The 122,847-nt window shown below is 40.4% G+C and overlaps 5 protein-coding genes across 9 annotated transcripts; 3 read left to right on the top strand and 2 right to left on the bottom strand.

The window, feature by feature from the left end:
- Window positions 1-3,445: 3,445 nt before the first annotated feature.
- On the top strand, window positions 3,446-83,427 carry SNX25 (sorting nexin 25). The gene is made up of 19 exons (XM_082759515.1): window positions 3,446-4,216; window positions 13,483-13,567; window positions 21,642-21,858; window positions 34,153-34,325; window positions 35,194-35,380; window positions 39,986-40,056; window positions 48,334-48,524; window positions 56,546-56,677; window positions 58,268-58,543; window positions 62,431-62,586; window positions 65,976-66,107; window positions 69,095-69,235; window positions 69,826-69,939; window positions 72,222-72,386; window positions 76,660-76,777; window positions 78,015-78,081; window positions 79,774-79,955; window positions 81,459-81,559; window positions 82,404-83,427. The coding sequence occupies exons 1-19, from the start codon at window positions 3,794-3,796 to the stop codon at window positions 82,476-82,478; spliced, it is 3,006 nt and encodes a 1,001-aa protein (XP_082615641.1). The 5' UTR covers window positions 3,446-3,793; the 3' UTR covers window positions 82,479-83,427.
- Window positions 83,428-86,246: 2,819 nt separating this feature from the next.
- Window positions 86,247-93,253, bottom strand: LRP2BP (LRP2 binding protein; the record flags this gene model as incomplete). The annotated part of the gene is made up of 6 exons (XM_082759526.1): window positions 93,203-93,253; window positions 92,059-92,201; window positions 91,872-91,977; window positions 91,122-91,345; window positions 88,123-88,288; window positions 86,247-86,312 (listed from the first exon to the last, which is right to left on the bottom strand). The coding sequence occupies exons 1-6, from the start codon at window positions 93,236-93,238 to the stop codon at window positions 86,247-86,249; spliced, it is 741 nt and encodes a 246-aa protein (XP_082615652.1). The 5' UTR covers window positions 93,239-93,253.
- A 4,918-nt stretch (window positions 93,254-98,171) lies between these two features.
- On the top strand, window positions 98,172-100,262 carry ANKRD37 (ankyrin repeat domain 37). 2 transcript variants are annotated; one of them, XM_082760101.1, is made up of 4 exons: window positions 98,172-98,355; window positions 98,482-98,637; window positions 99,408-99,499; window positions 100,014-100,262. In XM_082760101.1, exons 1-4 carry the CDS (start codon window positions 98,347-98,349, stop codon window positions 100,249-100,251), a joined length of 495 nt encoding a protein of 164 aa, XP_082616227.1. In that variant the 5' UTR covers window positions 98,172-98,346; the 3' UTR covers window positions 100,252-100,262. The 2 variants fall into 2 exon arrangements, with proteins under 2 accessions (XP_082616227.1, XP_082616226.1); XM_082760100.1 differs by having other exon boundaries at window positions 98,172-98,637.
- A 95-nt stretch (window positions 100,263-100,357) lies between these two features.
- On the bottom strand, window positions 100,358-111,529 carry UFSP2 (UFM1 specific peptidase 2). Of its 3 annotated transcripts, none has more exons than XM_082760096.1 (12): window positions 111,398-111,524; window positions 110,384-110,462; window positions 109,696-109,876; window positions 109,545-109,611; window positions 109,085-109,239; window positions 108,278-108,470; window positions 106,968-107,114; window positions 106,283-106,447; window positions 104,947-105,071; window positions 103,025-103,101; window positions 102,276-102,400; window positions 100,358-101,444 (listed from the first exon to the last, which is right to left on the bottom strand). In XM_082760096.1, exons 2-12 carry the CDS (start codon window positions 110,454-110,456, stop codon window positions 101,358-101,360), a joined length of 1,395 nt encoding a protein of 464 aa, XP_082616222.1. In that variant the 5' UTR covers window positions 110,457-110,462; window positions 111,398-111,524; the 3' UTR covers window positions 100,358-101,357. The 3 variants fall into 3 exon arrangements, with proteins under 3 accessions (XP_082616222.1, XP_082616221.1, XP_082616223.1); XM_082760095.1 differs by having other exon boundaries at window positions 100,363-101,444; window positions 109,085-109,242; XM_082760097.1 differs by lacking the exons at window positions 100,358-101,444; window positions 102,276-102,400; window positions 103,025-103,101 and adding an exon at window positions 103,130-103,538 and having other exon boundaries at window positions 109,085-109,242; window positions 111,398-111,529.
- A 44-nt stretch (window positions 111,530-111,573) lies between these two features.
- CFAP96 (cilia and flagella associated protein 96) lies at window positions 111,574-122,592 on the top strand. Of its 2 annotated transcripts, none has more exons than XM_082760099.1 (8): window positions 111,574-111,698; window positions 112,851-113,038; window positions 114,155-114,374; window positions 116,935-117,072; window positions 117,160-117,235; window positions 118,273-118,452; window positions 120,519-120,691; window positions 122,523-122,592. In XM_082760099.1, the coding sequence occupies exons 2-8, from the start codon at window positions 112,942-112,944 to the stop codon at window positions 122,569-122,571; spliced, it is 933 nt and encodes a 310-aa protein (XP_082616225.1). In that variant the 5' UTR covers window positions 111,574-111,698; window positions 112,851-112,941; the 3' UTR covers window positions 122,572-122,592. The 2 variants fall into 2 exon arrangements, with proteins under 2 accessions (XP_082616225.1, XP_082616224.1); XM_082760098.1 differs by lacking the exon at window positions 111,574-111,698 and adding an exon at window positions 111,729-111,854.
- Window positions 122,593-122,847: the final 255 nt, after the last annotated feature.

The following is a 122,847-nucleotide window of genomic DNA, read 5'->3' as shown; positions in this document are numbered from 1 at the left end:
CGTTTCTACCAGCAAACGTCCCTCCCTCAAGATTCACCCTCATCTCCACATCCTTGAATCTCACGGTAATTACTGAAGATAAACCGATGAAGCCTTCAGGCAGAGCTTCATTGCTTCTGGCGCTGATGAGCTGGGTGGCAACTACCACTAATGGTCTGCCACTGTAAGTGGTAGTGTCCTGTGTGAGGGTGGGAAAGATTCCAGCTCTTTTGAGGGGGCAGCTGAAATAGCAGACCTTGGTGTGCCTTTAACAGCAGCAATGTGACTTTTTAAGAAAGTAGGAAAGAACCGTGAAAAGAAAGATTCAAAACTAAAACAAACAAACAAAAATGGTCCTGTTATTCATTATGAAAGAGATTTAATGACATGATCATGTTTTTTGTTTTTTTTTTTCTGAGCATATTGAATTTTGAGTTGAATCAGGCTGTGCAGCCAAGACAACTGTTGTGTATACGGCCCTATTTAATTTGGCACATGAATATAGACACACACAGAGTATGTGTATGTATGTGCGCATATATACAAACACACATTTTAAAATACATACAGTGAACATGGCAGAGTACTACAAGTACAGAAAGAAAATCTGATAACGTAACTGAATTCCCCTGTGTTAACCAGATTGTATTACTACTGCTACAGTGTTTAATGGAGGTTCTTCAACTCACTTCAATTAACTTTTCATATTTCATGATGTATTTCATTCTCATTTTTCAGGAACCTTGCACTGTTGAAATGTTGAATAATCACAACTGCAGTTGAAGTCAGTGGGAGCTGTATTTGGAAAACACCAAGTACTACAAAACACTGAGCATTCCAAAAATTCTCTCTGTTATCTCACATTACACATTAAGTAGGTACTTTTGCCTTTGTTTTTCCTGTGCATCAGGTTCCTATTTGCAAACAGGCAAAATACACCAATTGTAAAAACGTATAATGAGAATAAATCAGTTAATATTTGTAAAGTACTTGGCCTAACTTACAAATTCTGCAGAAATTCAGTCAACAAAATAAAAAGTGCTCTTCATATGAGAGCAATTCAACTAATTTTCAGTAAGCGAGGAACGGAGCTTATAAGAAAGATAGTATGTGATAGCAGTAAATTGCCAACCTCTACAGCAACATGCTCTGAGGAACCTGTTTTGGCAGGGGGTTGGACCCGATGATCTTTTGAGGTCCCTTCCAACCCCTACAGTTCTGTGATTCTATGTGATTCTGTGATTTGAACCAGAAAGTCCCACAAAAGACTAAGCAAATGAAAGAAAGCCTTTGCTATAGCATTAAGCTTGTCTAAACATTTTGAAGGTGCAAATTTATAAAAGTTAAAAGTTTGCAGTACTGTGAAGTTAAAAGTTGCAAGACTGTCACTCTAAGGAGAGATACAAAATTGAGTGTATCTCAGTTTTGGGGCTTGGTATAGGATATGTTATAAACAAGTTAATTATACTCTTTGCTCAAAGGAGAAAAGTGAAGATGCTGACTCTTCACCTAAATTAGACATAATTTCTGTTTTAAAATTAGATAAACTCTTCTCTTTGTAGGAAATATATTTGCTGTAATGCTTGAAAAAGGTAGAGTTTGAATAGCTTATCTCACAAACTAATTCCATGAAGGATTGAAATAGTTATAGAAAGATAATAACATAATCCCCAGTCCAAAAAAACCACTTCTGAAGTCCTTTTTATATTCTACAGAAACGTATTTTATAAAGTACAAAACGGGGAATTCAAATAACACTGAATTGAACTTGAAAATTGCCACTGACTTGCATGGAGCTAGGACATCATCTAAAATATTAGGAACTGTATGTCAGGTTGGAAAGTCATAGAATCTTATTAAAAACTAAAAGAAAAACAATCAAAGCTCCCTCTAGCTCTATGGATATACACTTGAACTGATTTAGATATATCTAATTCAGGGTATGATGTGTAAATCCTGACTAAAATTGGTGGGATTACTCATTCAGACAAGAACTGTTTTTGTGCGTAAGCACTGCAGGACTAAACCTTCATTGTAGTTAGGTTTATTTTTTATCTTCCTCTCCACTTCTGAGAATTAATACTCTAATGAGAAAATAATCTCTGTTTACACAGAACTAACAGTATTACAAGCTCTGCTTCAGGTTAATTTAAAAATTTAATTCCCTTAAGTAGTTTTGACAGAGGCCCAGGCAGTTTCCTGAATGCATTTGCTGTAGAAGGCCTCTCCACACTCTGTCTTGTTTCTTGTGTGGCTCTTGAGATCCCAGAATAGATGTTGAATGCAGTCCAGAGCCTCATATTTTCTGAACTCTGAGGAATTAAGTGTGTGCTGGGAGTTGGATCTCTGCTTTTTGTTTTCTACCTGATGAGAGTAAAATAACATTACAGGAAACCTTCTGGCATGTTGGGCCTTCTCCAAAAGCTCTTGGCCTCTGCAAGAATCTCGCTGTTGGCCATAATGACCAGAGATATTGAAAGAACCTTGTACCTCAAGCCCTTTGGTGCAGCATCGGGATGCTTTGGCACTGTCATTGCAGTAGTGTTTTCACTTTCTGCATATGCTGATTTTCACCTTTAATCACATTAGACACATTACTCAAGTAATCACTTTTGGACACCCTGGATGGTTTGAGCTAGTGCTTAAATGAGCTTTGTGCAATTTAATATCCACTAAATAGAATAAACCATACAATAAAACTATATCTAAGCTACCATAAAAGATCAGCTTAAGGAGCAGAGTCTCTTTTGGTCAGTGACTGAAATGGGGGCTGAAATCGCCACAAAACTACTTCACTATTTTGAGAGGAAATAGATTTCAGTGCAAAACTTTAAAAGGAAAAGACACGTATGTATGGAGACAATCTGATACACAAGTCAGGCTGTTCTGTGGGTTAGGTTAGAACTAGCTTAAAAAATACTGTGCGTTGTCCTTGCTTCCATTACAGTTCTGCGCCACCAACTGAGCCCTAAACGATCTCTGGAGAGCAATGTTAGGGCTGTAGCTGAATATGCCAGCTCCTGGCCTTGACTTGTGCAATATCTCAGAAGCGCTGGAAAATTCAGAGCTTAGTTTTAAAGTGGTTGCTTGCGCTCTTGAGATTACAGAGAGATCCAAGCATTCACGAGATCAGGGCTTTGGCGTTCACCCTTTTTTTTTTTTTCATAGGAATTGTAGCATTAATCTTACAGCAGCGAATGCTGAATGGGAATAACTCGGGGTGTCTCCAACCTCAGCAGGGTAACCGTGTGGAACATGGCAAAGCTTTTGCCCCCCTCAGGACTTGTTAGGACCAGGTGCCGCGCTACGGATCACCGGCGGCAGGGCAGCGGTGGGCATCCCTTGGGGCCGGTTAGTGAGGTCGCTGTCGTCCCCTTTCCCCGCTCCACCACCTCTTTACCCCCAAAACCCCGCTGTTTAGGCTGAGGGGCCGAGCGCAGGCTGGCTGCGGAGGGGCTGCGGGTGCCGCCCGTCTCCTCCCGGCCTGCGCGGGGCCTCCTGGCCGGCCCCGGCCCCAGCCGCGGCCCCGCCTCCGCCTCCTCCCCGCGCCGGGGGCTGCCTCCAGGAAGCGGCCGAGCCGCCCCGCGCCGAGCCCAGCCGAGCCGAGCCGCGCCGCGCCGCCGCCGGGCATGAGCTCCGGCTCCCCCGGCGGCCGCAGCGGTGCCAGTGGCGGCGGGCGGCGGAGACCGAAGGGGAGGCGGCGGCGGAGGAGGCGGAGGAGGAGGAGGAGAGGGGCCCCGGCAGCGGCCGCCTCGGCGGGGGGCTGCGGCGGCTAGCGGGAGATGCGCTGCGAGCCCGCGGCGCCCCGAGCAGCATGTTCCCCGCCGCCGACAGCGCTAGCGGCACGGCCGGCCAGCCCGAGGCAACGGGGGGCGCCGCCAACGCCGCCGCCGCCGCTCCCCCTCCGTGCTCGCACGGCAGCCGCAGCGGCGACGACGAGGAGGAGGAGGAGGAGGCGGCCGAAGACGAAGAGGACGGGGAGCGCGGCGCGCCCCGCGTGGTGCTGGCGGCGGGGCTGGCGCTGCTGGCCGCCTCCGTCGCCTACCTGGGCCGGCAGGAGGAGGCGGGGGGCCGCGGGCCGCTCTGCCTGGCCCTGCCGCTGCTCCGCCTCGCCCTCTACGCGGGCTGCGCCGCCGCCGCCGCCGCGCTGGGCGCCCTGCTCGGCCTGCTCGGCCGCCGCCGCCGCCGCCTGCCCCCGGCCGCCCGCCCCGCTGCTCCCCGGCCGCGGCTGCCGGCGGTAAGTGGCGCCCCGGGACCCCCCCCCCCCGCCTCGGGGCTGTGCGAGGGGACGCCCCGCAGCCTGTCAGGGTGCGGGTGGCACAAGGGTTGGGGAGTCCTGGTAGAGGAGCGAGCCGAAATAACTTGGTTGCCATCCGCTCCGGTCGCTCCAGAGCTGTTCCTAAGCCAGGCTTGGAAAGCTGCTGCTGCTGGGAACGGGGATCTCCAGCTCTGCACACCGGTGGCAGGGATGTGGTGTTGGACACCGTGGATCGGTGCCCCTGTCTGCTCCCCGGTGAGCTCAGACCTCGGTGGGGTGTTAGCAGGTGAGGTGCTCGGCAGCAGAGAGCAGCACCCAAGCTCTGTGTCGCTTTGACAGCATCACACGGGGTATCTGAGAGCGCTTTGGGAGGAAAAACAGGCATGGTTTGTGCCACCTCGCCGTACAGCCTATCTGCGTCTCATTACACCTGGTCCGTGCCTTGTTCTTGTCAGCAGCAGGTAAATAACTTGTGCTGTCGCTTGTCTTCGTCTGCAGCCGAAGTTGCAGAAAGCACGGGGTGCTGACAGGGCAGAGGACCTGTCAGGCATCATTCACCAATGTAGTGGGCTGTCTTGCCAATCAGCTCAGCTAACGAGCTGCAGCCCTGCTTTATTTTTCCCTCCTTTAACCCGTGGAGGGAAGGGGACTGTGCTTGTGAGTACGTTTTTCCAGGCCCATGTTTAAGGGAAGCTGGCAGAACGCTGTTGTCTGTAGACAGGTTGGTTTGGCTGGGGGTTGGTGGCTTCAGCGAGTAATACAACATGCAGAGGGGTGTCTACAATCCAGTTGTGGCAGTGGGCACGTGTTATACTGATTTTGGCCTCAGGGTAGGAGATTAGGAGGCAAATGAACGGGAGAAGAAGAAAAATTAGAAGATGTTATGCAGAAAGTCAGCAAATGATAGGCAGAAGGTACCTGTCCTGTATGTAGTGTTAAGCAAGCACAGCAAAGGATGGTTCTGCTGGTTTTTGTTGTAGCAATGCGTATGAAGTTCCTAAGGAGTCCTGGTTAGTAAGGGATGGTTTGGTTTTGCATTTTACCGTTCAGCTGCCTTATAAGGGAAAAATGCATCGCTAATAAATCTCTTCAGATCTGTAGATTTGCATACTTAAGCAGTAGTGCTATAGTTCCAGTGACACTTATGTGCTGGCATCCTTTTCTGAACATCTGTGTGTGTATTAAGTCACTTCTAAGAGAACAAATGCTATATGTACTGCAAAGAAACTTTCCATAAACTCAATAACTGAAATCTCCCCACTGCTGCAGTGAGGAGCAACCTGGCAGATTTGTGAAAACAAACAGTGAAAAATCAGTTTAATTTGGGAAGCCCAGCATTGAAGGAAAAAAAATAAAAAATAAAAAATAATTGAATATAGCTCTTCTCTTTGTGAAAAACACAGTGGCTGAGCCCACTGAACACGAGGGAAAGTAGAAACGTCCAGAGACAAATGCAGTCATTTCGATGAGTGTGTCCTCTGTGAATGTTGTTTTTGTGGTCTGTTTCTGCCTGTTTCTCATTGTTTTCCTCTGCCTGTGCCCATCCATTGGATTCGCCTGTATAGGTAGTGCACGCCTGCTCTTGTTTTGCATGGTCTAGTATGCGGTGTTTGGATCTGTTGGAGCTCTGTGGGGTGTGTTGGTTATTTCAGAAAAGAATTGCAATCTTGTGTTTGAAAGTCCCTGCCAAAGCAGCAGTACCAACTCCAGGCCTCCTTCTGGGATTGTTTATTTACTCTCCCTCTGATCCAGTTAAAAACTTTTCTTTCTTCCTTCCTTGCACTGTTATCAAAATTTAATCTGGTTGTATGAAAGGAAGGGATTGTCTAAAAAGGAGTGAGGTATTTTACCCTTTCTTTTCAAAAGCTATAGTTCCAGGCGTCTTGCTTGGGTTTCTCATGGCTTCAGTTTACAGTTTTGTTTTTATATATATTTACATGTACGTTTTTTTTTTTTTTTTTTTTTTTTTGACACAAAATGGCTTAAAGTCTCCTAAGCTCCTTGAAGTACTTCTTCTGAACATCATTTTGTGTATGTTCAGCAATTTTCCTGATTGGTGCTTCAGCAACATGTAGGTGGAGAAAATAACAATGTCTGGATAAGCAGCATATAGAAATGTAGGCCATCCACTAAGGTTTTTATTTGCAAGTATCTGTTGTACATTTAATTAAAAAAAAAAAAGTAGGTTAATCTTTTTATTATACATCCCATTCTTCTTCTGCCTTCTTATTACCATTCAGTTGTTACTTTCCCATTGTCATGGGGCCTTATGATGCTGTATTGTCTCTTCTGGGAGCTGGTAGCAGGAAGACAGTGAAGCTAGAATTCCTTCAACCTTATCACATCTTTCGTCCTTCAAGAGTAGGAAAGAACCCTACGTTGGTGTAACACTTTTTGTGTGTGTGTTTTACAGATACAATCTTCTTTTGCATTTGTTATATGTATGTGAGCTCGAGGCAGATATGCTCATTTATCATTCTTTGAACGATTTTCATACTGGGGTTAACATATGAGGGGAAAAAAAGCATACGGTAATAAATATTTACTCTAGTGGGAGTCAGGCTCAGCTCTTGGAAAGTGAGTGGGAGTACTCAATCAACTTCAAAGGGACTCGGATCGAGCTCTTCACGCTGTGCTGAAAAATCAGAGTTTTTTTTTTTGTTAAGTTCTCTATTCTACAGGTACTTACAGTGCGAGTTTAGCGCTGTTGAATTTCATGAATCTGTTCATGCCAGTGAATAATGCAGGTGAGGAAGGGCAACACTGCAAGTCTGGACTTAGCAATGTGAAGTGTATTCCTTTTTTCATCGTGTTTGAATTTGCTTCTAGTGAAACCCATCCTTCCAAATACGAAGCTTTGCCTTGTCCTAAATATTGTTTTTCCCCTTTGAGACTTGAAAGATTAAGACTTCTGTTAAAATTGGGTATCTCAGTAAGGGCATTTGAAACCTGCTGAGAACTGCAAAGAAAGGGATGCATTTATATCCTCACAATGAAGTGCGTTTTCAACGTAGTCTATCTCTGTGTGAGAGCTCTGATCTCAAGGTATAGCTGGGCAGTGCTCTAGGTTCCCCAAAAAGCTTGTTTTTCCCCTGTATTCTTTTAATATTTTTACATGAAAGAGAATGGAAGAGAGATGTACAGTCAAATTATAATTTTAATTATTCATTCACATACCTACAGGAGTTAATAATATTGGCAAGTAGTTCCTATTCATACTTAAACAATAACAATCAAATGACACTGTGAAATTGTACATTACGTTATCGGATATTTTTCGGCACTGTTCAGGAGCCATTCTAGGACCAGATGATTTGTGGCAGAGGAGGACAGTGAGATGCAAGACAGCAAAAAGGCATGGCAAACCAATAGCACTTCAGTTAAAATGTGTAAGTCCCAAAGGAGATTTTCACCTCTCAAGTGCAAGCAGATGTGCTAACACCAAAGATTGCTCTGGAGGGGATTTGTTACATGCCACCTTTTTTAATTCAAGCTCATTCCCTGCACTGCTGTCAGTTTGTGTAGTTCTAGAGGGGAGATGGCTTTGACTTCCCTGAAGAGTCACGTTAACTGTGGCAGTGGGAAGGAGAACACGTTTTCCCACATTTCCAGTGTGAGTTGTGATTTCACCAAAAAAACTGGCAGGACAGAGTTTTCTTTGCAGCATTTTGACTCTGATTCAAAGCAAAGTCTCTAAGTAACGTGGTTGGTTTATCAACTGCATTTAAGTAATGCAAACAACAAGGAGTTCTTTATTAGATTCAGGTGCTGCATTATAAATGCAGATTAAATGAATGATACTCTCTATAGAGAATGAGCCACCTGGTTTGCCTCACAGCAATAACAGAAAATAAACAAATGCTGCTGGCTTTTGTTTTGTTTTCAGCAAAAAGCTCAGTGACTCTAATGTCCTGCTTTTAGTTCCTGTGAGTGCTGATGGTTCTGAGTGTTTCTCTAAAATTCAGCTCCTAACGTATTTGATTACTCTTCTTTGATGCTGTTTAGTAGCTCTGCATTTTTTGAAATGTTTTGCTCTTGAGTTTTGGCCACTTAGGGGGATTTCTGTAACAATGTTTTATGTTTCTAAAGGCTTGTTCCATCACTGAATGTGGATTTTTCTTGAATCTGGCATTAAAATGAAGATGCAGGTAAACCATTCCTCTTTAGGTCGGGTAATCACTGAAACCTCTGTGTTCTGGAAGATAGGACTGTTTTCATTTATACAGATAGGACTGTTTTCATTTATACCACAGAAGAATGAATAGTGAGATGATGGGACATGGTCTGTTTATGGTCTGCTCTTTTCTAGGAACATAAGGGAGGCAGAGTGTTGCATCATGACTGGAGTAGTATTCACTACCGTAAGGAAACATCTGTCAGGCTCACTTGAAGCTGAACTGATGGAGAATTAAGTAAAGTATTATCTGAAGCTGTAATTCTCTATCATAGAAGTCCAGTCTGATGTTGATGTATGTTATACAAAGAGAAGAAGGTTAATGGGGTAGTGGGCGATGGAGCAAGCAGTGATGAGTAATTGGAGAGTTCTTGTCTGCTGCACTAGATGTAGTCCTTGCCTCGTAGAGCACAGATTAAACATGTGCAGCATGTTGTGTGGTCTGTCCTGAGTGCTGTTTTAGTTTTGTTGTAATTGATTTAATGTAATAGAAATAATTGCTAATTTTTCTCTGCTTCTGGCTTTAATTCCACAGCAGAGTAAGGAAGTGTGTGGCTTGCCTGTGCCGTGTGTCTGTCTGTCGTGGTTTAAGGATTGCGTTTCATGCCTGACTGTTGGAGGTTGATATAGTGCAAGGTGTTTCTGTCTTCCCTCTGAATAACCATTTATGTAGGGTACTTGTTGAAATACCTTCTTAATTATTATTTTTCCTTTTGAAGGCAGTGTTAAATTACTTAAATTGTTTTAAACCTATAAATGACATTATTTTTGCTTCTCTAGGAGGCGAAGCCCAAAAACTTGTCTTAAGTTCAATGCCAGTCTTGTTTTTCTTTTTTTTCTTTTTTTTTTTTTTAAATTTTCCTGGGCCTTTCAAACTTTTGTCTGCATCTTAAATCATTCTCAAAAGTATCAAACAATGAGCATTATTCAGAAGTCTCCAGGAAATACACACATCCTATTTTTTTTTTTTTTCTCTCCAGGCCATAAACAAAGGCAAGTTCAGGGAAAACTTAAACTGCACCAGGAAGCAGCCGTCCCTACTTGTTAGCAACTTCATTCTTTGTGTGTTCTTTCCAAATGTGTTCCCCCCAGCTTGTAAGTCATTTTGTCAAATCTGAAGTAAATTTCAGGCTGGTTTCTCTCATTCCTCTTTGTCAGTAACCTCAGTAACCAAAACTGGGCTCTACTCCTACAAGTCAGAAGCAGTGGGAACATACTGGGTTTTAAGGAACAGCTAAGCTAGAGTTTTGGACTAAGTTAAATCCATTTATGAACATGTTTGGTTCAGTAAGGGTTATGCCAACTGCTTCATGAAATGTAGCACTGTTTTCTTGTAGATGAGTGGCATGAAGAAAAATGTGAAAGCATCCAAGTCGAGGCTTTCTAGCTGAACCTGTTCTCTGCAAGATGAGACATCTGCATGCGTTCTCCCATCTGACTTGAGACGGGTGGGAAGAAAACCTTCCAGTGAAATCTGCTGGATTTTTCATTCTCTCAGTTGATAAAGCTGAGTTTGGAATGTGAATTTTCTGAAAGCCTTCTGTTATCATAGGTGCTGTAAACCCGTGTTAGCAAGCTGTCACTGTGGTTTTTAAGGTGGCTGTTGCCATATGTTGTCCAACTCAGGTGTGACTGTTTATTTAGCTGATTCATCTTTATTCTCACAGACACAGAATTTTTGAAAAACAGTGCTAAGCTATTAAGTTTTAATAGATTTTGCTAAATGCAAGTTGCTAAGACTGAAAGAAAAAACAGGTTTGATCGGCTGTTTTAGAGAAGGCAATTCAAGATCTGGTCCGTTCTCAGGTGTGAAATTAAGTTCACAGATCTGACGGATCATCCTGAATCACAGAATAATTCAGGTTGGAAGGAACCTCAGGAAGTCACCTAATCCAATCTCCTCGAAGTAGGTCCAACTAGGAGAGGTTGCTCAGTGCCTTGTCCTTTTCAGTCTTGAATATCTCCAGGGATGGGAGGTTCCACGGCCTTCCAGGCCTTCTGTTCTGGTATTTACCAGCCTTGTGATTGAAGTAATTTTACCTTATATTTGATTGGAATTTCCCATGTCACAGCCTCTGTCCTTTGCCCCTTGTCCTATACAGCTGTAAAAAAAAGTGTGGCTCCTTCTCTTTAACCTCATCTGGTCGTTGGTGACAGCAGTAGGTCTCCCTTTAACTTGTTCTTCTTAAGCCTGAACAAACCCAACCAGCCTCACTTCAGTGTGTTTAAATGCTTGAGTTTATTGACACATTTGATTCTTACCTGTCTTGGAAAATTTACTTTTAAACAAAGTCGAAGATAGGTTTCTTTCTTGCTCGGTAATTTTCTCTGACTGTTCATGCGAGTGTTTTCAGTATCTGTAATGGTATGGGAAATTTCTCAGAAAAGCCAATATACCATGCATCTTTTTTTTTTATTCAGTAGTTACATTTGTGTAACTGCAAAATCACCACTGCTAATGGTCATTTGCTTCTTACCTTTAAATTTATTTTTAATCATTTGTCTTGAACTTTCTCATTTTAAACAATGCTGTTAGCAGCTTCTCCTTTAAAATAAATAGTACCTTTTAGAAATCAGATGTATCAGCTGTAAAGAGCACTGCCGATGAAATACTCTAGCAAACTGAAACTTGAGTTTGTATCTTAGTGAAGTTCTGCCTGCTAAATACTGAAGCAATGGTTGCCTTTTGTTCTCAATCTGAGTGTTCAAGACTGAAATGTTAAAAAATCAAGTGATGTAGGAAGCCTGCATTGGGGAATTGTGTATGTTGCTCCATGCTGTTGCGTTGTGGAATGAGCTAGTTACAATTGTGGATCCACTCTTAAAACATTTGAAAACCTTTGCTGTGTTTTCTTTCTCTGCTGTAGAGAAGTCCTGAATTGAGAGGCTGGTGAGGAGACAAAAGTAGAGCTCAGCATTTATAATTTTCTTATCTCAGCTGGTGTTCTGAAACTAGTTTTGAAGTGAGTAATCTGGCTAGTGCCTCACAAGTGTTCTTACTGATGCTGCAGACTGGAAAAAACACTGCAAGCTGTGCACAAAGGGGGAGCGTTGATGTCTAAGTTGGGGGTTTGGGGGTGCTGACCTCTGTGCAGTTAGGGCTCAGGTTAGCAGAAAGGTTAATCCTGCAGCGTACCCAAGCTAGTGTAAGTATTAGAGAAGATTGAGTATGCTCAGCATTTAGCTTCAGTCTGGGTTGTGGCCTCATGCTTAGGAGCTAGATTTACGGAAAGACCTGAACACCTTTGCTTAGCAGAGCTCTCTGAATCCCTTTTTCTTTTTCCTTTTTCTTTCCTTTGCCCCCCAGAATGTATTAGGGATGTTTAAAGTATCTGCGAGTCTCTCCCTTCTCTTTTAAATTTGTGTGGTTATGAATCATCTTACATCCTGCTGCAAATAAAGGAGAGAAATCTTGAAGCGCTTGTATGACTAGCAGTAAATCAGCTTGGTGTGGAGGAAGAATGATAAAATAAGTCAGATGTGATGTGTTGGAGCCTTACAAACACTGCTCCTGGTTGTTCTTTCCAGACATCAAAATATCTATGGGGACCATTTAGGTGGGTACAGCTTCAGCTCTTACTACCAGCATCGTGTTCAGGTAAAAGGGGGCCGTGGAGATCTGGTGGTTCATTAATTGGATAGTCCTCTCCATGTTAAACAGTTATTTGCATTGAAACAGTAGTTAAGGAGGCGTGAGAAGGGCTGCGTGTGGAGGCATGCTGAAGTCTTGCTGCTCTTGCCATTGGTACTCTTGTCAAGAGGGGAGAAAAATGGCTATGAGATGGCAGCAGTGACTGGAAGAAGCCTAGAGGGTGTTTTTTGGCTCACCCAGATGCTGGAAGAAATTAACTGTGGGTGGAAGGAGGACTCTGGCAGCCTGGAAAGTGTCTGTGGGAATGGTGTGTGTTAGGTGCGAGAGTCTCTGAACAGCTTCATTTTGTTGTTGTGCTGAGACCCCTTCACCTGTGGCTCTTTAGATGTGTTTTATACCAGACTGTGTGCATCCAGCTGCTGTAGAAGAATATTACACCAAAATACACTGAGTAGTAAACTGCAAACCAGCTGAAATAATGGCACCATGCCTTTAAAAACAAGTAAGGGTGTTTTTACTTAACCCCTCCATGAAGTTTTTACTGCTTTCCTATTCTCTGCTTGGTGGATGTTGGAGTCATTGGTCACTTTGGAAGTGCCATCTCCTCGCAGTGGAGCTGTGCTCTTCTTTTTTCTGTGTAAGAAATGAATTGGTATAGCCGGACAGCTGCCTCTTAACGCTCCTTCCCAAATTGTCTGCCACCACTAATTTTAGTTAGTTACATCTCTGAGTCTGACTTCCCATCAAGAGGAGTGAAATAAGCTGAGTGGCAGCAGGGACAGATTTCTATTTCTGATGTTAATTATACCCCTTTCTATACAGGGACAGCATGGATCACAGAATTCTGTCTACACCCTGAAAAATGTTTCCTCGTCCACCCACCTGTTTAGATACTAATGCTTCAAAATAGACAAATGTTTGTATTGTACATCAGCTTAAAATGCAGTGGCCAGACATGTTTTTGAAGGAAGAAGCCCAAAAGAATGCAATTTAAAATTACTGTAAGAGACCTAATGGCTTCAATTTTATTTTAAAAGTGGTTTCTGGGGCTAAATGAAAGCCCATCATGGCAGTAGGCTGTAAACATTTTTATCTGCTATTGACGTCTCTCTCTGACATCTTCCAAAGGTGTGAAAGTACCGAGTGTAGGATTTTCAGCTGTTCTATTAAATTCATGTCCTGTGCTCACTTGCATTGAGTTTCAAATGGATGCAGTTCCCTTCCACAAACAAAGCAACCTGAAGATAATCCGGCAAGTCGTAGAACGTGCAATACCCAACAGTGGGCATCCGTGTATGCTTAGTGTACAATGTATGGTGTATGTATAGAAAACTGACACTCGAGTGTTTTAATCATTTGGAGTGCCAATATCTATATTAAAAATACAAATAACACACTCTTACCACCTTGCATTCCAGTTCTATTTTTGTCATTCTTGATTTATTCCTTCTTCTTATGAATGTTCTCTTTGAATTTCAGAGTAATTGGCCTGGGAGCTGCCACGATTCTGTTCCGTCAAGGAGAGTAGTCATTTCTCACAACATGGATAAAGCACTGAAAGAAGGTGAGTCTTACATTGCACAAAGGAGCATAAGATCCTGTGTATCTCTTGTGTTCTTACCAAACTATGGCTGCAGAATATGCCAGGATTTTAGAATGTGACCCTGGATTCTTATTCCTTGATTAAAGCATAAATAAATAAAATCAAGGCTTGGTCTTGCCAAGAGATCTAATGCAGTAAGTAACACTATGTCAATTAAACTGCAAAAACATCTTGTTATTTTAGCTTCGGGTTTTCACAGAAATATGTGGGAATTATGTGAAAATTGAGTCCTTTGTACACAAAACAAGAAAACAACGTTTCAAAGATTCGACCAGGTGTCTCTGAACTGATAAAATTTAGACACTTGTAATCGGTCTTCCCATTTAGTCAAATTCTTGTCATGAAAACTGAATCTGAAATGATCATCTGTACTTTTGGCTGCTATTGTATATGAAATCTGTGGCTCACCAGTGCAATCATTGGCTTTAGCTTGTGAAATGTGAATTATGGATTGTATGAATTCAAAGTAGTTTGTTTATAATTTTTTTTAATAAGGAACTGCAACTTCCACATGTGTTTCTCAACATGTTTATCAGCACAGAATCAGAGGTAGAGGGGCTATTTAGAGAGAGACCAGAGGCACTGTGGGTTGCTGGGGGGGAAGGCATTTTGTTACACTTTCCTCCTGCTGCTTGCATAGAAGAGAAACAGCTTCTGCATTTTTGACAACATGGCAGCTGCTGTCATCTGAGGTTATTTATTCATTAGGTTGTTCAATTGGGTTCATAAGTCCATCCTTACTCCGTAAAGCTGCAAGTAAATTAACAATATACTTGTGATTCAGTTTTCAGTGTTGAGGCGCTGCTATTGTGACAACTCACTTAACTGCTATTTCTTTTCAGAACATCTCTTACCTTCCTCTCATGCTCTGAATTTTGGAGAGCAAACTTGTCAGATTGGTTGTACTTCTTCCAGGCCTCGTTAAATGACTAATAAAACCAGCTTGTTCTGTTATGCAGTTTAACAAGGATGAGACTTTTCAGTCTACCACAAGTAGATTAAAGCAAGCTCTTTTTCCCCCCAAAGTGTTCAAGTCAGCTTAAGTTTGAGATGCTAAATGAATTCAAAAAGGAAACATTCTACTTTTTTATTAGACTAAAACAGTCAGTCTCTCTGAAAATGGACAGTATACATTCCTTGCCCTGTGACAGTTCTGAAATACATAATTATTTTAATACTATTAACACCCTTATTTTACAAGTTTGTAGTTTTTTTTAAAAAAAAAAACAAAACATGGCTAGTGATAGAAAAATAAAAAAATAAAAAAACATATCCTGCGTGTATTTCTGTTTCATTAGTGCCATATGCTAATGCCAATCACTCTTACAGTGAAGAGTATTAAAGTATTTGTGAACCCTAGGAATTTTTGCCAACTTCGTGCTCTCCAGGTCTAATGTTCAATTCAATAAAACGTTTTAAAAAGTCTGATCCATCGAGTAGACTTTTCAGTTCTGTATTTTCAATCTTGGAACAGTTCAGATTCCTACTGCCACATGAGGTTTTCAGATGTTGTCAGAGTGAAAGGGGTTTTGCAATGTATTTTTAAATCGGATTTTAGTTTTATTTGCATTACCTCAGAGATGCAAGGATAACGTTTTCAGAGGAGCCAGTATCACTTAATTTCAGACTTGCTGTTGCCATTTCCGAAGAGACAGCCTTTTGATTAATTCTGACTTCTTCAGCTATTTTAAACAGTCAGTTTGCTATTACTTGTTAACTGTCTTGCATCCCTCCAGAGTTACCTGTTGACTTCTGCTCTCCTGTCACATTTTTGCTGATGTTACAGCCAATCTGCATGCACTTTTCTCTCTGGTTAGAGTCACACCACATTATTGCACAGTTCTCCAAGGTTCTGTGATGCCTCTCTCTTGACAAGCTGTCTTGTGCTTATTGCATTTTTTGTTCTCATGGGCTGTTAAGTTAGTTGGAAGGAGAGACATCGTTGGTTATCCTTAGTTTTAATTGAAGGAGTTGTTATTGTTTCCATTTCAGTCACTGGTGTTATTTTAATAAACTTTATGTAGTGCTTGGATACTTTTCTGTTGATACTAACCAGCAGACAATAGTTGCCTTCATCTTGAATTGCTTCTCCTGCTGAAGCCAGCATAACAGTGTCTGGAATTGTCATTCAACGATGTCAGTCACTTACTCCACCAAAAAGGAACTTTTTGTTTACATCTGTTTACAGCTCTCTCTTATTTCCTATAGACAAGCAAGTAGTGTTAAAGGACAGTGCTTCAGAGTGCTTCTTTGCTCTTAATTGTAGCATCCTTGTGAAAGCTGCAGATAAAAGGTGAGGGAAAGCTGTCTACTATCCCTGTTACCGTGTGATGTTTCATTAAATCTAAGCACGCAAAATTGGAACAAGTGTAATGCTATACAGAGATTTTCTTTCTGCTGCATTCAACAAGGAAAACAAACATTCAGTTTTAAAATGGTGGGTCCTTTTTTTCAGAATGCTGTTGAGGCTGAGGGCCATAGCCATCAGCAAGTTTCTGTGCCATGAGTGTAGTCGGTCTTCCAGGAACTAAATTTTATCTTCCATTTTAATTGTTTGATATTCTGTGGTCTTGTAATGTTCTTCACAGCCAATATTCATCTTCGTTATCTTAATAGTATCTGGAAAATTGGTCTTCATATTATTTACCTGCTTTTCTGGATCATTTATGAGTAAGTAAAACGGTATGGATCATAGAACAAATTCCAGCAGAACTCCACTTCTGAAATTCTTCTACTATGAAAACTACTTATTTATTTATTCCCTTTGTTTCATGTCCCTGAAAATATTTCTGTGCCAGGGAACCGTCTCTTACTCTATATCTGCTTAGCTTCCTTAACCCCTGTGTTGAGGCTGCCTTGTTAAAAATATTTTGGAAATTTCATAAATTTATATCCATGGATCAGAACTCGCCCATCTGTGTTCTTGTTGACCCTTTAGAAGAATATCAGAGTAAGGTTTCTGTTTATAAAAGGGAAAACATTCCAGTTTAAGACCCACACATTGACATTTAAGGAAAAAAAAAATGCAATACCTTCTGTGGTGCTAGTTGAAAAGCTGTGTTTTTTTCCACAGCTCTCAAAAATCAGTTGTTTGGGTCCAAAATCTGAGCAAGGCCTAATTTGAATTCATGTTCTCTCTGCTACTGGGATTCAAACACTTGGATCTAAGAACTCTCTTGGCAGAGAGTACACGGGCAAAATAATTTGAACAGAAATTAGTCTGATACTTTTTTTTAACATGTCTCCTGGATATTTATAACATGTTTTTTCTCTATTCTTTGTATATTTGGAAATTTCCTTTTTTTTTTCTACATATTTGTAGTAAGTATTAAGCAAATGTCAAGACAAAGTTGATAAAAATAACACCAACAATATGAAATGGGAAACTGTACAGTCATGGTCTTTTTTGCATAGGAGCAATAATAACATCTAGGCTATAAAAAAAAAAAAAACAACAAACAACATGTGAGTTTTATCGAGGCTGAATAATATCATAAAATGTGAGTGAACTCCCAGAAACACCAATATTTTTCCAAGCACAGACTGGACCAACAGAACTCAGATGTTAATGTTGTTATTGCCAGTGACTGGGGCAGGTTCACACAGTTTTTCACCAGCCTCTAGCGGCCAGGTCTAAATAAAGGCTTAGTGAGCATGGGAAACTTCAATGAATCAAGATAATGTTAAGTATGAAACTTCATCATCTTGATTTGTGTTGTATAGCTAAAACGTAATAAAGTCTAAAATACATCAGGTGAATAATGGCCTTTATGCCTTTGGATTTAAAAATCACTATCTTGGAAATGATGGAGTTACACATATTCAGATTATTTATTAGTGATTTTTCTAGGGATTTCAGCAGAGTGGCTGTAATATTTTAGCTTGTCCTTTGAGGGTGAAGATGGAGCTTTTTTTTTTTTTTTGGAGCTTTTTTTTTTTTTTGACTGAACTGGATTTGGGCAGTGGATAAAAGTAGTGGCTGTAACAAGTTGTATAGAAAAGCTCTTTGCCAGGTAGTTATAAGTGCATATTGTCTGTCATCTTCTGCTAAACTTTTATTTAATGTATTTTTCTTCAGGTCTAGTTTCTGATAACCACATCGTGTGTCTTAAATCTGGCATGGTAGCAGCTGATGCAAGATCCGAGCAGAATTCGCCTTAATGTTGTCCTGCCATTTTACTCCCAGTGCTACTTGCCCTTGTAAGCAAGCGCTCAGGCAGGTGTTGCAGCTGTAGTGTACCTTCCTTTCTGGTGCTAACACAGTCACAGAAGAGTTTTGAAATTGACCATGATGTGATGTAACAATTCTATCCAGTGCTTTCAGGAAAGGATATTTACTGTTTCTTTGCAACTCAGAAGTCTCTGTTTTTGCATAGGAACAACGTTTCAGGTCTGCCTTTTGAGAAAACAGGTAGGTGTGTAGTCCTTATTATTCAAATTCCCACGTCTATCTGGGTGTGGCTTTTTTTTTTTTTTCCTCTCCCATAAAGCTGGGTAGTGAATCTCAGCCGTGTAAGAGCTGCCTGGTGTGAGCTCTGCATATTGCAGATTTGAAGCTAATCTGGCTCCCTGCTTCCTGTGGTGCCACTGGATGCTAAATGTATGCAGAAGAAGGGTTAGCAATTCACACCTCTGTGGGGTTAGAGGTGGAAGGAAGAGTCTGGAGGGGTGTCCTCACTAACCCTTCCACAAAGCTTCTGGCTGCATGTCCCAGCACTCCTGGCAGCCTTAAAAGCGTCATGGAGGAGGCCCATGTTCACACTGATGTAGGATTGTTTTTTAATCAATTATAACAACTGGGGACTCAGATCTAATAACTAATTTAGAAAACTCTGTAGAAATTTCTACAGTTTTGCACAAGACTCATTGCTGTCACTGCATCTGAAGAAATTTGTAGCAGCTGAGTTAGCTGGGGTAAGAGGCTGCCCTAAAGTGTGTTCTTCTCTTCTTGTCAGTCCTTTCTTGTCTTCTGACCAGTTGTTTTCAAGGCTTCAGTGCGTGATGTAGGAACAGTGACAACAGGCTGATGGGCAGGTTTTTCCTCTGAAGAAAGCAAGCTGTGCTCTTGGGTTTGTTTTCTGTGTTTCTGCAGAGAGCTGAAAGAGACACCAGCTGCATCGCTAGGCAGGCGTCTGAGGCAGCCACAGCACATCATGGCCAGGCTGACACATGTGGATGAGGCAGGGTCTTATTCCAGGACAGGGTGCAGTTGGTGTCAGTGGCTGGTTGTTTTCATACTTTGCCTTGTTGGTATTTGGTTCTAAAATCAAGAAACAAAATCCTAAAGGTTGTCTCAGTGCTTGTTTGGACATATATTCTAGGTTTTAAAGTACCTCCAGGTTTTATAGAAAGCAAGACACTTCAATGGTAGTGATTCAGGAAGGGCAACAAAGCTCACAGATAGCAAGCAAACCATAGAAAAGGTGTAGAGGAAGAGAGTTATCAAAGGTAGGGTGCAGAAAATTGGTTTTAGAATGGGGAAATCCATTTAAAGTGTTCAAATTGTGGAACTGACAGAAACCCAAGTGAAGTATTTCATACTTGCATGGCTTATTCTTTGGTAATAATTGGTGATGTTTTGTTTTTAGCTTTATACCAGTACTAGATTTCATGGATCTTTAATGGTATGGCTCTTTAGGTGCATGAACATCACCTTGCTTTGCCTGAGCAGGAGTCTTCCCATTGTGATAGCTCTTGTTACGCTCCCTGTTGAAATACCTGAAGCAAATTTGCAAGAGTTGGGCTCTCGTAATTCCTTACTAATTAGCAGTGTTGCATATTTTGATCTGCTTTCCCAAAGCAGAGAGACTTAAAGTTGTATGTAATGGTGATTATGGAGAGAATGAGCAACGGAGCTCATTTTGGAGAGGAGCTGCCTGAAAGTACAGTTATAAACTAAGGCTCAGATGGAATAGGTGTGTGTTCTGAAAGAGAATATTGCCTGAGGGATAGAGATACAAGTTTTCTCTTGTTTTGTAGAGGTCTGCCCAATACAGGTAAGGAGCCACCACTCCTCTATACCATGACTTGTTGCCTTAGGCAAGGGGCACTGAAGAGGTGTGCTGCTTTAGAGTAAAGTGACTGCAAGGGTGTCTGCAAGAGAATCTGAAAAACGAAGTCACTGTCAGCCAGGGGCGGTAATCACAAGTACCGAAAGGCAGTGACTTTTGATTACCTTGAAGAAACACAGGTCTTTTTCAGGATAGGTGAGAAGAGAATCTGTGCTGTGACAGCTTTCCATCGCTCTTCAGATGCTGCAACAGAGGCAAAGCTGTCAGAAAAAAGTGGTTGCAGAAGGACAGGGGGACAGCTGTGGGAAAAATAGATGCTTAAAATGTGTGTTATCTCAAGTGTCCCATGACAAGGAATAATCCTCAGTTTTCAAAATACTGTTCCTAATTGCTCTTAGGTGTGTTGAGTGGTTATTCCTCAGTTTATCAGAAGCTTATCAGTTCAGCAAAAGACCACTGCCTTTTATAACTATTATTATCACTTCGTGGTATTTGTTGGTGGCAGGTTTCAATGAAATATAACTTCTGTTCTAGAAAAGTAAGGAAGTTGGGTCTGTTTTAAGGTTTGAAATTACCATCTTGCAATATGACTGTATTTTTTTCTCACATCTATGAAAAAGAAAACTTCAGAACTTCTATTTACTTATTTATGCATTTATTTAGTGAAATGTTTTTCTCTGAATAATTCATTCGAAAGCCTTGAAGTGACTTAGTAAATGACTTAACATATTCCGTCTCAGTGAAGTGAGTCAGTTTCTTAAACAACCTGCAGAATTGATTGATAAGGGTTTCTAGTCAAATGCTTCAGAAAATTTAATCTTTTCTTTAGAAATGTTTTTGATGAAGTGATGTAGGATGAAGCCTCCTAGTATTTCAGGGAGGCAGAAGTATTCAGTATAAGTTGCTATGCTATTACTATGTTACTAATTCATTGTCATAGTGCCAGGGAGCTTTTTATAGTTTACTAGGCTGCCAAAAAAATAATTTCCATCAAAGTGAAAGCTAAAAAATAGTGGAATCACATGGTTATTTTAAACCATAGGCTTACAGTGACAAACTAGGTGTACTTCTGACATTTAAAACAAACAAACAACAACAACAAAAAAACACAACAACAACTCTGAAATCAGAATGCCTGGTCAAGAACCACCTGCTCAGATTATCAGACATGCAGCTTTTTTTATTCTTTATTTTTTTCTTCCTCCCTTCCTGTTCAGTTACCCCTCTGTTAATTCCAAGCTGATTTGCATCCCATTCACTGCCCCCTCCTCCCCAGCTTCATTCCCACCTTGCTGGCAATGCTAAATGTGGCTTGTGCGTGCTTCCTGAAGGCTTCCTGCTCCCTCCCAGCACTCCAGGAACATCTGCTAGTAATGCATCAGTAAAACTGGAGACACGCAAGTGTTGTCAAAAAGAAAAACTAGTAGAAGAAGGTGTTGTCATGGAACGCGCCATTACAGCGATCCTGTTGCTTGTAGCTACAGTTTGGAATATCACCTTTGAAATTCATGTTGTCTTTCTAATCTACTTCTCTTCCATCTCTAGCTCTACCAATCCTACAATGTACTTTCTGTAGCGTTAGGTATGTCTATTGAGATACAAAATCCTACCACCTCCTCGCTTAACAGCGATTTTAGAGTGGAGGCTGAGTTTGTGGCTGAAGAAGGTTGGTTTCGATCTGCAGCAACCTAGATGCAGCCAGATTATGTGATAGTTCCTATAACCAAATCCGCTACTGAGGCATGAAGACTAGTTTGGGGTTAGTGTGTTGCTTGTAACCTGGCTGACCGAGCAAATCCACTTACAGGCTTTGCTTTGCAAAGTGACCTCCAGTAACCTGGGAGGTGCCGATTTCTGCAGCTTTGCCAGCCTGGCACTGGGGAGAAATTAAAGCCTAAAGGGGAAGATATGAAACCTAAGACCCGTTTTATTACTGAGGAGATGGGTGGAGGGCACGATTTCTATCCTGGTGTGCCTTCCCCTTTCGCAGTCCTTGCTATTGATTGTTTTGTTTCTCCTTTCAGTGTTTGACTACAGCTACAGAGATTACATCCTGTCCTGGTATGGGCCACTCAGCAGAGATGAAGGGCAGCTGTACCAGCTGCTATCTGAAGACTTCTGGGAGATTGCCAAGCAGCTGCGACAGAGGCTGAGTCACATTGATGTAGTTAAAGTCGTCTGCAATGATGTAGTGAAAGCTTTACTCACACACTTCCGTGACCTTAAAGGAGCCAATGCCAGGTAAAACCAGAGCTGGGTTTCATTGGAATTTTCTGCTCATCTCTTTGCTTTTAGGTGTGTGATACCAAAGCAATGAAGAATGTAATGTTTTTGTAGGCAACTGATAAAACAGTTCATGTTTATTAACAGTTTTAGAGAGCTAGCAGGCTTCAAGGCACCTATAAGACCTGTGGAAGGGAATGTTTGTCCTTCTTTTTTAATGGTTGAGATTCACTGCTATTTCCATTTCATCTTTGAATTCTTTGCTCGCAGTAGGAGGCGGGCTGTCTGAGCAGCTCCTGCAAGTAGTGCAAACCTGCAAGGGAAAGGAGAGGCACTGTCAGAGCAGTCAACAAATGAGAATGTAGTTATTTGCACCTTTCCCAAAATAGCACGAGGGTTAATTCCATTCAGTTTTCCGTTTCTGCTAGCCCCAGGAGGGAAAGCTTCATGATTTCTGTAAGCGGTCTGTCCTGCAGTAACTAGATTTTTTTTCCTAGTGAAAAATTGTTGGCTGGATTTTCTTTCTCTTTTTAGGTTACCTTGTTAATTCCGTGAATTTCCTCTTTGCCCATTTAAAAAGGTCAGCTGTCTCCTAAATACTGTCACACCCAAATTGTAATTGCATGTGGGAGCTCTCACACCTACGCAGTTCACTGATCCAAATGAGTGGCTCATGGAATTGTGCATGGAATTTGAGTTTATATCTGCACTTACCTGCAGTTATCCCAACAGAAATGTGCTCTGGTTGTTTGGTTTTATACTGTGCATTTTATACTATGACATTGTTTTGCATACAGTTAGATTCACATATTTTTAACACTCCGGAGAAAAAAGATCAACTGGTTTTGGTCAGCAACCAGTCTCTGCGGTGCCATTTACACGTCCTTCTGTTCTGGAGCAGAAGACAAGGTCAATGTATTTGTGGTAGCTGCCAGCTTTGTGTAGTCTAATCTGCAGGAAATAAAGCAATGGAAACTAAAGAATGGTTGCCTTCAAGAAAAGAAGTTAGTATGTAGGCACATTACAGTAACATTGTGTTATCACATTATTGTCCCAATAACAATGCATTACCTGAATTCCAGATACTATTTTGTTTTAGATCTAGTATATGGTAGAAATCTTGTGGTCCAGTAAAGCTCTTGATGGTGCTCTCTGATTTTAAGCATGGTGCTTGCACTTGACCTTTGTCATGGTAAAATACTTGCTTTGGGGAAAGGTATGATTAGAAAATATAAAGGATGAGGACGGTTGGTTTGTTTGTTGGTTTGAAGTGTGAATGCTCACCTGTTTGGAGCTGGGGACACAGAATGCACAATTGCAGAATTACTAGATACTGTTAATGCTTATTCTTGATGAGATTCTTTGTCTGCTGAGAATAATGACTACCTCCACTAGATCTAGCTGGATTGTTATTTCCACTACACAGAGCTAAAATAAAGAAAATCTCCTGGGTATTTTCCAATTAACTTTTTCTCTTTGGAAGGGTAAATGCACCTTAGTCATTGCTGGATAAGTCAGACTGCATTAACATGGTAATGAGAATTAAATAGTATGATAATGGGTCAAAAAAATGCCCCACAGCCATAACTTCAGATTTTGTCTAGGTTGAAATTGGACTCATTGTTTTTCTCGTTGTGCAAGGTTGAGAATTCACAAGGAGGAAAATCTGGTTTTAAGGTGCCTAACAGCAGACCAGCAGTCCTACCAGCTGCACGATGCAAAGTCTGAAATCCTAGCACATCCTCGTGCTGCTCATCCAAGCTTGTTCAAAAAGCTCAAGAAGCTTTATAGGAGTTGTCCAGCTGAAATGCTGCCCCATGGCCTGTGGTGAAGTCAGTGGAAATGTGGCCATGTGCTTGCACCCGGTACAGATTGAATTGGTACTTCCAGGTGATCTGAGCATGTGCTTCATAAACCTGAAAGCGTGCCTGGGACTCTGATACAGTTTTCTTTTTTGCCTTCAAGAGAATGTGGTACTCAGAATAACTTGAGTTTGGTACTAAATTAATCGTTTGCTGTGCTAGAACCTGCTGGCAGCCTAAATCATGGGCTGAGAACTACCAAGTGTGTCGCTTTTGGCTTGGAAACTGCAAGCTAGAGTCTCTTGGAAAACCTGTGGTTATATTATTATGACAGCTCAAACAGAAAATTCTCCTTTCTGAGGTAGGGAGCGTGAGAGATGTCATTAGCCTCGCTTATCTTCTCATTTCTGTCAACGTTTTAAAAACAGCAGCAGATGTAAATTGGAATTCCTGTTTCCCTCTCAGTGTCTGTAATAATGAATCTGGTTAGTTTGGGATGATGAATATAGTGGCACAGAGACCGTAATTAGAGCTGGCTATCTGTCCTGTTGTAGTGCCTGACAGAACACTGTCTTTTTTCCTCTGCCAGGTTTATAATGCAGCGTGGCAGCAAAGGGCATTTTGCCTGTTCTCGGGTGGCTTGCAGAGTTTTAAATACCTGTTCCAGCCCTGGAGAGGGTGCTGCCTAAAGCACTTTGTTTTCCACCTATATGACAACAGACGACCACAAAGTAAGGGAAAGAAACACTCTGTCCCCAGGAGGACAGAGGTGTCGGTTTCTTCGTTGTGAAGCTCGCCTGTTTTGTCACTTGGTTCACTTCAGCCGTAGAAATCCCTTCTCTGCTTTTTCTGACTGACTGAGGCCTGTGATATCTGGCAGATCAGGATGTCTGCTGGGATGAAATAGGCTGCAACCCTTCAGAATAAGAGGCTACTGTCCTCACCTTGCTCCTGCTTTCCCTCTGGCTTATCTCAGCCATTGCAAGGCTCCATTTGATAACAAATAGCCCAAAGTAAATGGCAAGCAGAGGCTAACTGATAAGGAAAAACGTGTGCTTGAATGAGGGAGAGGAGAGCATGAGGAGAAGAGGCTGCTCCATGCTGGCTGGTGGGAGGCAGGGGATCAGGAGGGAGAAGCCTGGCAGCGTTAGGTCTGTTTCCCTTTTCTTTTATTCTGTCCCTTCGCTTTGTTTAAAGGAAACTCTTTCCTGCTAGACACAAAGTGAAATAAGGGCAGAGATGCTCCTCTGGCTGTGGGCAAGACTGCCTGGGATGACACAGAACCATGAAAACAGAAGACAAGATAGCTTCAGCTTTTTCATCCTGTGTGCATCATTGAGGGTTATCATGAGGTCCAGTTGGAGCTGCAAAGGATCCCATCAATATTCAGTTACAAAATTTGTGGCAATTCAACATTTTCTAGATAGGAAACCATTTGATTCCTGACATAAGCTCAGTGTAGAAATGAAAATTGATAACTTTCCCATGTCCATTGTTAAGTAGTTTCTGACTTGAGATAGGAAAGGAAAAAATCAGCCTGGGTTTGCTGGGAGAAATGATGGTTCTTTGCTGTGCTGAATCAGGAGTGAGGTTATAACAGGATTAGCCTAGTCCATCCTGCAGGATATGGTCCTGTTGTTGCAGAGAGGGTTGTATTTGGTGATTCTTGCTTTATAGCAGCTTTTGGCCTTCTGTTCCTTAATGTCTTGTGCAAGTTTATTTCCTTGGCTACTTCATGTAAAGCATAAATTGAATATATGCGAGTATTTAGTGCTGGACTGTGAGCTGTGTAGGGTGGCGTATAATGCTGCAGGTTTCTGCACTGGTAGGTGGTGCAGCGTTGTCTGTGGTGCCAGTATCCTTTCCGTGGGGCTAGAATTACCTGATCCTGGCAACATATTCTTGCTCTGGTAACTTGAAATGTTTGTGGAGAGCAAGAGGCAGCAGGTCCTATTGGTGAGCCACTCATTCAGTAGCTTAGGGACCTAGCAAAGAAAACAACCAACAAATAGTGTCTGTGAATCTGTCCATGTGGAAGGAAGGGGAAGTTCCCTCACACCTGTTGTGGGCTAAGAATTACCCCCCTCAGATACTGCCACAGGGCTCTTAACGTTTGCTAAATAACACCCTGGGCTGGTGGTCTCTAAACTGCAGCGTAGCCAAATGAGATCTGCCTGCACTAGATTTGTAGGCAAATGAAATGCAGGAGCTGTTAACGCTGGCCTGTTGTTGAACCCACTGACAAGCAGTGCTTTTTGAGCAGAGCTCAGTGGGAGGCGGTCACAGTGACACTGATTTTCCTACGTCACTTGGCTGGGCGTGTTGTTTATTCGTCTTTAACCTACGGCTGGGGCACCTTGATCCCAAAGGCAGAGGATTTCTGCAGATCTGGGTGTGTAGTGTGGCAGGCTGCTCCTGGCAAGCTGGCTGTGCCGTGCCACCTGAGGGGTGCTCAGCAGTGTGTTTGTGCTCGTGCCTGGAGTCACAGCTGAAGTCGTGACTTGGCAAAGGGGATTCCTTGGGAGCTGCAGCCTACTTCTGCTGCACATTCAGAACCATATTGGAGGGCTCTGAGCTCTTGGGAAGGATGAGAGGGAAAATTGCTGTTTGAGTGGTCAGTATTGACAAGTAATTTTGAGGTTTTAAGTTCACGTTGTGCCCATCTTGCCAATGTTCCTGTCATCTGCTCTGTCTCTTCTCCTCACCCTGTTGGTAATGTAACTTTATTGGGCCACGTAAATGCCTTGGCATGTATAGGATATAAATTGTTGTATCCTTGTGCTTGTTGCATTGACTACATACAGTATGAGTTGGTATTTAGTAAGAGGGAAAAATGGTGCTGCCACAACAAAAATCAAGAGCAGGTGGGTGCAAAGGCAATTCAAGCACTGGAGGTATAACTTGGTTAATCCTGTACATGCATCTAAATTGTCATGGTGCATCCAAGCTACTAAACACCTCCCCCAGTCCTAGTTTCTCTTTTATAATTCCATTTTCCACCCACAAAGTAGGAATACCAAGAACTGCTTATCACAGCCTCCGAAAATGAGTGTCGAGAGGATGAGTATGAACGCATAGAGGCTGGTTGCAATGAGGGCAGCAATTTTTTGAGGTGCTGAGAACAAAACAGTCAGAAAAAGCCGGGCCCTGGGCACACTGTTCAGGTTATCTCCTGGGTAGCTCCAGGTCTAAAGCTCGCCATTGCCTTCAAGCTCCAGTGTGGGAAGTTCGGATTTCCTGTTTACAGCTGAGTATCACCAAGGCACCACAACAAGCATGATGACCTCCTGCTGCTGGTACGGTCAGACCACAGTTTGCAAGGCTTCTGTGTGATCTCTGGGCCCGTCACCAACATTACATGTCAAGTGCTCTCCTGTGGAGGAAGGTAGCTGTGACACATACAAGTGCTATGATTATGGAGTCAGTAAATGCTAGAAGAAGGGTTTTATACAACTTACTGATCCCAATAAAAATGGCTGTGGAAATTAGCAGTTTTGGCTTTGACGGATTTTTGCTGTGCTTTTTGGGTTTGGTGTGGTTTGGTTTTGGAGGATTTTTTTTTTTTTTAGCTGGTATTTTTTTCAGGTGTGTTAATGGTGCTGGCTTGTGAAGGTTTGAATTGATTCCTTTTATTTCTGAGGAAGTTCAAGCAGATCAAGCAACTGGAATTGTGCTGTGGTGTCAAGGTTAGAGATCTGAGGGTGACAGAGGTGGAGAGGTGCAGGCTACGTGTGCTTCTGGTAGTTCTCTGAATCCTTTTATGAACGTGAGTGGTGAGTGTTGATGTACTGATGAGAGTCAGAGCCAGTTGCACGTACACTTCAGCTCACAATTGCACTGATTGAGACTTAAATGTAACAGCAAGGCTCTCTCTTGAAAGCCCAATTAAAGCAATAGCAAGGCCAAAGGGAACATTTTGTGATTTTCTTAATATATATATATATATATATATATATATATATATATATATATATATATATATATATTTTTTTATGAGAAAGGACCCTTACATAATTTCCTGTAGATTTGTCGCTAATGTTTTAGGGACTTTTTGTCCTGGATGCTATTTATTTATTTGCTTGATTGCTTGCTTCCTGTTTCCAAAGCAGACAGATTTATCTTGCTTGTCATTAAGTTCTTGGTCATGCCCGTCTTTGAATCCAGTGGACTTCTTGAGGAGTTTCTTGTCCGTGGAGCAGTAGTACTGCCAACTTCAAATCTACTGAGTCCATGAGTTGCATGGGCATTGTAAATGCCATGCTGCCATTGGGGTTGGTTTTTAATTTTTTAATCTCTTTGACGAATAATTTTTAAGCTCTTCCATGCAGTCATATTGTGACTATGTAAAAATAAAGATGCTGCTTTGCATCATGAGCTTGTGACCCAACCACAAATCCCAGAGGTCTCTGAATGCTCCAACTGTGATCTGTTTTTATTGTTCAGTTACCAGATGGTTCTGACTAAAAACATGGGTATCTAGAGTAGACCCTAGAATTTTTTCTAGGGAGAGAAATTTCCATGAGATCCCTGTGTTGGTAAAATTGCAAGCATGGAAAGGAAATTAGGACAGATTTCTGTAACGTTGGTCATGTCGTAACTGCTCGTCTTCAGGAGTACCTGCTTTTCTGCTTCCTTTTTTGAAGTGCTGGATAAACTTAGAGGTTTGCAATAGCACGGGGCAAGGTCTTGGTGCTGAGGGCATTCAGACGGGAACACATTTGATAACTGCATGAAGCAATTGCAGAGCAGGGGAGAGTTGCTCCCTGTGTCAGTTTGGGACCAAAGGAGTGCTCTGCATGGAACAGACCCCATACAAAGGAGTTCATTTTGGCAGGGCCTGCCTATGGCCCTGTATTCACAAGTAGTTTCTTGATCTTCCACTGGTTTGGGGGCTGCCGAAGGAAATACATTTGCTTTCTGAAACTGTGAAATAGCCTTGGATAGTGTTTAAAAAAAAAAAATAAATTAGGAGCATGCTTGAAAAGTTGGTAAAAATGAAAATCACTGGCAAGAAATTTGTGAGGTTAACGTTGGCTTTGTAGCTCACAGGGGAGTGAAGAGGGGTGATCTGTAGGCATGCTGTGCAAAGCCTGAGTTCTGTCTGGTTTAAAATCACTGAAGTCCCCTGTATCTCAGTGCTCCAAAATAAATCCCCATGACTCCAGTCTCAATCGTTCAGGAGGACACGAGTGCAGTTGCCATGTGGCTTTCTTTTTCTATTGCCTAAAGCAGATGAAATAGGCCTGGTTTACAAACCTGGTATCACGCTGCTTCTGAAACTGTTTGCTCCAGTGCCTCATTTGTATTAGTTCACTGCCCGCAGTTGTGCTCGGAATTTGTGGATAATTGGCTGGGCTTTCAAAGCTCTCTCCGTAAATAGCTGTGCTCGTTTTTGGTTGCGGGTTTTCTGCGATTGCCAAGAATCTCCTTGTTTGGTAAGTCCAAGCACGCAGCCCTAATAATGCATGTTCAAAACTGGACAGGATGAGAAATAATACCTATATTTCTGCTTGAGTTATTTAATAGCGCTTGACAACTTCATTGGCGCTGGAGAGATGTAGGGCACTGCTTTGTGTTAGCTTCTGCTGTTCCTGTCGGTTACTGCAGAAACAAACACTACCTTCCTGTGCTTTTGGTAATGATAGAGCTGAAGATGCAGATTTTATGCCAAGCATTAAGAGCGTGTGGTCAGGGTGTCCTAGCTGCTGCTCCAGGACAGACGGCAGCAGTGCCACTACTATTTGCTTCCATGGTTGCTCACCGCCCTGGTACCTTGTAGGTAGGTGTGAGGGGGGGAGCCCAAGTGCTGAGGGATGCTGCTTGCTGGGCAGACACTGTTTTCCCTACAAGCACAGCTTGTTTTCCCTCCAAGCTGAACAAAGTATATATGGAAGCAAATAGAAGTATAATACTTTTTGTATAAATAAAAAGGATCATCTAAGCCTGACTGTCTGTTTTACCACTGGTGTTTTAGTTTATTTTGTAGCTGTTTTGTCATCCCCCCCAAACTTTCCCTCACGCTTTGTCTTCCAGTCCCCTTCATTTCTTTTGCCCCAACAGCAACATAAAGATTTATTGCTGCAACTGTTTGCCACGGATAATGCCAGGCTTGTTTAGAATTGAGTTCCGTGAAGACTGTTCCTCTATTCTTTTATCAAAAATCACAGCATGGTATGGGTTGGAAGGGACATCCCACCCCCCTGCCATGGGCAGGGACATCTCCCACCACACCAGGCTGCCCAAAGCCCCATCCAGCCTGGCCTTGAGCACCTATGGGGATGAGGCACCCACAGCTCCTCTGGGCAACCTGTGCCAGGGCCTCACTGCCCTCTGAGTGAAGAATTTCCTCCTGAAATCTAATCTAACTCTCCCCTCTTTCAGTTTAAAGCCATTCCCCCTTGTCTTGTCACTACAGCCCCTGACCAAGAGTCCCTCCCCATCGTTCCTGTATCCCTCTTTAGGCCACCATAAGGTGTCCCTGGAGCTTTCTCTTCTCCAGGCTGAACTCCCTCAGGTGAGGTGCTCCAGCCCCCAATCATCCTCGTGTCCCTCCTCTGGACCCACTCCAACAGGTCCGTGTCCTTGTGTTGGGTGCCCAGTCCCTCTGGCTGGCATCCTTTAAAAATCTGATGGGATTCTGTTCATCCCCTTTTGCTTTTTAGATGATATTTTAATTACAGTTTGGCTAGGAAAACAACTGAAAGAGCCCCTCTTCCAGAGATTTAAGTCCTGTTAGGTGACGGAGATAACTGCGGGGAAAAAAAAGGGAACTATTACAGCTGCAGTGTGTGCAACTCCCCTTCCCCCCATATTCCCTTAGGCAGGAATGCATTAAACAAATTAGAAGGACAAGAACCAAATATTTGCTGTTCTGCTTGTTTATTCTGTTCAATTTTCTGTTTTTGTTCTGTTGGCTGTACCAGAAGAGTGCTGGCGTAGGTCCAGCTCAGACAAGCTGTATGTATTGCTTGTGGACTGGGAATAAATGTGTACAACAGGGAGGCAGAGTCTGAGGAAGCCCTTCTCCCGCATGCCTGACAGCACAGGTGCAGTCGGTGCCCCAGAGTGCCTGCAGCCCCAACCAGACCGTCATTCCTCAGGAGATCTGTGCTGTGTGTGGATGGGTTTAGAGAGATGCTGAAGTAAATCTTGATCTAATAACTGGGCACGGTGTCCCACAAATCAGGTAAAGCTGTCCAGAAAGGAAAGTCTGTGTGTGTTTCTAGGCCAAAAAAAAAAAAAAGCAGTCACCATTTTCTTTCAGTTCTGACTCCATCATTGCTGTTACTAGCCAGGAATGGGTTGCTGAAAGTCAGTCTGCTGCCAGCCAGCTGATGCTCTGTGTACGAAACCTGTACAAAACCTGTTCTCTGGCATTCAGCTTGAGCTTCTGGCGGAGTTTCGAAGTGGCCGACTCTGGGTGGACTGGCCAGTCCAGAAGGTGAAGCCTCCTCTTCCCAGTAAGAGGTGGCTGTACGTAAATGGCCCAGACTTTCTGTCTGCCTGTCTGCCTGAGACGTCTGATTTTGGATAATGAATGTCTTTAGGGAGAGCATGTGAGGTGGGGTGTTTGATGTGGTGGAGAGAAGGCTGGAGGATGTATCTGGAGGATGTGAGAGGAATGGAAATGCACTGAGGAAGATAGCCAGGTATTCAGCTGCTGGAGGGAAAAGATCCTACCAGAACAAGACAAACAGCTTCTGGAGCTAAATCAGCCCTACCACCTGTGCTGGGTAATGATGAAAACTACACATCATCTTCATACGCTGCTCCTCAGAAGAGCAAACAAAGTATGTACATCCAAACTGCTCCCAGGGCCTTGTTTTTGAAATTTGTCTTTCTTGTAGCAATTGAAGCTCTCTCCATTATCCACCTTTGAAAATAAAACATTTGATTTGGGATTCAATAAAAGGCTTCAGTGAAATCAAAACCAAATGTCATTTTAGCATTTGTGTTCTCCTGAAAATGAGTTTAAAAACTGATGTTGGTCATCTTGAAACAAATGGCTTGCATTATTGGAGCAGAATTACAACTGTTATAATAATACTGATATTCTGCCAACATACTTGCTCTCTCCTTTGCCAACTACCAAAAAACCACTGTGCAGTGCTGCCTCTCTCCACTGGCCATGTAGTGGTGTCTAACTGGAAATTTCTCCTTTGAGTCTATGCAATTTCTGGTCATTTTTCCACACACAGGGGCAATCGGCTCTGAGGAGCTCTGTGGGTAACAGTCAGGACAGCCACCTGTGGCAGTGGGAAGGAAGCAGACATCACAGATGATGGGAAGAGGTGCTGGGGTGAGACACGAAAGGCCTGAGCCTAATAATACCTCAGGGCCTTCTGCTGAAGACCAGTCCTGGCTGGCTTTGGGAACTGCCCTGGCCCCTCTCAGGTAACAGCGTGTCTGTCACCCTGTACCCCCGGCATGGTCACCTTGCTGCTAAACCACAAGGCTGGGGTTGCACTATGTCAGGCATGTGGCCGTGAAGGAACTGCTAGGGCACCAGCTCTGCATTTAGAACCCTTCTTGATTAAAAGAAAGGTACCGAGTGACCTCCAGTAAGGAGTTCCCGTGGCACATCCAGGCCGCCATGCTCTGAGAAGTCCAGAAAACCACTGGCAGCTGGGAGGAGATGGACTGGTCAGTACTGGCTCAAAATTAGGGAAGGTTTGCTCCCTGTTTCTTCCAGAGCTGCCATCAGAAGGGCTGTCTGTGGGGAGCCTGCCAGCAGCACGCTGTGCTCTCATGCTTCGTGCTGCAGCCGTGGCCTGGCCGCCCCCGGCTGTTAGCCCTGGAAGGCTTCGTGCCGTCTTCCCAAAACGCACCTACCGTGATGTGCTGCTGTGTGTGTGTTTATTTGCCCCTCCAGTGGCAGAAAGAGGAGTGTATCAGTATGATACGTTACAATACTGTAGCACACTATACTGACTCCAGGCCTGATGTACTTTCCATACGTTAGGAACCTGCTTCTCTCACCACGTACAACGTGAAAGCAACAAGGAATTTTGGTTTTCCTCCATCCATTTAGTATCCAGTATCCAGCTGGCTTGTTGGTGAGCGAGTGCATGCTCATGGATGCCTTCCCCAGCAGGCTCAGGGTTCTGGCTGAGAGTTATCTCCAGCCCCTTCTTCAAGCTGAGAAGGTCAGGATCTGCCTCCACTGAAGGCTGGCAAGATGGACCCTGACTCTGAGGCACTCAAGACAATGGAGGAAAACTGATTCTGGTCCCAGGCTTGTTCCCTGCTTATTATTATTATTATTAAATCCACGGTGGTTATTAGTATAAAAGCTGCATATTCCAGCCTCAAGCTGCTGATCAAAGGACTCAACTTAAGACAAGCTCTCCCATCCTTTCTCTGAACGGCTCTGTAATCTCTGCGTGCCTCAGGTGCTCGGGTTCAAACAAATGGGAAATCTATGATTTGGTGGAGAGGTGACTGCTAAAATTGGGAGGTACAGGTTTAGTCCCATCTCAGTGAGCAGTGCCTAAAATCCCTGTAAGGGCCTATTACCCCTCTCAGGTGGGCGTGCTGCCCGCAAGGGTATTGCCCCAAAAGTGGGGCTGCACACACCCCTGCAGCTTCCTGCTTTCCATTTACACACTGTATACGCTCCACTGACACTGTTAATGATGTGCTCAGTTCCCATTTGCAGACCTACTGAGGTGACTTGTTTGGCTGTGTCTTTGCTCTTTGGGAGTCACTTCTTCCTTTGTTTGCCAACCTGATAGCACAGTCTCTCTGTGGTGTTTTTTTGTTTTGCTTTTTTTAGTTAATCCTCTTACTTAGTTTCTCACTTACACTGTGGATGGATGTTAATACCAAGTCTGTTACTATCAAGGCATCTTGCACAGAGCAATTTGATGCAGTCTGCAGGTAGCAGGTTGAAAATTGATGTTTTAGGAAATCCAAGTCAAACATGTAAAATAAATCAAATAAAAAGTATTTACTTTTTGCCAGTAACAAAGGAAAGATCGTACCTTCGTTATCTAGCAGCCAGACCTGTTTCTCAAACTGGAAGTGATCCCAAATACTCTGTTCGAGTCTATAATTAGTTTGCTGTACAAGAAAGTATTACTTTTTGAGTTCGTCCTGTCAATTTTTTTTGAGAAACTAAACAAGATTTCATTGTAAGATCAATGAGGGAACAAATTATTTTTATTTTTTAATTCAGAGAAACTCTTATTTCTCTCCAACTGTTGGGCTTTTTCTATTTGATACAGTTTTAAAATACTGTATTTCTATTTTGGTGGGTGAAAACACTGACAGGACAAATTAATTTGGAAATGTGTCTGAATATATTTTTTTTTAAAGCAGAATTTGAAAAAATGCACATGGATTAAAGTGTTTCTTTACTGATTTTTTTTTTTAACCTGATGATGGATTTTGCATGTTTTGGATGTTTTCAGAAATAGTGGCTAGTCATAACACAAGTACTATGTAAGCTCTCTCTCTCTCTCTCTCTCTCCCTCTCTCTCTTTTCTATTTTTTATTTTCCCTTTCTTAGGCAGGAAGATCCACCGAGACCTTTCTTGCTGCATCCGTGCTTGAGGAGCTCTGATGAAGAAGTAAGATTCCTGCAAAAATGTTCTCAAATTCTGGTGTATTGTCTCCTGCCCTCAAAGGATATCCAGTCTGTCAGCTTGCGCATAGTCCTTGCAGAAATCCTTGCAACAAAAGGTAGAGCAAAGATCAGAGATGATTAACCATTTGCACCTGTACAGTATTAGTAATTACAGACATCTTTCTGTATGTCTTGATACTATGTTTATAAATCCTGAAACTTAATTTACTGTGTTGACCAGTAAGACACTTTGTTTTTAAAAGTAAGCATATACTTACCTGATTGTACTGACTTGATGCCAGGCTGTTTAGCATCTTTCAGGATAAAACCCAACTTTATGCATTCCTTTCTTTTATTTTTGTCACAGGGGAACCCTTCTGCTATCTTTAGTGGCACAGTTTTTATTGATTATATGAATAATTCTGACCTGTTCTGCTTTATTCAGACACACAGAATCCATAGATTTAAGGATTTGATTATAATTGTATCATGATACCAGATTTTTTTTTAGTCATTGATTTATCCAGTATTTTTTTATTGAGGATTTTCTGTTTTGCTTTCTTATCAGATACCCTTTAATCAGATTATAAATACACAAACAATTTTTTATGTAATTGAAGTCAAATTCAGAAGTTATGAAGTCTCAAGTATATTATGCAGTTCAGTTCACTTTTAATTTTCATTTGTAAAGGCTGTAACGTCATAATATCTGAGACACGGAGCAGAAAGAATAAAAAGATTTGAAATTTCCCAAATAGAGCTCAGCTTTGTCAATGTACTTCAATTTGTGCAATAGTACAGTTTTATCAAGAAGAAAGGTATGCGCAGTCTCAAACGTACTATGTAGTCCAGAAGACTGGTTTGAGATTTTTTTTAAAATATTTTTTTGTATTCATTCTTGCCTTTTATCTGCGATATTCTCTCAAAGGACATCAGTTATTCTTCAACATAAGGATTTTGTTTTAAAATATTTTTCCTCTCCAGTACTTAAACCAGTGGTGGAACTGCTGAGTGATCCAGATTATATCAACCAAACGCTACTCAGCCAGCTGGAGTACAGAGAACAGATGAATGAACATCAGAAGAAAGACTACACATATGCTCCTTCTTATGAGGAGTTCATCAAGCTCATTAACAGCAGCTCCGATGTTGAGTTCCTGAAACAACTGAGGTATTTGATGCTGTAGCTTATTTAAAACTAAACATGCTTCTTCTGCCAGCCCATTACTGGGAATTAACTGTGTTTTTTATTTTTAAATTCAAATTTAGTTTTCTTTTTCTTTTGGTGAAGTGGAGACAGTAAAGATGATAAGCCACAGCATTAATTAAATCTGTAATATAGTTGACTTCTCAGTTTGGTGGTAGAACATTTTTTTTTTGAATTCCACTTAGCTGATGGTAGGTGGTATACTGGAGGTCACTGTATTGTTGAAAGGCATACCAGGCATTTTTTTACAGCTTGCCTCAGTGGAGTTAGATAAAATAGTATGTTGCATTTCCACTGCTGTGTGATATCTCCTTCATGAAGTATATCTGGGGACTGTAGAGGTCTGTTGTCTGAACCGTAGTGACACTGGTCATTCAGAGCAGTTTGCTGTGATTCTGTGATGTGGAAAGAAAAGTTTGAGCTCCAGCACACTTTACCACTGACTTAGAGGTTTTCCTGGACTGTGGCAGGGAGGTGTTTCCCAATTGCACCCTTTTTAAACATGTCAGTGAAGTTTGAAGAATTGCTTAAAGACCCAAAGAAAACCTACTCCTACTTAGCACAAATGTGTTTAATTTTACTGTTTCCTAGAACAAACAGTACCTGCTCACTTTCCTGCTAGCTTTCCCTCCCCCTCACAAAAGTCAACAGCTAATTTTCTTCCAACTTCCATCGTGACGTAGGATGCCCACGTGTTTCTTTAGCCCGCTTGCCCAAGTACAAGATGATGTTTATGCTTGCCTTATCTTTATGGGTGAGCTGCTTCTCCTGTGATTTCTGATGCAAGAGGATAAAGAACAAGTGAGTGGAAACAGGCAGCAGGGATACTATTCTGGCAGAATTTCTGTGTTGACTTGGTTCTGTTGAGCACATCAAAGCTTCAGAGGACTGCTGAACACATTTTCAGAGTGTTGGTCCTAATCTGTTGCCACTAACCAGAACTGATATTTTTCTTCTTCCCTGACTCCCTTCAATTGCTGCCACAATGCTTCCTAAATGGCTGCAGTAGCATCTGAGAGACACAAGCACATCAATTCCATTTGGTGAGCTGAGGGCCATCTGTTGTGACCGAGACCTTTTATTAGACTCAGCTTGGTCAGGCCAAGTGATGGTGTACCAGGATGGACTATGTGGGCTGCATAAATAACTTCTTTCTCTTCTTTCCCTTGATTCTGAAACCACTTGCATTTCTGATACAGGAAAATGCACTTAGGTGATAGTGAAATGATTTTGTTGCTTGGCTACTTATTGCTTATCTGCTGTAAAATTTGCTCTTTACTCTGGGCCAGTGTGCCTTTACTGAGAGCAGAAATTAGTCTCTATTAGACTCTGTCTAAAACCTAATTGACATCATATTTATTAGCATAATCACACTAATGGATCTGCTTGTTTCAAAAGAAACCCAGCTCTTCTGTTGTTGTTGTTCAGGCACATTAATGTTCAATGTGCTCTCTTTTTAGCTGATAGGTCACCTTAAACTGTGCTCCCTAATATGAGGTAGCATATTTGCTTTATGAAAATAGCGTGGTTTTGGCTGCACTTAAGTTTTTGCTTTCTAGTCTGTGGAGTCCAACTGCTATTGTCTTAAGATGTGTTCTTCTACAACCAGTGTAATGTTGATCATTGGATTAATGTTGATTACGTGGAATATTTAAAAAAAGAAAAAAAAGAAATCTGTTCGTTTCAAAGGGAAAAACAGTTTTTGATTTTGGGGCTGTGCTCTTCCTCTGCTGTGTAGAGCCAGTCCCTATAAAATCAGTTAAGGGGAGTGTTCCTCTGCAGGGAGGAGGAGCTCCTGTTCTGTTTGCCCTCCAGCACTATGGGAGCACTTGGAGATGGGTCAACTGCAGGCATCTCTAAGTTAGGTTGTGTACTTCACAAAGCTTTTGTGATGTAACAGTGAAAGTTTGCAGATTGATGTCAAGGAAGCCAAACAGTGGTCTCTATATTGATGAACAAAATAAATTGTATTTTATATGAACAAATTAATATTTTGGCTTGTAATTCACAACAATGAAGCACAGGAAAAATCTATAAAGAAGGAATTAAAGAGAATCACTTAATAACTGAATATTGAAAGGGACCCACAAAGATCTCCAAGTCCAACTCCTGACTCTACACAGGGCAACTTAAGAATTAAATCATGCATTTCAGAGCAACTAAATAAGGTATACTGCATTTAGCATAGAGGAACATGGTTAGATTCTGCTGGAGTAATGGGAATGGGAAGGATGCTTCCAGTTCTCTTCCTTCAATAAATAAATTACTGGCACATTGTACTTAGTATCTAACTGAGAAACCTGTCTATTCTGGGTAATGGTATTCTATTGATCAAAAATTCTCTTTCCTGGTTTTACTTGAAAATCATTTTTCAGCACCTGTTCTAAGCTGGTACATGGCATTTATGAATGTTCAGCCTCTTTCTATTACTCCTAATGTTGCCACGTAACATCTTGATAAAGAACAGATTTAAGTAGGAACAATTTTCTGTGTAGGCTTAGCCTTGAGGAAATTTATCCCAAGGCTCTACAGTTGCTGGGAAACTCAATATTTCTTTCAAACATCCCTGCCATGCTTTATCTTTAAAGATGGATTTAATTACTGCCTATTTAGTAAAATAAACATAAAATGTGTTGTTGAATCAAACAGTCTGTGAGCTCAAGCTCCTGGGTGCCCTCTAATATGTGCAGGTGACGTTACAGCACAGGAGTCCCAGCAGGCATCTTTTCAGGCTGATTTCATTAGCAGAGTTTTGCTAATCTCTTGTGATCAGAACCAGGTATTTGTTATTGGTATAGGGAAGAATTCTCAGAAACCTACTAGAATCACGATGAACCTATGAGTGAAGGGTTTTGTGGCCAGGAGATCAGAAAGGAGTGGGAGGCTGTGTGTGGTGGACGTCCTTGTAAACAGGTGTGCCAGCTTTCTGCCTTGCAAATGGCTTGCCCTAAACGGCTATCAACAGTACCAGGATTTTCTGAATCTTATTTTCTCTCCTTGGTTGGAAGCATTGCCTTGAAGAAATACTGCGTTGATTTTCTGCATTGCTTGCATGGATTTTATTTTTGGAACTTATTTAAGTGATACAATAACTATTTATCATTAATTTGGAGACCATTTTGAATTCACAGCTCTTTAATGTCTTTACTGGGCCTCTAAATTTTGGTAGTTTAAGCCCTTATCAGAATTTTTCTCTATCTGTGGTAACATCCCTTCTATTCTTATAAGGAACATTTGGAGAGCTGATGCCTGTTTTCATAAGAAGTCATTTGCTGAGTTTTTTGAGGAGCTGTTTTGTAATTTTTTTCATTCATACCTTTGCTTTTTGAAAAATTGTCTTTGGTTTTTGTATTTTCCAAATGAGTACAAGGGAATGCTGTATGGTTATCTACGAACTTCATTCAAATCCTCCCCTTCTAAAGTTTAACTTAATTGTTGTCATGAAGTGAGGCAGAGTTTAATCCTTTTTTTTAATCAAGTTTCCACAAAACGTGTTGTCCCTATTTCTTTCAAGAGAGTTGTATGATGAAATTTCACCTTAATTTCCCCTCCGATTTAAGTTAGCATGGATAAATTGGAAGGCTGCTACAAATGAGGAAGAAAAGCTGAATTCTGCACAAGGGGTATGAAACAAATTCACTTGGCTATCAGAAGAAGACTGGAGATGAGACTTGATGAGTTAACATCACAGAGTAAATAGCAATAAGGAAATAACTAGTAGATAGTTTTCATTCTGCTTTAAATTTCAGCATTATATATTTTATCAGTTATTTATTAGTATAGCAGCCAAAGGTCGCTATATGATTCATGGCAAGAGACCATTATCTCTGGTGTAGCACATCATCTTTTACTCAAGATATGAGGGAAAGAAATGAACAAGACAAAGAACAGAGGGAGGAGATCAGAGTGGGAAGTTAGCAGTAATGTGCACGTGGGCCTGTGACTGGTCGAGTTTGTCATATACTGCTCACTTTTTGAAAGTAAAATTAACCCATGACATTTAAAAACTCCAAAGCTGTTTACTCACCCAGCATCGTGGGGTGAGTGGCAGCTAGATATTCAGAGCAAACCTGCAGGGAGAGAGGGTGGTGGTCTGGTGACCCAAAGTCACATTTGTGCCGTGTGTTCATTGCATGCGTTAGGTGGGACCTTAACAGACAGCTCGTTGGTCTTGAACTGAATCCCCATCCTAGTTTCCTACAGGACATTTAGATTTCCTTCTTGTGTTCAGGAGCATGCCTTCACGTTGTGTTCGCTGAATGGTATTAGCTGTACTGTGGCAGCAGTTAAGAGAAGGGGGCACTATTATTATTAGCTAGAAGTTTTCCATTCAAGACAAGCTTTTTCCCTGCTCTACTCTGTGTGCACTGCTTCTCGACTGCATATGTACTGCGAAATGGCTCAGTTTCCAGATGAGGTGTTTTGTATTTTATGGATTCTTAAGTATGCTGTACTTTGAAGAACACATTGTAAAAATAAATAAATTAATAAAATATTAACAGGATGTTTTTTTTTTTTTTTCTTCTCTCTTCCTCCTGTGCCCTTATCCCCTACTGTTTTTAAAACTAGGTATCAGATTGTAGTGGAAATAGTTCAGGCAACCACAATCAGCAATTTTCCCCAAGTGAAGAAGCAGAAAGGTAAGAATCCATTTTGGTACTGGTCACATCTGTTGTTTTCATTTTGGAAATCTATTTGAACTCCAGAAATACATATGCAATCAGTTTGTGGGGGATTTTGGGACAGATTTGAAGAATGCTATGCTTTTAGTATTTCAGTTCTGTTTCATTTGTCTGATTCTTCTCCACACTCCTGTGGTGTAAGTATTTTTCCCCCACCCCTCCCACCACTACCTTCAGCTAAGCTGATGGATTGAATCGAAAGGTCATATGTGATGCTTTTATTTTCAGAACATTCTGCATCTTGGATTTCTGGCACTGCAGATTCTTATGCTAAGAATCTTTCTTTTTAATACAATTCATTTTCTGAAGTCTGTCTATTCTCCTTTCAAAACACAGAATAAGGAATGATGCAGCATAATTGTCAGTCAGACTTTATTTTGACTCTTCCTTGTATTATGTTTTTGTGTTGTAACACAGAGTGCTCTTAAATCCTTCTGCACTATTTTGGCAACTGCTGCCTTTTGAAATACACAAGCACTTGCATTTTACATTTGTACTTACGTTTAGTTTATATACTCATTTTTGTGATATATTTCTCACAATGTATCGGAACTGTGGTATGTTTTCAACAGATTATATTGATGGCAAAAGTATCAAACCAAATTTTTGCTTGGACAGATAATTTAAGGTATACAAAACCATTATAAAAAGCAATGGTCAATATAAGTTGATTTGCTTGTAAACACATCTAAAAGGTCTTGCTTTTAGTTCTTTATGTCACACTTTTGGAAGTGATTCAGGTGTAATAAAAAATGCTGAAACAGAGAAAATAAGCACCCCTTATTGGTGGGGGGCTGAAACAGAGAAAATAAGCACCCCTTATTGGTGGGGGGCACACTAATTTTCAGTCTGAAGAGTTTGGTACTTTATTTTGGTGCTTAAATTTCTGAAAGTACAGGGTTTGTCAATGCTGATACATGTTTCTTGTACATCCTAAAATAGAACTAGATATATGTTCCTTTAGGATATATTGGCTTGCCAAACTGAAGTAAAAGTAAACAGTTTTTGCTCAAGCGTACATTACAGAAAGAGAAATACTGACGTTTTTTAGAAGAAAGTTAATTTAATGGAAAGTTGGCTTCATAAAATAATAAAATGAAATGGAAGTTAACTGAGTAGAGTTAACAAAAGCAATCAATCTTGCTAAGCCTATATTTCCATTTGTGCTATCATTAGTCTTTGTTGTGACAAGAATTGATTTAGGGAATATTTTTATGCAGTTTAGGTTCCTACAATTAATTACTGATGTTCTTCTCTGTCTCACTGGAGTTTATCCACTCAACTATCCACTGTTCTAAACTGTGAACAGAAGAGGTTTTTCTGAAGCTACAAGTGCCTGACTCTCCAGGATGGATATGAAAAGGCTAGTGCTATTCATTCTGCCAGAGTAGACCTAGTTTCTTTTATTCTGTGGTGAAGATGGTTCTGCATTTTTATGGCCTCTTGAATTTTCTTTTGGATTTTTTCTTTTTTAAATACAGGTAAAATTTCAGTAGCTGATGCACTGAAGTGTTGTGTTTGGGCATTGACTTTCATTATAGTTTAGTCCTGTGGCAAACTTGTATGTGATTTAAGAGCTCAGCTGATGACAGATGACTGCTGCTGGCTGTTTTAGCTAGCGGGGCTATAGAGGTTAGTCATTTTATTTATTAAACACCTAATAATTATTCAACACTGGATATTAGACTGTGAGATATTAGGAAAAATTTCTCTACTGTGGGGGTGGTTAAACACTGGAACAAGCTTCCTAGTGAGGTGGTTGATGCTCCATGCCTTGTCAGTGTTCAGAAGGCATGTGGATGATGCCCTTAATAATATTCTTTAACTTTTGGTTAGCCCTGAAGTGGTCAGGCAGTTGGACTCAATGGTCTTTGAAGGTCCCTTCCAAAAGAACCTTTCTATAAATAGTGTGCCTGAAGAAAGTGGTGATCTGTTTTGTTTGATATATGTTGAACATTATGTTCAGCACTGCCCTACAATACAGTCCTATTATAATTCACACGCATTTAAGGCAGATTTCTCATCTTTCAGTTTCTCCACTAGGGCTTTCATCTACCAAAATTTTTAGTCTCAGTTTCTGTATAGTAAACTGTAAGAGGAACCATCAGTCTGTAGCAGGCTAAAATCTAATCCTGAAGGGTTTTTGTGTCTTGTTTTTTCTTGAAGGAGGTAGGAACATTTTTCCTGATGTGATAATGAATCTGAATTTTAGGAAGAAAAGTTTAAGGAAAAAAAAAGCTGTGCTGCCTTCCTTGAAAATAAAAATACACATACAGAGAGCTAACACACCTCTGTGCGGATTACAAAAGATGTTTGAACGCTTCTAGAATACACCACCACAAAAATAATGTCACCATTTTGTATTTGCCTTTCTTAATGCCGCATCATACCACTATCCTGCAACAGCTAGGTTTCATGGTGAATAACTAAACAGAAGCTTTATGCAAAATGAAAGTGTTTGCACAGTCCCATTTTCCTTTTTAAAAATCTGTTCCCTCGATACCTGCTGAATATGTGTAAATTGTGTAAGTGTGGGTGGTCAGTGTATGAGCATCTCCCCTTTCCTACTAGTAAATCAGCCTTTCGTGTCATGGACATCTCTTGGCTTTCATTCCATCCTGGTGATAGATAGTCTTACAATCTATTCCCATTTGCTGATGGCAAAATTGTTGTGAGAGTGTAGCCTGGGTGTTGACCTCCACTCCACAACAGGCTCTGCCCAGCCTGCTATCCTGTGTCAGAGTGCAAGAGTAGAGCAAGTATAGCATAATATGTACAAAAACATTGCCTTGACTGCCATCAGTTTGAGGCATGGGACTTTCCTGGGGCAGTGCTTTTCATAGGAAAAGGTACAGCAACAACCATGTGAAGCAGGTAGTGTAGCATGAGCAGCCAGTACTCTGCAGCAGTGAGTGCTTAGCTACTATCCAAATAAAGCTGATGCTGTGCAAGTGCATGACTAGCAAGTGTGCCTGAGCAGTAGTGTGTACCCATGATGTTGAGTGAGGAGACATAGTTAAGTCTCTTGAAACTAACCAAAAAAATTTTAGTTTATAAAAAAGATCAGCTGTATATTATTTAAGGGTGAGTAGCCTGAGGGCTGGGTTACAGACTGGTAGAGCTGTTAAAGCCCTCTAATATGAGCAAAAAGTCCTTTAAATACTTCTGAACATCATTGTCTTCTAGTGAAAAATGGCATGTTATAGGGTCTTTTTTCTTTTCAGATTTCTATCTCTTGAATCTTCTGGCATGTGAGCCTAGAAGAGCAAAGGAAAACGTACAAAAGCATCTGATTCATTTTAAGCAGTAAGTTTTGCATTTGACTCCCTGAGAGAGTCAAATGTCTTAAAAGGTTGAGACAAAATAATGTGAGGGGTTATGACTATGATGCCTGTTGTGGATGGATGATATAACTTCTGTGTCCATGAGAATTGCTTTTGGTCATTGCTAAAGCCGAATGATAAGAAACCACGTGTAGCATTAATGTTTGCAGAGGTGTTGACAGTTTATTTTTGGAGTTGTGCAGGCCACTGTAAATAGAAGCTGTTATCTTGCATGCTGGCACTGCACTACCTCCCTCATTTACACTTGCCCAAAACTGCTGAATCTTTTAGCATACAGGCATCTGCTTTATTTCTTCTAACTGACTTTCTACATACCTTCTTCTAAAACTGTCAGGGTCATTCCAGCAGTGACTGGAGGAGGAGGCTTGCTTTTCACTCATCCTTGTTTCTTCCTAGTGATATTTTTGGACTGTGCTCTTTTGTACAATCCGACTGTGCTCTGGTTGGAAGAAAAATAGCTTCTGAAAAACAAAAACTCAACCCTCTCTTCACCTTGTCTTTTGATAAGGATTGATCTCTTGGAAGTACCAAATCAAATTTGAGCTAAATTTTAGGATTTTTTTTTTTTTTTTTTTAAAAAGCTGCATCTTTAATGTTACGAAATACTACAAATGCTTATCTGAAAATTCTTTTACCGTATTCTAGTAAAGCTGTTTTTTTTTTTAAGAGGATCAATCTGTAGGCAATTGTGGCATGCGCAGGAGAGGGCTTGAGCTTCTGAAATGTAGACCAGCTCTTAATTTTTCAGAAGAAAAAGTTTCAATAACAATCATGAATTAACTACAAAAATAAGTTGCTGCAGTAGTTTGATGTTTGTTGTAATGGAATTACACTAGTTCTAATGTTCAGCAGACGGATCTTTGTTTCTTCTCTCACTGATGCTGTATTACAGGATCCTACAGGGACCCCTTTTCACTAGATGCTTTTTAAAACAGTAGCAATAACAACACAAAAACAGAAACCAGACAAAACCTCTTAAAGTCATGTACTTGTCTTAGGCCAAAACCGAGCAAACATCACACCAGACTGTTGCCAACACTGAGTGGAGTTATTTGACTTACCCTCTACTTTTCTTTGCCCTCCACTTTTTATGTGACAGCATGAGCAGCAACCATCCTTGGATGATGGGATAGAACTGTTTTTTAGGCACCGCACTGTAATTGACCACAGGACATTCCTGTTGAGAAAATTGTTCCTTTTCAAGCAGGGGTTGTGAGACAGATTGAATAAGCGGCCATTCCTGTAGGAAGAAGTCTGCTGTGTTATAGTAGATTTCTCCTGCTGAGCATTCCCACTATACATCTAGATATTTGCTTCTGTAAGTGGAGCTGAAGACCTGTACAGAAACAGAGCTGTCTGGGGGTAGACTTTTTGTGAACTGTAGCTCTGAAAGATCAGCTGTAGAAAGAGACTTTTCTTTTAGAAACAGATTCCAAACTAACTTTGTTGAGTGGGTTGTGATGTGTGGGTTTTGTCAAGGTGATAATTTAGAATGAAGTAAAATGGATACTTCCACATTCCAGTTCATTACAGGTGCCATCCAACTTAATTATGACAAACCTAGATGACTTCCCACCACCCCTATCCTCCACACAAGAATAAACATGCATACACAATTATTTTTGCATAGCGTGTTGGCAGTGTTGAAAGAGCTGCAGTTGTGCTTGCATGTACATGTGGAGCAAATCCTCTACTCAGCACTGGTGAGGCTGCACCTAGAGTACCTTTGTCCAGTTCTGGGCCCCCACGTACAGGAGAGACCTAAACTTACTGGAAGGAGTCTGAACCTTGGACCATTTGTATTTTTAATATTTTCCAGTGTCAGCTGAATTATACAGGGAGGAAGAATGTGAACCTTGCTTCTTGTTCTTTGCAGGTTGTGCTTCTGAAAGGAAGGCCGTCAGTGAAATACTGAAAAATGGCCTATCCAAAAGCTGTAAAGTGTGGTTAAAAAAATATGTGTTCAAAGGATGCATTTCCTATCTTTACACAGTGATGGAACAGTGTCTGTCTTAGTAGTATGTAGCTGTTCCTCTTTCCTTTGTTGGTGTTTACTGAAGGGTATGCAAGTAAATGCAAGCCTCTTCTGTAACATTCCGGTTTTATTTGGCTTATGCAATGGTACGTGAATGTAGAGAACAGCTTATATACTGATTCTCAGAAATGGCAAAAAGGGTCTTATTTGTACTTCAGTACTTTGGTGATGGGGTCAGGAAAGAATACATTAAAAATAAAGTTGGCTTTATAGCTTAAAATGCATTTTGGTAGGGCTTAATATGAAAAAAACAAAAACAAAACAAAACACAACAGTTTAGATATGAAAATCGGAGAATTTTCAAAAACCTTGAAATACCAAAAGATGAGCAATGATGTTCCTGGCCTTCCCCAGCTTACACGAAACTGTGCCTTCTGATTTCTGCTAGCTTATTTTCCTGCTGTGGAACAGGGAAGTCATGTTCAGTGTTTATTGTGCATCCAGCCCGTCTCTCTTGTTCTGCAGCATGTTAGCACAGTATTGGCAGGAATGCTACTCATGAGCCTCCTGGTTTTTATTTGCGAAGGGACTTCACTGCCAGGCTCTTGTGGTGACCAGGCAGTCCCCTTTGTTCCTGGCGCAGGAACAGGCTGGCAGAGCGATCTTCATCTCTCTGCCCCACGTGTTTCTGACGTGGAGTGGCTCTTTATGGGTGTAAAGATGTTTTTCAAGGATCTTTGCGAAGAAAGTAATTAATCACAGGAAGCAGTTGGGGCGTAGGGCTTGTTAATCTTTCCTGGACACCTTCTGCAATCACAGGATGATAAGACTTAAAGTGAAGTAGACACGATGACTTCTGCATGTTTTATTATTTATTTATTTGTTTATTTACAACTCCGAACCTTTGGAAAGTGTGGGTTTTCAAGCCCCAGCAATCAGTCAGCTCTGCGGAGTAATAGCTATGGCTGCAGAGGAATAAGGGAGCAAGATGTATTAGCCCAGCTCAGACAGAGGAGACGAGTGTGTGGGTGTATGTACCGTATCGGCATCATAGCTGCAAGGAGAGGTGAGACAGATCTGGGCAAAGTGTTTTGGTGTCAGATCTACACTTGTCTGTATGAATGTATTTTGAACCCAAAGTATTTAACCTATTCTGAGAAGTGTGAACTTACGGAAACCACCTTGGAGTCAGGTACAGGAGGGGAAGTGTTTGATCTTCATCTTCTACTCTAAACTGCTGTTCACGTATTTGTATTAATCTTCAATATTTTACATTGAGGGGGAGAGCTGTTTTGTACTTACAGTCTTTCCCTGCCTTTTGTTTCCCTGCCTTTCCTTTTCTCTCAGTAATACTGGTACCTCTGGTCAGGGAACTGAAACACTAAATTAAATGCTCTATTGACTTCCCTGTGGAGATAACATGCCAGGAAAACAGATGGCTTATTTTTTTTCACGGTAAACTCATTTTATCTTTTGCTTCAGTGAATATTATCTCTGTAGTTCACTATTACATGGCAGCTCAGATGCAAATGATACTTATCCAATAAAACACTAACAGTCCTTGAATCAGGAAGCTTCCATACCAACATACACGAATACATGCAGCGAATAAAGTAAGATTAAAAATACATTAAAAGGTTTTGGGAGGATATCTGTGTTCATATTACATTCAGGAAGCTCCATATACCTTGAGTTGTCCTTCAGTATATGAGTGAAAAAATTTGAGTCACATGCAGTATTTATATATGGCTTCAAGGGGAAAATAAAAGGTTGCAAAGAATCTTGAAAGATACCTCAGTGTATTAGAAATGTATGTCAAATACCTGTTTGAAGTCATACCAAAGAGATTTCCTTTTGCTATGTATGCATTCACAAACCTAGCTGCACAGTTGTTCTTTTCCAGCAAGTGTCCTGGAAATGGAATGCTGTTTTCATCCCCATTGTTTTACTGGTGCTTGGTGTTTTAAAACGTAGAATAGATCTCTATCATTTATCTCTGAGCAGTCAATTAATCCTGCACTGAGTACAAGCCAGGTACTTTGCTACAGAGCTCTAGTTGCAGTCTGCAAAAGTGGGATTTTTTTCATTGAACAAAAGTATAATAAAATTAGTGTAGAAACATGAATCAATTTCACCCTGCAGATACAAAACAGGCATGATTTCAACATACTAGGATTTTATCTGCTTTATCTACTCCTTTATTTTTTTTTAAGGCCCTATTGAATAACTAACGAAGCTGGAATGTAGAGTATACAATCATCATACCTTTTATTACCAAGTCTTATTCAGCTGTCTGTCTTTCTCATGTACTTTACTACTTCACATTATTGTTCAGTCTTGCTGTGGCGTGGTACGATTTTTCTTAGCCATCTCACTATTTTGATTGGGCTTCAGTAGATGTTACCTGAGGGAGAGTTTGGTTGTTGTACTGTTCGCATCAAGCTCAAGAAATTCAGATTTACAAATCAGGTGCATGGGAATATGAAATGCTGGGCTGGAGCAAACTGAGTCCAGTCTCTAATGACTCTAAGTAGTCAATGTTATGTTCATTCAGTGAGGTACGTAAACTATCAGCTCCACTATGGCTGCAGGTAACATCCTAATGCAGTTACAACCTGTAGTAACTTTTAGATCTGTGTCTTGTAACAAGCTATGGCAAGAGAGCTGGAGGGGAATCAGCATTCAATGGACATTTGAATATGGATTTTTTCCTGAACTGTTTTATATAAGCGCTTGAGGTATCACAGGAGAATATTTCAGAATCATCATCGTTTCAAACACAGACTTTACAACATCTGTACTCACATGCACAGTTGATTCCTGAATGACAAATGCAGTGATCAGGCGGGTCGCAGAGGCGTTGGTAAGAAGATGTTTTTGTTACAAAAGATGGTCTTTGGTTTGCTGTATTCTCAGATTCAAAAGGAAAAGAAACTGCAGCAATGAAAGCTGACCTGCTGAGAGCTCGCAACGTGAAGAGGTATATTAATCAGCTGACAGTGGCAAAGAAGCAATGTGAGAAGAGAATAAGGCTCCTGGGAGGGCCTGCTTATGATCAACAGGAAGATGGCGTTTCTGATGAAGGTGGTGCCCCTCAGAGTCAGAAGGTATGAACTGAATAACATTTATGTTGTCTGAAGGTCATTGTAAACATGTTAGTTTGTATTAACCCCACTGTCATTAACCTCCTTTCCCCCTGGAGCCAAGTGTAAATTAATTGCTGCATATTTTATTTATCTTGGGAAATAAACACTGTAGTGCCTGGGAAGACTACTGATGGTTCAGGGTGGAATATTGCTAAATGTGGAACTTCACAAAGGATTGGGTGGCTTATAAGCGTGTGTAATTTTGCAGGCATATTGCACACAGGGAGTTGATAAGGTCAGGGTAGCAACTTTCTTTCTAAAAAGATTGCCAACATATGTGCAATGTTTCTTTGCCTCCTTGTATTTACTGTAGGAAATACCTGTAGGTTTTGTAATACTGAGTTACTCAAAAGCAAACACTTACTTCTGGAAGGCAACTGGCAAAATTAAGGGCAGTCACTGCAGAACAGCTCTGTTAGAGCTGTTGACTGAATGCTGATTCTCCACATCACTCTACTCTGGGATTGAAAAAAACATAACTGCTGTTGTATTAGTCAGCAGCTACAAAAATAAAATCATGGCTAATTGTCCGTGCTAAACTTTGTTTAGTTGCTTCCTTGTGTAATTTACTCTGTCCCCTTTGGGCAAAGCACAGCAATTTGTGTATTCCAATTAGAAGATTTTATCTTTTTTGTATAGGTAGAAAAAAAAAGTTATTTCTTTATGTAGGGATCTTTCAGTTTTGTTACATCCTTATAATAATTGTAACTTAGTGGCACACATCTCTGTACTTTTTCTTGTGTTTCTCAATATTTATGTTCTTTTTGTTGTGTGACCTGAAAGAGAGCTGTTTCCCTGCTCCCTCCCCCTTTCATTTGTCCTTAAAGCATGACCTCAGATGGCATGCCATACATTGTGCCGAGGCAGCCTGGATCTGTTTCCTCAAGTTGAATGTAGCCAGTAGTGCCAATGAGAAAAGGACAAAGAGAAGCATGTGGCAGAACTGCATGGGCTGCTTATGCTACCGTGTAGACACCTTTCAGTGCCTGCTGAGATGTTACGTACCTTCCAGGGTAGATATATGGTGACAAACGATTGTTCAGGGTTGGGTAATAAAGCTGCATTGAGTAGGGGCGTTCACTGTACTGGTGGTGGAAATTATGGGATCTGGATCTAGTGCTGCTCTAAGGTTTGGATGTGTTTCTATAAAGAAACCCTAGAACCTCCCAAAGTAGTAAATAGGGAATTTGCTTCTTTATTCTTTTATTCCCAACTCTGTGGGATGAGGAAAGAGGCTCAAGGTGGCTGGTTGAGAGACAGAGGCCACAATGGTCTTCTCTGAGCACAGAGGAAAGCCCAGGGCTTGGCTGTGGAAGGGAGGCTTTCTCCACTGTCATTTCTTCCAATCCACTGCCTGTTTTCCAGCAGCTGCTGTCTGAGCTCTTCAAGGCTGCCAGTGATACTTTTGATGCTGACCCCTTCTACGTGGGCAGTATTGATCAAATACTTGGGCTTTTCACAGCAAAAAGGGTTTAGGAGATAAGCTAATGTGGATATGCTGCTGCTGGAGGACAATCACTGCTCTTTGGAGTCTGGGTGTGCCAGCTTGCTGTTAGGCCAGTGCTTAACCTGCAGAGTAGCCAGCTTGTGCAGCAGAAACTGCAAGTTTGCCTTTTTTTAACGTATATGAAATAGGTCAGAAACAGGCATTTACTGATAGTGGGTTTGGATTATTATTTTATCGAAGTGTTGTACAGAAGTTTGAATGCATTAGTAACTTTGGGGAATTTTTGGTACTAATTGAGCAAAGGACAAATGGACTAGTGGCCTAACCGTGTGTTTTGGTTGCATTTCTGCATCCTATGGAAAGCTTCCCCTTGTGGTTGCAGGGCAGTAATAGCATTGCTGGTAAGTCTTTAATGTGTGTTCTCATTGTGGTCTTAAATTTGGAGATGGATTATTTGGAGCTGTCAGCGTTCTCCAGTTACAGATTAAAGAAACAAAAAAGATGTGATTTGAAATATTTTTTTAATTCCTTTTACAGCAAAAGGTAATTGAAAAACAGTGTTGGTTTTCTCTTCGATAAGTATGTAAAAGTCTTGGGATTGCATAGATTTTGCGTGTTTCAATTAGCTCGTTATCCTTAATGTGTAAATTATAACCAAATGTTAACAAAATAAACAAACAAACAAACAAAAACCACAAACAAACCCAGCTACCATCTGAATCTGATTTCCATCATTAGCTCTGATACTGATTTATACTCTGCCCTGGGTGTCAGATTTGCTTCCAGAAAAAAATGCAGTTTTAATTAGTGTAAAATATAAATCATCTCTTCTAATCTGCTCCTGGTCAGTGCAGTTTTAGTTCTTTTTCTTGGAAATAGTACCTGCACAGTACTGCAGTAAGTTAATTGAGTTCTTCTTGTCTGTGTTCATTTAGCAAATGATTTGTTTGGTCTGTTGTGTTCTGTACAACATCCAAATCACAGCATCTGTGATGCTCAATGTGTGGAGCTGCAGTATCTCCTTAGTGTAGCCATTCTGTGAACCATCAGTGGTAAAAGGAGCTCTGAGCGATCTGATCCTTGACTAGCTGTGAAATAGCGAGGAAAATTCCACCCAGAAACCATCTGAAAGCTTTCTGAGGCAGAGGCAGTCTGTGTTCCTAACTCTGCCGTCAAGGACTAGGCTGAAACTCCTGCAGAAGAGCCTGCTGCCACCACAGTCCTTGGACAAATGCCGACTTAACTGGTGATTGATCAGATTTTCACTGCGATGTGAAGCAGAATTCCCCTGATCCGACTCTGTGGAGCAGTTATCAGCTGCTAGAGTTACTCATTATATGCAAATGTGGTTGTAGTGAATGGGAACGCGGTCTGTTGCACAGGAATATGGTACGCTGCATCTGTGCCATAACTGGTGCATAAATGAGCCCTTCCAAATTAAATAGTTGGTTTATGTTCATCTCCAGAGAGGTGTTGTGACTGTCCACCCAGTGAAAGACTTGAGGGAGCTGCCAAGACCAAGTCTCTGTACTTTAGAGGTCCAGGAACAAAATTGTTCTGTTTGCTTTGTTGGGGATGCTGGTCAAAACACCTGCTGGAAAATACATTTCTAACCCCTTCGAAGTACTTGGCAAAGCCTTTCACCAGCTGTGGCATGTTAGTTACTTTGCTGCTGGAGCAGGGAATGGATGTGGCTGCTGTAAAGCTGCTGTTTTTCCACCAACGCAGAAACTGCTCTTGAGTTAAAAGGACTCAAAGGGTTGCTGCTGAGGCTGGTAATTCTAAGATTGTATCTGCTAACTGGCTATTAGATTTGAGGGTGCACACATGCCCTAATGCACGTGCGTGTGCCAACATAGCTTAATGCTTCGTACTCTAATCCAGGATGATACTGAGTCATAAATCAGTCACTGAGGATAGCAAAGTAGCATGGGATCTTGGTCTTTAAATCAGAGAAGGAAGACTATCCCGTAGAATCCTTCCTGGATTGTATGCATCTTAGGATGTCTTACAGCTTCAAACCTGAACAAGTCTTTTGTCTTTGCTATCACTGACCTCTTAATAAGGTTTATAGTCCAACATTTGTAATCTATTTGGTAATTGCAGAGTAATTTAGCTTTAAAACAAGCAAAAGCCTAAGAAGAATTTGTGAGGTTTCATTTCTGCGGGAAAAAGATGTATAAATACTCTTCTCTGCATTTTTTACATTTTGTTAAAATAGTTTGCAAGGTAACTATGCAGAAGATTGAGTTAGAGCACTGTTAGGTGCCAGCACTTTCAGTACCATGGGGTGCCTGTGCAGTGAGCCCTGGGGTAGGGAAGGGATGGCTGCATTTACCTTGCTCCCTGCCCAGCACTTACTCACAGATGCTTTTAAGAAGCGTTGTTTGCTAACTGTCCTCCTTGCTGGCAGCCTCTGTGGGGATACCAAGGTCCTACCAAGGTAGGCAAAGAGACCACGGTGACCTCTCACTCAAAAAGCGATGGCGTGTGCCATCACTTTAAGCCTCCTTTAAGGTAATTGTAGAGTGAAGTATAGAGTACAATGATGTACAGCAAAAACAGCTAAACCACAGACTAGTCTGAATTGCCATCTCTACGTTCCTCTTTTTCACAGACTGACATTCTCTGTTATTACAGTAAGCCTGGTTTCAGCAAATCTGTCTCTGTGTTGTTCAGGGAGGATGTTCAAGGAGTGAACTCTGAAGGACAGATGTTTGTTTTATTCATGTACCTGAAGAGCTCTTAAGCTCAGAGCAAGCCAAGTCCAGATGGTATTGGTATGGTGAAGGATGCAGAGGAGGAATGGCACGTGACTACCACTGAGGAACTTTGAAGATGAAAATGAGCTTTTCAACTGAGACCAACAGAATTTATTTAAACGCTGCTCAAAATTTGGAGGAGCTGTTTCAGCCAAAAATAGCTGGCTACAGTTTTTAAAGAGCCTTCTTTTGCTTGGCTTATTAAAAAAATGACTTGTATCAGTACTTGGGCACGTGAATGTGCAGCTTGACTTCAGCAAACAATTTTTCTTAAATTTGAATCAGTGGTTTGGGTCTCAGATGTTAAGCTTAGGAAAATGCATGGCTTTTCCAGAGAGTTATGTTGATACGTGGCCTGAATTGCATTACTAGCTATTGGAAGACCCACGTTAGAGAAATTATTTATATCTTAATCTCTCTTGGAATTTATCTTGTTCAGGACCAAAATGTCTTAGCTGTGAAATGTAAAGTCACAAGAAGCTAAGATTCATTAGCCCCAGTGTTCAGGGACCTGCTTTTCTTTACAAAGAAAGAGATGGTTGGTGGTTATGAGATGTGAAAAATACTCATTTTGTTCAATATGGGAAGATCTGTTCACTTTGCTGGCGAGATGCGTTGTTTTCAGGAGTTTTCATCAAAGAAAGAAAAGGCCTGGACTCACAAGAAAAGTATAGGAGAAGAAAGTAAAGTAAGTTCACCCTCAGTAAGTTTGCAGATGACACCAAGTTAGGTGCGTGTGTCGATCTGCTTGAGGGTAGGAAGGCTCTGCAGGAGGATCTGGATAGGCTGCACCGATGGGCTGAGGTCAACTGCATGAAGTTCAACAAGGCCAAGTGCCGGGTCCTGCACCTGGGGCGCAATAACCCCAAGCAGAGCTACAGGCTGGGAGATGAGTGGTTGGAGAGCTGCCAGGCAGAGAAGGACCTGGGAGTGATGGTGGATAGTCGGCTGAATATGAGCCAGCAGTGTGCTCAGGTGGCCAAGAAGGCCAACGGCATCCTGGCTTGAATCAGGAACAGTGTGACCAGCAGGGCGAGGGAGGTGATCGTCCCCCTGTACTCAGCTCTGGTGAGGCCGCACCTCGAGTACTGTGTTCAGTTTTGGGCCCCTCGCTACAAGAAGGACATCGAGGTGCTTGAGCGGGTCCAGAGAAGGGCGACGAAGCTGGTGAGGGGCCTGGAGAACAAGTCCTACGAGGAGCGGCTGAGGGAGCTGGGCTTGTTCAGCCTGGAGAAGAGGAGGCTCAGGGGCGACCTTATCGCTCTCTATAGGTACCTCAAGGGAGGCTGTAGCGAGGTGGGGGTTGGTCTGTTCTCCCACTGCCTGGTGACAGGATGAGGGGGAATGGGCTTAAGTTGAGCCAGGGGAGGTTTAGGTTAGATGTTAGGAAGAACTTCTTTACTGAAAGGGTTGTGAGGCATTGGAACAGGCTGCCCAGGGAAGTGGTGGAGTCACCATCCCTGGAGGTCTTTAAAAGACGTTTAGATGTAGAGCTTAGGGATATGGTTTAGTGGGGACTGTTAGCGTTAGGTCAGAGGTTGGACTCAATGATCTTGAGGTCTCTTTCAACCTAGAAATTCTGTGATTCTGTGAAAGGGATAATGGTTTCTTAATCTAAAGTTTTATTGGCTACAGCATTTGTTTGGGCATGGGAAATCTGGGTTTCATTTCCTTTTCTGCTCATCTTAAACCCTCTTTGTTTTCATCTTAGGAAGAGGAGTCCAATGCAGCGTATCAGAGCCTGTACTTTTTCCTGTCTGTATCTCTGATAGATGCTTCTCAATTTCTGTCATCACTCTGTTGAATGGAGCTGGCCACCTAACACCCTAGCTGCCAGGGTAACAAAATGTAATTGAGATACACCTCGAAGCTGTATGGCCTGTGGTGTGGAAACTGCTGGTGCTGCTGTTTGTTTGAATCAAGCAAAAAATAGATTGGCCCTCTTTCAGCTTGGCTCCTCTGCCTCATGGGAATGTTGGATGTTGCAGTTTTGGCAATTTAATTTCATGAATGACTTTAAATGTCACCTCAGACCTTTGCAATGTAGTCATACCTTTTGGAAAGAAAATGTTGAACCATATCTGGTAGCAGGGTAGATGTGTTTATCTTGTAAATTCTTCATACTCACTTTTTTTTTTCTTTAATATTGTTTTTAAGAAACAACACTTCTCTAAGTGTAGAAGGTCTGTGCAGTTGAATTTAGTCCATGTGTTTCTGGGATGCATAGTGCTCTGTGGGTACATCAGTTGAGGAGATTTTCCCTGTAAGAAATGGGAAGCTTGAGAGGTAAAGGCAAGGAGTTAGACCTTGCTTTATGTTTGGAGGCAGGGGGATTAAAATAATTCCTGACTGTAGTAGGCAAAGCAATTGCAAGGACTCCTTTATTGTCCTCTGAATGTATGTGTTATGTCAAGGAGCAATGCTGTGCCTTAACACAAGTTCTTTGCAGAAGTTGAGAAAAGACATTATCATCTCATTTATTAGACTGGATCAGATGCTGAGTCTCAGTGCACCAGGATGCTGTGCTGAAATAAAAAGCATAACTTCCAAGTTGACACTTTTTTTTTTTTTAACCCTGGAAGCAAAATACTCTAAATCTACATTGTGGTTGATCTAAAGTGTTACCTTATGCAATGTGAACATTCAGGTAGATAAAAAATATTCTCCTGACAACATAGGAAAAAAATAATAATTAGACATAGGGGATGGACATTTGAGAAGTCTTTTTTATTTTAGAATAAAATGTAAAATAATTGCTGGTATAAAGTACAGATGGCATGTACATAGGGGATGGTAAGTACTGGTAAGAGTAATATGAAGGAATTACTCAGAGTAGTTTGAATCTGTTGGAAACATGAATTATTTATTTTATAAATATTAACTTGTATGAATTCTAATGAAAGATTGAACAAAGCCTTTGGGCTCGGAAAAAAGAACATAGTTTTATCTGAAAAAGGTTCGTTTTGCAGGGGATGTGTGATGCAGAAGCTGACCAGTTGAATGTGATGCCAAGAAATGAGATGAGCTGCTTGGGTTGTGCTGTGTTTGTTACATATTTTACGTTGTATATTTTAATGTGACTTCAAAATAATGTTGATGAACACAAATGTTTTAGGAATACAGTGAGAAACTGGGGTCTGTGGTAAATATATCTGCATGTTTGAAATGAGTGTTCAAAATTTAAAAGAACATCTTGGAAGAAATGTTTTTGAGAAGACATTAATTTGAGATTTAGTGTCTGTGAGTAATTGAAGTATTGTTCATATAATGATGTGAGGAAAAGGCATTTTGGGATTATTCTGGGCCTTCTGAAGACAGACTTGCCTAAGAATGTCACTTTGAAACCGAATTGTTGCATGTACAAACCTCCCATTGGGTTGATAGGTGTTGCTTTTAGGCATGAAAACTGGGGAGTTGACTTCACGTTTGGGAAGAAAGCTCATTGTTCTTCCTTAAAATTAAGGGGTGGTGGCTTACATTGGCCTTTCTCCAAATCCACAGAATTGGTATTTTGACTTGTAAGCAGCAAAGAAAGAATGTAAATCTTTCAGAGCAGATGAGCAAACCACTTCAGTTGTCTTTTTCTGGTTTGTTTTCTGTGTGTATACAGCTAAAACCTGTGGGTAGGTAGGGGGAAGACTTCAAGTTCTTGGGAAGTTCACCTCAGAAACTTAGTTTTGTTGCCTGAGTAGTGTGCATCAATGATGAAGAGCTGCTGTTGAGTGCCAGTCGGTTATTTTCCTAAGTTTTACACTTGTTTTTCTTTTCTTCAGATTCTTCAGTTTGAAGAAATTTTGGCCAATCCTTCATACCGAGAGCACTTTCGAGTCTATATGGAAAGGATGGACAAGATGGCTTTGATTGGTCTTTGGGAGTCTGTGGAGTGCCTGAAGAGTGCTAACAAGGTGGGAAAATTTGCAAGTCCACGTGTCCTGGACATTAGCTTCTTGTTTGTAAAATGGCAGTACCATGGGGTGGGTACTGAGCAATTTAGGTAGCTTTGATTTGTTAGTTTTTTTTAAGCTTCTTAATGTTTGGAGATAATATGGCAATTAAAAATTCTCCCAGCCCAATTTTGATACAAATAGCTAAGTTACTCCAGTAATGCCACTCTGCTGTTAAAGGGAAGAAAAAAATACTACCTTGTAATTTGTGCTCAAATAAAGAAGGAATGAGAACCCTGAAACAGGGATAGGAAATATCATTGCAAGAATTATCCAGGAGCAATGGTGCAGAGCAAGTATGTAGAGGACTTGCTATTTGTTAGCACCGGGAAGGTTTTTTTTTTTTGAAAACTTCCAGGATTCACACTAAAGTGAAATGTGAATTTCACTATTAAGTATGTTTTTTTTTTTTTTTTTTTAATTCACTGTCATTTCATTACACTCCTATTTAAAAACATTCTAGTCAGCTGGAAAACACAAATAACATCCTGTAACCAAAGCAGCAAATTGTAGAGCATGAGTAGTGAACCGTTAATAGGATCTGTGGAAATGACTAACAACCAACTCAGAAAGTGTTCATAAAATGGCTTTGTTAGGCACCGTGAAGAGAGTTGTATAAATTAGTTTTGATTTGCAAACTGCTCGTGATTAGAAAAGATGCTATAAAGCATTTTATGACCTTTCAGCTATGAATCCTCTGCTCATTTTCAGATGAATATTTATAGTGTCTTTATTCAAGATTTCCCATTGCTTTAGAAAGTCTCCAACATACCTTAATTACATTGCACTGTGGAACTTAAGGATTGTCCTCTGCTGCAGAAGCAGCTTTGATTTTAAAAATAAATAAATAAAAGGCGAGCAAGCATATTCTGCTATACTAAGGGAGTGGCTAAAACTTCTTTAATTTGGGTCAGTTTAGAGATGCTAATTTAGAGAGATGATCATAGGCTGTGCTGCATTACTTCCTCTCTTTCCTGCTTGTTAATGAGAAGTTCAACCTTGTGTGCTGTTCTGTGCTCAGTGGAAATACCTGGCCTCCTGTTCTGGTAAATGTCTCTCTGGTGTACTTTCCTCTCTTCCTTTTTTTTTTTTTTTTTCCTTCCCTCTCCAGAACTAATTGGTCACGTCTAAATTGGGAGAGTTGACTCTATCCAGCGGAAGACAGGAGAGCTGATGCAGCTGAACTCTACTGTCTGAACTTAAAACAGTGACCAGACTCTCACTTCAGCACTTTTTTTTTAATTTTAATTTTTATTTTTTTAAATACATGCATATGGGACATAATTCTAAAATCAATGGGTGTGGAAGCTTTGATAATTTTAGACCACAGCTGTTTCTGCGCTTAACAAATATCAGTGTTGTGAAATTGACTGCTTTGCATAGGTGCACAGGCAGAGCGCTTGATCTCAGTGAGAGGTTCACAGATGTGTGCTCATACATGAAATTAACTTGGTCATCCTTCAAATTATGCACCTGCATCCTGAGCCATCCCAGTATTTTTTAACATTATTTATTACTCTCTTCTCCCTCCTCTCTCTCCTTGCTTTGTAGGCTGAAATACCTCAACTGGTGAGTGAAATTTATCAGAACTTTTTTGTGGAAAGCAGAGAAATACCTGTGGAAAAATCACTTTATAAAGAAATACAGCAAAGTCTAGTGGGCAATAAAGGCATTGAAGTATTCTACAGAATTCAGGCAGATGTTTATGAAACTCTAAAGGACAGATACTACCCCTCATTCATTGTCAGTGATTTATATGAGAGATTGATCAAGAAGGAAGAAGAAAGAAGTTCTTTGCAACTGACTCCTGAGGACAAAGATGAGGCGGTGAGTCACATGGACAGTTTGTTTCACTGCTTCTTACAATCTGAAGATGACCGTGCATAAAGTGTGTAGAAGCACCTTCTGTCCTTGAGCTTTGGGATTCTTTTATTTTTTTCTAATGTATTTATAAATAACATCACTTTTGTAGTTTCGTCAGGTAAACCTGGTATGTTCCCAGTCCATTTGAAACAAAATGGTACAAAATGGCTGACTACTTAAACTTCAAATTAGTTAAAAATATAATTTCATGTTTCTAAGCCTTTTGTCTTCCTTATGTTTCATTTTGCTTCTAAGTATCAGAGAAAGCAACATACCTCATACAAACTCAATTACATTTCAATTGAAGGAAATCTCACTGGTTAGGTAGATTTGTCTTGGACACTCTCTGTTCCTGTCCCCTCTGCGTGTGCTAGGTACTAAATAGGTAATAAAAGTTGCAAAAAAAGGAGAAAAAGTAATGCAATAGATAGAATCTTTGTGCTTTTTATTAATTTATGAAATAAATTAATAGGCTATCTTGGAAGATTAAACTGATTAAAATGCCACTGGACCTGGAAATACTAAAAAAGAGCATTCAAAATGTCATAAGCAATAATCCAGTGGTCACTCCCTTGGGGCAAGTATTTTCAGAGGGTTCTCTAAATCAGTCAGGTTGGGGGAACTTGTTACTTTTATCCTAGAACACTTTGACAAGGGCATCTCTCAGACTAGCGAACATCTTTCATTCAGGCTGCCACTTCAGATCAGCGTTAATGTCTTCATTTTACACATGGACTTGCTCGGAACACGGTGAAGTATGAGTTTGTCTAAATCTGAATCTCAATGAAAAAAATAGGAGCAGAATCCAGAGGATTTCTGTCAACCTAAGCATTTACAAACTATTATTTCAAAACCGGAGGCTTTTCATACTTACTCTTTAAATACGACGTCTGTTTCTTTAGATGAGCTGCTATAGTCTCTGTAGTTCTCATGTCAGCAAATCTTCAAAGATGAGCTGTTGTAAATAAATCACTTCCCATACAGATTTTCAGAGTTTCCTCAGTTTTTCATTGTTCATTTCTCCCTCTGTTCCTTTCCTTGATAAAAGATTTAAGACATGTTTTCTTTTCTTATTGCTGACCCAGCAATGTTTTGGGGGTGGTAGGTACTTCAAAAATTTCCCTTCCTTTTGTTTCCAGTCACTGGGACTGCAGAAAAACACTGTTGCTCTTTTTGCCCAGAACGTTCTAACTACTGAGCTCTGTACTTTTATTCTTTTCTTGTATTTTGTTCAGCCTAACAGTAATAACCATTCTCCAAGAAAAACTGACACGATGCTTTAGGACTTCCTGACAGTCTTCTGTCAGATAACGTTTACTACAGCTGCTGAAAAATTAGATTTTTGACATCAGCGTCATCTGTGCTTCCTCTTGGTGTTAGGTTAAATGTGTGTCAGTTTTGAAGGCTGCATTTGTGGTGAAACCTTGAAGACTAAAATGCTGCCATTCTGGCCTGTATGGTTAAGGTTTTTCTGCATTCTTTTACTCACAAATTAAGCATGAAGCTGCATATACTGTTAGAGCATCTCTCTCTACTAAGAGTAATCCTATCCTAATGGCTCTGCGTCAGGCTTCGGGGTCTTGGAGGTGAAAATAAATTATATCAAAGCCTTCCTTCTGAAGCTTCCAGTGGGCTTTTAAATGTGGCTCAAAATGCACTGCTAGCTAGTAGCCTCTTTTTTTTTAACCAATGTATAGGAAACCATAGCTGAGAAATGTCGTGTGTCGGGAGGGAGCTGCATATGGTTAGTAGATACTGGTTGTTTTCATGTTGTTTTGGGTTTTGATAGTCTAAGTCCACTCTTCCTGGGTCGTTATGGCCATTGTGTGTTAAATTTCTATAAATCTCATTGTTATAGCAGTATAGGTAAAAAACAATTCAGTGCCCTCCTGAAGGAGCCCTGATTTAAAGTGGGAGAATGAAATCAGAAGGTAGGGATCCAGGCAAGGGCAGGCTCTGCTGGTTCGGCCGCAGGTGGAACGAGCTCGCTGCTCTTCCTTCTAATCTGTCATTGCTTTTTTGTGGTGTGGACAAAACCCCTTTAAAAGGTCACATCTAGACACACAAATACAGAGACAAGTAGTACTTTGCAACCACCAGGCTCGTTCCCTTCACTGGTGCTGTGTGCATCAGATGGCTAAAATAATAAATCCCAAGCCTGCATTCTGGAGCCCTGATGGAAACAGCAGCTGTTACTGCTGGGGCAGGCAGGTGAAATGATCTCAGCTTTGAGCATGGTGATCCTTTATTTGATACATTTGATAATTTTAATAGCAGTAACTTGCTGTCCTGTAGTCCTAGCATTTCATGGTAAACCTAGAGATTCAGCAGTGTTTTTGCTGAAACATTAATGACATAAATCATGCAGCTTGCCCCCAGGAGCAGAGCCTTACTGGTTTGTAATTAAATGCGGCCCTTCAGTTATTAGCAAAACTTGGTGTGACCAGGCTGTTAACTCTCCAGTGTCAAAACCAGCATCTCAGATTCTTTTTGACCCCAGTGCTTCCCAGCACTGGGGTCAAAAAGTGCGTTTATGTTATGCTTGTGTTCAGTGGAGTTATGAGTGACGTCCAGCGTTGCTAATACTTATTATTTGCATTATTGCAGTGCCAGGAGACAACAACAAGCTTTTGTGAGCTGAGTGAAGCTGTACAAATGCTTGGAAAGCAGTCTCTGACCTAAGGAGTTTACAGTCCATGCAGAATGGACAGGAGAAAGGACAGGGCATGCAGCTAATACTTGCTCAGCCACACAGCAGGCGAACTCTGAGCTGGAAGAGGGCACGGGTTCCTTAGCACTGAACTCCTGATTTCTGCTTTATGTTACCCTCAGACTGAGGAGATACTCGGAGAATTTGCAGAATGACATTTCCTTCTGTTAGCTTTACGTTATCTAAAGGTAAAACTTACTTAGTGGAAATATCATTAAATCACGTAGAACTCTGTCCCTTGTTCATGGGATTAGATTCATCCCACTGATAGTTTAAGATAGATTTGGTCGCAAGCAAACCTCAAAGATCATGGAAGATGGCATTGCTGACAGTGGTTACATCACAGTGCTCTTTGATGGATCTCGAGGTCTTTGTTCCTCTTTGAGGAACTGCAGTAAGTCAGGGGAGGTTAACACAAATGTCAAAAGGTGTTAAAGAGGAAGGCACAGAACTTCACACCTTTCTTTTTTTTTTTTGGACATGTCTGCAGTACACAAGATAGAAAAAGCTGTTGGTTGGTTTGAGTGAATATGAGAAAATGATTTATGAGCTTGGAGTAAAGCATATGTGCTTTTGACACATTTTTTTATTAGCATTTCTAAAAACAGCAGTAAAATCTGTTTATGAAGAGAAAGGATGTGGTTTAGATTGTTCTGCAGCCTGATAAATCTATTTTGTGAAGGTTTGTAGGAGGCAGGACTGTTTGTTAGAACTCTGGTTTTATTTTTTCCCCCGTCTTGTTATCTTTCGGCTCAGAGCTAAGTGTTTGCTTTTCTATCTGGCTCTGAATATTGATTATAATTACTGAGCTGTTGTTGCTTTTAAGATAAACTTTGATTCCAACTCTCATTTATATTAAAGCCTTAGCTTGAAGGTCGTTTTACACAGTTGGAAAGAATTATATGGAACTGCAGTATAAATGATGAGGCTTTTATTTTTGTTTTTTTGTTTTTAACAAATCATATTTCATATAGGATCTGAGGGCTGGAATATCTATTAGAATTTATTATAGTGATGTGCCATTACGCCTGCGTGTTTATCTATATCAAGAATAAATGTTCTTACACATGCATATGGAGCAAACAATAAATTTCTCCTTTTTCACATTAATGATGCAGTCGCTCCCATTCTCTATTCTTAGAGCCACGGTTGTGAAGAAACTACAGAAGAATGCAGCACAAGAATTAATGAACAGGCCAGTTATGCTGCAAATAAGCTTCGTCAGCTAAATGACAAGCTCGAATATAAGAAACAAGCTCTAAATTCCATATGTAATTCACCAAAACCCGACAAAAAGGTAAGTACTTCTGGTGTCTTCAGTCTTTTTTTTTTTTTAATATTATGTGTTTATTTATGTAATATGCAGTCATCTCAGGCTCTTTCTGGACAGGTCTGATGCCTGTTTCAATCAGCCTGTTACCAAAAGTGAAATCAAAGCTTGGAGTTAACTAATTTTTTTCCTTTTTTTTTTTTTTTAAGTTACTGTAAATAAAACTACAAATATGATTTATATCATGTACCTCTCTCCCATAGCCTTGCTTCTCTGTCAGTAGCAAACAGAATTTCTTCCTTACATCTCTACCCACCTCTATCTGCATAATTCTTCATGGCAGCTGATTCCGTGTCCCTGCCGCATCTGCAGCACTGCAGTTTAGGGATGTGCTGGTTCTGCTCCCTCTGCTGGCTTTGAAGTAGCACAACACAGTATCACAATCTCCAAATGTGTGATTGGCTCCCTTAAATAAAGGGGAAAAAATAAGACGTGTTATAGTGACTGATTTCCTTTTAAGGAGCCAGAAGAAAGCTGCAGGGCATACTTTCTTTGGACTAAAAATTCTGAGGGATGTGAAACTCTGGTTCTTTGGGCTTGGAACATAAAATAAATAAATAGTTTTTTTTTCATCTCCCTTTACAGAATGCAGCAGTTAAACAATTTAAGAACCCATTCAGGCAGAAGCAAGGGATTTACATTTGGCTTAGGCCAACTTGTTACCCCGAATGATATTACAGAACCATTGTTCAGATGTTTTTAAAGTGTTGTGACAACTGGGCCAAGCTTTGCAGGTGTTGTGAGCTTGTGGTCATGGACAGTAGCGTGCAAGACCACCCTGGCCAGCTTTACTCCCTCTGTCCCTTAAATGTTTCCCTCTGCCAGAGGTTTCTGCAGTCAACTGGAAATGTGTCCTTAGCTCTTCTGGAGTATCCTGTTCACAGCTGCTCTGCTCTCTGTGTGGCCTCAGCTGTATTTTTCTTCCCAAGTGGCAAGGGCACAGATGTGTCCCATTTTTTTATGCCTGTTTTACTATGGTAGCATTTACCTGTAGAGCTTTCAAATGAGTTGTTGAGTCAACAGTGTGAGAATATCTTGTCACAGGGACTTTATTTTTCAATTCTGGACATGGCAGGTAAAAATTTGTTTCTTGGTCATCTGAAGGTTAAAATAGAATTAAAAAAAAACACAGTTGTAAGCCATATGAAGGGGAATGTCATGCCCATTTTGTATTACTTAAAAAAAAATAAATCTTAAGCTGTTCTTGGTTTCATTTTCTCTTTTTGAAATGCCTTTGCTGTGAGGCCCATGCAAAACATGCAAGTCTGTAAGGGGCTTGTAGCACCACATTCAGCTCAGATGCCAGCCAGTCAGGGAAGAAAACTGCTTGTTTGAGTTGCATGTGGGATTCTGTTAGATTTAAAAGAAAATGCTCTGTAGGGAGGAGTCTTACTTTCAGTTCTTTCTGTGGAATATAAAGAGCAAGGAAGATGACATGGAAGATGACAGGGAGTCTCGGGCAGCATCTCTTCTGTACAGGGGCTGCTGCCATACAAGATAACCTGGTTTTTGGAGACGTGTGACTGAGGTGCTACTTCCTCTGTGTGTGTGTGTATCTCATGCCTGAAGCACAGGGCTTGTCCCCCTCTAGTCCATGAGTGCAGGCTCATCTCATCCACTGTAAATGTGCATGGGCTGTTTTTTTTTCTAGAGTTCAGTCTTATCCCCAGTAGCAAGGCAAAGGTTAACATTCCCACTCAGAGTGCTTCCCATTGCTTGCAAAACCTTGTTTACAGAATAAACTCTCTGACACAATTACTGAAATGAAACAGGACTGCTTCGAACTAAAATCCCTCCGACTTCCACATAATTCCTGATAGAGCTTGAGACAATTTTTTTTTTTTTAAACTTGGTCAGATTTTTTATATTTCTGATGGTGAAGAGAAGCTGGTATAGCCAGCTAGACTTCAAGTTAAAATTTGTAACACAGGCAAAAAGAATGACTAAACTGTAAAGAATTACTAAGAATTACTAAGGCAACAAGAATTACTAAATAAGTGCTAAACAAAAGCGGATGTTACTGTGTATGCATGAGTTAGGTCATGCCATTAATTTCTGTAGCATTACAGTTTTAAAATATTTTCTTCGATATAAGACATACTGTATAATTAAATCCTTATTTATTTTTTTACATTTGCATTACATGCTCCCTTTCTGTTCTTGAGAAATAACTATATTCTTTCAGTACCCTTGGGGAGAAGGGATTGTACTTCTTTTAAAGTAGTATTTTCCTGCTTTATTTTTTACTTCTAAAATATTTTTGTCTTTGAAAATATATATATCGTTGAAACAGAATAATAAAATTGAGCCAGTAGTGCTATAAAATTTTAGTATTTGTTTTATAACGATAGCAGCTGTTGACCTTACAAGTTCTGTGTTTTTCAATTGTTCCTGGATGACGCTTATAGGAGATCTTTCAAGGTGACCACAAAGCAATCTGTATTCTGAGAGTTTACTGTATCCTGAAGGTTAGCTTACATGCTGGAAGGTTGTCATATAGCTGCTCTGTAGACAGTCTTTCATCTTACAGGAGACAAATTCTGAGGAAGTTATTATAGCTCTGTAAAATCTTCTGCCAGGATGTACCACTTGTGCTGCAAGTTTTACAGCTAAGTCTCATAAAATTGGAGCGTGGTATATTGTATTTTTTTTTTAAATTGTCAGCTTCTGCTGCTGCATCTCTAATGTCACATTTTATATGTATATTTCTACCTTTTCTTGTACTGTCTCCTGCTAGTAGGCATGGTTACTTATTTTTTGCTGATGTTTTAAGATGCATTATTTCTCCTTTGTGAGATTATGCCTGTGAGCCATCTTGATTAGAACATCTCTTATTCAATGTGTGGTTTCCACAAGAATAAATTCTCCTCTACCCAAACCGAAAAAGAATTAAGAGGTAGCTTCTTGGGTGGTTGTTACCATAGCTAAGTTACTGGTAATGAAATCTATTCTGAGGTTCTTTTATCGCATCATATATATCTGAAATGGGAAAAATGGTAAGGAGGATGTCTCTGGTAGTTGCTGTTGCAATAATTGCAATTTCAAGTATATATAAAATGTGTAATATGTAGTTGTATCTGAAGTATCTCTTTGATCCTGATAGTGTGATAGAATCGTGTCTTTCTAACTTGTTTTTCATTTTAGTATTGGGGTTGACCTTTGAGATTAATCTATTTCCCATGTCTATAGAAGATATCATAGATTTTCTCAGTTATGATTTTCTTTTCCATGTGAATTTTTCTCTCTCCTGTCTGTTGTACAGTTTATTCTTTCTGAATAGTGTTCTCAAAGATACAACTAGACATGTTACACAAGCTTTTTCTTACCAATGGTAATTGATGAATTTTCCTCTGCAGATTGTTTCTAAGCTGAAGGATGAAATCACCCTGATGGAGAGAGAGCACAATGACCTTCAGCTGCACATTGCAAGAACAGACTGGTGGTGTGAGAATCTTGGCATGTGGAAAGCCTTCATAATCTCAGGCGAGGTATGTTGTTTGTTTGTTTGTTTTGTTTTGTTTTGTCTTCTGGGTCAGTTCAAACTTGCTAAAGAGAAGAATAAAAACCTGTATATATTTTCTAATACCTTTGTGTATACTTCGTATTCAGTTGGGGAGTGGGGGTGGGAAATAACCTCTTCTGAGCTCCTCCTTTCTTTCCCAAGTGAGTACTATGATGCATATACAAATGATTCCAGTCCTCAGACTCTGCTGTAATGAAGTTGTAGAAATACCTGTATATACACGAGCATGTTTTGGCATTGGGTAATTTGCTATCTTAAGGGCATTATTTTTCATCAGAACTGCCTCATGTTATATTACCCTGCTGTCATGCTTGAGCACGTTGTCTCTTCAGTCTGCCTCAAAACTCAGTGACTGTAAATGAAGAAATTCAACAGGTTGAAAAGGCGATGTGCTATTTTAAGAAATAAACTCTCATTGTGTAACCTTCTGGGTTTGTTTTAATGCTGTTTAGAACAGTGAAGCTCTTAATTTAAGTGATCTATGCAACTTTTAAAGCTGTGTTTTAGAAAACAGCAGCATCACGTGCAGCGAAACTGTGGAACAGCAGCTTTCTGGTAAGGGTCCCCATCCAGAACTGCCCAGTATCTCCTGTATTGCTAAATGAATATGTGGTTCTGCTAAATGTGGGGGAAACTGGGAGAAAATTACAATGAGTTAGTGCCTTAACTGTATTTTACAAGAAGTACTAGATTAGATAATTAAATGTAGGCTTGTATTAATTGTGCTGTTTGCAGCTCTGTGCTTCAAAGGGTAGGCTGGAGAAGTTATTAATGTTGTGCTTTTCCATGTTAATTAATTGCTTGGGAATGTTCTGGCCACAGTCGATGATTTCAGGAACATGAGTAGGTGACATTGTCCTCCTATCTGCAAAATACACCCTTGCTAATCCCAGTGTTTTGGTCTGTGATTTGAGACAGAAATTTGGTGGCCCTGTGTTCGTTGCAGAGAGGCTTAGTAAAAGTACATGTTGCTGGAGAATTGGAGCTGAAAAGTATAATAGCCTGTCATCAACCTTTTAAAGTGATTTACTAATGTAGCTAATGGATAATGCACAAAAATCTAGTATTACTTATGGCTTGGAAAAATGTGTGTGTCCCCCCTTAGCCTGTGTTCTCTCTCAGGTGAACCTTTAAAGCTTTGAGTCATAAAAATGCACTATCTGAAAAAAATAAAAATGATATGAATTGTGTAACCCGTAAGAGTTGTGTGGTAACTGACATTTCTGATTAAAAAAAAAACATACTTGGAGGTTCGGTGTTTTGGCTGTTTGTTAGAGGTTGAAAAAAAGACTATAGGAACATGCAGAACGAAGGGGACCTGTGATAAGGTCCCCATGAAGGTCCTCTTCGTTCTGCATGTCCCCTGGAATTAGACTGTCTAATTCTGAGTCACATCTCCTGCACCAGCAGGTCTAAAACTCACAACTATGTAAACCAATGTGCTTTACTTCCCTTTAGTGGTTTTGGACTTTCATATTGTTTCATATTTTAGCAGATGTTCTGTCTCCCTTGTCTGAAGAAGACTGTTTCAGAGGATAACTTCTATATTTGGTTTTAAATCTGCTGAGTTCTTAAAGACTGGAGTTAGTAGATTTGAACAAGGTGAAAAAATAGCTTGTCTTACTCATGTATTTAAGTACACCAGAATTTAGGGTGTGTATGCTGAGTGGGAGTTGGGAAAGCTGGCTTCCTGTGAATTGAGGAAAACAACAGCGGTGTGCTGGATACATCTTCTTTGAGCCTGCTTAAAAGGGGCTGCAGGCATCAGTCTGGCAGCCTTTATTTTACTGCTGCACAGTCTGGGGGGGGGGGGGGGGGGGCAGTTTTGGAGAGCCGCTCAGACTGAGCACATTAGCACTGAGTCATGGGCTTGTTGACTGGTGGAAGGAGAGCCCTGAGTTGTGCTCATGGTTAATTCCTCCTGGTGGATGGCTGGGCCAGCCTTAGTGCTTCTTACAGGAGATTCACCAGCTTTCTTTGGCAGCAGCTTGTTTCTCTGCTGGTTTTACACCTTTTGCTAATGTGAAGTTTAAATTTTCCATGCTGCAGCTAATAGCTATAGCTTCTCCTGGAAAGATTTAATATTTGTTCTTTATTTTTGCAATATTTCTTTGAAAGCTCATTGCTGTGAGCACGCTCCTCATGGCCCTGGTGAGAGGAGCTGACCTCCTTGTGGAGGAGGCTGTGTGTTAACATCCTTGTTCCTGTCTGTCTCTGTCCACCTCAGGACCTCGTGTCTTTGGGGAAGAGGCATCTATGGCGCTCTGGTAGATGGTAAATCCTGAAATAATGAATGTTTACGTTGTCTCGAGGCTCTGGAGTTGCTGTGACTGTGAAAAATAAGTAATAAAATAAAACCCAATAACCTGAGGCTGCATTGGGTACTTGAGGGCTGATTCTGTCCATAGATACCAGTGAGTAACTGGAGAGTTTTGCACAGAAGCTGAGGAAAGGGACTGAGGTGCTGTACGTGCAGGATGGGCTCTGGGGGTCAGTGAGAGCTCGGAGGCAGCCCCAGCTGCAGCAGCGCCGCTGGGCTTGCTGCGGGGGCGAGCTCAGCACGAGCACTGGGAACAAACAGAAGGAACAGGGGGCAGGGAAAGTGCACGGGAAGGGAGAGCTGAAGCACTGGGAAGCAATCAGAAACCTTGAAAGCTGAGATAATACCTACAGCTGCTGGGAGAAGACGTTGCAGTGATCTGATTGCTGATGGACAGCATTGCACAGCTGTGTGTAGGGCTTTGCTTAAAATAATGGCTAGCAGAGGACTGATTCAGGACTAATGTAGCCTTCTGGCTAAAGTTTAGTCCACTAAGGGTACTGCTCGATGAAACAAGCATGGTATGGTGATGAGGGAATTTGCAAGCCAGTCCTCTGGCAGCACAAATGTTCCACTCTTTCCCTCCAGAGTAATATACCCTATCTGTATTCTTTTTTTTTCTCCCCCCCAAGGTTTTAGAAGAGAATGGAGAACAAGTGCCCTGTTACTCTGTCATGGTGAGTTTACAAGAAGTTGGTGGAGCTGAAACTAAGAACTGGACCGTTCCCAGGAAGCTCAGTGAGTTTCAGAACCTGCACCGGAAGCTCAGTGAGGTATGGGTCTCAGCGGAGGGACAAGATGCAAATTGCTGAAATCTGTTGGTATGGTGTATAGGGGGGGAAGAAAGAACACTGAATACCACATTAAAAATATTACATTTTTTTAGTACAGTCTTTTGGCTTTTACCCTTTCCAAGTTCATTTTCTATTCACATATTCCTGGCCTCTGCCAAATGTCCATAAAACTTATTTACATTTTTTTCTTAAATAATGAATGTTTTACTGAACTGACCCAATGTCCAAATAATACATGTACTGCACTGTCATGCAAGAGCCTGCTTTAAAAAACAGACTTTGTCTCTGTCTTCCAGGGAGGTATTAAAAATGACAGCTTTTTGGGACAGAGAATATTTACTCTTTAATCTGCTGTAACATTTCTGTCTGATAAAAGGTAGATAATGGTGTCGTGAGTATGGGAAAAGGTTCAGCTGTAAGCCCATAGTGGGTAAGGGAAGGTGTTTTTCAGCATACTGAGCAGGGTATGGATGGCAGATGAGAATGCAAAGTCTGATTTCCATTTTGAACCAGAACCAGTTTTGTTTTTCTGCACATGTGCATTAAGTGAGCTTCCTTTTTTCCTACAGTGCTTTCCATCATTAAAGAAAGTTCAGTTGCCTTCCCTCAGCAAGCTGCCCTTCAAGTCCATAGACCAGAAATTCATGGAGAAGTCCAAGAACCAGCTTAATAACTTTCTGCAGGTAAGAAGACAGACTGTGGAGTAATGAGGGTACCAGAAGTTAAGACATAGCTGTAGGTTCACCTCTTTTATGGCAAAAGGATTTGATGACCACAGTTATATTCCTCACACCTCACTTCTACAGCCACTGTTTGGAGAATCCTAGCGCTCTGTTGTGCTCTTATTTACCCTCTCTTCTGTGAATGATCGATCCCTCTCTTACTTTTCCTGCAAGTCAGTGTTTGAGTAGCTACTCTGCCCTTTCTCTCCCTGGTGGGTCTTGGTGGTCAGTTTTTTGTTGTTGTCGATTGTTTGTTTGTTTGTTTCTGTTTTTTAAACCCATCCTCACCTCTATTCTTTCTAATTAAGGCTTCAGGTGGTTCATTTGAGGGACAGCATCTCCCACTCCATTCTCAGCTACAGCCTGCAGTGGCTCTGTGGAGGTCTTTGTGAAAGGTCAATGACAGCAGAGCATTTTCCTGCTTAGTCCCACGCGGTCTGGGTTCACTGCATGGTCAGTCAGCTTGAGAGGCTTTGAGCAGAGAAGTGGTTTTGTGCCTCCAGCAGGGTGAAAGGAGAAGTGGCTTGGCTTTCTGCTTGGCTTTGGTGTCTGTGAATCAGGCAAATACTGCTGAGACATGCTTTAATTTAATTGAATGCATTGTATGATTACTGTTTTTAGGTCACCTGGAGCCTCAGGTGGACAGCTTCATTATTTAGTTTAGAATCAAAAGATATTCTTAGGCCTGAGTGTGATTTTGCTTATTGGGAGCAATTTGTCTTTAGACTCGGGTAACACCTACAAATTGCACTTAGACTGTTTGCTTTTGATTTTAGGGTAACCTGTATTCTGTATGGCTGCTTTTTTAAATGGACTACTTGAATTCACAATGCACACGTAATTCATGTGTTCAATGGGGACATGGAGCCTGCAGGATAAAAAAGGATGCAATTAAGAAAAAAGTAGTTGGGCGATACCAATATGAAAAGTGTTGTTTTAGACTTCAGTTACCTTTCTATTTGCCAGGGACTACAGTATAACCAAACATTGCTGTAAAGAAGCCAGGAATGCTTCCTTTCAGGGTAATGTAATTGGCCACCTGGATTCTTTCTCAGTGAGAATGGGGCTAAACTGGAATTGAGCACCTGTGGTTTTCAGTATGAACTCTGGTTGTTCCTATACTGGTAGGATTTCCAACTTTGTAAAAAGAATTGTGTTAAAATAAAGCTAAGTAATTGTGAATCTAATGGCTTTTTCTTAAGTGCACTTGTGATCCTTTAGCAAATGCATAAAATGCAGCTGACAAGCTTTATGTCTTTCTCTCTTGTGTCTTCCTTCATGCTTTTGATGGTGCTGTTATATTCCTTGCTCCCTGATGGCTGTACAGTGGTTGCCCATGTTATCAGTAGAAATGCTGCGCAGGAACACTGTGAGCTGCTCCTCACTTGACCGGTTCTCCTTCTTCCCATTTCTTGCATGCAGGAGCCTGGTGGCTACCAGAAAGGGAACTGTTCTTATTTTCTGAGCCATGCGTTGTCACCAGAAACATTCTTAAAGAGTGGCTTCTCCTGTCCTGTGGGCAAATAGAGGTTGGCAGTAACCCCACTGAAATTACTGGTCTAGCGTGAGAGCTTGAGGCAGTCCGTGCGTGCAGTTCGTGTGTTCTTTGCAGGGACACATAACCTTAAAAGAACTTTTGTGAGACGGCTGAGGAATGGAATTGGTGGCATAAGACATGGAGGGTGGAATTTCTCAAACCTTCTGTCCCTGTGTGCAGACAGATGGGTGCTCCTAGGGTGTGCCAGATGTCTGAACAGGAGAGTTGAATCGTGCCTCAGGAGTCAATGTTATCTCTCTATTGACTAAAAAGAGAGCACGGAGCAGATGGCTCAGATGTAAGGGTTGATGCTGTAAATGCCAAAGTTGTCTAACGTGCATGAAGTTGAGATGAGTTTGGCTGATAGTAACCAGTCCTTGAGTGCTAAGTTAATTTGATCTTTGACTAGCTAAGAAAGAGTAAATAATGAATCCTGTAGTTGTCACTTCAAAGTACAATACTTCACAACAAGTGTCTTACAAATTGAAACTTCGTGTTTTTAAAAAGGAAGTTGTAAGATTAAAAACCTGACGGACTCCTTAAATACAGTTATCACACTGAAGTATCTGTGAGGCATGATTTTTTTTTTTCTCTCTACTTCTGAGCTACATCTTAATTGATTTTATTGGCTGGCCTGACACATTTTGTTCCTTAACAAGAAATATTTAACTGATGTGGTGTTTCTGTCATTGTATTTCTTTCATAGAAATTGCTGTCTGATGAAAGACTCTGTCAAAGTGAAGCACTTTATGCCTTCTTGAGCCCCTCTCCAGAACACCTCAAAGTTATCGATGTGCAAGGAAAGAAGTCATCTTTTTCGCTCTCATCATTTCTTGAACGCCTTCCTGGTGATCTGTTTTCTCATCAGGAGGTAAGTAGTAGAAAAGTAATCTTCCCAGATGTAATTACTTAGCCAAAGTAAGCAAGGAGAGGCATTATTATAATACATCTGAATGGCAGGTAATATTGGAAGGCATTTTGAAAGGTCATTTTCAATTTACTGTAAGTGAACAAAGAGTCAGAAGTGAGAGCTGTTTATGACTTCAGAAGGTATTTTTTAATGAAATGTTTCCTGCCCTTTGATAAATATATATAGGCAAGTGTGTAACCTATCACAAATTAATGAAATGCAGTCCATGTGGGATTGCTTATTTGTTATAACAGAATTTCCCACTTCTTATGCTCTGGACGTGCATATTGTAGAGAGTTTTAGACAGGTAAAAATGATCATCTCTTAGGAAGCTTCTCTTGGCAGGGAACAGCTGTGTGCCTTTAATAATTTCTGGATAACTTTTTTTGAATTTCTGAAGAAAAGCTGCTTTTAACAAAGAATGTCTGCAAATGGGGCAGGCTTACATATACAGGTGGTAGCCCATGGAGTTGGTGCATTTGATACGAAGTCATAGAAACAAACAAACAAAAGCCCCTTGTCTTTCAAGATTCAGGAAAGAATAGATTAGTGACTGAAATAGCTCATTGACTAAAAATCCATGTCGCTCTGTCATGTGTGGTTTGTGCTGCAGACACACAACCTTCAGGGAGCTGTTTCCATTACCAGCTATTTGTTATATGAAATAATTCTTTTGTTAAATGCTGTAGTTGTCTGTAGTGGCTGGGCTTTCTTGAGGATAAAGGGAGTTTGGGAAACTTGTGCAGGTCTAGCCTGTTAATAGACACAAAGTTGGCCTTGCATCTCTTGGGAATAAGAAAATCCTTCCTATATATTCTTATTTTTTTCAAAATTTTGCTATATTTCCACCTAGATAGTGAATGTATGTGTGCTATTTTGGAGTACTAAACATAGAGTGCGAGACACTCATTCTAGTTATTAACAGAAGTACTTCAGTTCTAAAGAGGGAAGAGTGCGTTCACTAAAATAACTGTTAGGTAGAAGTAGCATCAAGCAAAGAAGCACGAAGCTATTAGTGTTTCTCTGTTGCATGGAAAAACATCCACAAGCAAGAAGCCAGACCACAAGTGTATTGCATTACTTGAGTGCGTAGGAGGAGACAGGAAATATGGGAGACTTGTAATGAGGGAGGGAGGGAGCAAGGAGAAAGAAACGAAGAAGCAGAAATGAAACTGAAAAATGAAGGAAATGGAATAAAAAAGGCCCTGAGAATGTGGAAGCAGGAGTCAGAACATACCTTCTTAATTGGTTTTAATTTAATAGCGTTTCTTCTTACTTTAGGATTAGCAGCTTAATATTGCTAGCCTGTATTATGCCAGTACTACGCAAATGCAGATGAAGTCCATCCCATTTCACATCCATCCATCTTCCCTCTCCTCTTCCCTCCTTCCCAAACATAAACGTGAGAGAACAGAATACAGATAGAGGAGTACAAGGAACTGTTAGACCCTCTGAGTCTGTGCAGTACAAAGGCTTGTCCTAGTTTACACATAGTGATAAAATTAAATGGAGGCAGGGGAATTGTGAGCAAGTCTGGGGCGAGCTCCAATTTTTCTCAGACATGCTGGTCTTTCAGTTGGGGGTTTTTAGATCAGCTCAGTCTTGCTCAGTGATCACAATTTGTATTATTTACTACAGCATTTAAAGTAGGGTTAGAAATCATTTGGTCTGAAATCATTAACGCAGTTACTTGTTAAATTACAGAGTTGTTATGGTTGGGTTTTCTCTGTAACAAAGAATTCCTGTTTTATTCCATATTGGGCTCTATTGAAGAGCATGCTCTCTTACTGCTTTCTTTGTCTCTTACATCTTGTCTGACTTTCTGCAAATGTGTTAGAGCAACAGTATTACCTCTTGAGTGCTGTTTTCAGCATTATATATTGCAGCAATTTTAAATCTCATATAAACAATGCCTTGGATGGGGTTAACTTCAGAACATGTTTCTTAACTCTCGAGACCAAAAGCAAATTAGAAGAAAAATACAGCCGAAGCTATCTGGAAGAGGGTTTTCAGGTTTATGAAGCGTTAACGAATAGAAAATTCACTGTGGTGTAAGAATTCACACTTCTCATTGCATTTTCTAAATGAGAGGGGATTTACTGAAGGGCAGTAAAATAGAGCAGGAACCTCAGAGAGGTCATCGGATTCATCCTTCTGCTCCAAATAGGCTCAACTGTACCAGCACAATTCTTGGCACGTCTGTTATGTTTTTAAACCTCCGGTGACTGATGTTCTGTAGCTGAGCAAGGCAGTGTGTCTCAGTTCTCAGCTCTCTTCATGGTTATAAAATTGTTCTTTCTAATTAACCTAAATCTCCCTTAGTCTGCTAGCTCTTGTCCTGTCTGCAGCAAACACAGAACTGTCTATTCCCTTTCTTTACATTAAGCCTTTTTGTTTGGGTTAGGATCACCTCATTTATCAGGAGCCACTACTTTCCTTTGGTCTTCTGTTCTTTTGTTTCTTAGATTGAGCAGCCTGTTTCTACTAGTTACTGGTATGTGTTATGCAGTTCTTAAGGCTTTGCTCTGCACTTATCCAATAATACGTGTTTTTCTTGGAAATGTTTCAAAATTAGTCACCAGCTGTTGTTCCCACTAGGTTTTCCTATTCCCATGTATTAAACTCTTATATATATATATATATATATATATATATATATATATATATATATATACACATACAGATCTATCTGTATGGACAGTATTCCTGCTTACAGATCATGGTGGCATGCCTGCCTTTTTCACAGGCCCTCGGGTTTGTTTTTCTTTTCTGTACTATTATCAATTCCAATTATTTCATTTCCTGCATTATTGCTGCTTTGCATCTGTACTTACCAAATTGCACCCGGTGAGCTCACCTGCAAATTCAGTAAGCTTATTTTCTGTTCTGTTGCCCAAAGGGTTAATGAAAATATGGAATGATGTCTGTTACGGAAAATTAAATAAAATATAATTTCTTGAATATCTAAAATAATGAAGGGCCAAGAAGTCTGTTGGCCAGAGGAAGATGGTGAGCAGGACTGGAGTTTGTTCTAGTCTCTGTCCCTGGAGAAAACTGTTCATTGTCAGTAAATCTGTGTGCTCGTGTGGCAGGACGGGCAGTGATTTGTGGCTTCCTCACGTGGTGTTTCTTGTCAGTACGATGTGGTTTTTTGTTCGCTGCCCTAAATCACAGCTTAGCCCACAGAATGCTTTAAAAGCTGGATACTCACCAAGCTATTGAAGTAAGTAAAAGTGGAGTCTATGGTGAAGTTTATGGTACACTTCAGTGTGGTAGGGTTTTTTTATTTCATTTTTTCTGGTTTTGAGAAGAGAAATAGCATAGAATAGAGAATGACAAACGCGACGTGGGCAGTGAAGGGTTGAAATATACAACACCAGAGAGTTATTTTATCCATACAGTACAATGCACTACCATGCCTGGAGAAAATTCTGGGACTGGAAGTGTACCCAGAGTTAATGCTGGGCTTTAGTTGGGATTTGAAGGATGTGAGGAAGAAGAAAGACAAACTGATGTACACCTGAGACACTGTAGGCTAGTCTCTGTATAGCAGGGTTCAGATGACAGGCAAAGGGTGATTGAAAGACTTTCAATGTAAGGCAAATAAATTAAAAATAATGCAGGAGGAATAAATCCATGAAGGAGGTTTTTCTGGACTAGAAGAGGAGAGGGAAAAATAAGTAATGTTAGATGATGACATATCAAGGAAGAAAGAAGGGCAAAGGAAGGAGGACAAATAAAAAGCAGAGCTGAAGAAAGAACATTTGCCTGCATGACATTGCGACCATTCCTGAACCAAAGCCTGGGAAATTGCTGATCCAGCCGAGTTTATGAAATGTCTCCCTCTTGCTGGAGATGCACTTTCCTGGGGGCTGCGTCTGTGCAGCCAGACATGCACCTCAGGAGGACTTGTTGCTGAAAGCTGACCCTTCCCTGTGTGAACTAGTAGGAGCACCACCTGCACGCCCAGCTCCAAAATTTATTCAGTTGTCATCTGGTGCAAGTCGCTCTTGGCAATATCATCAGTTTACACATGGAGTGATAGATAATCTGGGACAGGGCACAGCTCCCAGGCTGTCAGAGTCCAGAGACAGGTATCTTTGTGTTCCTCAAGCTCAGGTCCCAGGAGGGCTGGCTGTGCTTCTTCCCGGTGGCATGGCAGTACCTAAATCCGTGCTGGAAGAAGGGTTCATCCCATGCTGTGGTTCATCACATGTTGTCTCTCCATTCGTAGGAAGAAACGGAAGAGGACAGTGACCTGTCAGACTATGGAGAAGAGGTGGATGGAAAAAAGGACTCTCTTGCTGAGCCATGTTTCATGCTGATCGGGGAGATCTTTGAGCTGCGAGGAAGTAAGCTGCAAACCTGCTTGTTTGTTAGTGGAATCTGTTGGCCAAGAAATCTGGCTCACTTTGTAGTTCATGGTTTTTCTGCTATTTCAGAAGTGTAATCTATATAACAATTTAATTTGGAAAGGAGTTGTGTTGCAGTAGTTCCTAACTTTGGAGCTTTTATACTAAAGTTTAATTTCAATACGACATGGAACTGAAAATGCAGCTGGTAAGGAAGAGAATATGCATTCAATAATATTAAGTTTTTTATTTAAGAAAATTATTTTGGAAAAAAAAGTACAAGGAAGTACAAAAGCATGTTTTCCATAAATTGGTTGCGTATTAGAATGCATGAATTACAAGGAAGGAAAGATGGCTTTGTCACAGAACATGTCACTAACAAAGCAACAGTTTTAATGTCTGTTTCAATGTATTATGGATGCATTTTAATTCTACAGTTTGTATAATGGAAAAGGTGCTGTAACTGTGGCACCTTTTGGCACCAGATTTTTTTCCTTCTTTATGTAACTGAGTGATGGTAATACAAGGAAAAACAAACAAAGAAACAAACAAAACAAACCAACCAACATATTTTTCATTCTACTGAATATGTAGGCATACTTGATGCTGTATAAAATTATGTACAGGCTAACTATTACAAAATGCAGCCCCTTCCAAAAGTGACAGATGTATATTCTAAATTTAGGCTTTTCTTCGGATGCTGGTGAACAGCATGAAAGAAGGATTAACCACTAATTATAAGGAAGCACTCACATTTGTTTCTTTTATTGGTAATGGAAAGCTAATTGCTTGTACTATTTGAGTGAAAATGTTTTCAGAATTTCAATGCTGCCGCCGTGTATGGAACATTGTAACAGTAGGTACAAAAAGGGTGTGAATTTTCAGGGGTTTTCTTGAACAAAAAGGGTTTGGGTAGTTACATTGTTCAATAAACTTAAACTATTCTTTAACAGTACAGCTTACAGAGTAAACTGCAAATGCATAATGCAGATATGTTTATGTAATCTGCAAAAAAAAAACACAAAGCAAAACAAAAAAAATAAAAACCCTGTTGCAAATAATCCAGGAAAAACAGTCATGAAAAAGAAAGATCCATGTGCAATTATTTAAATCTTAGAAAGGATGATAACAGGTACATGAACTGTAGATATATATATATTTTTTTGATGTAATTGTAGGTTCCATAACGTTACTAACTTCACAATCTTCATTTTCTGTCGTTTTTTCATTGTTCTAGTGTTTAAGTGGGTCAGAAAAACGTTAATTGCACTAGTACAAGTCACGTTTGGAAGAACTATCAACAAGTAAGTTGCTGTTACTTTAACCAAACCTGCAACATCATTCTGTGACTATAGGCTGAGCAGAATTGTTTAAAATAATAATAATCTGGACACTCTGTATATGATAATCTGCATGTTTTCCACAGCTCAATTTATGAATAAGTTGATTAGAGAAGACATAGACATGCAGATTATCATTTTGCTTATTTAGCAATATTTTTTCCCCTGCAGAGGGCTTTGCTTTTGCAGAGACCTGCCTCTGAATAGCTTTTATTAGTTCATGCTTTATTTTACAGTCCCATGAAGTTTTTGTCAGAACTGAAACTAGGTTTCTGTATTAGTTAATTTATTTCCAATCGAATGCAGATTTCTCTAAAGTGACTGAAATAATGTTTACATGATGAGAACCATTGATATGTAATGTGGAGCTTAACTCATCACTGTTAGGCATGTTTTCATAAATGTATTTTTATGTACTGCATGAAGATGTATCTGCCAAGTGAGGTCCGGATGAGGCTATGAAGTAAGTGTGTGTCTGTACAGACCTTTTACGTGGGAAACTCTCTCATTGGTCAGAAAAATTTTGGATATTACTTTCTTTGTCAGTTACAAAGGCCTACGGTAAAACTTGATTCAGTAGAGCTGGTGATTCATACAAACACACTTCCCACGATCCTTTGATCAGTACTGACATTTTGATGCGTCATGATGATGATTTGCTTATGAAAGTGTGTGAATCTGTGATTTCCATACTATGGAAGTCACAAACAGGCGAAGGACCACTGAGAATCTGATGAAATGCACTGTTTTGCTTTGGTGTAGCATTGGGACTGTTACTCAGGTAGGTGTCACAGCCCAGAAGATAACAGCAGAACAGGCTGTTCCTTTATCCAGTCAGTGGCTAATTTTTACATGCCAGCATTGCTTATAAAACCTTTTATGTATGCTATACAGTGGTAAATTGGAGAAGTGATGTAAAATCGTGCACTTGGCTCTCAGTGGTGGTCTCTGACAGTACACATTTGCTGAGTTTTAAATTGATCAGTTCATTTGTTCACAAATTGCAAGTAACTATCATGAAAGACAACTGCGATAGGACAGAGTCCGCGTGCACTGTGTAGCTTTTACCTGTTGGTTAAATTCTTACCTTTTAGTAAGGCTTTCAGCTGTCATTGGCACAGCTAAACAGTACTGCCTGGAGCCCGCTCTGTACCTCAGGCTCCTTACACCAAGGACTGCACTTGGCTTCATTCAGCCACTGGAGGAGGCTGCTCCCTCCATTTATAATCCCACTTCTAATGTGCTTATGAACGTACAGCACTTCTATCAAAACTTTGTGTGTTTTATCCTGCCGGGAACTTCTGTGCACACGTCTAGTTTGGAGTTCATCAGTTAGGTTTTTGTTTTTCCCTAGTAGAGCCTTTGCACTACCCATCCTTGAAATGCTTGTGCATCCTTGTATGCTCATATATATTTGCAGACTACTTTAAAATGTAGCCTTCTTTGCATCTCAGTCGGTTATCTGGAGAGATCTAGATCCTAGAGCACCTGGAGCTAACTACAACTTGCCATGATGCTGGTGAAAGCAACTTCAGTAAATTGGGATAATGAAGATAAGCATTGCTTCCACTGCTTCTAGTAGGAAAAAAATAAATCATAAATCTGGATAAAATGTGAGACCAGTTCTGATGTGCTTCCTTCCACACTTTTTTGTAGGCAAATCCGAGACACTGTACACTGGATATTCAGTGAACCAATGCTTGTTTATTATATTGGTGTGTTTCGAGATGCATTTTGGCCGAATGGAAAGCTAGCACCACCACAAAGAGCCAAGAGCGATGAACAAAAGCAAGAAACAAAACAGAGAGCACAGCAAAAACTACTTGAAAACATTCCAGGTGAGAACACTTTCCTTCCACTTCATCACAGATTTAATGCCAGTAAGGAAACTGGTTAACCACATACTGTTCTGCTACATTTTGGATTTTTCCTGTAGCGTTGTAAATTACGGTTATTTGCACAAACATAATTTTGGCCTTACCCTTTACCTCTCCTGCCTCTGTCTTGTAAAAGGCGTGGGCTTGGGTAACACTGGTGGATTTAAGATCGTGTGTTACTGTCCTCTGTATGCAATACTCAAGGAACCCAAGTTAAGGCTCTCTGCTGCCTCTCCATCAGCAAGCAGTAGGTGGTTCTGCTGCCTGGAACTACTTGACCTACAGGGAGAGCGGCACCACCACAATTACCTCTTGCTCTAATGTTTTAAAGTGGAAGAGGGAGATCTACCCACGTTGTCACTGTTGTGCTGCTGCACATTTCTGAGGAGAGGTTTCAGGGCACCAAACATTAGAGGGACATGTGGCCTGGGCAGAAGCACCCCAGATTGAGTGGGGTTTCCAGTACTTGCCTGTGCCTGCCCTTTCCCCCACACAAAGTGAGGCAGCTTCCTCCTCAGCGTGCACATTTCTAGGGCACCATCCCTTGCCATTCACAGCACAGGGAGTCATTTGGATCATTCTGCTTCTTCAGAGAGCGTGTAAACCAAAAGGCACCTAACTGTGAAGAAAGGGTATTCTATTCCATTTAGCCCTTGGAAATGCACTTAAACATTGCTTGAATGCTTTTTATCTCCTCTCCACCTGAATAACATGGATTTTAATGAGCTATTTTATAGCTTCACCGAGGTAGCTCATATCCCCTTGCATTAGGGTGTTTGTTTAATCAACTTCAACAGTGAAAATTGCAGCAAGCATGCATGCAAAATATTGGTCATCTGGTGTGTAAACGATCCTCCATCTGCTCTGTTATGATATATGCCCACTTGCCTAGAATAGCCTTCCTTAGTTGTTTTTTGTTTGTTTTTATTAGAGATGTTTCAGGACATAGTTGAATGCTCCTGAAATTCATGATAAAGCACCAAATCACTATTTATTCCTTACTGTAATTTAATCAAAAACGTAAGTAATTGACTTGAAGTTCTCTTATCTGCCTGCTTGCAAGAAATATTCCTGTGAAGATTGAGAGACAAAGTGCTAAATCTGTTTTAACTGTTATTGTTTGTGGCTGAAGGTGTATTTAAGGGAATGGATTAACAGCATATGAGATTAGACTTGACTGTGTGAGGTGAACTGCCTAGAAGGCACACTACATAATCATGTTGAAACACTTCAAATGTTGTCACTGAGATGCATGAGCTGTTATTTAACTTGGGAATCTTGAGACTTCAAGGGTATCTTTTCAATCGGTGACCTAAGTTGGTGAATGGGGTTATGCATCTTCTAATCATCTTACGTGAGGTGCAGCATTTTTGTTTCCTATCTGTATGTATTTGTGGGCAGTAATGTTGGTTGGATGCAGTGCCTGGCATGAGCAAAACTAAGCTGAAGTAACATTGGTTGCAGATACTCTGCAGAGTCTTGTTGGACAACAAAACGCCCGTCACGGTGTAGTGAAAGTGTTCAATGCGCTGCAAGAAAGAAAGGCTAACAAGCATCTATTATATGTGAGTAACCAGAAAAATAGCCTGTTAAGTTTCTGATACTATTAATTGCTGAGCTCTGCCTACTCAGTATTAATGCCTGCAGTGTGTGTTCTTGAAGATATTTCTATCAGACTATTGTTTGGTGTGAAAGTAGCTTTGTTGTTGCTAAAGTAAGTCATAAAAAATATACTCGTTTCATCATTCGAGTAGTCTTGATTAACGAAAAGCTGTTTACAATACAGTATTACTTTTGGCTACAATAGATTGTCCACCACATCCAACTTTGCCTGACTTCATATCATAATGCATGCCAACTTCTTTGTATAGCTGAGAAAAATAAGACACTTGCTACATACCTTGGAGAATCCTAGGGAAGGAGAGCTCCTAGACTTGTCTACAGATATGATGGTTCTCTCAAAGTCCCACTCCTGTGCTGCTGGCTGGGGCTGGTCTGGATACGTGACTGGATCCAGGCACAAAGGCTCACTCCCAGTCGGTCTCTGTGACTCGTTTCCCTCAGCAGCCAGCCGGTTCCGTAGCACAGCCCCAGCACAGGAGCAGATGCAGCCCTGGCCTCCTGGTGCTGGCTCATGTGGTTTTGACAGAGCAGCAGCAGTTTATGCAGGGTGTGAAATCCCCATCTGAAAACTGCTGCCTGTGTCATTTGCTTTCTTTCAGCCTTAAGACATTTCCCCTTTCCTGTAGGGTGCGTGCTAATTTTAGGATGAATGAGAAGTAGCTGCATGAAAGATAAGCAGGATGACCCTACAAGCTTCTTTTATCTGTGAAGTTCTGAATATGTCAGGAAGGTTGAAAGAAATGATAATTTGGCATCTATTCATCTTAGGTCTTCTCTTTTTTTCAGGTTTTGATGGAACTGCTGCTAACAGAACTGTGTCCTGAGCTACGAGCTCATTTAGAGCAGCTTAATGCCACTTAGGTTTGGATCTGCACAAGTGGACCACTAGAGAAATGTCTATGTCCAATAATAGACATGAAACTTATTTTCCTCTTTTCCATAGAGGGCTGAGGACTATGATTATTTTTAGGGTTTTTCTTTTCCTCTTGATTTTTTTTGTGAAGTAAACAGACTTGAAAAGATCTGATGCTGTAGTAGGGTAGACAAAACAATGCTGTATAGTAGCCAATTTTTATTTAAATTGTTCTATTTGACTACTCTTCTGTTTCAAATATAGATTGGAAAATAAATGTTCATATAAGCTCAAAGAAACCAGAAAATATTTTAAACATTTATGAAAAGAAGTTTTGCTTATAGTGGTAAACTAATGAATGTTGTACAGTTCTAATCTCCTCGCTGAGGATTTGAGCATTCCTTTTTTCTTGTGTATTGAAAAAGCCTTGTTGTGCAATATTACATGTAAAGCTATTGTGAAAATTTTATCAATTTTGTTTTTACCAAAGATTTCCTGTAGTTTGAAGCATTTGTAAGCAATAAATAACAAAACTGGATTTCAGTACTTGATAATTAGGCTGTGCTAACAACTAATGAATGAGTTTGACAGCAGGTTTCATAAGGAATATTTATGTTACTTTGAAGTCTGTGTCCAAAGTATGTATTGTAAACTGGTATGTCCTACCAGAATGCCTGTGTTAAATGTGAGTTCAGAGATTAGTGCTTATGAACTGCTTCTATGAATAAGTAGACATTTAATTAAACTATTTGAATAGCTTCCCTGATATTACTCAGGGCTGTTTTATTCAAATACCCCAATTTCAAACAATCTTCAAATCTTTCTCTTATTTTATACAAAGGAGGGAAAAAGTAATGTCTTCAGTGTTTTTTTAATTTATGTAAAGATATGTAAATACGGTCTTAATGCACATCTAAATAATTAAACAACATCAAAAACCCATAGGTGACACTCATTACTTTCTTTCAAATTCAGCGCAGTTGTGCTTTTCAATAAACTACTTGCAGTTAGGACTGGCTGTAGCTCAAGGAACACAAAATCTATATGCTGTAGTGAAATCAGTGTTTTTAGTAATACCTAGCCTTCTCTTTTAACAGAGCAGTACAGATTTCAAGTGACAGCACAGTGCTGCGAAGAAGGATAGAGGAAGACAGGCCTAGTACAGAGGACATAGAGAGCTGCAGGAAGGAAGAAGAAAAAAAAGCATCAGTAAGAAAACGTGTCTCTGAGTAGAATTGGCTGGTATTAGAACTTGGCATGGTTTGAACAGTAATTTTTTTTGTCATACAGACTGGTTTCTAACTTCGAACCTCTGAATTCTAGGGGTAAAATGTGTTAAATGCATTTTTGCTTGTTTGTTTGAATGAGGACCTTGCACAGATTGGCTGCAGTGATGGCTCCTGGCAGGGAGATGAACAGAGACAACCCCTAAACCCCCCAGTAATGCGACACAGAACTGCTTGGTCAGAGCTGCAGCCCTGGCCCCTTGCACCAAGCAGGCAGGAGCTGTGTTTGTGCCGCTGTGGATGCTGACATGCTGAGGACAGAGCTGGGGGTGACAGCATCCAACCAACCCCTGGTGCTATAAAACCAGTCCCTGGGGAGCGCCACTAACAGGACTGGCTTGGCAGTTAGCACAGGCATGTCGCACAGGGCTGTTCAGGCAGGGCAAGGAGGAGTGCGAGGAGGATCCTCTCCTCCCTTTCCCATCTCTCTTTCTCTTCCCCTCCTCTCCTTGGGGAACTCTGCCTCGTTGCACCTAGAATTCACCATGTTGGGCACCCGTTGTAGCAGCCGGGCTGAGGTGGCAACCCAAACGGAGGAGATATGGCCTCTCTGGGTTCATGTGGGCACTCAGGTGGATCCCCTGAGGGGTGAAGTGGCAGTCCAGACTGGAGACTGCAGGGAGCTCTGGAATCTGGAGGCTCACCTCTGTCCCTGGGAAGGTGTTGGAGCAGCTTGTTCTGGATTACATCTCCAAGCAATTGGAAGAGAAGAAGGTTATGAGGAGTAGTCAGCATGGATTCTCCAAGGGGAAGTTGTGCTCGACCAACCTCATTGCCTTCTATGATGGCATCACCAGCTGGGTAGATGAGGGGAGAGCAGTGGATGTCATCTACGTTGACTTTAGCAAGGCTTTTGATACTGTCTCCCATGACATCCTGCTAGCAAAGCTGAGAAAGTGTGGGATAGATGAGTGGACGGCAAGGTGGGTTGAGAACTGGCTGACTGGCCGAGCTCAGAGGGTGGTGATCGGCGGAGCAGAGTCTGGCTGGAGGCCTGTGACTAGCGGTGTTCCCCAGGGGTCAGTGCTGGGTCTGATCTTCATTGATGACCATTGATCTTCATCAACGACCTTGATGAGGGAATAGTGTCTGCCCTCAGCAAGTACGCTGATGACACAAAGCTGGGAGGAGTGGCTGACACGCCAGAAGGCTGTGCTGCCATTCAGCAAGACCTGGACCAGCTGGAGAGATGGGCAGGAAGAAACCAAATGAGATTTAATAAGAGCAAGTTCCTGGGAAGGAACAACCACATGTGTCAGTACAGGCTGGGGGACGACCTGCTGGAGAGGAGTTCTGAGGAGAAGGACCTGGGGGTCCTGATGGACGACGGGTTGACCATGAGCCAGCAGTGTGCCCTCATGGCCAAGAGGGCTAATGGGATCCTGGCATGCATTAAAAGGAGCAGGGCCAAACGGTCAAGGGAGGTGATCCTCCCCCTCTACTCTGCCCTGGTCAGGCCTCACCTGGAGTACTGTGTCTAGTTCTGGACTCCCTGGTAAAAAAAAAGACAGGCATCTCCTGGAAAGAGTCTAGCAGAGGGCCACAAAGATGATGCGGGGCCTGGAGCTTCTTCCCTACAAAGAAAGGCTGAGAGACCTGGGTCTGTTCAGCCTGGAGAAAAGACTGAGAGGGGATCTCAACAATGTGTATAAATACCTGAGGTGTGGGAGACAGAGGGATTTGGCCACCAACCTCTTTTAGGTAGTTTGTGGGGACAGGACAAGGTGCAATGGCCACAAGGTGGAGCACAGGAAGTTCCACACCAACATGCTAAAGACCTTCTTCACGGTGAGGGTGATGGAGCATTGGAACAGGCTGCCCAGGGAGGTTGTGGAGTCTCCTCTGGAGATACTCAAAGCCCGTCTGGATGCCTACCTGGGCAGCCTGCTCTAAGGAACCTGCTTTGGCAGGAGGGTTGGACCCGATGATTTTTTGAGGTCCCTTCCAACCCCTACAATCCTGTGATACTGATAAGATGCTTCAGCAGATGTAGATGAGTTAGGAAAGCATGTGAACAAAAGAATATGCCCCTAACCAATGTGAGATTTAAAAATGGCATTTAGTATGAAATCACAATCTTTGAATGGGACATACGTGAAATCTAGATGAGTTTGGGTTCAAGCTCTTCAGAATATTAAAATTTAATGTTTAAATGCTAAAAATGGAGAAAAGTAAACAATCATTATTTGGTTCAGTTTGATTTGTGTGCTGTATAGCCGTACAACATTAAGAAAACAGGATATCTATCCCAGTAAAATGTCCTTAATCTATTTTAAGTCCTCAATACCCTTTTAAAAAGGTCTGCCTTTGCCACACCTCAGTTATGGGTGTGAGCTTTTTGCTTTTTTAAAATAAAAAAAAAATCTGTAAACTGCTTTAAACTTATAGAAAGTTGAAAATCAAACCATAAGTGATGAGCAGGCTGTAATTGCTGAATATTAAAGATGGTTTATTGTAGGAAGTACATATCAGCCATAACTAAAGGAAACACTAAATTCTCCCAAGATTAGCTTTCAGTTCAAGATCAGAAGCAACATCAGGATCCAGAAGGCATGCCTTTGAAAACAAAGAATAGGGAGTTCTGGTTTATAGGTAAAATAAAATTATACATTGCCAAATACAACACTGGTAAGGTCTTTTAAGTTTTGTAGACATCAGAGATAATCTACTTCTTAAGATACTAAAGATAATATATTCAGCATGAAGTCCCCGTTTCTAGTAACAGAAAAATTCAGTTCTTTAAAATTAGCATAATCTACTACAGTGTTAGGTTTGGTTTCAAAAATATATATTTTTTGTAATATTTGTTGCTGTGGCATGTGCTGGCACCACAGCCAAAAACTGTAAGCAGAAATCTACTTACAGATTGAGTTGTTTTCGTTCACTTCCATTATTTATGCCAGTACCCTCTTGCACACCCATAATCTCTTCCTTGAATCTTTCAAAACTGCAGCTGGTCAGTTATTTAAAAAAGCAACCAATTTTCATTTTAAATTAGTACAATTGTAAAATTAACAACATTATTCTCTGGGCACGAAAGAAACTGAACACACCCACTACTTGTCTTCTACTTGTTCTAACATTACCCCTTCAGGTACTTTCCTTCTTTACTTGGTCTGTCCCTCCTCTAGAGTTGTAGCTGTAGTGATGCATGGCACCAGTCAACAGCAATAATTTCCCTTTCTACGAAGAAGTTACTGACATATCTATGTCAGTCTCAAATGTATTGCTACCGAATGATGAGTGAAAGTTGTGAATTTTGGTCAGTTCTGTTGGTAACACTAGCCTAGACAGAAAATGGGATTATACTCACATGAAGCCATGCAGGAATGGAATCCTGACATATTTCCTCCATGCTTTAAGTTTTACCTAGGACTACTGGCTACAGTGCTCATGCCACCCCACCTGATATTCTGTTCCTGATTTCCTCATCCTATCCTCTGCAACACTTTTTACAACAGAGAAACAACGTATTTAAAGTGCATGAATTCCTCCACAGGATCACCTGTTCTGCTAAGTATCTTCTGCTGTGGGCTTTCCTGAGTAAAGAGCCACAAAACTTGTCAGCTGATAGCTTACCATTTGCATAATTCTCCATTTAGTTGGACTGCACCACGCAGGGCCTTGAAGTATTTTAATTAAGGAAACAAATGATCTCTGCACAGAGATCATAGAGAATCTTAGCAAGACTGCATCCATGCTCCTACACTCCCTTCAGAGGGCATAATCATATTTCCCTGCCTGTACTTTTAGGTATCTCTAATGTAATTTAGTGTTTTGTTTGCTTGTTAGTTTCTTAAAGGCCATGATTAATCTTTTTCTTCAGGCAATAAATCTTACTTCAACTTCAGCACTTTAAAAAATGTGACCTATTTTTCTTCTACATACCAGTAATAGTAGATCCTCAGCTATCAGTAAAAATGTAAATGTGAAAATAAGCATGAAAAACAGTTAGACTGATTTAAATATCATTAATGAAGGTACTAATTGTTAGAGATTCTGAAGTAGAGAGGAAAAAATATATTTTTTTCAGTTTGAATGACAGCAAATCAATCAGAGATAAAATTATTAAAATAATTTAAGTAATGTATTTTGCAAGCTCTTCATTGTGGTGACTGACAGTGAATTTTTTAAATTTGGTAGAATGAATTGTTTTACTTAAGCAAGTGTTCAGGCAATGCCCTTCAAGACTATTTTTAGTAGTTTTCAATTTAAATTTATCGCTCTTCATTTTCTTGCACGGATTGTTAACGTTATTTATGTTGGAGCCTTTAATATAACCAAACAGCAAGTTTAAAGGCTCAAATCCAAGGCATCACTTGATCTCAGGAGCTATAAATTAGTCCGTGAGACTTTGCCAGCTTACCATAGAATAATATTTTTTAGCAGCAGCTTGGTCTTGCTGTACACCTCGGCCAAGATGGAGGCATCTAGCCAAGTAGAAAGCAGCCATGGCGACCCCTTTGGCTATGTAGGTTGGAAGACAATCAGTCATCTTTGCTAGCGTATCTATGTCGTCATTTTCTGTAGTCCTGTGGTAGAATTTACAGCATTAGGTTAGATAACGCATTTAAGTCAACTGTATTCCTATAGGACTTGATAATAACTCTTTTCCATTTATGTGTAACTATCCAAGATGAGCTGAAATTTACTTGTAATCAGCTGGCCAAACCGCATTCTCCTTTTCACTGGTTTGAAGTTGGGATTACTTGAATATTGTGATACTAAATACAAGAAAGGTAAATTTTACAGTCACTTTCACTGAATCTATACTAGTTATAAAAGGCAGTATTTCACACTAATTGTACCTATTAAAATATAACAATATCCCAGATTCTTGATAGGATATTGGCAGACCGTGGTAATCAGAGGATTTTGGACATACGTTGAGAGCCTGATGTTATAAGACCTACTTATAAAAACGACTGATGACTGCTTCAGCTCAATTACTCTCTTTTCTGCATGCATCTGTCTGCTTGCTGTCACCTTGTTTTCAGCATGTTGTTTTTACTAAAAATGTTTATAGCAACCAGAAGGACCATGTGAACATTGTCTTAATGATGAGGTTATAATTACAATTGTTACTACACTTTTAAGTACAGCATTTCAAAGTGGAAATTGATTTTTTTCCAACTGGTATCTTAAAATGGAATCCCCTAAACTCATGTTCTTTCCAGGTAACAAAGGTAAATATATGTTTCTTTGTACATCGTTTTATAGTTTTGTCATGGCAAATAGTCGCAGACTCACAAGAAAAGAAAAGAAAAGAAAAGAAAAGAAAAGAAAAGAAAAGAAAGGAGTAAGTCATAGCTATGTCCTATAAAACAGTGTTTATGAAAGATTGTTCTGACTCTCTGCAAGTCAGTGCCTGCTAAATCACTTGAACAAGTTGGCTGCAATATGCTCCCACCTAATTCAATCCCATTAACAAATGCAGTAACAAAAAAGAACCACTTAACAAGAACATTTAAATATAATGACAGTAACCTACTACCTCTTTTATCTTTCCTGATGCAGTGTTTTTACCTTCCTTTCCAAGAGATATAAAACAGGACACTGAGGCAAATAATAATATCAATCAAGTCAGACAAGACTTCTAGTTTAGCACACCTGTCTTTAAGAACATGGTATAACAACGGTAAGTGAAACCATATGGGATTTTTTTTTTTTTTTTTTTTCAGTGAAGAATATTGGTAGCTAATCAAAACTTCAAACGTTGGGCAGTGGTACACCATACATAATCATGTAATGTTGTGTTATGCACAAACATTATATACAAATGTACAGACAAACTGTAATAGGTGTGAACGTATAAGGACAAAGGACTTTTAACAGGAAAGGTACTGATGATTGATACAACTGGTTGAGCTGCTGTGAGAGTTTGCCTCAAGGCCAAATGCAATTCCAATTACTTGGACTGTTTCAAATATTTTGGTAGAATTTTTTGCTTAAAAATGGTCATTTATAACTGCAGTGTGGAATTTTATTGCTGTTCTCTGTGAGCACAGTCACAGCCAATGAAGTGCCCTGTTTATTTGTCTGAATAACCTGTCCTGCTGCATCGCCTGGAGGGGACATGTTCTAAGCAAGACTAGCTAGACTAAACTGAACAGTTTACTCACAGTGCAAGAGAAAGAAAAGCAGCATGTTCTGAGAGAAAACAACCCTTTTTAGCAATGAGCATAGCAAATAGCATTTATTGCTGACCTGCTGAATTACCAGAGCTGCTGCTATCCCTTGGCATGTACAGGGGCAGCTTCTCTCAGATTGTAACACATCTGATTGCCGGACAGCAGCGCCTTCATAAACATACCACAGAAAGCATGAAAGCTGTTGCATGCTGCTTGTGTAAGTAGTTCTTAGCCTCTTTGTATGGTATTTCTAGCAAAAGAATAATCTGACTACTTGACCAAACCTCTGACACGCTGACCAGCTGTGGAAGTTTGTCACAGAAATGTGCTGTTGATCAGCCACTGAATGGCACCACCATTGCTTTTCTCCTCCCATGCCTAGTTCAACGTAGAGAAGCCTGATGCAGACTGGCTGTTTTAATACTGCAGCCTGGCACAGAAGTTGCTATTTCTGCCATACACAAACCTCTCCAGAGTTATGTAGGTAGAGCAGCAAGTCCCCAAGTGGCTGCCTGTAAAAACGCCAGTCAGCGCTTACTTAACTGTGGCTCAGTCCAGCACCTCTGCGCAAGCAGATAATTACCAGAAACCACTTGCACGCAGGTGATGACTAGTTTGTGGTCCAGGCTCAAAAATGCGTACGTAATAGGCATCCCCGTAAGCAGCAACTGATGGAAAGCTAAAGGGTGGTGGCTTGGCACTGCTTGCAGCAGCTACTTCTAGGTCTGCACACTGCTCAGATAGCTTGCTGTGGGATCCCAATTAGTATCAAGGCCTGCATTTCCCATAAATGAGACAGGAACTAGACCAAAATGTTGAGCCACAGAGCAGGGAAATCATGGGGGAGAAGATGGTGGGTAGGAAACACTAAGATAGAGGCTGTGGAGAGCAGAAGAATATTTATAGGGGTTTAAAATGGAATAGGGAAGGCAGCTGAGTTTGTGGACGAGGAGACAGAAAGGCAGGGTTGAGTGTGGGCTCCTACTTGGGATTCTATTTCAAGTCTGTTTTGCTTCACAGGATCAGAAAGAAAAGTTCATCTGCACCAAATAACTGAGAACTTTATAGTCTTAATTTTGTCTGTGGTTTGCAATTCCCTCTTAAAAAATGAGGTCTTGCAATTCATTAACTCGACTGTCTCCTGATCTGGAGAGCCAAAACCATAAACTTAATAATCACTTTAATCTAAGTTCCATCATCTTACATGAATACAATAATAACAAATTAACTTCACCTCATAGCTATTGTAGCAGCTGTTGAGTAGAACTTTCTATTGTAATAATATTCCACAAGATGGCCTTGAGCATAGATGTTTCCACGTTCTGCTGCTCCTTTCAGGCACTCCAAAGCAGCCTTAGTGTTCTGATGTATACCTTGTCCATAGAGATACATAACACCAAGCACACCCTGTGATTCCAGACTTCCATTGCCGCATGCTTCTGAATGCCAGAAAAAGGACTAAACAAGAAGCAGAGAGTTGTTTTCTGTGTATTTCCGTGGATGTTTTGCATTAACTAAATGACTTTTTAATGTGATGATATATTCACTTTAATTAGTTATCTTGCATACTGTTTGCTTAAAACCTTTTACATCAACCAGTCTGTAAGAAGTGCTTATAAGAAAACAGATTCTCTGTAAGGCTTTTAAACCTGCTTAATTTACTGTGAGAGCTGTCAATCAGTGACACCTGCTTGATTTTTTTATTTTTATTTTTTGAAGTGCACTGAGGCTGACAAAACTGTAATGCACTCTATCCTACTCCCTGATACTCCCACTAAATAAATAAATAAATCTCAGCTAGCAGTGTCAAACTAGTCAAAAGTGAGAGATTCAGACCATCTGTTCACATGGGCTTAAATGAACAATAATGTCTAGCAGTGCTTAAAATACAGTTTTCAGAATTAAATATATCACCATAATCTTTCTGTGAAATCCTAAGTTAACTGGAACTCATGAAATTCAGAAGGGTATAAGCGGGCTTTACCTTCCTCAGATCTTTTAGAGCTGACATGGAGTAAAGCATTCCTAAAGTACTCTGGGCCTTCACGCTTGCTTTTGGATTCCCATGGTCTGCAGCAATAAGCCATAACCTAAGAAAATGGGGACAAAGTTCGTTCAGTAACACAGCATCCCAGCATCTGAAACTCATCAGGAAAATTGTCTGCCATTACCTTTCAGCCTCTTCAGTTGAATGTTTAACACCACAACCTTCATAATAAGCTCTGCCAAGATTGTATGCAGCAGCAAACTTCAAGTGTCTTGCTTTTGAGGAATCAGAGTTGAGTATTTTCTTCATGTATTCCACTCCCTTTTCCTACAAAGGAGGTATTTCAATCATTACATACAGACTGGGAAAAGGATGAAGTAACAAACCTGAGAATCTGCCAACATTTGCAAGACAGGTAGTTTTTCAGTTCTAAAACCTCTCTCTATAATACGTGGGGATAGTGTGGATACCAGTTAGACTGGTATTTCATTTGCCTAAACACTTCTTATGTGTTTGTAATTTTTTAAAAAGTTTGATATTTTTGTTTAAGCAGACCTGTGTCTGATAACTGTTTCAACAAATTCTGTTTTGTAATGGCTATTATTCTATAAAATAGATGGCATAGATCTTTACTCAGTTTTCAGTACACCCGTAAAGATTACACTTTGACATCTTGGAACCTAATCTCATCTACTGCCGTTCTTCTTGCATTACTTTCAGAACACCAGAAATTTTCCTCCTCTTTTTAGAAGAAGTTGCTATTCACTTACAATTCAAAGAAACATGTTACTATTGATTTATGATATTATTAGCTAATTTTCCTTCTGTTCCTGCATGAAATCTAGCATACCACATTTTCAAGCATAATTTTGTTTAGCATCTATGTTCACAGGTTAGAAAGTATTTTTAAAAATACTTCTGTGTAACAGATGTTTTACACTTTGAAATGCAGTTATTTGATTTTCATTTTTATAGATTCTATTATCATTTATCTGCACGGCTTATTAAAAAGTAACAAACTAATAGCAATTTTTAAACAAGCTAAATAGCTTCCATGAAGTATAATCAAATCCTTATAAGCGAAACTGTAAAACACAAGTTCTCATAAGTGTTTGTCAGATAAACCTATTTTGTTATAGCTGGTTTTGAAAATTCTTCAGCCAAGAACCCTCCTTTTACAATGCTCTGTAAGCATCTGCACCTCATGAAACTATTTCTAAATCAGTGACCCATTTATTTTAAATTAAATGATCAAGTTTACAAAGAAGCTCTTAGTAATTATAGATTGATATTAGAAGAAGAGTAAGAAGTACAGCTAAGCTACTCACGGGGTCTTCATTAGTGCCTAGTCCATCGTAATGCATTACGCCAAGCTGATACATTGCTTGAAAATCCGTATCCTTGATTTTTTCAAATTGTATTAACGCTTCTTGGTACAACCCCTGGGAAAGATAGAATGAATAATGAAGTACACAGAATAAAGAGTACATACCTCAACTTAACTCTCCAGTAGATACCCTCTTATAGTTTTTCAAACTGGAGCATTTCCCTCATAGAAAAAAAAAAAAAAATGCAACCACACAAGTGGCAGAAAACAGAAGTAGAGTAAGTCAATAACTGCAAAAACATTGGATAGGGTGGAAGCAATGAGGACTTCCAAATAAGGCTTCATCATTTTAATATATAAATAAAGAAAGAAATGAAAGTAGTGCACAAATATAATCCCTGAAACCAAAAGGTGTCCTGACAAGCCTCTTTCACTCCCCCCTGAAGCCATCTTTTTAATTGAAGTAGATAAGAGCCTAATTGAGATGCACTGTCCTGCTGGACAGACCTTAATTTAGGTGGCCTTGAGGGCCTAAGAGCCACCATAACGTCTCAGCTAAGGGTTGGGTTCCCAAAGACTAAACCAGGATGTTTGAGGAGTTTATGGGTTCAGCTGTCTGCCTCCCTTTTCTTATGAGGGCACTACCTGCAACCGCAGAGATACCAGAAGGGCAGGAGAAACAGGTCTTAGGAATAAACCTGCGCCAGATTCAAGAGATTTAAAGGCCTGCAAACTACAGCGAGTCTTCATCTCATTCTTCTGTAACGACCTCATGTATTCTGCCCCCACAATACATTTAAAATATCCTACGTTTAACTATTTTTTTTGAGTAAACTTGATAAAGAAATAAGGCTTCTGCAAATGCTTCCATCTGCTGTTCCTAGCCTTTTTCTTCTGCATATAAAGCTTTTAAATGCATTGGTTAACTTCAATTAAATATGAAAAGCAGATGAACCTCTCAAAAGATCATTCGTATCCTGTAATATGAAAATCCATGCATATACGTGAGGATCTAAATTTATGCCAGTCTCAAGAGGAAAGTAATTAAAGTGCTCTGCAGATTTTTTTTTTTTTAGCTAGTTGGTGTGTGCTTTGCCTTAAGATCCCTCCTCACAGCATGTGCCCTGCCACGTGCAGGGATGCTGTTAGAGCAGACCCTGGGGAAGGCACACGTAGCACAGTAGGGAACAAGGAGTTAGGAGCACAGAAGTCCTTGATCTATGGGAAGGCAATTGCAGTGTTATGCCGATATGCATTTTTAGGTAATACGGACATCTATCCCTAAATATGGAAATCAAAGCCTGCTCAAAGAATAAATTTATGGTGCACAGCAGTATCTACCTTGGATATCTAGGCCAGCACATCAAGACACAGACAGGCCTGCTGCTCCACAGGACCAGTTTTGCTCATGTTGAGATCAGCCAGTGCAGTAACAAAACCGTTACAGAAAGCTGAAGCCCTGAACAAGTTAATGCTGCTCCCGCTGCTAACCATGAGGCTGATGTACACTGTGCCACATATGGCACTACTAGCAGTACTGAACCATGCACATCCCATTTGAAAATATGAGTTGGAACATGTACAATATCCTTTTCCATCCTTCTGATCTGAGCTATTCCAAGGATTCGGGTCCTTAGACACACCTACTCTTAGAGTCATATTTGCATTTTTTTAAATCTGGCTTCACAAGAAGTAGAAGTTTTTCTTCATCTGCCAGCTAATCTGATGCTCTTCCCTGAGCATTTACTTCCAAATACCCAGGCCAATTTTAGCCTACGTGGGCAGGGACAGAAATCCTGCAGATAATGTTTCGGCAAGTTTGATGAAAACTGGTGGCTAGGTAGGGAAGGAAGATTGAGAGCTGTGTCCTAGGTCAGGAACCATTGACACCATAACAAAAGGCACTGTACTTGGCCAGTCAGCTGGCCAAAAAACAACTCAGTTTGGAAGCTGTAGCACAGACTGCCACTTACTTACCTGGGGTGCTTGGGAAAAGTGGAGGAAAAATACATTTAGTAAGAACACCTGCTGATTTTAATGGGAAAAACAGGAATAAACATCTCTTGTAGCTTTTTTTAAAAGGTATTTCTTTTCCCACTGAAATTGTATTGAAAGTTGTCAGCTTTATAATGTCTATTTAAAAAGGAAATCACAACCTCTTCATAGTACAGCTGTCCTTTTAGAAAACATGCCAGACGATCTCCATCTTTTATTCTCTTCTCCAACAGTTCCTCTGCTTTTGCAAATAAAGCAGCATGGCTGTAGTCCTCTGCTTAAAAATAAACATATATATATATTTTTCCAAAACAGAACAGATGGAACAGCATCAAAAAGCACACTAAAGCTCTGGAGCTAGTGGTGTCCCCTTTTCACTATGCTTTTAAATGACTAAGCTGAAACAAGGATTGGAGCATCTGTTTTATGAGGAAAGACTAAGCAAGCTGGGCCTGTTTAGCCTAGAGAAGAGGAGATTGAGAGGTGTTTATCTACCTCTATAAATACCTGAGGGGACAATGCAAAGTGGATGGGGCCAAACTCTTCTCAGTGGTGGCCAGTGACAGGACAGGGGGTAATGGGAATAAATTGAACCACAGGAGGTTTCATTGCCGTATGAGGAAGAACTTTACAGTTTGGGTGACAGAGTACTGGAACAGGCTGCCCAGGGAGGTTGTGGGGTCTCCTTCTCTGGAGATATTCAAAACCCGCCTGGACACCATCCTGTGTAACATGCTCTAGGTGACCCTGCTTGAGCAGGGGGGTTGGACTAGGCAATCTCTGGACGTCCCTTTCAACCTGAACCATTCTGTGATTCTGTGACATAGTGCTGCTTCGTAAAACGAAAAATAAAGATCAGTAAAGACACGGTGACTTCACTGAAAGCTAAGTTTGACATGGAAGAACAGAAGCGTTTCACACAGGATGTGTTTCCATCCTACATGGGTTACAAGACCACCATTTCTCTTAACTTACCTGGCCCCTCAAGGGCGGGCAGAGCGCTGCAAGCCTGGGGCAGAGGCTCCCCACGCAGCTTCATGGTGGCTGCCCGCCTCCCTCCCACCTGCCCCATGGTAGTGAGAAGCGGGCCCGGCCCCGCCATGGTGACCATTGTCTGCGGGGCCTGGGCCTGGGCTGGCGACTGGCACTAGCAGCAGGAGTGCCATGAGGGGAGGTGGCCCAGGGCTGTGGCCATGCTACCTGCCTCGAGCTGGCTGGGGCTCTGAGCCCAAAAAGCCGTTGGGAGGAGCGGGAGGAAGGGAAAGGAAATTTCTGGCTGTTGGCCAGTTCCGAGCAGTGTGCGGAGTAACATGCCCGGCTAGCGCAGGCTGGGGCTTGGGCATTGCCCAGATCGTTCCTACTAGCTGCTGGTCCTGTTGTGAGCTGAACACAGCTAAAATACCTCATGGGAAGCAATTGCAGGCAAAATAACAGAAACACAAAGGATTGTTTCCACCACTGTTGATAGCTTCTGGCTGTCTCCCTTATAAAAAGATATACAATACCAGAAGGCCACAAGGGCACTTTTAAAAGTCTTTAGCTACATCCCCCCACCCCTTTTTTTTCTTTCTTTCCTTTTTTTTTTTTTTTCTTAGCAATTGTCGCTCTTCCATTTTTGGCAATGTAATCTGCTTCTATAGCAACAGAGGTAGAGGACGCGGTCAAAATAGAAAAGGAATGCTTGCAGAGTTACGCGGTTAAGCCTGCGGGCTGCACATCGTGTTTTCAGACAGACCCAATGACTCTAAGCGCCAAAAAAAGTCCTAAAACTCATCCTGATTCATTTTACTTATATGGCATAGTCTAAGAAGTGTGCAGGAAAAGAAACTTTTTTTGACAGCACAGACAAATTACTGAATTTAGGAAGCACTTTCTGTGGAAGCCAAGGTACCCTTCAGAAAAGGCAGCTCTGAGTGCCTTGCTGCTTTTCTTTCTGCAGGAGCGTGCAGGTGTGGGTGTGAGGTCCCACAGCTCAGCTTGGTGTATCCCACTGCTCACACGCATTTATTAGGACCAGTTTTTCCAATTTCACCAGCTCAATACCTATGCAAAGCGAGTGGCTTGAGACATAGCCAGCACAGGGGCAGGAGAGTTCTGCGGGCACAAATGAGATGGGCGCAATGCGACACAGGGCTCGGGAACTAATTAACAGCGAGTCTTAAGAGAGCTGCAGCTGGTGGGATGGAGGTGGTTAGGCTGGAAAGATGGGATTGCTCAGGTGGGGAATCACAAACCTGTGCACTACTGAGGTAATTAGTGCTGGGGAGGGAAGGCCCTCAAAGGGGAACATGCTGGGGTGATCCAAGGCTGCCTGGGCTTATGTGACTGCTGGAGGTTTGTGCTTGCAGTTGCTTAAAACTTGCTTAAAACAACTGTGGATTTCTGGCATGTGTGTGGAGGGAGGTATTCTGTCCCTAACAATTCTCAATTAGGAGTGTAGGGGTTTTATTTGTTTATTAACTAGTTTGCTTGTCTAGCTGTTCAGGGAAAAAAAAAAATAGTATGAAAGGAGAGGTGAAAACTGTTACATAGTGAAATGCTTCAATTGTGCTGACATATTGCATATTTACCTGGAATTCTGCACCTTTAAAAAAAAATACTATATGTGCGTTCATGTTCCACTACTTAAATAATTTATATTTATTTTCACAAAGGAGAAGCAACGGGCACAAACTGAAGCACAGGAAGCTCTGGCTGACTATGAGGGGGCACTTCTGTACCGTGAGGTGACAGAGTGCTGGGACAGGCTGACGGAGAGGTTGCACAGTCTCCTTCCCTGGAGATACCCAAACCCCGCCCGGCTGCCATCCTGCGCAAGGTGCTGCAGGTGACCCTCAGCAGGGGTTGGACTGGGTGACCTTCCGAGGCCCCTTCCAACCTCGGCCATTCGCACACAGCCCAGGGCCGACATATGCCGAGTCCCCTCCCTCAGCAGCCTCCGTGCGGGACGTGTGGCGGCGCCGCGGCGCCATGGCCGCCCGCCGCTGGCCGTGCGGGCGCGGCGCGGGGAGGCGGCTGTGCTGTGGGCCGGCCGCCCGCTGCCTCCCCTCCCATGGGCGCCCCGTGGCGGCCGTGCGGGGCCGGCTGCCGGCGCTGGGCGGGGGCTGTGGCCGCCAGGGTCCCCTCCCCGAGCTCCGGGAGCCGGCCGCGATGCGGGAGGTGAGGCTGGGGCTGGAGCAGCCAGCAAAGCCGTGCGGGCTCGCTGTTCGCTCTCGGAGGATGAGTGCGGTGGGAGGCGAGGGGGACTGGCGGTGGTGCTGCAGCTTCCCCCGTGCTCCCTTTCAGCCCGGCGGCGGCTTCAGCGCCCTGTTGGAGGCGGGGACCGGCGTGAACGCACCCGCGGATGCCTTCGGCCAGTCCCCGGCTCACCTGGCCGCGGGGGGCGGCGAGGCTTGCTTCCTGCTGTGGCAGCTGCAGACAGGCGCCGACCTGAACCAGCAGGTAAAAACGCACGGGTGTCGTTTCTCCCACTTCTAACCTCCCGTCAGGAAGCTCGCCTTTTATATTTATTTATTTTGCTTAACCTGGGAGAGGTTTTGTATATAGACAGCTGCACTGCATGAGGTGTCTGGGGTTGCTGATTTTACAGCAGCTTTATTCTATTGTGAACCAGCAACCCTATCTATACCGCCGTAGCTATTTCGTACTGCTGCATATGGTGCTTTCACACTGTGCAGCTGTCAAAAATTTCTTTTAATAGAAATGAGTATTCTTTCTGCCTTTCAAATTTTGCCCCCGCTTCCTCTGAATGTGCGGATTTTTCCTCTAGCTGCAGCTTTTAATTGGTCCATACCTCTGAGTTTGTAGCAGCAAGCTGTCAGTCAGTCCCTGAACAGTGCTGAAAGGTGCAGTTGATCAGCACCTTAATCAGCACCAAAACGTATTCTGTGTAAATAATCTTTATAAAGCTAAGGTTAAACCCTGAGTATAGCATGGGACAGCAGTCCTACTGCTCTGTTGGATTATCAGAATACATTAAACAAATGTTTACTGGCAATTACTGGGTATACTTCACTAGCCATATTCCTTTAATCTCTCTTCAATTCACAACCAACCGGTATACAGAACACCACTCAAAACAGTCATGTTGGAGAACAAAGTAGCTTCATCCTATTCCTTTTCTTTCAAACAACCTATATATATATATATATATATATATATATATATATATAAATATATATATATATATAACAACTGTTTTATACGTTTAGGATTGCCTTGGAGAAGCCCCAATTCATAAAGCAGCAAAAGCTGGGAGTTTGGAATGTCTTGCTCTCCTGGTTGCTGGTGATGCCAAAATTGAGTAAGTTAAGCTACATCTAATCATTTCTGTATCAGCTCTCAAAAGATGCATGTTTTGTACACTTTCTTGTTGAGGGTGCTGCTAAAAGCTGCTGTCAGCTAAAGCTGACAGCATGGCTGTAGACATACAAGCAGTATCAAAAGCAGCAATACACATGAACACATTACATAGACCATATGCTGTTCAGTTCCGTGTTGAAGTAACTGCTAAGAGAATGTTCTTGCTCATAGGTTCTTGTTGATTTTCCATTCTAGTGTTGCACTCATCTTACTCACACCTTTCTGATGCATTAAGCCAGTCATAGTTTGGTGACAGATATGTTTTTAAATAATTACTCCTTTTTGCATTTAGTGGCAGCACCCACTATCACTAGAGCCCTATCCTTGGCAAACCTTCTTGGTGTTGATTCTTTGTACTTCTGATTAAACTTATCACTTAATGAATCTTGATTGTTGTTTGCTCATAATACATATTCCAATTCATATGAATTGTGACTATTAATTTTGTGTTTCAGCTTGTGCAACAACAGTGGGCAAACAGCGGCAGACCTTGCACTGGCTTGTGGCTTTCTGGAATGTGCCAAGTTCCTGAAAACAATTCAGCACACTCAAACTATGAAACTGAGAGGACAGTCTAGCTCCTCACTAAATGGCAACCACAGCATGCTGAGTGAGGATCTAGCAGCACAGGAACAAGAATGGGAAGCAAGCAGATCAACAAGCAGAAAGAGGAGAAGGTCAGATGGTGTGTAATACCAGTGGCTTACCATTTGTTGTATTTCTAATCTTTTTCTTTTTTGTACTTTTAGCAGTTAAGTAAATAAGTTTGGTGATAGATGCAGGTAAGCTGGATATAGATGCCTGCCAATAAGTCCTGCTTTGCATATGTAATTAAGGTTATGGTCTTGTAAAAAATGGATATTGTGTTTAGAATGGCACTGAAAAGTTTACCTATAATTTTTTTCTTTCTTGATGTTAAAGTATTCTGAACAATGTACGAATGGAGTAGCTGACAAAGATAGCAGTTTTACCCATACCACAACTGTGTCTTTTGATGACATTAGATACAGGCTTATTTACATGTATGTGTTCATGTGACAGATCTGTTTCTTAGCTGACAAAAGAAAGGGTTTGTCACCTCATTGTCAAATTTAGGGGAACCCAAAGTCTGAGAAAACATGACTGGACTATCAATTGAGTAACTTGTTGCATGCTGTTACATTGTCTCCTTCTGAGAAGGAGCAAAGCTCATTTATTTTTACTTCTTACAGAAGACTGTTTTTTCCCAGAATAGTTGTATTCATACAGCTATAAATAAATAAGCATATAATAACTTAGTCTCTCCCTTTTTTCTGTGTAAATGAGAACAAAGTCCATAAAATTCAGTACACATGCTTTTTTTTTTTTTCCCTCACCCTTATCTAAAATACTGTTACCAGCAGTAACAGCAGGAAATGATGGCTTTGAACAGATTCATACAGCAAAATCCAGCTGGCTATACAGAACCTGAAGTACGTTTTTTTTTGGCAAGAAAAAAATTCATAAAAGAAAAGGATCAGACATTTAATCTGTAAAGCTTTTTAGCATAAAATTGCTATACAAACAAAGTTATCTTAGCCAAAAGGAAAGAGTTTAAGTTACTTGATAAACATTTGTAGGAAATACAGTTCACAGCAGGTAATTCCCTTATTTTTCAGAGGTCTCATTAAAAAAATAATCTTGATTTAAATTATGTAAGTAATATTTCTATTTCAGCTGGGTTTTGATTACCTGAAAGCATTAGTCTAACTAACAAGACAAGTTATATCTAGATATCTGCTAGTATTCTGGCTTAGCATGTTCCAGCCCAAGAGTGGAATTTAAATAGTTTTTGGTCGTTGAGGTAGGCACAGGTTGTAGTAGGCATCCTTGTTCCAGAAGTCTGGGCCCTTCCATCCACACCAACCCTGGCCAAGAAAAAGCAAGATACAATTTAAATTACTTAATGTGAATTCTGTTTTCCTTATCAATTACAACTGTATTTATCTTACTCATTTTAATCTAAACAGTATGAGTTATTTTCAAGTACCTACGAGCAGTGACAATTTTCAGACAGTTCTGTGCACGCCTTGAAAACACATTAATGGAAAACACTTAACAAGAGTTTCTCCAATTCCCCTCACCCAGCTTTCCAGCTTGGTTTCTAAGTAGTAGCATCTTCTTTCCATACCCCACTGTCTTCTGCTGCTACGGTGTCACTCAGTTTCCACTTCTTTTGTCTTGAAGAATGCCTTCTTTAGAAATAGTTCAAATTTCAGGGCCAAACTGAGCTCTTAATTTAAAAAGGTGGGGGTGGGCTGTTTGTCATGATTTAGCAGCAAATCAGTCTAATAAAGCTCTTAAGCCCTACAAGACTAGGATGTAATTATATATCAGGTGTTTCCAATAAAAAAAAAAGCTGCCAACTTACAGCCTGCCTCAATTCCTGTTCTCCCCTGCCACTTTTGATGAATAAAAGGATTTCTGCCTTTCTTTTTGTCCTCCTGGACAAAAGTATTCTTGAACACCTTATTCAAGATAATACCTTATCCAAGTTATAGCTGTTCAAGCTACAACTGTTAAAGACTGTTTCGGAAACCAGCAATGACTAACATGCAGGCAAGTTAACTGGGATCAACGCTTCCTCCATAAGGAATGGAGAAGCTGCAAAATGGCCAGTCCCTAGTTTGCTATACATCATTGGTTTAATGCCAAAATGTATCTATATGTGTGTGTATATACACGTGCGTTAATCTCACCTTTTCCAAAATAACATGCAGATCTTCTCCTCCAGTGTAATGTGGGTCTAGAATCAAGTATTTTATTTGCCCTGTAATCTCATTCCAAGCTACTCCTAATATCGTGTGAGCCAAAACACCTCCACCTAAAATAGAAGGGAAACAAACTGTTAGAAAAAAAAATCACTGAGATTGGCTATATATGCAAATTGCTAAAATTTAAATATACTTTTCAGCTTTAATATAAGTACTCTTCATTTTCTGAACCACTGCTTGCTTGGAAATACTTTCATTAATTTTAAGTTCTTATGAATGGCATTTCCAATGATATCAATATTTTAGATTATTTAAACATGCATACTGGTCTTAGGAAGAATTTAGATAAGGAATGATGCTTATCTCTTCAAAGCCAGAAAACCCCTCTTCTTCTGTGGTGGGAAGTTTTGGGGAACTGTATGAACCTCTCTCACCTAGAAAGCACAAGTCAGCTCTTGAGTTCTGATTTTAAAAGCAGCTTTTGAGAATACCATTCAGATTGATCTTTGTTACTAGATTTCAGCTTGAGGCTGGGTGAAATGCCAAATGCAAAAGATACCAGCCAGACTGAATTCATGGTTTCCTATGCTGCCTTGGAAAGAGTATCATTTTTAATTCATCTGGAGTTTTGATAAACTCCTGTACAGTAAACTGAAACAGGACTAACTGAAATGAAATGCAGCAGAGGAAGGCTACAAACATTCACTGGCAGTCTCTGATACTCAAGCACTTACCAATCATAATCGGAGTTCCTTCAGTCTTGAAATGGTTAGCAAGCTCCCTTCCCTGCACAGCTAGTTCAGAACCCTGGCTAGGGAAGAAATACAACAAGAGATTTGTCATCCTCACTATGCTTGGTTTTCCAATTATCCATTATACTCATTACTGCATAAGTAACTGACTAGAAAGTGGCTTAGAATTCTTCTGCTAAAACAACCGAACTCCTTGGGATAGTCTGAATAAAATTCTTTATGCAACTTTATGTAGGACTCATACCCAGCTTGCTTTTAAAAAATCAAATCAGAAATACCATTAGGCACCTGGTCAAAGCAACATTGAGCTTGGCTTGATTTATTTTCCCTGCTTTTCTGTTCAGCTTTGCCACAGATAAGAGTAGTCTACACGGAAGAGAAAGGCGTACGCACACAACACATGCACGTACTCCAGGATTCAGAGCTCACTTTCTTCTGAAGGAGCCTCACGGTCCCCTCAGAAGATGGATAGTACTTCCAAAAGTGGTGGCAGAAGCTAGGCAAGAAAACACATACAGATATGTTTAATATAAAGAAGCAAAGACAGGATACCATGGTTAATGTTTCAGACAAGTTGTGCGCCTGCTTTTCCAATTCCTGGAGAGACGGATTAAATGCAGAGTGCAAAACAGGAAAGCTGGGAAATGGTATGGTACATTTGCAGTAAAGGATTCAGTACTGAGGGTGCAGCTGTGAAGTCCTATTTCCATAAAGACTTAGAGGTGCTAGCTGAATATAAGCCCAAGACAAAAAATGCTCTCCACTGCTAGTGACCAGCTCAAAAAGGCTGCCTGACATCTCTTCTCAGCATGGGAGCAAGGCTGCCGTTTCATAATCCTGAAGAACACTGGTGCTCCCTTGTAGCAGCACTGTGAGCAATTCTACCCAGTTCACAACTGAATGTGTGCTGTATCCTTATGCACAGGAATAAAAACTGTCTCACTAACAGTCACAGCTGCTATAAATAATAGGTGGATCATCTGCAAATATAAGCTGTGGAACAAGGAGATTAAAATTGGCTGTATAAAGCCTGACAAAATACTGAAGAAATCAATTATTTTCCTACCATTAAGGATAACCATCACCATGGTTACGTGCCCTTTTACAATACTCCCAGTAGACTTTAGTCTAAATAAACATAACTTATGAGCAGTATTTTGACTAGCATTTTCATACGGGCTAGATTAGCATTCATTCTCTATTTCGTTATTGTATTTATCACAAAATGTTCAGGGATTTATTATTATGCTTACTGCTGTCCAAGTGACAGAAGTCCAGTAATTTTATTTCTGATAAATACTGAACATTATTCTTTTTCTCCCACATATATTTATAGGGTTCTTTATTGCATATAAAAGTGTCAGATTGTCAGAACGGAAACAAATACCTTGTTTTATGTCGCACAAATACAGGACAGAGAGCACTATTTCTAGGCTGCTCAGCAGTTTGCCTCAATCCTGAGCTAAAAGGTTAGCTCTGTGGATGAGGCAATAACTTACCGTCAACGTGTATGCCATTCATTATTACTGCCAGGCTGTGGGCCTGTTCCAAAAATTGTGTGATGGATAGGCAATAGGCTGACCCCCCCTCTTTCTTTTTTTCTTTCTTTTTTTTTTTTTTTTTTAAATTTCACAACAGTTTGCACATAATTAAGCAAGTTATAGAAAATGCAAACTCGACCCCAAGATCACAAGAAATTCAGCAATACCCTAACTTTTAAGCGCCTCCCATTCACCTCAGAACAACCAAAGGCAGGAATACAGGGTTAATGAACAGTGAGCTCTTAAAATATAAATTATCTGTTATTATCCCTATTATCCCACATTTTATAAGGGTAATTTGTATCGTAAGGCATTCAGTATCTTTAATAATTACTGAACTACTAGAAAGATATTGATTCTTACCTGACAAAGAGTATTTTTGATGTTATTCCATAAAGTTGATTCAGAACAAGCTGTACCTCAATAGAGCCAATCCATTGCCGTGACCCAACAAATGCTGCAGGTTTGTCTCCGGCATCAACCAGTGCCTTTGCCATGTGAACATGAAGAAAAAAAGCAAACCTCAACAACACGTAGTAGACAGTTCCACCACTTTTTGTGAATAAAGTTGGTTTATAAAGACAGGAATGTGTTTTATATCTGGCCAGTCAAAAGCAAAGAAATGGTTATTGAATTCATTCATTGTGGTTCTGTTTTGGAGATGCTACTTAGACACTGATACAAGACAGTCCCAGTAAGCACATTATATGACCCCAGATCCAGAGGCAGACTTCAAGCTGAGCACCAAGCTACCTAACGCTGAAATGTACCATCTGTGCTGCAGAAACCACCTCACAGACTGGACTCGTACTCAAGACACCTCAGAAAAGGATGCATAAAATAGTGCCCCAAGGAAGAGGCCACCAAAATACACCAAGGGTTGGGGTTTATTTTAAACTATTTCAAATTCAGAGGTTTACATGTTACAAGCAGCTCTTGAGGTGCCTTTTCTGCTCAGGATAGACAGCCCACTAAGTCTCCCAAAGGCTGCTGTCCAGCACGCTACAGGAGTCTATGGAATTGAGATCGTTTTATGTTTAGGGGCAGACTGAGGAATCATCAGGAAATGCAATTTTTATTTTAATGCTCACATCCCTGTCAGATAGGATGCAAGTCATTTTTCAGAGTGAGCCATACTTGGTTAGAAATGTTGAGTAAATAAATATGATACAAAACGCCATTTTTAGAAGACTGAAGATAACTGCAATATTTCCTGCTAGGCATACAGTATTAGCTACCCAAACATACTCTTTTTCTTCAGTACCATTAATAGAAATGACCATATTCAGGTACACATTCAAATTCACAGAAGAAAATGAAGTGAAAGGAGGTTCAAAAAACAAAAAGCCTGCTACTATCAAAGGTAAAATTGCAAAAAAGAAAGCAGTACATCAATGCGTAATGTCTGGGGACTCAAATAGCTGTCACTGAAGACAAAAGACTGTTAGAATGTTAGTACAAGGAAATACTAGAAAACTATTCTGATGAATCTTATTTGTGCACATAAACATTTGGAGACGGGTCTCCTATTATAAAACTTGATAAACAGTAATTGATGAGCACTATAGTTCCATTTAAGAGAGAAAAATATCACACAAATTTTAAGTCTAAAATGTATCAGTCACATAAAAGTTATCTATAAATGTTTCTAAACAATTACATGCGTATAAAAGAATTACTCTGCCCACGTGTTATGTACCTGTTGAATTTCCTTGTGTGTTGGTATAGGTGCATTTATGTAACCTTGGTGCCTGAACCACGAGCAGACAGTCTGCAGAGACCGATAAGCACAGCCCCAACCACTGTCATCAATGCGATCCTGCATATAGTGGTGATAGCTGTATGTGCCATGTACTAAATAAACCTGCACAGAACAAGAAAATACAAATTAACCTGGTTGCACTTACATCAATTTTCAGAGAAGTCCTACTTACGTTACTTGTACTGTTACATATCTTTCAGTTAGGGGGTTACAAGTCTTTGGAAGAATTGATTGTGTTATTCACACATGACCACTCCTGTTTTGTCTCCTCAATATCTCCATTCACAGTTTTATTTTCTTGTACTGGTTCTAAGAAACTTTTAAAATACATGACAAAAACATGAGGTATCCTTTAAAATGTTGTACAGTATGTTACCAGAAAACGCACTTGAGGTGTGAGCAGGCACAGGACAACTACAGCTACAGCAATACCATTTTGTGCAGAGAAGCCATTTTGCTTAAAAGACCAGATCCGTTCCTGTGCCCTTTCTTTCTCAACCGATACTGATGATTATTAATTGATAAATTATTAATTATACTGATTATTAAATTAATTCTGTTAACAACAAATCTCAAGCAAAATAAAAAGTAATTTCTTTAAAGTGATTCAATTTAAACGTACCATACCAGACTCTGTCCCAGGTGAATTAAGATGTAAATGGGGGTTTCTGAGATAGCCATCTTTGTATGGTTCATCTGGAAAATGGTAAGCATTTGCTCTCTTTAAGTATGGTCTGTCATATGGTAGGTTGAACAACGTGTGTAATTCCTGCATGCAAGTTAAAAGAAAATAAAGAGCACAATTCAAATTTTGGATTAAAAGAAACACCACACTGTAGGTAATAATAGAAACAACCATTCTTAACAAATAGTTTAGCTAATGTAGCTAGGCACATTGTAATATATTATTATTCAGCATGTGTGTTTATTGCTAAACCTCACCTCTCTAAGGAAGCTCATGGGAGCCTACCTGCCATCTGATGAGCCTGCTATTTCACATAGTCCTGTTACAGAACGCCTGTCTCTGGAGCCCCATTCAAGATATCATGAGTGAACATGCCTTGTGAAAGTATGATAAAATTATCTTATTTCAGAGGGGTTAAGAGTAAGAGGAATGATGAGATCATCTAGGATGTCTACATCACAGGTAATAGATTTTACACAGATGATCCAACACTGAACCAACTATATTAGCTACAGAAACACTCAGCAATCAGTAGATAAAAGTGAACAGAAGAGAGAGAGCAGGAAAGATATAAGTGGAACTGGTGCCTGCAAACACAAGGAACAGATTATGTTTTATACACCCAGTAATGCTTCATCCAGAAGAGAATGAAAAATCCCCGCAGCTTCTACACATCTAAACAGGTAAAAGATTCTTTCCCCGCTCTCAGTATGTAAAACTGCATGACCTGAATGTTTTCTGCCAGATTGAGAGCTTTCAATGTGAAAGGACTGCAACATCAGAACATTTTCACACTTCATCCATATTCCTTTTTCTAGATGTGTCAACCCAAAGGCAAAAGCAAAATCTAAGGCTGGTCAACTGTAAGCAACAACAAAAGCACCCCAAAGCAAAACACAAAACAAAAAAACCCAACCCCATATCATTTCAGGCAACTTGTTAAAGCTTGGAAGCAATAATGTACTAAAAGAAATCTGATATTCTACAATTGAAGAGGAGAATTCAAAGAATCTAGCACCAGAAGTGTTATTTAGATAGGATTTGTTTTAGATCAGGCCCATGTAGTTCTAAAATTTCTGTTGCTCACTTACAGAAAATGCAATCTGATATATTTTATAAAATAGCTTCAAATCAATCAATCTTATACATTCAGTTTACTGCTTCAGCTACAATAATAATAATAAATAAATAAAACACAACTGGTTCTGCTAGTATTTGTTGTATGCTGGCTAAATGGAAAACGTTACCTTTCTGTAACTTTCCAGCTGATCATCTGAAATACCTGTAGGATACGAGATTGTTACAAGGTGAGTTTTTCCTGGTAACATGAAATGAAATTGTTCTGGTACAACAATTGACGTTCCCTTCATATATTTCATGATACATCTTTCCATATCTGTTAATTGCTTGTGAATTGCTTTCACCAGCAGATTTTGTACCCTGTGAAGTATAAGGGAGAATACTTTAGTAAAAGGACAGTGGTGGTGACTCATTTTCATTCATAGCTCGAAGTCAAACAATACTCGTATGCACATTTGCACCCGCCCTGATGAACTTCTTACTTCCATGCCCCCTTCAGTCCACTCCCACGGAGGACAAAACCTCAGAATGTTTGCTCTAAGCACGTCTACACACAGAAATTACTCCCTAGTGATTCAGCTGTCTGAAGATTCAGCTGCACTTTCTCTTATCAGAAACACAACCGAGTGTTTGCTGAAATAGAAGTTACATATATGACTAAGTATTTATAAATATTTTGCATTTTACACAAAGTTCTTAGTTATCAAATCTATCAGACACTGACAAACCGTATTTTTTGTAGACGGCAAAATGACTGGGTTTCAAGATATTTAAAACTAACAGATATCTGAAGGAGCTATTATTACTTACACAGTCAAATTCTAGTACAAGAATACTATATGCTATTTTATTAAACCGATTAATGATAACAATAGCTTTCCTTTGTTACTTTCAAGGAAAAAAAAAAAAAAAACAACAAACAAAAACAGAAACAAAAAGAAACTGAAGAATTCCAAGTTCAGGATAACACTTACTTTCCCCATGTTTCTTCTGGAGAAACAGACAAAACAACATCAACTGGTAAAGTCATATTAATGTAGTGGTGTTCTTTATTTTCCCTTTCAATGACTGGAGCCAAAGCATCTAGTGAAGATGTCATCTCTAACATGAGGTCTATATTGATTATCTGCTGCTGCAGAGAATAAAGACACCACTAGTACATCTCCAACAATGCATACAGCAAGAAGGCAAAAGGAAAACTGTATAAGTTTGAGATCAAGCTCAGTAATAAAATAATTGGGTTAAAGACTAAAACTTGTATGTATTGATCAACTGTAAATAGATCTCTGCATTTATGCAGAGTCTAAATAATTTTAAAGGGATTCTTCTGAGTCATTTAAATGCCTATTTTTACAGATAAGGCTGGAGAGAGCAGATTAACAACTCAAATGATAGGTTGTCTGATGTAATTTGTTAGTGTGGTGAGATACATACCGTATCTTGTAGCTTTTTATCCTTTTTTTTGCCAAGCTTTCGTCGGGTCTCGTCATCTTGATCAAGGCTGAAGTGTCAACAGAAAGAGCAATTTCTATAAAATGTAATTAATCTACTTAAAATCTATATACATAATTTTTAATCTACTCACTGTATAAATCGTTTTATCTCTTTACAAGCAGAATCATCAGTCAGCTCTGGAACAGTGTTGATACCACTGTTAGGCCACACGTAGACTGGACTATGGCAAATTCTTAACACAAGAACATCTGAGGACAGCTTGTTTGCAAGATCACTGAACACATATCTTAATGCCTTTTTTGCTGATGCCTCTGAAACACAAGGATACAATTAACTTAGAAAATTCTCTCACTTTTGTGATAGCTGCTGGACAAATGTAAAAAATCAATAAGTTTTGACATCAAATAAAAATATAAATACTGTGATGATCAGAAAAATAACAATGTAAACAAAACCTGAGATAAGATCTCATTCAGCAGGCCTGTCTTAAACATTCACACTCATCTACCTGAACAAAAGCATATTGTTTCTCTCAGCTTCTGAGCAACAAGAAGAGCTGAACGGAATGATTTTAAACTAAAAGAGGGGAAATTCATACTAGAGGTTAGGAAGAAATTCTTCAGCGGGTGGTGAGGCACTGTCACAGGCTGCCCAGAGAAACTGTGGATGCCCCATCCCTGGAGGTGCTCAAGGCCAGGCTGGATGGGGCTTTGGGAAACCTGGGCTGGTGGAGGGTGTCCCTGCCTATATAACTTTTTTTTTTTTTTTTTTTTTTTTTTTTCAATTTTAAGGTTTCTATGACAGTCTTATGGACACACCATCAGTAGTTGCTAGCTGAAATGCCAAATCCAAGCCTCCTCTTATTCGAAAGAGTATGTCCATGGCTTCCATATTTACCTAAGGAGAAAAAAGAAGGAATGAAAATAAGTTATTTCAGCATGCTGTGTCTCCAGTTAAAACCAACTGTCATCACGCCACACCGTGCAAGCACACCAGCAATTATTACGGGTGCTCAGGGTACGTAAGGCCAGCGATGCAGCACATTGGCATATGTCAATTGCATAAGTGGTGTTACAAAAACAGTTCTTAAAACACCTTTCCCACCTCAACATGAAAGCATTTATCCTATTCTTTTTTTTTTAATATACCATTTATAAATATTTTTTAAAGACATTTGTCATTGGCTCTTATTGCTTCAATCCAAATGATGCGTTTCCCATCTTCCAGTGAAAGCAAACCAAGGATTGCTCTGAGTGTTAGAGTAAAACAGTAATTAAGCATATCTTTAGGTTCACATTCACCTTGGTTAGGAAGTCATAATTTTGGGAGGAAGAAGATGCAGTGGTGGGGCATAACCTCCAGAAGCCAGGCAGATGTTTCCCATTTGACAGCAGTGCTGCTTATGCCCGCAGGCATCTCTCAGCCTCAATTTAAAAAATTTAAAAGCAGCTTTTTATTGAGAATTGACTTTTTTTTTTTTAATTTGTCCGGATCAATTCCTGGTAAAGCTTAACCTACCGCGGCAAGCACAGCCGTGCCAGGACGGAGGAACAAAAACGCGACAGCCCCCAGGAGGCTGAGCTGTGCTTAACCTAGCAGCCGCCAAAAGCAACACTACGTTAATTGCTCTGCGAATTAATAATAATTCGGTTAAGAATAATTACTCCGAGCCCTTCTGGAAAGACTTATCGCGGAACTCCTGGCTCACCCAGGCCTCCCCCCACAGCCCGCCCGTGCTGCTGAGGGGCCCCGGCCCGCGGCCATGCCGGGCTGGGGGCAGCGCCCCCCCCACTCCCCCATTCTCCCATTCCCCGTCCCCCGCCCGGCCTCACCAGGTCCCTCAGCGCCGCGCTGAGACCCTCCGGGAAACGGTCCGGCCGCCTGATTCCCCCCGGCTGCCCCCTTCAGTGGTGCGGTCCTGCGCAGCCGCATGCGCGTTGGGCCGTACCAATGTAGGGAGCGGGGGGGGAGGCGGGGTGGCCGCTCTGCCCCGGGCAACCGGTGCCAACAGAGGCGGGTGGAGGGGCGCTGAGTGGGGTGGCTGGACGGAGGCGCCCCTCGGTTCCCTCCTCACCCGGCTGCCTGCTTCGCCTCAGCTTGCTGCAGAGCTCACGGCTGGAGCCCCAGCTGGAGGTCTGTGAAACTGTGAAACGTACGAGATGAGCCCAGCCCTTCTGCAGGGCTTGTAAGAGCCCTGTGAAAATAGCCCACGTCGTCAAAGCTGTTCGCCGCGTGGCGCTGGTGCCTCTCCTCATCTGGTGCCCACACGCCAGATACGGCTCATGTGTGGTATTCATCTCTTGAGTTTTCTGCTGCCTTCGTTATTTCCATACTTGCCTTTTCCTTTTTGCCCTTGTTGCCATGGTTAATGCCAATATCAGACTTGATCTACATTGTCTTTAATCCCTGTTCCATCCTAACGGTTTAACTTCCTTCAGGCTGTACACCTGAGCTATTTGCTTAATATCATACCTATCACGGATTTTTCTCCATCAATTCTTACATTTCATGACTTCCCAGGAGCAGCTTTCCTAACTGGTTAACTAATTTCGTCTATCTTATCTTATTTCTGCTTTTGGTGAACCGAGCACATGTTGTTAGCTTCCACCTCGAGGCAGGCCTTGCTCGGCCTCGTCACGGTTGCCGTTTCTGCTAGCCAGACCCCTCATCATCCTCATGCCTGGCCTGGTCTCTGCTGAGGCCCCCAGCTCCGCAGACCTACGGGCTCGGCACCTCCCTTTCTGCTGCCAGGCTCAGATGAGGGTGGTGGTGAGGAAAAATGAACGTTTGCTATAAATCATTGCACAGAAATCAAGAAGAAAGTGCAGATATTCACCATGACCAGGCCTTGGGCTGCAGCTAGAGGGCTTCCAAAATTCCACCGATGTGTTTTATCTCAGACTTGTCCATATGATATCCTGCTGTACCATGAAAAGTGCCTGAAAACCATAGCTAGAGATGACCCACACGGTGAAGGAGGCTGCTTGGCATGTTTCGCTGCTAGCTATTAATACCACAAAACCTCTGATCTTAGCGCTTGGAAGATAACAGTTACAAACTGTATATTCAGTAAGAGTTGTATTAAAGTTGCATTTGGATTTCTCTTGTTGCTCCTGTTTCAAGTTTGTTTAACAAAGGAAATATAATGGTGTCTAAATCCCATGCAGTCTGTTTGTCCTTTAAGCACTAAAACTGTCAATCATGTTATAGATGACTTTGTTCGGATTACATTTATTGCTAATATTTTTAGCCAAAGCTTATTGCATTTTACTTATTTTTTTACAGGTGTAGACTGCTCATAGACTTTTGCAGTAGGACAAATAAACACGGATACTTCTACCTTTTCTGTGCAGTAAACTGTCACACAGATCCAGCCATGCCTGCGGAAGGAAAAAGTGATCTGGAGAGGATTGGCCTCTTCAGTGAAATGGGTTATGTTACCATTGGAGATAAATATGTATCACAGTATATGCGTAAGTGTATTTAATTTTAATCAGCATAGAGCAATAGAGATCCCCTCCAGTGTCTAACTACTTTCAGAATTGCTGTTTTTTTTCTCTCTCTCTTTCTTTTTTTTTTTTTTTTTTATTAGAAGCAACTGCTTTTTCATACATATTCTTTGCTTAGGTCAGAAAGGCTTGATATATTGGAATATGTAGCAAAGAAAGGAAAAATCGAGTAAAACTGAAAAATGTGTATGCATAATAATAAAAAAATAATAATAAAAATAATGTTTATTTAGCATTGTTTTATTTAACACTTTTTTTAAATATTATTTTCATGCAAGTTACAAGTATTTTCCTGGTCTTGCGTAAAACAACAGTGTTTTTTAAGTGCTCTTTCAGCAGGTCTTCTGTTATTCACAATTACATTGTCATTATTTTTAATTTAGTGTTGTAATTTAATGTTTGTTTGTTTAGTTATTTAGTTATTCTGTTCTGGTTTCACTCATGAGTGTGAGGCTCCCCATCCTGTCTTTTTTGGGAAGCATTCTCCTTTCATTTTTCAATGTGAACGCACATTGAAAAAGATAATTGTTGAACTCATTAAGGTGACAGAGGTTGATGCTTTTAAGTAATAACGCAAAATAATCCTCACTTCTCAGTTCAGGTGTTTCTGCTGTGATGTTCTGTCAGTGAGTGTGTCTGCCAGAACCCTGGCTGACTCAGCAGCTCATCACTTCTACCACACAGAGCTGCTGGGGATTCAAAACCCAACAGGAGGCTCTAAAGCTGGGACCTGGTCTGTAATTGGAGGGAGAGAGATGCACCCCTGATGTATTACTTGTAGTATATAAAATGCATCAGCTCTAGCTCTGAATTACAAGTCTGCAGTAACTGACCTCCCTCAGTTGCCAGTAAAGCACGAGTAGGTGCTGGAAAACTAAAAGTGGGTGCTGTGAATACCATTCAGACAAAATGTATTATATGGTATAAATCATACAATATGCATGTATGATATATGAATGAAATGCTCTGTAGTACGTTCTTTCTGCCACCCACCCACCCAGATCCAAGCCTTATTTTTTGATGTAGTCTAAGGGAAGCACTGACATAGAATGGTTATTTACAGTGCTTACTTTTTTAAAGGCCCTTTTAATGAAGCTGCGAGCAAGAACAGACAGATGTTACCTGGGGGTTCCAAAACATTGTCAGCTCTTCAAGAAGGTTATTTTGAGCCTCAGTTCGTAAGGATTTTTGATGGTGAAGCCTACTCAAACCCTGTTCAGCTAAGGAGACGCTATAGATTGGCAGAAGCAAAGAAAAATTTGGGCAAAGCTTTCCTGCCCAGTAATGGAGACAAATTGCCGTAAGTATTATGAAAATATATTAAATTGACCTTTTTTTCTGTTCTGTACACTGAAGATAGTTTTCATACGTGATTTCTTATAAAACCTGTAATGGGAATACAATATTGTTGTTTTATACAACATGGTGTTAGTACTGAACTTACGAGCAGCAGCCCACAACTGGAGATGAATGAAGGCTAGACACAGGTAGGGATAAGGACTTGATGCTTGCTGTTAACCACTGTTTCATGTATCTGTCTAATGCTATGTACAATTTTCTTACTTTTTAGCTTCTCGTTTTCAATGAAAATGAAGATGAATATGGGAAAAGGGTGTGGATAACTATCAAATTATTATTTAATTTTAATTTAGCAGGAAATCTGTTGGAACTTTTCAGATACAGTATCTTCTCCCATTTTTGAGCCTCCCAAAATATAGATAGCATATATATTGCAAAAACAGCAGGAAAAGGGGCTGTTAACAGTGTGAATTCATATGCATTATCTTTTTGCTAGAAGAAAATGCCAATTAGCCTATGGGATGATCAGAAGATGTTATAGAGTTGAGGAGTATATGCAGAATAACATTCAAATAAATACATCTTTTCTATTTGCACAACATTAATTGCATGACAAAATGATACCAATGCAATTGGTTTCCTGTAACTACTATGATTAACATGTAAAAAAAACAGAGTCTAGTGACTTGTTTATGACTGTATAATCTTGTGTTCTTGTTGCTGCAATGAGAGACAGGATTCAGCTCATGTACAGGGCCTAGTTCTTACAGTCTTGTGGTTGTATTTAGTCATATCTTTCTGCAGCTTTCCCTTTGGAAAGTTTAGAGAGCAACCTCTTGTCTATTCTATATAACTATTTTGAGATGTAAGGATTAGCCATGTTCTGTCATATGTTACAGGAACAGTTTGGCTGTTAACAGGACCATAAGACCTGGTGTGTAGGCTTTCTGTCGGATACACACGTGCTATTTCTGGTGACAGAAAGTATACAAGCGCTATGTTCAAAACTTTCATCCTACTTCAACTTTACTTTTATAGCAAGCAAACAATTTATTGGAGTTTAACTGTTAGAAACACCTAGGCAGTAATTTCAAATCTGTGTCAGTCAAGAGTCCTGTTCACGTACTTTCTGGGTTCAGTCTTGCTCTTTTCCACTAAGTTGCTTACAACAAACACCTGCCAGCGTTCCCTCGTCCATCAAAGTGCACAAATGCACTTATTTGATGTGTGTTTAGTGGCTCATGTTCTTTTTTGGGTTGTAAGACTTTTGAGTTCTTCTAGAAATAACTTTAGGACAGGTTCTTTATCCTCTCCTGAATCTGTACTGGCACAGCAGTACAAAGCAGAGGCTGGGAAGGTAACCACCATCTTCTCTTTTAATGGGATCCTCAGGCAAGTAATGTAGAGATTGTACCTTTCTTGTTTCTGAAACTGACTCATATCTCACCTAAGGAACTAGAACAGAGCTGTATCTGTTGCTGTTCTTGATGTTGTTATTCTTGGCTGCCTCAATAACAACAATTTTTGTAAATCTTTTCCTTACATGTTTATTGTTGGCTTCAAATGCAGAGGTTGCAGCGATGTCACATTCTGAAGATGTGACTGAAGCCTAGGCTTTCATTTTCTTCCTGTGTCCTTTCTTAATTATTTTGTTACTGGCATATAAAAAGCCTGCTTGCAAAACAAAACAAAACAACAACAACAAAAAAAAACATTTAAAGAACATGAAGCAAAGCACTTATAAGCTGGGAAATGCCAAGATAAAGGAGGTTGTCTGTGCATTGTCAGTTTGCCCATTTTCCCCTGTATTTGGGTTTATGAAGCCCAAAAGTAAAGGGAGGGTAATGAACAGGCAATGGCTAGTGTTCTGTGCAAAGATGGCAAATGTTACCTTGGCATCCCAATCCTGTCAGTATTCATTAATGGCTTGTTTAAATAGAAACTCTTTAAATAGGACACTTCACTTTTTCCCTGCAATAATTACAGACAGCCCAGCCAAAGCAGATTACCCGAGCTGTCTGGAGTAATTGACAAATCCCATCCAGTAGGCACTGTTTATATTCTTCTGTTCAGTTTTGGATGACAGAGGCAGGGGGTTCTTTGTTTGGGGTTGTTCTGTGACCAGTGTAGCTGCAGCTTAGTGGACCAAATTGCCATTCAGCTATTTCATCAGTTTGTCATACATTTATCAGCAAATACTGATTTTTCAGGTTGGTCATGACAACCAGTCTGTGAATTCCTGCAGCTTTCTAGGCAGAAGTGTTTCTCCTAAATGAGTTGTGCCTCCTTTTCCTTCCTTTCTGTGACAAGGCAGAAAGATAACTAATACTTAGCATGTCCAAACTTCATCTCTGCTGACACCTTGTTTCTTTTCTGTCCGACCATACACAGAATTCCTGTAATTGTAGTTACTTGCACAGTGGATCTGGCCTGGTTTTATGTTTAACTCTGGAGATATTACTTGTTTGGGTTTTCTACACATTATCATTTTGGCACACTAGATATGGAAAGCCTGAAATATTTGCAAAGGTCTAATTAATGTATTAATTTGTTATTTTTAGATGTGGAAAGGGCACCTATTATGGAACCATAGGAGGTCCATTTGCATACTTCAGTGCACAACTGAAAGCCAGAGAAAGATACATTCCTCCTGGAAAGAATTTTTATACTAATCCAGGAAAAAAAGGAACCGGATATGGGTAACTTCAGTTCCTACTTTTTGCAGAGTAATTTATTAAATCTGTCATGAGTTTTGAACATCTGACTAATTCATTCTTTTTTTACAGTTATGCAAATCTTACCATAGGAGAACAATATCCACATGAACCAGATGGGTATGAATTAGAAAAATTAATTGCAAAGGTAAAAGTCTTTATTATGTATTAGTCATTTTTATTTATTAGAATTTACATTAACTTTTGTTCTCTATGATGTTTCCTTAGCTTGGAGTCACAATGTTTATTTACAAGGTGGAGGAAGGAAAACAAATTAATCACCATACTGTAAAAACAAAGATTTAGTTTTAGTTGCTTCATTATTTTTTCATGACAACTGGGAATATCCCACACAAGTTCTACCATTCAAGATTTGATCTTAATTTTTTTTTTTATGTGTGAAGGCATTAAGCAGCAGTAATGACCAAACAATTCATATAGTAAGAACAGTCATAATTCTGTCATTGTCAGAAATGGGACCTTATTATTCTAGAAGATTTATAAAAACTAAACCAAACCAAACCCTGTTCCTTTTTATCATGTAAGTTCATAAATCTAAGACAGCTCCTAAATTTCCTTGCACAGATTTTAGTTTTCCTATGTATTTTCATTATATATAGTGAAAAATTTTAGCAGAAGTACGTTTTTTTGGCCTAGGGTAAGAACAAGATTAGAAGAAACAATTCAGTTACCCACAGTTGAGACAAATTCAGAGTCAAACCTGTATTATATTAAAGTAGAATCTGGGAAGTCGACATCTCCCATTATACAAAATTGCTGATTCATAGAGAAGCTCAATGTAGTAAGGTGCGGATTCTGGGAAATGTAGTGACTGTTCACAACTGTGAGCTGCTATGCAGCTGGGACGCATGCAAGCAGAATTTTCAATATGTGTATATGCATGTATGCCCAAAATACAGGTATAACAATACTGTTAGACATGTCTTAAATGAATAGTGCTTTTCCTGACATTTTTCTACTCCACTTTTGTAGTGATTGGTGTGCTTTCTGGTCAGTGTCTCTGCATGCTCCATCATACATGGTGTGTATTTAAGTACCTTGATCAAATGAGAGAAGACAGAGTGAACATTCTCCTGAATTTAAATGCTTTCAATTTTTCAGTTTGGAGAATAAAATAGAGTAAGAAAGATCATTATTCTTTCTTTCAAAGTATTTGTTTTACAGAAAGCACGAGAGGAACACAAGCGTTTGGTTAAAGGAGGGCCTTTCAAGATCAATCTGTATCCCCAGGACTATTTTGATGTGAATCCTTATTTTAATGACAAACCTTTGCCACCTGTGAAGAAACCACCTCTAGAGAAGCCAATTGCACCGCCTTTTATACCAAGTTCTCCTGCTAAAAAGGTTAGTTTATCTTACAGTTACTGGAAACAAAGGATGAATATTCAGATATTTCTGGTTAAAAGCTTTGCATGTAGTACATAAGAGAGAAACCGATGTTTCTTTTTGCTATTACTTTCTTACTGTTAAAAATATGAAAGATACTATTCAGTTTATTTTTGCTTTCAATTTGCAAGGTATTGAAATCTTGTATGACCCAATGCTACGTGATAACCTGTTTCAAAAAGCCTACAAAGCCTTTTTTATTTTAGAAATCTGCATTGTGCTGTTAACGTACCTTTAAATGACTACATATGCCATGAAAAACATCTAAAGCAGAAGGTTATGTAATAAATAACAGTAAGAATGGGTTACTGTAGCAAAATGAAATGTTCTTCTATTTTGGACTCTGTCAGTCACTCATATAATTTTTGAACCTGATGATTACTACCAGCCTATATAATTATCTTTTATATAAATATCTTCTATATTTATATATCTTTATATATACACCTTTATAAGGTAATTACTGGAAGTGTCATGGGAATGGATAGCTAGAAGGTGCAGAAAATCTCAGGTTAGGGCTGCTGCACAGGGAAGGTCTGCAGGACTTAACTTAGGCTGAAGGAGATTACTCAGGAGTTAGCAGCAGCAGCAGATACAGATTTGGAAGCAGCTTTTTTTTAATTTTAATTTTATTTTTTTTAGAATTTTCTAATTCTACAGTAGTTAGGAGAAAAGGAGGAGATGGATGGGAATAAATGCATGTGGAAGGGGTCAGAGGACATAAGGAGTGAGGCTTGGGGTTAATGTTGAGGAACATAGTTCATTTGTTCCAGGTGCTTAGTGTTGTTATTTCTTAAAATCCAAATGGCTGTTTTTGCATTCCATAAAGCATTCCATCTTGGTAGATTTGTGAGATGAGATACTAAATTCATGTCATTCACTTCAGGCTAAATCTTAATTCCAGTTTGAAATGGGTTTAAGATATAGATGCATAAATCTGTTTCTCTTAGATGACTCCAGATACTTAATACAGTAACACCCCTTTATATTCTTCGTTTTGGAGTTCCATTGTCAGTCATTTAATACTATGTTCTGCTAAGTATCATTTCACAATTATTCCATCCTTCACCCTTGACTTATTTGACTGATACTGATTCATCTGAGAAAGGTGATGATAGCAGTGAAAATGTAACTATTTAGAAAGAGATAGCAAGAATACACACACATGGGAAATTATGTCGGGTGTTCAGCCTCACAGATGAAGCTGCTCAGATCCTTCAGTAGGGCAAAGCGTTCTGAGAAGTCAGCTGCTAGACAGTCAGCATTTCTTCTGGCTGACAATGCCAGGGATCCTGTTCCTGGCTCTCTGTGCTCCTCACTGTATATGTTGTCCCCAGATACTTAAATTATGTGCACAGTGTCCCTCTTTGCTACGCAAATCCTTATAGAAAAAATTGCTTTAGTGTTTAGATTGTATCATTTAATGTTGCACTTTTATGGGATGCAGCCTCAACAGATGGTAAGTTTTAACTGTACTTGTGTATTGCAAAGAGTTAATAAGGCCCCTGCATGCTTTTTAACTAAAATTTCCCACTGTTGTAGTATTAGTGGACATAATATTACAGGAAAAGCCAATGCTGTATTCAGTCCAATCAAGCATATGGATAATAATGCCGAAATCTTACCTGTGTGGAATGATCTCTACACCTGCACCAGACATTGAGGTGTGCTAATGAACCAAAAGTGGCATAAGAATTCTCTCCCTATTTTTATTTTTTCCACAACATAACTCATTTCATGAGTTATAATTTTACTTTTTCTATCACATTTTTATAATCCTGCCCTCAAAATCCCTCAAGGACATTTTAAACTGTGAAGTCATCTAAATAATTACTAATATTTTCCTTAAAGTTTCCAACGCAACCTTAGGCAACATTTGGTTTCTGTTTTTTATATAATATGATGCAGTCTGCTATTCAGTATTCTTACTTGCTTTTGCATGAGAAACATTTTAATTAACATAATTGTTTTGTAGATTGGCACTTTGAAGGTTTTTTTTTCTTTTTTTTTTTTTTTCTTTTCAGTCAGGGGGCATGAAAGGAGGCACGTTTGATCCTTATCCAAGCCATTCTGCTGATCCTTATGTAATTAAAAAATCTATGGCTGTCCCAACCAGTAAAGAACGAAAGATTTTCTATCCTCCTCCTGGACCAAGAAGCAGACCTGTTACAAGCATAATAACTTTAAATGTCACAAGGTAAGCCACTTTAATTTGTGTTTCATATATGCCGTCTACCAAAATTCATTAGCACAACTGTTTATTACATTCTAAAGTAATTAAATAACTGAAGGAATTAATTACTGACAAAAGGATAAGAAATGTGTAAAGAACCTGGCTTTCAAAATTTATTCCTACACTTTTGTAAATTCAGGTTACTGTAAAAGACTATACATATCCTAGAGATCTTCAAAATCATGCTGTACAGTTATCACTTTAAAAAAGAAAAGTATTTTTTTCGTGACATAATAAATGCAAAAAGACAGGAATGCTCCTATTAAAAACAAAATCTGCTTTTGTTTTCCCTTGTTTATGGAATAAAATTGGCTCCCTCTGCTGGCAAAAGTAATGCTATTTAATTTAAGCCCGTGAAGCTCTGGAAACGATGGCACTCAGATTAGATTCCTGACTATAAACATGTCTCTGTGTAATGTTAGAAGAGACATTATAATACTATGGATAGGTATATAATCATATCCTTTGTTTTTACTTTTTATCATGCTAAGGTATAACCTTTAAATAAATTTATTTTCTGTGTTTGACTTTACTGTAATTCAAGCAGATAATCACGGCCGTGTTCTTTATTCAGAGAAACCACTTTCAAATGCAGATTTCTAAGGTTGCATGCACAGCAGCTAAACATAGACGCCGATGTGCTTTTTGTTTTTTGCATGCTTCGTGAGCAACATGAAATACTTTAGAAATGTTTGCTTAAAATTTTGAAAACTGTCTTAGAGGCATCTGTTTCACATTTGTGATTTTTTTTTTTTACATATCATATGTGAAGTTTAAGAAATACTGCTCTTTTATCTACCCATTACTATTCTATTTAGTTTATTTCACCATGTATCTGAATTTGCATAAACACTTCTTAAGTTGCAGGAATATTTTGAAATTTATATTTATGCTGATAAGGCCAAACCAGAAGCTACATTATTACTACTTCACATTACTTCTTATACTAATGGAAACTAAGAAATAATTGAAAGTAACTTTGTATACCTAAAAGCCTGTTAGCTACCAACTCTGATATAAGAAAGCACAGCCTTCCATATGCCTGCTGGTGTTTTTAAACTAGTGAAAGGGAAAAAGAATGGTATACTGGCCTGAGGAACCTTATCAGTGTATTGTTTAAATTGTTGTTTCATCAACAGAATAAAAATTCATGTTCCCAAATGAGATGTTTTTATTGGAAAAAATGAGCTGCATGTGAAGTAGGTTTTGAAATGGAAAGGGAGTGGCTGATTGTGAAGTATCACCATGAGCTCAGGGATATGAATATGATGGAATCATTAAAAGTGTTTGTAAAGAGACACAAAACACACAGTTCCAACAGAAATTCCACAGAGAGAAATTAAAACTACTATTTCAAATTCTCTGCTACTATTTCTCCCCTCACAATTTTAAAGACAGTATTTATTTTTGCTTCATTATTCCTAGGTTTAGTGGAACGAGAGTTGTAAACAGCATATATTATAAGTATGAAGCTTATAGCTCATACAGTTAAGAAATTTGGTAAGACATTTTTCAAATCATCTGCTTACCCACTGAAGTACAGTTTTTATATACTTTCCAGTGCAAAGCTAATTTTCTGATATTTTTACCATAATCCTGCAACTGGATTTGCTAACGTAGATTCTTGCTCTCACACAGAGCTCTGTTGATACCAGTTAGACTCCACAAGGATTAAAGTCGTTAAATCTAATTGTAGGGAAGGGTGTAACAGTTTTTAATATCTACAAAAAATCTCCTATTTTGTACAGTGATACTCTACCAAAAGCTAATATTTCACTCTTAATTTACATTCCAGATCAATAAATGCAAATAACTACAAGACTGCACACCTGACATCTGACTAGGTAAACATGATGAAACGAAGGATATACTTTTTAGATTGTCAGCTCTTAAGAGTATGCTTGCTAATAGGCATTCAAAGCAAATAAAAATGTGAAAAGTGGAATTTGAGTATATATGGCAATACAATCTTATTTTTTTTAATTATTGAGAATGCAATATTTGGTTATAATGCTATAATAATTTGAAATCATAGGTCTCTTCCAACCTAGAAATTCTGTGATTCTGTGATTCAGTAAGTCCAAGGGTAAATATTTTTTCATCTTATTGCTTAACTGGAC

This window comes from Aythya marila (assembly GCF_965140915.1).
Source record: "Aythya marila genome assembly, chromosome: 4".
In the NCBI taxonomy this organism is placed as follows: Eukaryota; Metazoa; Chordata; class Aves; order Anseriformes; family Anatidae; genus Aythya; species Aythya marila.
Note: the sequence above shows the minus strand (reverse complement) of the source record. Positions and strands in the feature narration are given on the sequence as shown.

Excerpts from the sequence above, each read along its gene's own strand:
- SNX25 (XM_082759515.1), top strand. The coding sequence starts at position 3,794 with ATGTTCCCCGCCGCCGACAGCGCTAGCGGCACGGCCGGCCAGCCCGAG. Across the intron at positions 40,057-48,333 it reads CCAAGTGAAGAAGCAGAAAG|ATTCAAAAGGAAAAGAAACT; the intron begins GTAAGAATCCAT and ends CTGTATTCTCAG. Across the intron at positions 76,778-78,014 it reads GATCTTTGAGCTGCGAGGAA|TGTTTAAGTGGGTCAGAAAA; the intron begins GTAAGCTGCAAA and ends TCATTGTTCTAG.
- ANKRD37 (XM_082760100.1), top strand. The coding sequence starts at position 98,347 with ATGCGGGAGGTGAGGCTGGGGCTGGAGCAGCCAGCAAAGCCGTGCGGG. Across the intron at positions 98,638-99,407 it reads GCGCCGACCTGAACCAGCAG|GATTGCCTTGGAGAAGCCCC; the intron begins GTAAAAACGCAC and ends TTATACGTTTAG. Across the intron at positions 99,500-100,013 it reads GCTGGTGATGCCAAAATTGA|CTTGTGCAACAACAGTGGGC; the intron begins GTAAGTTAAGCT and ends TTTGTGTTTCAG.
- UFSP2 (XM_082760095.1), bottom strand. The coding sequence starts at position 110,456 with ATGGAAGCCATGGACATACTCTTTCGAATAAGAGGAGGCTTGGATTTG. Across the intron at positions 108,471-109,084 it reads CCAGAAGAAACATGGGGAAA|GGTACAAAATCTGCTGGTGA; the intron begins GTAAGTGTTATC and ends TATACTTCACAG. Across the intron at positions 106,448-106,967 it reads CTGGGACAGAGTCTGGTATG|GTTTATTTAGTACATGGCAC; the intron begins GTACGTTTAAAT and ends TGTTCTGTGCAG.
- CFAP96 (XM_082760099.1), top strand. The coding sequence starts at position 112,942 with ATGCCTGCGGAAGGAAAAAGTGATCTGGAGAGGATTGGCCTCTTCAGT. Across the intron at positions 114,375-116,934 it reads AGTAATGGAGACAAATTGCC|ATGTGGAAAGGGCACCTATT; the intron begins GTAAGTATTATG and ends TGTTATTTTTAG. Across the intron at positions 117,073-117,159 it reads AAAAAAGGAACCGGATATGG|TTATGCAAATCTTACCATAG; the intron begins GTAACTTCAGTT and ends CTTTTTTTACAG.